Raw genomic sequence first — 144,179 nt, forward strand, 5'->3', positions numbered from 1 at the left:
AATCACAATTTATTGGAAAAGTCTGCATAATAAAAAACCAAATTAATTATATCAAATTACTCAAAGAAAATCAGTTTATCTGACATTAAAATCGCCAAAAAAATTTTTAACGAAATTAATAGATAAAAAGAAACATAAATAAGAGATTTTTATAACATTCTTATTTCAAAAAACAGTCTGATAATTATAATTTATTTACCAGTGTTAATATTCATAAATAAATAAAATTTACTTGGGATTTGCGATACTGTATGTTTTTTGAATAAATCAGTTATGTTATAGGATATCTTTAGATGATGATACACATAAAAAAAATCAATAGTCCCATACGATAAAAATATTATTGTATTACTCTCTTTTGTCTTATGTATTTAAGTTTATAAGATACCATAAAAGTAGGTTTATATTGAGCCTTGTGACTGAATTTAAAATAAAGACATCCCATGTGCGCATGCACAAAATCAGTCAAATTACCTATTGTAAATATATCTACCATTTAAATCACATATTGTTTAAAAAAAAAGTTACTTTATAAACATAATATCTATAAAATATGATTATATACAGATTAAAACGAATATACTCATAATTTTTTTTCGAAACATATTTTTAGGTATTTTAGATGTTTAATTAGTGGCACGTTACAATGTTTTTTTTTCTGGGATGACCAGCTAGTAGTTCAAAAAACTATAGATATTATTTATAGACTCATCATTATGCTTATTATTCATAAAATATTTTTAATATGCTTTAGATGGTTTTTCAATTATATATAGCAAGGCAATTGAACTATTTTGCAGTCCAAAAAACTACACCTATCGAAAGAAAGGGCGTAGAGGGGAAAATAAATTAATTGGTTAAAAATGAAAATTTTTTGTCATATAAGTCGTTCAATACTGTTTTAAACCTTACGATTTTATAAATAAAATCTCTAAAAGATTATTTTTTTTATATTAATAATCACTTAGAGCGTGCTATTTTTATTTTGAATCATATGGTGATTCATATGAATTATTGAAAATAGTAATTATTTTATTGTTATAATTTGACTTTTTACCGTTTAAATTTATTCAAGCGTAACTTTATTTTATTCCTTAAAATAAATTGGAAATGTACCCTTTCAATCTCATCATCGTCCCAACGTTTTTCAATGTATTTTCCTCTTCAAATACTTTTATATTCATGTGTTCTGCTTGATTATATTGTTTTTTTCTGATGTTTTAGTTTCTGTTGGAATAGCACTCTACCCTATAATATAAGACTTATTAATAGAATTAAAAATATGGGTGAAACAGAAAAATCAGAAGCAGAGCACTACAAAGACAAATCATGCGAAACTGCGGCTGTAACCGAGCAGTACGATGTGTTGCCACGGAACATGCTCAAACCTCCTTAAAAACATCAACAAGACATCTGACACTAGAATCGGTCTTTACTTCAACAGAATCTTCGTCGGATGAATGGATTCGAGATGCTTATGCGGCAATCCTTATACGCTTCCATCGTATGCCACGCTTTGGATGGGAGAAACTACAAAAATATTACAACGGAAAATTCCAATGTAATTTGTCCCAATAGGAACTCAAAAGAAGAGCGATGAGAATATTAATAGACCAAAATGGAAAGAAGTCGGTTGTCAAGCGATTTGATGCCGAAAACGTCAAAAACACAAAAAGAGCAAAATTAACTGATCCATCCCATTTTGGTATTGAAGAGTATAGAAAAGTCGACATATGTAGAAGGGAATTCAATGATATATACGAAAGCTTAAAAAAGGCATATATCGTTGAATTTGAAAGGACAAGGAAAATCCCATACTACAAAGTTGACACTAGTACTCTCCAAACTATTAATATGTTAATAGGGACAATTACATCCACCTAGAATCCCAAGAATATGTCCGATGTTGCAGCGTTGCTACAAACCGCACAACAGACTTACAAACGCCTCACAACACAACCGAAAAAAGACAACAAATATATTTCAGAAAAAATCGAAAAAATTGAGCTTTTAGAAAGAATAAGAGATGGACAAGAATTATATAAAAATAAACGCAGTGAAGTAAAAGAAGAAGAAGTAAAAAAATTAAGAAAAATAATGCGGTCAAGAAACATGATCCTAGACATAGATGATCATCTTAAAACTGTGTTAAATATCCATACAGAAAATATTAGAATATTGCAGAAAAAAATAGAGCAGTACAAAAAAAGATGTGACTTCCCCAGAGAAAATAACTGCTTTGAGCTTAATAGAAGGCTTTTTTATAGAGGATTGACACAAAACAAAAATTATGCAATCGAAGCTTCAGATGAACAAATCAAAAAAATTTGGATGAAAATGTGGGAAAAAGGTACGGAAAATTATATCAAAAATAATTATTACGATTACCTATGCCCATTTCTACCTGTCCAAAAACAGGAAAAAATTTGCTTCATAACAGAGATTGAATTTGATAATATAATAAAATCACTGCCAAACTGGAAAGCTGCTGGACCAGATGGAATCTTTAATTTCTTCATTAAAAAAATGACGAGTCTTCATAAATATATATCAGATCATATCAGATGAATGTTTAGAAAATAAAAATCAGGAAGAATGGTTTTATTCAGGCACTACATATCTTATACCAAAAGAAGATGTCAAGATAGGAAATGAATTTAGACCAATAACATGTATGTCTAATTTATATAAATTAACGACAAAAGCGGTTTCAAAAATCATCCAGTATGAAGTAAATACAAGTGAATTAATCGCAGAAAATCAGTTAGGAACAATAAGACGCGTTCAAGGAGCAAAAGAACAAGCTCTTATTAATATTGCGATAAATAAAGAGCATGGAAATAATTTATATACAACGTGGATTGATGTAAAAAAGGTGTTTGACTCAAAAGAACATATCTACCTACATGCATGTATTGAAAATTTGAATCTACCAGCATGGATAACATCTTTCATAAGAAAGATTACAAGTAAATGGAGTATATCGTTAAGGTTAAATGTAGAAGAAATCATGAATAAAAGAATAAATAAAGGAATACTACAGGGAGTAGTCTGTCACCCTTTTTATTTGTTCTATGTATTGACCCCTTGCGCATAAAATTAAATGAGCGCTTTCCAGGAGTGAGTGTACTGAACGATGAAAACTCATATGCAACAAATCACCTACTCAGTATAGATGACCTCAAATTAATATCAAAAACTCCTGAAACACTTAAACTCATGACGGACGAAACACTAACCTTCTTTAATGCAGTAGGCCTTGAAATAAACAAAAACAAGTCTGCCACTAACCATGAAATATGTGCAGATGTAGCAACATTTATAAAAGGTTCGGCAGCCTATAAATATCTTGGGGTAATCGAGAATAGCAAATCAGAGCTAAAGCAAGAAAATATAGTATAATTGCAGAACAAATATTAAATCGAATAAGAAATTTATGTAAGACTGAACTTAATGCTTGGAATTTATTTAAAGCCATTAATGAACATGCATCGTCATTCATAAATTACCATATAGGCGTATTAAAATTAGAACCAGAAGAATACATCAAACTTGATGATAAGATAAGAGATATTTTAAACGAATTTTCTATTCACTTCCAGCCTAGTAATAAACAAGGATTATATAAAAAAAGAAATGAACTAGGACGTGGGCTATGCAATATCGAATTTAAAGCCGAGAAGATATTCTACCAGCTAAAAAATCTGCTTGAAAACAGTAAAAATAGCTCACCGAGGAGGGCCGCGATCTTAAAAGTAGAAAATGATAACAAGACACATCTCTCACTAATTGAAGAATACCTTAAAAAATAATATCATGCATATATCACCGACTCTAAAACACTTGAGAAAAAGCAGCAAGAAAGTCTATTGTGTAAAATAAAAGAAAAACCATTACACCAAAAACCCTTTAAAGCTAAGAATAATGATATGGTTGATATTGTTGGATCGTCAAGATGGATAAAAGATGGCAACATTAAACCAAGTGAAGAAGGAAAATTAATTTTTATTCAAGACAGAAATGTGTTTTTCGATGAGAGGATAAAATGCCCGCATGTAACGAAGCTATGAAAACAATTTATTGCCTTTAAACAAGATGCAAGAAAATGTTAGACTATTATTACACGCAAAGGTACACTTACATCCCAATATATCTATATTTATTTCCTAAATACGATACAAATTTAAGCAAACCCATACGATCAGAAGTCACTCAGCACAAGAGATTTGCAAAAAAGAAAAAAAAACGGTGTATATCAGAATAGAAACAGATATTTTTATCAAACAAAATAGACCTCATATTTTTCTGTACATAAAAAAGAAAATATGATTACGCTGATCGAAATAGATATAACAAGCCTTGATAACTTGACTGAAGTTGAGAATGAAAAATATAGGAAATATGGCATCTTGGCAAATGAAATCGGTTTAATTTACAAATGAAAAACAAAAATAATACCATATGTGATGACTTGGGATGGGGTGGTCACAAAATATCATAAAAAATATGTTAAGGAGTTAAAAATCCCGGACGAAGTAGAAGCATACATGCAAGCTCTCACACCCCGCAAGACACTTGAACTCATTTCATTTGAGAGAAGAAGAGCAGTTGATGAAGATAGATCAGAGGAAGGTGTCAAAAGATGCATCAAGGAGTTGTGCAATATTCCCAACACGCTGAACACGTCTAAATAGATAAAATCGTAAAAAGAAAATTAACCCATAAATAAATAAAAATTATAGAATGAAATAGGGGAATTAATCATAAACCCATCTTTTGTGTGGAATTATTCCTTGTGTCAAGAAAATAACAGTTATAAATTTTATCAAAAGTAATGACATTTGAATACACAATCTATCACAAATAAAAAGAGTAAATTTAGAAATATCTGGATTCGAACAATGCTCCATTAATCATCGAAATTAGATTCTTATATACTTCACCGTGTAATTTGTACGATAATATTTCTAAAACATAGTACTATTCACCTATAACTAGCCACATTGTGCATTAAAAGATGAAATGGCAACCCTAAAAAGAATTGAATTAACCCTATAGATATATAAAAAAACAAAATAAAAAATAATTTTCAGAATAATAATCTGATGTTGCATAAAAACAATATAATCTATATTATAACAATAATGGCAAATAATATGATAAAAGTGCAGAGTAATGAATAACAATCCAGTGATAGGCCTAAAAACCTTCATATTCCGATTGAATAAATAGATAAAATTAAAGTGTGGAAGAATTATGAGGGATGTAATTTGATTTTTTTTTCTGTATTTTATAGGATATGTTAGCCCTTTTATTTAATAATATTCTTATACACAAGAAGAAATATAAAATAATTCAAAAAGGTTCATATTTTTTTGATGATAATAATCTTTCGTCAGCATTTACAAGAGTAATGTGTCTGATTACCAGAAAAAATCAGGTTTTACAAATTATGTACATTCAAAGGGAATAATAATTAAAACCGGATATTTGAATAAATTTAAATAATTCTTAAGGTTTTTTAAATATTTAAAACGGTTTAACTCTCAAATAAGACAAAAAATACCTGATTTTATCGTATAAAAAACATCTATTCACAAAAATACGACACAATATTGTTTAAAATATAAAATAGATGTGTAATTTATTTGTTAGTTTGAATGAAAATGAGCTAAGCCGAAGGTAATACATTAATTTAAAATACACTTAGAATCTAAGTATGTATTTAATTCATTGAATATTCAATTATTATTATCACAATTTAATGTATTTATTCATTAGTTCCCACTTGGAATATATTTAGATTATGTATTTTCAATGTTAATACAAATCGAACGCAGTTAAAGACTAAATAGTTATTTTAGGATAAAACAAAACTTTTATTTATCTAAATAAATATGATCAAATATCATTTATATATATCCTATTTAGTGTTGTTATATACGTGTAAAAGATATATATATCGCCTACAAATAACATAAAAAGGCATCAACCCGAATCCAATATTGAATAAATATAACAATAATAGGAACACATTGGTAGTACGCTTATTTCTTAACGCAATTAGAAAAGTAAATAGATTCCATAAAAGCTTTCCCATAATAACATACGCGTTTAAATATGGAAGGATTTCGACGTCAACAATATAACATGTAAATACGAAACCCATGATCAAAATTGTGTTAAATATAGATGAAAACAACGACAGTGATCTGATTGAACTGTGTCCTTTAGACACAGGTTTTCTGGTTTTTGTTTTCCACGTTCCTTGAATGAGCTTCATTTTTCTTTAAGCCCATATTATAAAAATGAATATTTAATGCTTTAAATTGATATTTTAGGTGAAAAACAACAAAAACTTGATATTTATACATAAGTGAATTAAAATAATTTTCAAATGATGTTCTGGAATTAAAACAGACCAATTGTAAAAGAAATATTAAGATAAATTACATATCAAGCCAATTAGATCAGACCAAGAAATGATAATTATAACAAAAACAAATTATTTTTTAAAAAGATTTAAGTTCCATATGGATTAAAATTGATATAAATTTTTTGATCATCAAAGAACCTTTAATCTAAACGTCATAAAAAGCGTGGCCCAATAGAGAATATTCAAATTTGTAAAATAGAGTCGTGAAGAATCAAGGAATGTAGTAACTACACAACATAATGGAATTTTTTGGCCTAACACCAAAATAATAAATTGGAATTTTACATTTAAATCCTATGAGACAGAAAAAAATTCTGTCCCAATATTTCACATTCAAATTTTATAAAACTAATAATGATATTATTTTTATTTATGCATTATGTTTCCTTGAATCAATTTTATTTATTTAGACGTAGTCAGCCCATTGGAAATATTGCACAACTTCTTGATGCATCTTTTGATAACTTCCTATTATCTATCTTCATGAACTGCTCTTCCTATCTCAAATGAGATGAGTTCAAATGTCTTTCGAAGTGAGAGAGCTCGCGTGTATGCTTCAACTTCGGCCAGAATTTTTTACTCCTTAGCATATTTTTTATGGAATTTCGTAATCACTTTATACCAAGTCATTACATAGAACTAATAATGATATAATTATATACACAAAAGAAAACCTGCAATTTTCCAGTTTCGCATCGAAATAAATTCCAAAAATTCCATAACAATAAATCTAGCTAATAATCCTATATCATGTTTAAAGTATCTGATTTTATGTCAAAGATGTTTTACACATATTTTCATTAAATCATAACGTTTAACAGAAAGAATTTTTTATTAAACGTGATCAACAAGAATAAAATAATGAATATGTGAATAATAAAATTAGATGCATTTTTTTGTTTGAGAGCCTATATTATAATTTATGTATTATATTATATTTCTCACTCGATGATATAAGTCTACAAATATGTGGACCTTAAATCCTTTTAAATAAAATGGATAATTCGATTATGGCATAAGATGGCTTTTCTTGAAACATCTATCAATATTATTCATGAAAAAAAGTGCTTAATTTTTTTTTAATTAAAATCTATTATATCATTACTGAAAAAGTGGGCGTTTTTTACGCATTTAGTAGATGTTCAAATGTAAATAAAAGCATTGACTTTATATTAGTAGATGAAGATAAATAGAAATTAAATCGCAATTCAAAAATATAATAGAATTACAGAAGATGATTCTAATTATTTTTATATAATTCTCAAATATTGCTTCTTCAATTTCACCGATGACTTTTACTATCTAAATAAAAAACAAATTATTTTACAGCGCAAAAAAAATGTTAACGTGTATTTTCTCTGCATAAAGAATGAAAAAAATTCAAAAATTAGTAAAATCAAAAAAGCCTTTATGGTATAAATTATAAAAATATCTTTCAGTTTATAATATATTTTTATTTTCACAAAGGTTCTTTAGCGCATACAATAATACAAACGATAAAAAACCAATTACATACAAAATTTACGTCTATATCATCAGAAAAAACCTTATATACGTCTTTAAAATGCCTTATTGTTATACTATAAAATATTAACATAATAAAATTAATTAAGCAGCGATTTTATTATAAATTTAAATTATTATTTAATTGTCAGCCATAGAACAATTTAAACCCTTGACTTTTTTTATTTATATTTAAAGTGGAAGTGTCAATTTTTTTCGATTCAATAAATATTGTGTAATATCACAATAAATTAAGAGATACATTGTTTATTATAAAATTATTTTGGGGGATTTATTTCATCCAGCACAAAATTTCATTGCTCATTATTAACCAACCACACATCCATAGTTCATCATCATTTTTACACTATTTAGTTTTTTTATATTATTTCAATTCACAATAATTAATCTACTTCATGTGAGATCGTTAGTTCAAGAAATTATAACAATGTTTTATTTTATTTTTCTACCCTATATATATTCAGTTGATTCTGCTGTTTTGATTCTATCCTCTTCCTGTGTTCAATTATAAGTATCCTGATAATTTTTTATTATTTATATTTAAATTTGCGTTTTTAGGGGATTTTATTGTTGATGTATTTTTAAAAAGTGACCTATAGGCATTATTTTTGTTTTCTAGATGCTTATCCCATAAATAACTATATTTTGAATGAATTTGAATATATCAAGAGCTTAGTTAAGCACAAAAGTTATCTTTTTTTTTTGTTTTTGCCCCTTACACTTTGTAATTTTAATCGTTAAATACAAATAAATATCTTTAAAGTGAATAATATGTCATTATTTTGATGCTGCAGATCAACATAGTATTTGAAGCATAAAAATTACGGTTTTGCAACAAACCCAGACAATTATATCGCAATTAACTCGGTTATTACTACTTTGAAATTCGAAATGTGCACTTAAATCTACTATAAATTTTCTATCTAATAAAATTTTCTTAACTAATCTTGTATATAGCATTCATTTTAGTTTTATTCGTTTATATCAGTGTTTCTGGACACAAACTTTAATCGGAGGTTTTTTCAAATTCAAGCTAAAATATTTTTTCTAATTTAAAGAAAATTTTATTATGAAATTTTAGCCAATTTTTGTGATTTAGATAATATAATATTTTAAAATAAAATATATAAAAAGAATAAATAGGTCTCGAAAGTAGGTGAGGCATTGAAGAAGGCTTTGGAGAGAAGAAGATAACCGAAATTATAAATACTCTGTGCGCACAGGGAATCAAGCAAGCTGTGCACGAGAACAAAAACAAAAATTATAACCATAAATTTAGCACATAAATTAAAAAATAATGCATAAAAAGAAATAAAGTGCTAATAAGTATAAAAAGAAGATGATGTATTGAGGAATGTTGTAAATATGCCGAGGATAAAACAAGTATCAGTAAAATCTGTTCTAAAGTGCATTCTGAAGTTTTGCTTGAACAGTAATAAATGGCCAGAATCACATTAGCCGATAAATAACTAAAACATAAATATAGAGCAATTTATCCCATATTTTATAACTTGGAACGGAGTGGTGACACTCATCATAAAAGGTTCTGAAGGAACTCGAAGTCACGAACCAGATCGAGGCATATATACAAACTTTGGGATTAAGAAAGACCATCAATTAATAGGCCTCGAAAAAGGTGACTTCGGAGAGATAAAGAAATGTGAAAGTATAAATAAGTTATGCACACGGAAAATCAAGCAAGTTGTCCTCGAGAACAAAAACTAAAATTATAATTATAAATTTACCCCTATAAATAAATCTAGTAAGAAAAGCAAGTATTCATTTGATGTGGGCAGAAAGAATAAATACAAAAAAAGATTTATCGCAGCTTAAAACTCAACATTATTATATCTTTGCCAATTTTTTAACACATGTTTCTTAAAACTGAAACATAGGCGCACTTTGCTCTCATAAGGCAACGATACTCTTTCAATTTACATTTTAGATCTACAAAATTACGCTTAAAAATAATCTTTGCTCTTCTGAATAAAATTAAAAAACAACAACATGCATTTTATAAATTTGATCGCAAAAATATCGAAATAATAATATAGTTAATTCTAAAGGACGTCTATATTTTCTTTGCTTAATATACAATTTCTCAAATTTTTAAAACATGGTTATAAATCTTGGACTAGGGTAATACTTTGCAGTTACCAGCAATTAAATGGTAATAAGTATTATTTAAATGCCAGTTCACTGTAAATTAAAATTTTATTGACGGTATATATGATACCAAATTATATATAATATTGGTTCATCTTTAAATAATGCTTTTTGACATTCTAATGAGCATATTTTTATTGGATTTAATATAGAGCTACAAAAAAAGGTTTTAACAGTACTTTTATGTAACAGAAGCAAATTACCAATATTATTTATTAAAAACATGATTTAGATTTATAGAATTTATTTAAAAGAACCAATATTTTACTCCCCAATAGAATAATGGAAATAAATCAGACAAATAAAAAAGGAATTGTAAAGCTTATGAAAGTTCCAGTTACCAAAAAAATGTCATTAAAGTACAATAAGGAAAAAATTCAAAGTCTGTTGGATAAATCCAAAACAATGATGGACATTAATAAACAACTTCTTGTTGGTACCAATTTGCCCGAAGTAAAAGAAAGGAAAACAAGTGAGATGTATAGATTGCTAGATCGAATTAAAGATGATAATATTTCACTGGGAATTCCAGAAGATCTATATAATATCTTTCTAGATACCAATCAAAAAATAGATGAGGTGGAAAAAAACATTAAAGACGAAGTATTTAAGCGGAGAATCGAACAGCAGAAGAAACTATCGATTTTCAATGGTTTTTTGTCTGAGATTAGAAAGATAAATGATTTATAGGCCCACACAGGGGGTATTTTTTATGAAATTTTGTACATTCACATATTCTTTTTAGAATTCAAGATCATTTTATTTATATCTGTACATCATGAATTTTTGCAATAAGTTTATAAAAATCCGGCTAAAAGGACTAGCCCAAACTTATTATCTTTACCCATGGATTTTAAAAACTACATTAAATGCGATTCGAAATATATAATAATTTATAAAAATTATATTTATTATGGTGTATTTTATTGCTTATAAAATTTTTCTTCGCGCATAACTTGCTTCTTAACTATCATACATGTCTATATTATAATAACTATCACATTTCCCTTAACACAAACTTCTCTAAGCTTTATTCATATATTAATGGGTAAATGGCATTATATTTATTTGTAGCGCGTAGTTTTGATTTTTTCGAAAAAATAGAGTATAATTTATATGCTTCCAATAATCTCCACATTTCTACAACTTTCTTGAATCCATCTTTGCTCTTCAAGAAAGCAATGTTTAATATATTTTAGTTTATTTAATTACTACTAGGAAGTTTGATTTCGGCAATAAAAGCGTCTCTTTATATAAAAATAAATATTTTTGGATGATTATATACTTACTTCGTGTAGTTACAAATGCCAAGATATATATTAAGGTGTTTGGAATTCTAACATAAGTCGAGAAATATAATCGAATAATAGTTCTAAGTATGACACTTGAATTAATATATTTTTTGAACATAAATATCTATAGTAAAAGTCGTTTTAAATCAGATAAACAAAAATTACAATGTGGTGGGTAAAAGGTTAGAATTAACAAACCTTGAAATGAAAATATTTGCGAGAAAATATAGTTGTAATGAATACAGGAAAGATACTAGAATTAAAGGACCTTAAAAGGAAATATTTACAGAGGAAGTCGTGAAATATCAGAGGAAATAAAGGTGCAATAAAGCCAGGGGTGATATAAGAATTGTTAGACTTGAAAAGAAAATATTTACAGAGGAAGTCGTGAAGAAAAAAAGAAAATAAAAAGTAATAAAGCCAGATAAGATACTGGAATTAATAGGACTTGAGAAGAAAAGATTTTTCATAAGAAAGTTGCGAAGAAAATCTGAGAGAAGAACTATAAATATAATACCAATTATAGCTCCGGAACACATATATTCTCGGTGAAAAATAGCAATATAAAATAACCCATAAACAAATATATATAATTTTATCTTTGTTTCTTGTTATTTTTAGGGAATATATCAACCTTTTTATGATGTCTAAAATTAAAACATCAACTTTAGCTTATATTTTAAAACCTTTTTTTTTATTTAATCGACTCTGGTTACTTTTTTTAGGTTCCCGACCTTAAAATTTTTATTTTAAAGCTAACTACCACTTATACCGATGTATGTTACCTTAATAAAAAAAACCGTATTTATCATAATAATTTATGCGTATAATTCAACTTAAATTTTCAATATTGCAATTTTCCGGGGTTCTATTTATTCAATACCTTGTTTCATTTAAAAATAATACCCTTAATAGCAAAATCTTTGTGGATTTCAGTTTTTCCATTCTAAAAAATATATTTTGCAATAATTTCTGAAATAAATCATGAATAGTCGGTTTTATGATTTCCGACTAAAAATTTCAGCTTATAATGATATTAATTTTTTGAAATAAATGATCTGTTTATTACTAAAGGTCGAAGATGTGAAATAAGCAATACATAACTAACTAATTAAATGAATGAATAAATAAATGTTTAAACACAAACTAAAAATGAAGTAATTTTATTCTTTATAAATTATTATCAACATTTAATTAAATTTAAGATGCTATACAAGTAAGTATAATAATTATTGAAATAAAAACGGCACTTTTTTTAAAGCTTTATTCTCTTATTAGTTCTTACACCTTTTCTTATTTAGATCTTGAGCTTATTATCGCTGAAAAATGATTCCAAGGCTGAGTATTTACTCATTTAGACCCTTTACAAAACTGGATGTGAGCATAAAATGCCGTGCATAATTAAGGCTACTTAGTTTACGAAAAATAATATGCTTATATTTACATATTATACTACAATATATAACTTTTGGGCATATAATTAGGACTATATGTCATTCTTTTTTGTTTGGGATTTTAACTGCAATATACATAGTATTATGTCTAAAATTTATGCTCGTATTGAAATTGATCTTATTTGTCTTTGAATCTTCTAGATTCGACTTGTATTTATTATCGATCATAGTTATATCGACTTGCACTATTGATCCAGATTCTCCCAATGGATTCTTAAATAGTTTCTTTGAGGAAGATTTCAATTAGACATTGATTGCTATTAGTATTGATTTTTACAGATCTGAACAGAGACAATGATCGAGTAACGAGATTGCCGACATTCATAATATATTAACTCGCTTAAACTATGATTAAAGGTTATACTAACGTCATCAATAAATCAACTATTTCTAATTGAAACGTATTTTATAAATTATGTGCCTTAGAGCGCCACCACGCGTATTTATCACACGGTTTCTTTATATTTATTAACACCCTTAGCTGAAGATACCTACTTCTTTGCTCCCGTATATTAAACAATTTTAACTTATCAAAAATATTATACGATCATAAGCTGTTTGCATCATGAGAGAGCCGTTATATCTTTCTGGTTAATTGCTGTCATGGTTTAGACACTTTAAATTTTTAATATTACTGAAATTATTTTTACTGGGTGGAATATTGTAGTTGTGTCTCTTGGGGTAAATTTTTGAATTGATTCAAAATTTTCTTCGTTTAATGAGAAACTTAGGACTAACTTGAAAATTATCCTATATATTTTACAAAAAAATTTATAATGAATTTGTCATGGTTTCTTTAGCATTCTATTTTTTATAATTCGAATTGTGTCAATCATTTATATCATTCACCTGTATTTAAAAATAAAAAATCTTTGCATATCTTATTAAGATTTACGTCTCTGCAATTATTTTTTATCATAAAATTTACTATTTTTATTGTGAGCTACGCAACAGTTTAAATATGCACATTTAAATATTTTTAAAGTGTAAAATTTGCGTAAATTTCATGTATACTTTCGCAATATGTCACGCTTTAAATGATCTTGTATAAACTTTAATTTTCAAGATGATTATCGTAGGCTATTTTAAATTACAGAGCGTTATATTGAACTTGAAGCCTCAAATTTTTTGGTTTTTTTTCTGTGTGCATCAGATATTTTTTTGTATCGGGAAAAGTTCTTTCCAGTATGGCATACTATCTATATCTTTCTATAGCACGTATCTTTTATTGAATATAAATTCAAAAAAAAATATATCGAATATATAGATAGATTCGATTATGGCTTCTAATATCATTGCATAAATACATATTCATTGTATGTTAGATCTATGACATATGTGTGTCCGAAATCATTAAAGTTCGGAAGGTCAAATTATTTAATCTAAGAATTGAACTATAGCATATCTCATGTATTCACCCGGTGCTGATTGTATAACAAATAAAAACCACAGTAATTTTTCCACAAAATGAATGGGCTAATTTCCTATAACTTGCATTATTCATATAAACGCTTAAATATTCGCAAATTTTTTTCTATTTTAAAATCTTTTAATGATAATTTACTCGAAATTAAACAAACGGATAAAGATCTAGGACTAATAGCCTTATTGATTTAATTTGATTTTCATGTCCAAAAGAAGGGTACTTATCAATAATCAGAGGATTAGAAATTAAAAATCCAAATGCTAGTAAAATATAGAATATGTTTAGAACCTAAAAACTATTTTGGCAACATTTGGTTTTTTTTAGTAGGGGGTTTAAATAATAGATGCTGAAATACTAAAATATGATGATAAAATTTAATGATAGTTCTTTATTATTTTTTATAATAAATATTCTGGTAATATAAAGAATATTCGTGTCTTATCGTTAAATTCATTATGGGAACTATTTTAAGAACCTTATATATTCACAAAAAGAATTATTCCATAAGCCTAGATCTTTATAATTTATCTATCCTATATGCAAAAAAAACAATATTCAAAATAAATATATGACGTAACAAATATATAAATAGATGCCTCCTGCCTGAAGTAGATGTCCAGATCCGTATATGAATAGACACCTTTTTTTAATTAAATTTAGATCGAGTTTGGCATGATAATTTTCATATTGTTTTAGAAGGATTTAATGGATTTTTCTAACCATATAAATATCTATAATTTATTTAAATACCTCTCAACTCCTATTTTACCTTAAGATTTTTTTAGCTATGGATATGAAGAAAAAATTTATATATATCATGGAATAATTTCTGGTATTTTTGCCATGTAATAAGAAAAACCTGACAGTTATTTTATAAATTTCTAATCTGTGCGTGTAATCGAAAGATTGGCATAAAGTAACATAATATTTGTATGTTAAAATGATGTTTTATTTTGTTTATTACGGAAAAATGTTTTTAAATTATTTTATAGACATTAAAATAAAATTATTGATGTATATCACAAAATATTTACGATATATGCATCCGATTGTAAAAAAGAACAAAGAAAATTAATAACATCAATTGTTGATATTTTATAAACTAAACCAAAAACTATTACTATTTCAATATTAATTTAACCACAGTTGGAATATATTTTGTATAAGCCTTAAAATTAGTATAAAAATAGAATCCAGTGTTAATCACAAGTTCATTTAAAAAAAAATTGATTTTAATTCCAAATAAAATAATCAAATTTTTATATTAACACTATAAAATGACTAAGATTTATTATAAAATATCTTTTGCTAAATTTTAAAACTTAGATCAATGTTTTCCTTTTTCCACAAACGTGACTATTTCTTTTTGGGAATAAGCTAGATAGAAAGAATAAAAATATAATTTAAAGCATGTACAGATACGATGTCGTCTTTTAGAAAAAAAAAGATAAAAATGTTATTTCTCATAAGATCCGACAAGGCAAGTCAGTATTTTGAGAATATTGTGCGAAATTAATATTTTACTCCATAGAAGAAAAAATTATAACTTGCTGAAAGTATGATTAAATTTAAGGGCCCTAAATACATGGCCGCTCATGAAATATATAGGCATTTGCGAAAAACGAAGAAGTGAATGATTGCACTGCTAAAAACATAATAAAATAAAATCCGGGTATTTATGCCAAATGTTAAAACAACTTTGAAATATAATATTCCTACCAAATCAAGATATATTATAAGAGGTTAATAATATTAAAAAGATTTCTGGATAATTATATCAATTTTTCGATTTAATTTCATGCCTGTCTGTATAAATCCCGAAATATGGTTAAACTGTATCCTTTAGACGATATAAAAAGCAACTAGTGACTAAAAAGGCTTTAATATAACTTAATTTTTTAAAATTATACATGATGCTATTCTAAAACAATAAAAACTAGTCAAGGCATATATTTATGTGCACGATACTTTGGAGTAAAAGCATCAATCATAGACTTTATAATTGTATAATTTTTATTCAAGATTAACAAATATACACAGATAATGAAATATTTATCCGATTAAGCTTAAAGATATCTAAATATTTCGTAAAAATTTCTGTTCATCAATTAAAGAAAAAATTAACAAAACAATATCCGAAGATTAAAATAGATATGCACGAAAAAAATTTCTAACTTTACATATAGTCTTATTTCAATGATAATTATAGTTGGGCTGAATAGGGCTATAGATATTATCTGTAGAGTTTGTTACAACGAAAAATAAAAAAAGAGCTAACTAAACCGTTCACTTAGAAGTTCGAAGTGCGTGTAGTTTAAATAAAAAAGTTAAAGGATTTACATGTTAAAAATCAGCGGAAGTTTGATGTTTTTACTTAAAAATTACATAACACAAAAAGTTGTAGAACTAAAAATCAACAAAAATGAATAAAAAAAGGTAAAAACCATGTTGAAAGAATATTTTTACTAAAAAACTGACTTTTAAAATTAAATATTTTAATGACCATTATGATTTTTTGATTAATTATTTTTTCCATCTTTTATTTTGAATAATAAAATAGAAAAACTGCGGCATTATAACCTTATTCTAATATAAATTTTGGCTTCAAGTATACCATAAAAATACATAAGGTGCAGAAAATAAATCCTTGTTTCTTTTATAATAAAATATTCGATTTTCTGCTATTTTTTGACCATAAATCTAGACCAAATAAGCAAAACATCAAAATGTAGCATTATTTTAACTCTCTTTTTTTTATGGATACGATAATTATGCATTGTATTAAATGAAATCCGACTTATTATATCAAAAGCAAATTTCTGAGGCTCGAAAACAATCATTATTTTAGAAATATGTATAAATATTAGACATACAATAAAAAAACAGATAAAATGTTATCTTTTTTACACACTTGTTGCTGAGTAGAAAAAAAATTTTATCAAAAATAAATTTTAATGATGGCATTAATATCTTATCTATATATTTTAGCTGAATATACACGATTTTTATGTATGATATACCAATTGATTTTATTTTAAACCATCGAAACATATATTAAAATCTTTCATGTCCCACTTTGACTGTGAGAGGCGGTAAGATAATTTGAATTTTTGTGATGAATCTTTTTTAGAAGAAAAATATTTTTTTTTAATAATCCGGCTATGTTTAGCGGTTCTTTTCGCCTTTAGCTTCCTTCATATCTAACTTTACTGATCCTTCATAATCATCAGCTATTTTTTGGATATTAAATTCCACATCAGTTATTAGGTTGATTTACTCCATGCATAAAAGAATATTTCTCAGTTTCTGGTTACATTTTATTTTTTTTAATCCTAATTTTTTCATTTCTTCTATCTTTAGTATTTTCGTTTTAAGTAACCCTGTAATAAGGAATATTTGTACTTTCATATGCTTCTAGTTTCCTATTGACGCTAAATTTGATGGAATTCTAAAATCACCAAGCACTTTTTTGGTGACGTAAATATTGTTTTTTCATCAATAATTTTTTTGATATTTATCAAGAAATTCATATCCAAAATTCTGAAAATAGAGCTAAATGTTTTAAACATAAAAAATTGAATTCTTCACGAGCATTTTTTCACAAATAATCATATTCACATAGGTCCAAAGAACATGGTTTTTCATTTAAATACATACATCCAAAGAAATATTTTTCAAAAAATAAATTTCAAAATCACAAAAAAATATTTGATTTTTGAGTTATAGAATAGAATTTTATTTTTAAATGTAAGCCAACATCTATAGTCTTAGTTCATTATCCAAAAAAATTCCTTCATACTGTTTAGCATTTTCTTTTGATAACACTTTTTTTTAATTTATCTAAATTGTGACAAATCTTATTTTTTAGTACAATCGCTATTGTTCAAATCCTATATCGCCAAAAAATAATATTATTTTTGATGTTTAATATTACGCAAAGACCTTTTCCTTTACTGTCTAAAATTTGTCTCACTATATTTCGAGGTTTTTCTTTCTCACAGATGTAAGTACATTTGATTTTAAGTATATATATTTCCTTTTTTATATTAATCGTGTACCAATATAGAACAGTGTTTGCCATCACAGTATGTTTTGGGTCTAAGTTAACATTCAAGATCTCATTTACGTTCATATTTACAATAATAGGCTTTCTATATTATAGAAAGATTATATTTTAGCTATACATAAAGGTTGATTATTGATCATACTTCGGGTACACCATGAGGTAACTATTTTTAATGGATTTTTGATGCTGATAAACAGATTTTGGAAGTTATTTTTTAGCCTGATTTATATATGGAGTTTACTCTACACCAAAAACTGTATCCAATTTAATATAGGAACTTCTTTATGTCCATCGTTTATCTGTGTAATATAAGTCATAGAAAATAAAATCATTTTCTATATCATAAACAACCTCAATTCGTACTATTTTTTTATCAAACTTTTTATTTTCTTTACGAGGATATATTTTTTTTATCCATAGGCAATCGGTTTATATTTTAAGTACCAAGTAAGAAGAAAATATTGTGATCTAATATATATGTTTCACAACAGATTGTTCTTTGTTTGCTTCCAACATTTTTAAATTAGCAACGGAAATTTCTTAAAATTGAAATAACTAAAAACACAAAATAGGAAAGCAAAATCAAAAAATAAAAAGGTTATCCATTTAAAATAAAAAAGAGAGGTGCTTTATTACTCGTAAAATTGCATTTTTCTATTATAGGCAAATAATTTGAAAATATTTATTTTTATTTCTTTTCTCGTTAAATTAAAACTAAACAAGAATTTTAAAATATTTCGAGTGAAAGATGGCTATTCTAATGATATATTTTATCCGTAATTTTTTTACCAATTTTTTTTCGCTTGGTTACTTTAAGTAAGGTTTTTAATCGTGCAAACATGGTTTTATTTAAAAAAAAGTTAGCTTTTGTGGATCGCAAAGCTATTATTAAAAAAAATTTCTAATATTTTTATTACCATTTCTAAAATAGCTTGATTATAAATAATTTTGTATATTATTTTATGAATCTAATTACGATATATGTATATATTTTGAGTATTTTACAATTTTTTAATAATACTTCAATAGCTTTTTATTGCATTTATAAAGAACTTTTGTGAAAGAAAAATAATGGAGTTAGCCATAAATTATTCAAACAACATGTTAAATTAGATAAATACTAAATACCTTAAAATTATAGTTATTTGTATGTTAAAGGGTAAAAAAGGGTTTACTATGCCACAATAGACCCTTCAAGCAAGTTTTGAAGTGTATTTATATATTTTTTTAATAATTTATCAAAAGTTATCATAACAGGAAGCACTGCAACTTTTACTAAGCTGTGCTTCAGGTTCATTACTGCTATTATTCATATTATTTCATTTTTTCATAGATAGATAGAATAATATTGATAAAATGCTTTTTTAGATCATAAATGCATGAGAATTTTATATTCAAACGATTTAACTTATTTTAGCTATATTTTTTTTATTTGTGATTTTTTACGTATAAACCCCCATTATGGATTAATTCGAGATTAAGAAGTTAAAATAATTTATTTATTTTTCAATAATCATTCTTAATTAAATTGCACTAAAATAAATAAAAAAAAGCTTAATACATTGTGTTTTTGATAAAATAGTAAAGATTTTTGAAAGGAAATAGTATTTTTTCTATAGGTTAATTTATGATTTGATTTTTATATTTTTTCTCACTGATTAAGAGATTAAATCCTTGGATAATTGCTTTTATCTTCTCCCCCTCTGCTAAATACTCATCAATATCGCTTCTTCTCTCAAGATATTTTCTCAATCTTAGGGTTTGAATAATTGCCTCGACTTCTTTGGATATATCAAGTTCTTTCGAATATTGGAGGCATAATTTTATATATAACTACAAACAAAACACAAAGTTGTCTAAAAAACAGCAATTATATTCACCATTAAGGAAATTTTAAATGATTAATATATTTTTAAAAGGTACATAAATTATCAAAAAATAAATTTATATTCTTATCTTATATAAAAAATTTCTGGTATTTCTATTTCAAAGTATATTTTAATGTCTTATAAAAACATAACCATCTATAATATAAGTTCCAAACACGATATAAATGTGAATAGCAACACAATTATCATGAAATTCATTAGCTATAGTGAGATATATCAATTTAATATTCTTAATATAAATAATTTGACAATTGAAGCATAAACAAAAGAAAGATAATGTCGTAAATTACAAAATATGACCTTTGAATTTTATGCTAATAATGTGTGGAAAAAGCCTTTACTTCACGATATTTTTTTGGTTATTTTTCAAATATCTGGAATAATAGAATGATTTGAAAGAGAAAAAAGTCACACAATTGATATAAAATGGTTTTGTTATATTGATATAAAATTTATTTGTTTGATTAAAAGAATTTAAATAAATATCTATACTATTTTATATAACAATAATTAAAAATATTTCACTTTAAAAATGGCAATCCTTTATCTGTAACTTCATATGGGGTTTTATATATAAAAATACTACCAGAATTGTGAATTGAAGCACGATCCAATTTAAGATATTTACGCTGGCCAAAATAGATCATATAATAGTCATAGATCGATCATTGTAATTTATTAACGCTCTACAATGTTTTTATCTGTTTTTTTAAAGCATATATTTGATTATACCCCCATTTAATAAATTTAACTGTTATTTAGGGCAAAAAAGGTAAGTTTTACCACAATCAACAGCCACCAAAAACAATTAAATATATTGCCAGAAAAAAGTGTAATATTACATGTGATTTATCTTGGCATCTTCATGTAGAATATTATTACATATCTTTGAATTTTTTTGAAATGCTTTTTATTGCAATCTTAAAATCCCCAATGAATTATGCATATCTTTTTTTTTAGATATGCTGAGCTGATTATATTATATCCATGGCCTTTCTTATAGCACAACCCAAAAATACCTTTGTTATAATTTCAAGCCAAAATATGATAAGAAGGACGAAAAAATTGGCTTTAGATTTGATTTAATATGGTTATGTCATGTATATTATCTTTTCCTTTATGTAATTAACCTTTAATTAGCTATGCATTTTCCCCACTCTTCTCAAATTCCATTCTTTTATGATATTAAAGCTTAAATACTAATAAAACATTCAATAATGTTTCATGCTCTTTTAATTGATGTTATATGGTCTTAAAACAGTTTAATACAAGATAAAACGCGATTTATATCGGTTTGATTTTACCATGAACCAAAAAATCATGCTATAAATCAAAGATGATCCATGAAACCGAGTTCTATTAAGGTTTTTTTATTGGTTTTTTTTACATTTTTTTCTTGGATACGTATATTTTAAGTACAAACGGCTGTGCAAAATTTAATTATAGTTTTAATTGCACATCATTTTAAACCAAAAAAGATGGGGTAATTGATTTCCTAGTTCATATTCTAATTCAAAACCAAATAAACACCCAAACACAACAATACCAGTAATTAAAAGATGATAATAAATATTATCCGAAAAATATGTTGCGATATGATTTTTAAACATGTATATTTTGGTTCATAATTAAAAATTTTTGTATAAACGTTAGTATTTAGATCTTGGGAAACACTTAAATAAAAAATATTGAAAGAATAGATCGATTTTAAAATATTTTAAATATCTTATAATCTAAAAACTATTAAGAAATTTGTCTACAGAAGGATCACCGGCTTTGCTTGAAAGAATTTAATTAATTAAAATTAAATTACCCGATCATAAAAAAATATGTTATGGAGCTAAAATCCCAGACGAAGTAGAAGCATCTATGCAAGCTCTCATAATCCGCAAGACACTTGAACTCATCTCTTTGAGTAAAGAAGTGCAGTTGATCAAGATAGATCAGGGGAAGGTGTCAAAAGATGCACCAAGGAGCTGTGCAATATTTCCAATGGGCTGACTACGTCTAAATAAATAAAAAGACACTTAACCCATAAATAAATAAACCCCAAATTACCCGATAAATAAACCTTTTCCATTAAACTAGAACCACATAAATCGTATATCAGGCAAATCGGAATATTACCCGAAGCATCTAAACAAGCAATGAGATCAAGAAAAATACTTAAAAATTGGTCTTAAAAGAAGAATATGATTGAGGCTGAATCTAAAGATTATGATAACGATATGACCTATTTCACAAATATATTCTATAGGGCAATTCGAACTTCTCTTGAACAAATTTAAATAGCTATAAATCAAAATAATCCATAAATAAATGAATTAATTTTAGGAGTAAAGATGATCTCTAATAAACTAAAGTCTCACAATAAGAATCTGTTGTATTTAAAGACATAGTTATTAAAAATCGAATTATATCCTAGTGAAGTAAAATTTATGCATCATATAAATTATAAACTTCTGCTTCCAATAAATTACAAGATTAAATCAATTTTCGCCAATTTTTTTTTGAATTGCATTTAAATAAAGCAGTGAAATATCGAAAAATTTTTGTCTGATGATGAGTTAAAAAATTTAGAAGATGTTGCAATAAAAGTTAATTTAAGGGCTTAAAACAAACTATATGTTATATCAGTGTATAATTCTTTATTATGGAGTTAAACTAGATGTGAAGCTATTAAATTGATCCTATTTATAAATTTTGCGACATAAAATTAATCAGAATTAGTGGTTTAGACTAGAAGATATTACAAGAAATTATATTTTTATTAGATTATAATTCCCCTACATTGTTTTTGTTGATTTTCAAACGTTTTTAAAAATTTTTGCCATACAAATATAATTTATTGCGATGATTCTATTATATTGATTTATCTAAAATTCATCATTATCATTCTTCTTCTATATTTTCAAATATAGCGTGAATTGTGTTATGAATTCAGAAATAATATTAAATAATAGATTTGTGAAAAGTTATTCATCAATTAATCTGCATTTCTCAATGATATATCATATATAGCTTTTTATATTTGTATTTTTTTCAAAATTCAAAATCATTCAAAGTTACTGATTCATAATATTTCGCTACTAAATAGTTATTATAACGCACCGTAGAAATTTTTGGCTTAATCACCTAATTTTGGGGCCACTTATATGTGTATTTTTTTTATTGCCTTTGATATCATCTAAAATTTTGATTTATCCTTGCTTTCTGTCGAATATATATTCATATTACTTTTTTTTGATATTACCTTATTTACAGATACATTTTTTATATTTTAATCCCCCTTTATTTGTTCTTAAAGCTATCACATGCTATTATCTAAACTCAAAACCTTATTTTCTGAAACATTAGTATATTATAAGGTTGAAAAAGTTCCGATTTGTAAATAATAGCAAAACTTAGAAAGTATCTAATATAAATCCCGCATTATCCGCAATCAATTTTAGTTTAATAATTTTAATATAAAATTAGATAATATCTCTCTTCTATTCACCTATTTTCATGTAATATTTGTGGTAAAAGTTAATAGAAATATCAATGGAAATTTTATAAGGATACATGCTTAGAAGTCTGATTTTTTGTGTGTAATTATTTTCGGTCTTGTAGTAATTTTGCCTTGTGGTTTTTAGTGATGATTTTCCAAAACCAACTGTTATTATTAAAAAATATAGCATACATCATTCTGATATTCCGATAAGTTTTATTTAATCTACATTACATTTTTTAGTGTTTTTTAAGAGATTAATTCTAAAGGAGTTTATCAAACGGGTTTTCTCATTGATTAGATAAAAAAGATTATATTCGAGCTAGAGAGTAAATAACAACAATATAAAGTATATTTTAACCATTTTACGCGCCCTTAAGATAAAAAGCAAGGATTGAATCCCAATAGATGTTATATGAGTTTGAAATATCTTATAGATAAAGATGTATTTTTAAATCTGTATCAGTCAAAATACAAATTTTTCGTCTCCAAACTATATTTTGAACTAAGATAAGATCATTGTATCCATTTAGAAAAATATTTAATGGTATTTTTTTAGAAATTATGTTCAAAATCTACTATATTAACTGAATATTATTAAATGTTAATCTTTTTTGTAAGTTTATATTTTTGGATTTTATTTCAATCTAGTTTTGAGTGTTTATTCCTGTTATTTTATTATTAATAAAGGGTAATAACAATATTTGGATATGAAAATTACAAGAAGGTTTTACTGAACATATTGATATACGTATGTGATTATATTGAATAAAGAAACTTAAATCACAAACTTATAGGTTTTTAAATTCATAAAGTGTGTCTAAAGAATGAATTTTGTTATTTAGAATACATTTTCTATATTTTAATTATGCGTCCGGGCTGATTTACGAATAATTATCTGAAATAATGTATCATATTAGCTCATAGTGTTTCAAATAAACATAAAAGATTTTATCATATCCCGATAGTTTGATATTTTATTAAAAATCCCACAATAAATCAGCCCTCTGAAAAATATAAAAATTCAAATATTTTTTATGCCTTGATTTGTCTTGACGTCTCTTAATAAGACCACCTTTTTTTTCTGAAAAATATGCAATCTGTTTCTAGATAATAAATGTTTCATAAGATACTCGTGGTTTATATAATTATAGATATGTCTTTACTTTTCTTATAAAAAGTCGTATTTTTTTGATTTTCTAGGACGATTAAACCATAATATTTAGTTTTTGTTTTTAAATCAAATTAAGTTGCAAGAGTAAAATATATTGCTGTGTAATTTTCAAACGATTCATATTTAGTTCTATTTCCATAAACAGAATTCTTATATCATAAAAAGAGAACACTTCACTGTATAATTAAACGGCGTTTGGTTATAATTTGATCTATATAGTAAAATACAGGCTAATTATATATTAAAATATATTTTTTAATCAGCACAGCGGTTTTTCTATTTTTAAACTAGCAATAATTTATTTTGATGGTTCATAAAAACGTATATTTTGTAATTGAACTTGTGAAATGAAAGGTCTAACATTTTTAATCACTAAAAACACACTTTTTGATCTTTCCAGAGATGAAAGAGGGTAATAGAAGACAAATATATGGTATTTTGATTTCTATAGTTTACAATATCGGTTGAATTCTAATTAATTTGATTAAGAATGCGACTACTTTGCATCAATTACTGCGCAAAAGCAATAAAATTTATGTATTTTATGAATTTATATAGATAGAAAAGGAATTTCGCATCGGCTTTCTTTATGTCTTTAGAAACCAAAACTTTAAAGATTAAACTTATTTGATCAATTTTTTTTGAAAGGTTAAATTACAAGTTTCTGACAGCAAATGTTTTTAATCATAAAACTATTTTGATATGATATGAATTTTTAAAAGTATTAATGCTCTCTATATATTTTCGTGTATGGATATTCAACAAAAAAGCATATTTTAGGAAAATCGGGTGTGTTTTTTTTATTGTCATAGAAAAAAATTTATTTTGTATTTTATTCCGCGAAAAAAATAGTATATAGGTGTCAGTAATACATTTAAATTTAATCCGATTATAAACTAAAGTGTTAAAAATTATAATTATGAAATATTAATGATAAATTTAAAAATATAGGCTGTTTAAATGCATTATTTCCCTAATAAAAAAAATTATATAAAATAAATAGGAGATTGATAATAACTTTTTATAGGTAAGTCTTTTATTATAAAAAAAATCAATAAATAACTTGGTTCTTTTTAAAATGTTTTAAGACTTTGTTTTTATTTTTCTCTATAAAAGTTTACTTATGCAATTAAATATATAATGCTTCACTGTAAAGATATTACTATCATAAGAAATATCGTATTTTTGATGCTAAAATACGGACAAAAAAACATCTTCTGAAAATAAATTTTCATGAATTTTTCACGGATAAAAAGACAAGGAAATTTTTAAACCATCAAAAAGTTTCTTTAAAATTGATTATAAACTAGGAACACAATATTTTTATATTAAAATCATTTTCGATTGAAAATATATCTTTTGCATTTAAATATAGTTTTAAAAATCAATTTATTTCCAAAAAAATCATTTTTTTTTCATAATTTATTGGCATAATAGTTTATATAAACATCTAGATGTTAGTTATGAAAAACGTTTTTATATGTTCTTAGAAATTAATTTGTGCTAAAACCAGACTAAGATAATAGAAAACGTTGAATGTTTATTTTGTATTTCAAAAAAAATGATAAAGAAGAAAGAGGTGAATTATTATTATATTACATATTTGACATAAAAAAATGTGTTTTTTTGAGGGTATTAAGACGTTCAAAATGTGTTGTATGCTATTAGATTATGTTTGGGTTTTACTTGTTAACACATAGAGTTCAAAACATGAATAAATAATATAAGTAAGCCTTTTTAAAATAAAGTAACTCCAAATAAAAATAAAAAAAACTAAGAAAAAGAGGCATTTTAGAACATCGAAGTGATCAGAATATTTTCGAGAAAAATATAAAATTAGTCTCAGATAAAAAAGTGAGGTTCTATAGAATTTCATTTCATCATATATTTTTATCATTTTTCTTTGGCCAAATTATTTATTCGAAAATTACAATAATAATTTATTTAAACGACTTTTATGCATTTTCAGCACATTTAAATAAAGTAAAAAAATATATTAGTTATGAATTCTTTTTTTAAAGAATTTAAACACAAAAATATGTTTATGCTTATATGAGTTGTAATTTCTTGAAATAAGCATAATTTAATAAAAGAATACGAAAAATGCATTCTTTATTGATTATAATTTACCCAAGTAAATAGAAGCAGGGTAAATAATAAGGGGCACCCTGGTTTTATTATGTGAATAAATTATGTTTGATACAACAATTAAAAGATGCTAAAATGTCATGAAAAAGTAAATATTTCTTGTTTCAAATAAATTATAAATACAATAAAAATTTTTAATCTAAATATGATAATTGTTCATTAAAAAAAACAGTATAAAACACATCATTTTTCAAATTAAAAGACAAGAGATAACACAATTCTATTCAATTTAAAATGACATTTTCTGTTATTATAGGCCCATAACGGCCCTTATTATTATTTTAAGAACTATAGCGATTAATTTAATACATTTTGTGATGCTTTTAAACCAAAGCCCGCATGGGTTTGGATTTCAATCAAATGATGTACACAATAAATCCTTGATTCTTATCTTTCTAGATTGTCAAAAACCTTACTTATCGTTCTTGATTATGTCTTAATTTATATTTTCACAATATAAATTTATCTCGGGCTAGCATTTACTTAAACAACATCGAAAAGATGAATTTTTTTAATATCAAACAATAAAAATATAAGATGGATTCCAAAACTATTTAAGATTTTTATTCAATTTTTAATTTGGAATTTAATTCCATTGAGATGGCGCCGTATGTGTTAAGAAAGGATTTTTTCCCATGAGTTTAAGATCATCAAAATTTAAATTCTATTTTAAGGTGGTTATAAATGAAAAAATATAAAACATTTCGTTTTTTTTTACTTTTTTTTAAAGTTATTTTTATGTTATCATATATTTTCCATTTAAGCTTTATAACGGGCGTAAGAATAGTGATAAGGCAAAAATAAACAATTATCTTCGAATTTATATCATTTAAATAACCTTTCCAACGATATTAGATATTCTTGCCGAGAAATATATATTCTAGAGTGATAAGAAAATAATATTTTATAAGTTATGGTGTGTTATCTGGGCCCCAAGTAATAAACTAATAGCGGTTTTTTTATTTTAAAAATATTTCACCTGGGTTAATAATAAAAACAACAAAATACAAGTTAAATTTTATTTTTTAAAACAAGGAACAAATAGTTCAATTTATACATAACAACTTTTAGTTTAAACTAGAAAATACGCATGTATATACAATTCTAACTTGAAATTCAAGGATATAAATGCTTCCATGTAAACACATAAGTAAATTATTTTAAATGTTGGTAAATCAAACAATAAATGATATTTTAAATTTTTTTAGATGCAACATGTCTTATATTAATATATCTAAATATATATTCATTTGACTAGGGTATACAAATTTGTTTTGATATTATCACAAAATAAAAGTGCATATTTATACGTGATTTTAGGTAGACCCTGATTTTTTAAGGAAGATAAGATTTAATTATATTGATATGAATTTATACACATAAAAAAGATTCGATGAAAATCTAGATTCATAATTATCTTACTTCATGATGCATTATATATTTCACTGCATAACCTTCTATAAATAGCTCTATATTACGGTATTTTTTCTATTGGAGAAAATAAGCCATGCCTTATTATTTCCATATATAGCCCTCAAATTCAACAGAATACATTATATAGTTCCAATTGACACATAATAAATATACTGAATCGAATTATGTAATTAAAAATTTTGCTGTTTCTTTCTATACAAGCCAAAGAAAAATCCATCTTTGTGATTTACATGCCTTAGACTGTATCGATCACTAGAAATGTATCCAGAGCAATTCTAAGAATTTACTGTCCATATCCATCACCTTAAAAATAAAATGAAAACAAAAAATACCAAAATCGAAGCGCCAATAGCATACCATTTCCAAAGTTTCAACCATATTTTCCATTCAGCTTCATGTGCAGTCTGTTCAAAAACCCTTGCCCTCTCATTCATTCTATCAGCTCTCTGACCTAGATCCTGTAAAGAGCCGCCACGCTCTTCCTCCTCTCGAATGGTATCTTTCATTTTATTCTGGAGAGCTTCAAGCTCTAAATTTATCTTGTCTTCGATATCATTATTTCCTTTCATTTATCTAAAGATATTTTTTTATTTTTTATTTGTTTAGTGGTCGGTCTCCTTTTTTCAAATTGTCTCTTTTTATTTGTTATTTAATTATTATTATTGGTTATGGGGCTCGACTTGGATCAGGGTAGATGATAAAATTGGGGTGGGTGATCGTTTGAGATCTGATTTATTTATCTATCCATTTAAAAAAATCTGATCATTTTGATATTTTGATATTATCTGTATTGTTTTATGATTGCTATTTATAGGATATATCTCCATTATTTTTAAAAATTAGATTTAATTTCAATTAAGTGATGTCCGTTTTCTGGATATCCTTATTATTGGTTTTTTACACATGTAGAATCGAAGTAAAGTAATTTTTATGATTTTCATTTGAAAAATCAAAGATGTAGGATAAATTATGGATTTTGCTGTTCAATGTAAATATTGAATTCAGAATAGTAAATTTCATATTCATGGTCAGAATTATTAAGACTAGCCTGCTAAATTTTTTTTAGATATGTATAATGCAATATATAAATAGATTTTATTCGTATTCACATTCTTCAATTCCTATGATATAATTACAGCATAATTTTATTCTGTATAAACTCTATTTCATGTGTATTTTTTAAAAAAATCCAAGCTATTGTAATTAATCATAAAAAAGATATACAATTGAATATTTGCCTAACATCTAATACCTTTTGAAATTAATCAAAGCATTTCAAGATGTGATTTTTCTTACAGTGCAAATAATTGAATGTATGTTCAATATGATTGAATTTTAGAAATATTTTATAATTGATCATAAATTAGGCTTTAAAAAATCCGGTATAACTTACTTTTTTGAAAATATATCCAATTATCTCGAAATTTATTGCAAAAAATGTAGAACTAATTAAAATTTACGTTCAATATTTGTAATTTTTGGTTTTAAATCCTATAGTTTAAAAATTATTCTTTTAATAAGATTTCAAAAAAAATCTGGTATAAGCTTAATTTTTTGAGAGCATATCCAATTACTTTGATATTTATTACAAACTGTGTACAATTAATTAGATTTATGTTCAATATTTGTAATTTTTGAATGGCAATCCGAAAATTTTATAATTAATCAAAAAGGATATAAATTTATTCTTTTAATTTCCAAAATAAAAAAGTGGCTTATCACAGGTTACATGTTTCTTGCACTATTAGCATGTTTTTATATATATAGAAATGATTTTTGACGATAAAATAAAAAAAAACTATAGAAAAAATGTATTTGAACATGTAAAGATGTCAAAAGGTGAATTTTAATAAATATTTTAAACGACATTTACGATATTTTCTAAATTTTCTCACAATTCTACAAGTGTATAAACTTTTTAAAATGATTGCAATAGACAATAAATATTAAATTAAATGCAAAACAATATTTGGAACATAAGTAAAAAATATGTAATAGTGTTCAAAAAGAATAATAGAATATTAATCAAATATCTTGATAATATAAGCTGAAGAATAAAAATAATGAAGTACGAATTAAAATGATTAACATGCAGCTCAATTAAAAAAAAAAGGTAGCGAAAAAATACAGTAGAATTGACTGTTACTAATTATAATATGCACAATTCCTATTGCATGAATCCATTTCGTTATATATTACACGTACCACTGATAAATTTATATTAAATTTAAATAAATCGAAGTTTGAATTGGGTTTTACCATGTAGAGATAATAAAAAGTGAGGAAAGTAAGATTAAATATCAGATATAGTTGTTCTAATATATATTTAAATTTATAAAAGAAAACAATATATCGCGAACATGTATAAATCTTGCTCTTTGTTATGATTATAACAATATCAAAATCCTAATATTAGCAAATATATAATATTTAAAATGTGAAAAACAATGAAACATATTTACATATAATTATACGAATCATATTCGCGGGGGTTAAATATTTTTTTATAAACCAAAATAATTTTACCCCTGTTTTGCTTTCTTACCGCGTTTTATTGTGATAAATATTGATCGTGCGCCAAAAATATGATGTGGAATATGATGAGGTGTAAAAAAGTAACATTTAAATTCGTTCTAACAAGCCTTCTAAAGTTTTGCTTGAAAAAGATTCAATAGCTAAAAATCAAATTAACCCATGAATATATGAAAAAAAATGTTCGTTTTCTGAACTCATTTTGTAATAAGTCATAAGAAGAGCAGAGGCATATAATATGATTTAAGAGAAGAATATATGGGCAAAATATGGATAGGATGTGCTTACGGCGCTATAATCAAATATAGGTTGAAGAAGAAAAAAATTATAATTAATAAAACAAAAATAAAATCGCTATAGCACATAATAAGTATAACTTGTATATTAGGAAATAGAAACGCGTAGGAAACAGAAACAGAAAAATACATAAAAAGATAGGATTGTTGATAAGGCCGGAATTAATAAGTTTTACAAGGAGAAGGTATTTCGAAAGATTTTTAAGATAACATGTCAGAAAGATGTATTAAACAAATATATTTTAGATCAATCTATTTATTTTATTGAATAAATTTAAATAACTAAATATTAATTATTACATCAATATATCAAAAAATCAATAATAGGTAAATAAATAACAAAAAAACCAACGAGATGCAGAATCGAAAAAAGTAAAAAAAAAATTTAGTTTTAAAAAAGAGTTTAAGAATATTCATTCGTAAGATCTACTTATATTCAGAAATATATAACATAAAAAACACTATAAATATATAGCAGCTAAAAAAAGTCTAAGTATCATTTAAATACACGAATAAAATTGGTTAAAATGTTAGTGGATTTATTGCGACTTAAGTTCTTAGTATTTTCATTAAATACAAAAAACACTATGAGCTCAACTTTTTGTATTCTTATTAAATCTAGTTTGGTGGATTGTATTTTGTAAAGAATTTCACACCCTTTGTTTAAATTAATAAATTTACAGCATATTATAAGTTTCTTGTATTTTCAGTTGAGATATTCTATAAAACTCTGATATGTCTAGAATTAGATAAGAAACTTAATATCTATGAAATTAAATATGGTTTTTTATGTATTTTCTCCAGATCAAAACGAGAATTTCCCGTTTTCAAAATAATTATTTTCATGTTTTTCTCTAATTATTTCACATTTATTGCCCTGTAAACAACTTTGATGTTTGCATTCTATAAATTATGTGCATTAGTTTCTATTAAATTTTATTTAGATCTCATATAATATATCTATGCGCTATTTCTTACATTTCACGGTCAATTTATTTTTTTAAAACTAAAATTTTTTGGGGTTTTTCTATGCCATAAATTCACGTAAATTTAGAATGTTTTCGCTTTTAATGTTAATTTGATCCATATAGACCAAAAAAGTTATTTTTTCTTTGGAAATTCGAAGCCATTTTACGTAAAAAGCACCTATTCATGTAGTGCAGTTCAATTTCCACCCATGTTTATTTTTTTAAATTTTATTTAAATATCATTCGTTTTATATCTGTGCAAAAGTATTATGTTTTTTATTTATAAACTAATTCATGATTTAATTCATTTTAGTTTTATTTTAGGTGTTTTTTCATAAATTATATGCTTTGATTGATGTAATTTAAAAAAAAACGGCTATTTTTATATTTCAAAAATATTCTTGAAAATTATTTTCTCAATAAATCTTTTTTTTTGTAATACGTTTTTTGAAAGTTATTCTTTTTAATTAACCATACAAAATTCTCTTCTTTGATATTTATTTACTCAAAACTACGAGTAAATGGCTACATTCTGTATTTCAATGTATTAGTGCATAATTAAAGTTTTTTTATCCGGATTAGATATATAACGTGCGAATATCGTAATTATTTGTCTTAATTTTTTATATTTTAAATTGCCATGCGCTGTTTATAAAGTTATTTTTTATTTTAAGAATTTATTTATTTGTTAAAATCCAAATGTTAAAAACCATTTGCGCAGAAATAAGCGGACTTTTATTTCAATATTTATGGAAATACTTTGTTTTATAATTAGAGTTTTTTCCATTGGTTTTATAATTCAAAGCGAGAAAATAAAAACAAAATGCTTAAAAACCAAACATAATTTTTTATATTAATGTTAATATTTTTTATTTCGCTTAAACTCTTTAAATAAGCAAGAAATTGAAAACTATGGATCAAATAAAAGACAAAATAATTTTATTATAAATAGCCAAAGACAAAACAAATCTTTTATAAATTTATTAATTTCATCATTTAATTAAATTTAAGATGGTGGATGAGCAATTGTGACAATTATTGAAATAGAAACTATACTCCCTGTGGAACTTCATCACCTTATCAATCTTATATATTTTCCCATTTTGATCTCGATCTTTATTTTTTTCTATATGATCAAATAGCCTATGTATGAATTCCTGTTATATGATTTACAACACATATTTGTGGCATAAAGTGTCGTTAGTATAATTAAAGCTATTGAAGTATTATAAACCCCGTACCTATCAGTATGGATTTTACTATCTAGCATAAATTGGTTCAATATAACTGAGACTATGGTGAAAGCTTTTTTTTGCCAGAAATGGTGACTGCAAAACACTTAGTAATATGCCCACGCGTTATTTACATAAATAATTGGTCCTATTTGTAGGTGATTGTCTTTTGAGCGATTTTAATTTATAATTAAGCATGGTTCATCGACTGGAATATTGATCCTGGTTCACCCAATTGATTTTTATAAAGTTATTTTGTGTAAGTTTCTTAATAAGATGACTTTTTATTTTAAGTTTATTTTTACCAACGGAAAAGATGTATTGATTGAGTAACGTGCTTGTGACATGCATAATTAATCAACAATCTTAAAGTATCTTTAAATTTATACGTTTACCTTCGAAAAATGAACCTATTCTGATCGAAATATTTATTTAAATTTTGAAAATATTATATATTTATCGATCAATTTTCATTTTTGGTAATACTCGATTGTTGGTCTCACTAACTACATTGATTCTGTATTGTAATGAAATTTTATGAGATCATATCTGTTTTCGTTATGAGAGTGTTGTTAAATATTTTCGCTTCAATTTCAGTCATTAGGTTTTAGACACCAATAAATTTTGCATGAATTATTGTTTATGCTTGAATTGTTTTTTTTATGCGGCATTGAATTTGATCCAAAACTATTTGCATAAAAACTAAACTGAATTTTATATATGTGGTATTTTATACTGATTAATCGGGGGTTTATACTTACACGTCCAAAATATTATTATAATATCCATTTATGCTTCCTCTTTACCTTTATTTACCCCTAATTTTCCCGAAATTCTAACCTCTTGAAAATTTTATTTTTTTTGATTTTCATTACCAATATTACAATAAAACTTTTTTTTAGCATATATTTTAATATCATTTGCAAAGCCTTTTAATGCTTGTATAATACGAATGCAGAAAAGGAACACAAAAATTTATATATTCTGCGTTTTGAATTCATATTAAATTAATATTCTATATTTTTTAAGGCCTCTTGATTTTACCTATATTATATAAAAATATAAATCTTCTTGAAAAAAATATTTATATTCATTTATGATTTTTAGTCTTTCTTCCGATTTTTCTAAATTACCATAAATTTTTATTATACAATATTTTATTTTACCGTTAAATCGCCATAAAACAAAATATATGTTATTTTTAATACACAATATTTATCGTGCTTAAATTATTATAATTGTAATTTTTATTATCCACAATATTTTTTTGTGTTTAAATTACCATAAATTGTTATTTTTACTATACCTTAATATTTTATCGTGCTTAAATTACTATGAATTGTTATTTTTATTATACCATCATAAAAAACATGTAAAGGAGTTAAAAATACCAGACCAGTAGAAGCATTACGCAGGCTCATACACTCCGCAAGACACTTGAACTCATCTCATTTGAAAGAAGAAGAGCAGTCGATGAAGATAGATCAGGAGATGGTGATAAAAGATGTATCAAGGAGTTGTGCAATATTCCAAATGGGGACTGGCCACGTATAAATTGATAAAATCGATAAAAAGAAAATTAACCCATAAATAAATAAAGTTATTATACCATAATATTCTTTTAGCCTTAAATTACTATAAATTGTTATTTTTACCATACCATTAACTTGGGAAGGTGTGGTAACACAATATAACAAAGGGTATCAGAAAGAACCCGAGGTAACTAACCAGATTGAGGCATGTATACAAACCTTACGATTGATAAAAACCCTTGAATTAATAAGTCTTGAACGGAGGAGAGGTATTAAAGAAGACTTCAGAGAGGTGAAAATATCCCAAAGTATTAATAAGCTGTGCGCAAGAGAGATCAAGTAAGTTGTGCTTGAGAACAAAAACTAAAATTATAACGAATAATTTAGACCTAAATCTAAAGAATAAATAATTATAGTAGACTACAATATACTTTGATACTAAAATTATAATTTCATCACATTATTCAAGTTTTTATTTCATTTCTTTAAACCATAAATGAATTTACAGCGGGTTTTATAGTGAGTAACCAAAAAGAATAGGCGATTTTGTTGATAAAGGGTTATTTACGCACCTAATAAATTAATACCATATGGTATAAAAGATTTATGAAGCCGTTTCAAACTCACATACAAAAGAGGATTTTAGGTACATATCCTTATTATATCGTAGCCTATATATTTATTACTTAATATTCTTGAATGCATGTTTTTAAAAATAGCGAACCAAAATTAAATGAGATAAGTTTTTGTTTGCAAAGAACATATATTGTGATGGTGTCAAAATGGATCGAAAATTGCATTATGTCCAATATCTATCGCGATTAATACTCGTGATTTATGTTGTTAGTTAACTAAAATAACTTGAAAGATATGTTCAAAAGGATAAATTGTAATTTTTAATGAAAAGACTATCGTATTATATAATAAAAAGATATTAGGTTTATATCATTAAAATATATAAAATCTTTAATTTATAGTCAAAATTTACTTAAATTTCTATTCTGGGTTTAAGCGTTAAACTAAGAGCTGATTTTCCCGGGTTCCGAACTTGTCAAAAATTTTTAATTATCTGTGGAATATTAAATAAAAATAGATCGATGGATTTAACCGAAAAGTGAGTCTAGAACATTATAATTAAGCTTCTTGCTTTTCTTTTTCTCCTTTTCTTTTATCTCTTTCTCCTTTTCTGTAATTTTTTTCTTTTTAGGAACATATTTAACCCGGCCTTCTCTTTCCTTCATGAACTCACCATACATTTCATTCCATATTTCTTCTCTTTTTTTTGATTCTTCATCATCAAACAAAATATTTTTAACTTCACTATCGTCAGAAAATTCTTCATCAACAAAACCATTCTTTTCCTCAATGATTTCTATTTCTGATAGTTCAACTGATTTTTCTGCATTTTTACTTTCGTTTTTAAATGTTTTAGAGCACTCTTTAATCAAATCCCATCGTATTTTTTTATTATTTATTTCTTCATCTACCTTTTCGACTTTTTTTCTTGATTTACATACGGGTGGATCTTCTTCTCGCTCAATCCACACATTCATAAAATCTTCAACGCTCATATCTGCAGTTTCTGTGTTTCCTATTTCCCTAAGTCGCATGTTTATAGTACTTACCCCACCTTTTACAACTCTAGCAATATCTTCTATATCAAAAAGAGGAACACACCAACCCTTACGTTTTCTATTTATTTTTAATGAATTATCTTCAGGGTTAGCCGGATTTTCTTCTGGTGGATTGTATTTTCCGTATAGTATTCTGTTGGCTATAAGAATCGCAGCCCCACATACATTATTCGGTCGTCTTCCAGTAACTATCCAATCTCTTTTCATCCAGCTCACTATTCTGTTGGCATATCGGGTTAGTTCCTTTATATATTTTTCTTTACTTGGTGTTGTAATGAAATTCATACCTTTTTCAATGGATTTTTTATGGGATGTAGACTTAATATTTACATTCAAGTTTGTGCTTTGGTTTTCAGAACCATTAAAAAAATTTTCTTTTGTGCTACAGTTTTTCAATACATCGGATTTATTTCTATTTTTGCTATGTTCTTCTGAACCATGTGAAATAATATTATTACTAGCATTTTGTATGTCACTTGAAATGATTTTTGAAATTTTATTTTTTGAACTATGAGAGATGATATTATTACTATCATTTTCTATGCCACTAGAAATGATATCTGTGATTTTATTTTTTGAACTATGCGAAATAAGATTTTTGCCATGATTTCCTATAGTATTAGATGTTCTAGTCGAATCCCAATTATATATCTTATTATACTCATTACAATCTTCAGAACTATCGCCCAAAATATCTTCCAAAGATTTATTATACTGATTTACCAAAACCACCACATATTTTTCGATAAAAAGAGAAGGATCGATCATAGGAACACTAATTCCAAGACTCTTAACAATCAAATAGAAAACCTTTCCCACACCACTACAATCGATTTTAAGTTGACTCGATAGATCAATGATAAGAACACTATGTTTTTCAAGTCTACCTACAATATAAAGACAAGCCGTCAGCGTATAAACTAAAGCTTTTCCTTTGGTCAAGTTACGTGCACTCAAAAGTTTATAGAACCGAAAAGCTTGTGGGCCATAAGACTGTGGAACTCCAATCTGCAAAATAATATTTTGAATACATTGATCAACGTTTTCTATATGCGAAGAATAACTTGCAACGTTGAAATATCTAGAAATGTTTTTTGAACAAGGACGAGATACTTCACATTGTGTGCTTAATGGAATATTAAAGACAGGTGTGTGAAGATCAAAATGAGAAGGAACAGAAGATGATGTCGGTGCAAGATTTTCTAATGAACGCGATTGAAGATGTATCATTTGACCAGAAAGTGATGATCCCCCGTTGTTTGATTCAGTAAAGTTGAGAGATGAGACGGTTATATTTTCTACGTGTAATGACCCACATGAAGTGCACAATAAATGTCCAAGTGTCGTATCGGTATGAAGAGACGATGATCCACAATTTGTACAGCTAGGCATTTATCTATTAAAGGGGATCTAAATGCGATTTTATTTTCTTTTTTTGCTTTTAGCGATCAATAAAATTGATCAAAATATATATTTACGATTCGTAATGAAATTTAAAATTTTAAAACGAAATTTTTAACTATATTAGACAAAATAATATTGAAAGAAATTTTTAAATCGACTTATGGTTAACGAATAAATCTTTATAACTTATGCTTTTATTTTGGTTTACCAATTATTTATATTATTCATACAAAATTCAACGAAATTTATTAATATAAAGAAATATTGTTATTAACTAATTTACAGTTTATGGTTTATATATTTTTTTTGATTAGTTAGTATATATTTATTATTAAAATTTATCATAAAATGAAAAATTATTAATTAATTTGCCGTTTTTGGTTTATATTTTTTTTTGATTAGTTAGAATATATTTATTATTGAAATCATCATAAAATGAAAAATTATTAATTAATTTGCGGTTTATGGTTTATTGTTTTATTTTTTAAAACAAGATAATATATTATTATTGAAATTGATCATAGAATGAAAAATTATTTTTTTAATAAATGCTTATTTACAGAAAGTTTTTTTGAAATTCAACATTTGCACCTATATTTATAATTGATAGATAAAAATTCGCTGTATTTAATAAATTACTTATTACACAGCTAAAAAAATATTTCTATATTAAGTTTTTAATAGTTGTAAATAAAATCAAAATTCAGGTATATTCCGTTCAACGATTTATTGAGAAATTATAATCATTTAATTACCGGTAGTAATCACATGAAGCTAAATAATCAACCACCATTGCTATAGAGTGGGTGGGCTAAAATTAGCGCCTGAGCCAATATTTTTTTTTGTGTTCAAGAAAAATACACAAATGTGGGAAAAACCAAAAAAAACAAACTTTATAATTATACACGCCTTTTTCCATCTTGAATTAATGATTGATTTTTTTGCACTAAAGTCGAAAGTAGAATTACATTTATTATTACTGATAACTAACAGTCTTTGAAAAGAGGAGATGCATATAGAAGATATGAGAGAAGTGAATATGGTCAAAGCAATAGCCATGATTAATCAATCACAGATGCGGAAGAGAAAATCTAAAACTATAATACGAAAATAGCCAATAAATTAAACTATATTATTGCTGATCATAGCAAATCAAACAAAATTAAATTTTTATTTGTGATAGATCGCCTCTAAATTATATTTTTAACTATATCTGTTATTATACGTCACAAAAAAATAAATATAAAATACCTTTTACGGGCACTAACTACATCTTGTGAAACACTAGTTTTATTTTTAATTTCTACTATTGACGTCTATAAGTCGTTGTCAAGAAGCTAGTAATATCAATTAAAGAAAAGCAATACATAGACGATATGATTAATGAAAAACCAAAATTTATAAGCAATATAAAGAGAAGATGCACAGAGTATCATTTTAAAGACAATAATATTAGAATAATTAAACTAATCTGTTCTATAAAATAATATAAACTTTTGCTTTATCATATTTTAACTTTGAAAACCGACTAAGCCAAAATAATTAAAATTGACGCTTTTGTAACTAAAATCTAACTATAAATATTTCTGTGGATTATTTAAATCAAACTGACTTATTAAGAGTAAAAAATTGAGCAGATCAATATTTTTATACCCTTACTCACAACTATTAGTTTTAATTATGATACAAAAAAACAATTTTATAAACTTATAATGCCCCCATTTAAAAAAAAAGATAAGTAGACTCATGTTTTTCCTTATCAAATTCGTAAATACTTTAAATTAACATATAAATCGACTCATTATCCTTCACCCTTTAAATTACTAAATAAAACTTCGGGTAATCTAAATTTAATTTGTTTCTATTATATATCATGTGATAAATCCAATGTAGAAGGTCATCCCCGTTAGAAAAAATAACCATTTTGTGATTTCTATGAATAAAAATTCATCTTCACACAAATATTAACATAAATCTTACTGTAAATGTCTTATTTTCTTGTAAATGTACATATACATCAATGAAATATCCACTTAAGCGACAACATTTACAATAACTTTATATAACGATTATAAAAAATTATCAAATGATTTTTGTCAATTTAAAATAAACGTTTAGTGTATAAAAAATAAATCTAAATTTCAAAATTTTCCAAGTATCATCAAATATAATGTTAAACCACAAACTAACCGTAAAAAAATTGAAAATTATTTGGTCATGTCTAATTTTAAAATTTAAATCGTAAGATTTTTTCTAATTTTTATAATTATCTTTTTCATTTTCTTTATGCGATTTTTGAAGGTCTATTAAAAGTAGTAATTTGATAATTTGAAGTATTTAAAATTGGATATGAAGTCATTATAAATAACTAGTCAACAAAAAATATGATGTTTGCAAAACTATTATAAAAATATGTGTCCTCACTAATGATTTAAAATACATTGATATTTCATAAATATAAATATTTTCGAGAATCGGAACGACTTGGTACCTCTAAAATATTACACGCTTTAAAACTTTTAATCGGTAAATATTTTGCTTTTATTTTTAGAATTAAAATGTTGAAATGGTTTTAATGGTATAATTTTTTCTGATCAGAGCGATTACAAACAACAACTAAAAAAATTTCAAAAGTACAGTTGAAATTGAATGATATCGTACTTATTGAATTCGTAATAATTTCTCGTTTCAATTTCGTATTATACTAAATTGAACAGTATAGATGGCTTATACATGTTAATTTTATCTTAGAATATAATACAGTATACAAATAAACTATCCTATGAAATAAAATTTTAAATCTAAACTTATTACTTTAATTGAAATCGGTGTAAAGAGTATAAATAATATAAACATGGTCGAAACCGAGAAACCAAAAAATATGATTTGCTAATTCTATAGTGTCATTTATCTACAAGTGTAAGACAAATATTATGCCATATTTCTTGAAATGAGACAAATTGAAAACAAAATAATATAAAATGTATCTGAGAGACCTCAAAGTTTAAAACCAACACGACGCACATTATAAAATATAAAATTAAGAAAAATAATCAACTAATAAGACTTGTAAAGAGGTGAGGTATAGAGGAATATGTAAGAAAAAAGGATATATATAAAGATATAGATAATATGCATCTAAAGTAAATAAATCACGCTTAATTTAAGAAAAAATCACACTATATAATGCTAGAATTAACGCACAAATGAGATATTTACCTTGTGATCCTGTATTTAAATTAACTTATATAACACTCGTTGGTTAAGAGCTTCATAGAAATATAATTTTTTTCATAAGATGCATTGTAGGAACTTAACCTTTAAACACCTAAGATAAAACCAGATGAGCGCTGCTTAAGTTTAAGCTATATAAACCATATAAAAGGTCAATTATGATGGAGCTCACAGAAGTTCAAACTTGAATTTTTTTTTATAAAATGAAAAAGGTTTTTTGAAAAAAAATAAAAAAATCAAGGTAGCTTTAAAGGTAAAAGATCCTCGAAATTAAAAGTACTCCTCATAAACGACAAATTAAATTGCGAAAAAAATGCACAATTTCACGTATAAGATATTTATTAAGTAATAATTATCATTAAACTATATTTTATTGTGGTTATATTTTACTAGAGAGACATCGACAGGTATTTTTTGTTATTTATATTTTAAAGGCTTGAATTTAAAATTGATATGGTTATTGATCATTAAAATAAAATATATTTGCATTGAAATGATTCCAAGTCTCTTTTAGGTTCATAACATCCTTTTTTACGATTTAATGTTATTATATTATTTACATAGTGCGTAATTTTGAAATTTCAATAGGTTAATATACAGAAACTATAATAATAAATAAGGATAAAATCCTCGCTCATTTTCTACGTCTTTAATACGCTTTTAAATTTCCACAAGGAACAAATCCAAACAATTTTTTTTAAGATTAATTATAGCAAACTATAGAAAAAAGGAGATTTCAATTATATAATTACTGCCTTGAAGTATATTTACAGAGTGGTATTTTGATTATAGACATGTATATCCCTGCCTTCTATAAAACAATAAAATTTTGGGCATACATCCTACATTGCGCAAAATTTATTTCAAGAAATATGATCTTATAATTTTAAATATGGTTAAGATACATTGAAATGTTTTTAAATTTAGTTTTAAACCATATTTGTCATAGAAGATTATATAAAACGCAATAGACTATATATCGAGCTATAGTAATTATAATATATAAAAATTTTTACCATATTTCTAGCATAAAATAATTTTCGTTCGATATTTTTTTAAGGGTAAATTGCTATTTACCGTTCATACCCCAAAGCATCCAAAATAAAAAAGATATATTATCCTATAAAATATTCAGAAAAATCCAGATTACATGAAGTAATATAAATAAATATATGTGAGTTGTTTATAATAAATTTTTTGTTTATGTAATGTCTTTATTTTTGACTTCAGTGCAATTATACGCAGCTAAAATGATATTCATTTGCTAAACAAGGTATTTCAACATTTATTAATATAAAGAATTTTTTTTTGAATGTAAGTTTATATCTTTATAAGGTTTTTTAATGGGTTGAAACTAATTATACTGGGTACTTCTTCCATTAAATTAAAGTATAGATTATTTAGCCAATATTCAAAAAAATAAATCCCAATATACTTTAATGCATATGGTTTATCTATCGTATTTTCAATGATAAACATGCATGATGGAAAATAGAGATATTTAATCCCACAATCACATTCTTTTATATTTGTTGTGTAAAAATTTATCTTAAAACCTATCTATAATTTTTATGATATTTATGTAGTTACAAGAAATTTTGTGCTAATTTTTTAAATAACTATCGTATCGATATATAAGATTAACACAAATTAATGGGATTTATTATCCTTAAAGCTATAATTCATGTAGATAGAAGAATAAGTTGTTTAAAATATTCACTAAATTTGATGAATTGGAGATCTTCAAAAAGCATTTTTTATAGCCTGATTAATCGAAAAAATTTAAAATTCAATTCCTTAAAAAATAAAACTATTTAATGAGAATTTGTTTTATAAATTTAAAAACCAAAAAAAAAATTAATTGGCTAAAATTGTTATATCACAAAAAGATGCGGCAGCTACCAAATATATTAAATATAAAAATTTTATATGTGTTGCAAAAAGCAATTTTTTTTTTACATTAACGGATTTTAAGCCAATAAACGTCGCATCCAATCTAGAACAAAATACATTAAGGCAAAAAAATATAAAAACGAACAAAAAAAGGAATGGCAATAGAAAAAACGTTAATTTTCATAAACGCTATTTTATCTTTACAAAAATTAAAACATGATTTTTGGAATTTTGTAAAAAAAAAATTTGTTCTAATATGATCATCATAAATCGATATCTAAATATTTAAATGTGATAAGTTGATAAATGAATCAAAAGAAATATAAAAATATTGGAAAACTTAAAGATGTGTTTCATAAATCGGTCCATAAAAATTGAATTAAAATAATGCACTGCACCGTGCGAATATCATGCATCTGTGGTAAATACAAAAAAATTTCCTGTAATTATTTTAAACAGATTATTTGGCAATAGAGGAATTTTTTATTAAATAATTTAAAATTTTTACCCCTTAAAATCCCCCTATTACCGAAAAAACCTTGCATTAATGATTTTGCAATTGGTGTAAAATAATTTGAAACAAATTATAACTTAAGACTAAGATCCGCGTCTGTAAAAATACAATTTATTGATGGATCCGATTAAATATTATTATAATACTTTAATATATGAGGTTTACCCGTTTTATATTTACTTTTATTATAAATCCATTTATTTTTAATATTTTTTTAATTGTATAAATTGATATTTTTATTAATTAAATGTTCTCCTCAAATTTTCTTGTTGTTGATTATCTTTATAGATTTTTATTTATGCGTTAATTTGATTTTTAGCTTTTTATGGTTGTTCAAGCAAAACTTTAGATTGCTCTATAGAACAGATTTCGCTGATACTTCTTTCCAAATCATCATCTTTACAATCTTCCTTGACACATCTTCTTCTCTCAAAAATTTATAAGTTCAAGTGTCTTCCCAATCCTATTGTTGGTGCATATGCTTCCGCTTCAGTTGGCATTACTAACTCCTTAATATATGACTTATGGTATTTTGTAACCACTCCGTCCAAGTTATGACGTATGGAAATATTCGAGTCCTACATTTGTAAATAAGTGAGAATATATTTGCTTATAGATCCGATTATTTTTATTATAAGTGTTCACGTATGGCATTAAATATATATTAAGACGGTATTTTTCCCTATGTTTCAAAAATTTATTGTTAATCCATTTATGCAAAATACACATAAACATCGCATATAATATTTCAAAAGCATTTTTTTAAGGATGAAGATAACTTCTTCGTGATTAAGGCTATTAACTAAGGGTTTTATTGTATAAAATCTTAGTTTTAGGGTGTAAAGTTTAAACAAATAATCTTAGTTACAAAATTACATAAAAAAAATATAAATAATAGGCTTGGTTACAATAAATTTAAAATGACACAATTTTCTTTTGACGATCCGTAGTGGTGTAAAGAAGATGTTGTGATATGATAAGTCCCGATTAATTACATTAAATGATATGTAATTTTTATTTCACACATAATATAACCTTAAATTATACAGGTGTATTTATATTATGATGAGATTACAATATAAAGAGATAATTACTAAATATTATCAAACATCAAGATTGTCTGACCATTAAACATTTTATAAATACATATGTGATTTAATATAAAATCATAAAAATACCTTGCTCAATTTTGCATTGCTTCATTCTATTTCTAGCGAAACTAAGTATTCGGGTATCTTTTATAATTATGTTTTCTATTAGCCAATTCGAAAAAAAAACAGGACATGAGAGGAGACATCCATATAAAGAATTTTATTTTTACAAAAAAAATCTTATCGTATCATGCTGGATTTTTTCAATGATTTTTTACTTGACGAAAAGGTATTTTGTTTTTCGGATCTCTGATCTTTTATTTATTTTGAGATTAATATGTATTTTAGCTGTGTTTTTTCGATTTTTTCACAACATCATTAATAAATTATTCTGTAATTATCATAATGTTACAAAATTTGTCTTATTATATTGTTATATGCATTATTTATCATCTATATGCCAAAGTACAGTTGTAAAATTATTCTTAATTTATTTTAAATTGATTAAAAATATACACAATTCAACATATTCCCCCTGGAATATTTTATAAACTGTATTTACAATATTCTAGATATTATTTGGAAGCATTTATTTAGTATAGGGCTCCTATATTAACATTCACAGGCAATGTTGAGTATTCTGTGTTTTTAATTATAAAAATTATGATTTAACACACAGCTATAAACCCTTATTTTTTAATAATTTATTAAAGATATAAATTGAGATCGTGCAACCAAAAAAAAATCTTTTAAAGCATTTTTTTATCATACATCATTGAAAAATATTATTCTTTATTCATCTATAATACTCTACGTAAAGTTCACCTAGACATCTAAATTGAAATACAAAAAAATTGTTGAAATTAGACCCCTATAGTAAATTAATCATTGCCGTTTCTATTTTCCAGAACTTTCTTGCTGTCTAATTTTGAATGTATTTTTAACCCCTAAATGCATAATATTATCAGGATTAGGTGATGTATTTGCTAAAGAAGAATGCCTAATCAAATATTTAACAACTAAAAACGTGACTTTATTTCAAATAAATTTCTAATAACGGCTAAAATAAATGTAACTCAGATCTATATAGATTTTTTAAAAATAAATGTGTTTTAGAATGCCCTTAAAATATTATTAACTTTTTTCAATAGTAAAATTAATAAGCTATATACAATTTTTCTCACTTCTTAGCGATTAAACCGATAAAAAGTATAGTTGAAAGCGCTGGTGTTTCGAAAAGAACCACCAGCAAATGATGTAGAGTTCTTATAAGAACATTTTCGAAGAAAACAGCGCATGAAAATAATAAAATTTGAGGGCAAGGTGAAATTGTAGAAGTAGATGAGACGAAATTTGGCAAGAGAAAATATGATGGTTATCACAGAGTCGAAGGGTAAGGCGTATCATGGGTATAAAAAGAACTACCTTAAAACCCTTCTTTTGTGATGAGCTAATAAAAATAGCAGTCCTATAAAAAAATCAGCAAAACAACACTTTAAAATGACCCACATTCCATTTTTATCAATGGAAAGCATATCAAAGTTTTAAGTGAGCTTGAATTCGAACATAAGTTTGTAAATCATAAGAATAATAGTGAAGACACCAGTACTGGAGTTCATACAAACACATTGGAAAGAGAAAATAATGGTATTAAATTTGAGATACCTATTATAAATAGATCAAAATAGGCATCGAAAGATATCTACATTACCTGGTTTGGACTTAACAAAGTATTGTTGATGTCTGGAGTTCTTTTCGGGATGTTTTGTGTTGTTATTTAAAATATTAAAGAAAAATTATTCTTTTGTGAAAGCTCTGTCAAGGAAGGATGGAAATATTTTTAATTTATGAATAATAAGTATTATTACGAATAAGATGTCTCTTTAAGATTTGTCTTTTAAACAGTATAATACACAATATCATAAAAATCTATTATAGTATTTCTTTATAGGATTATCTTCTTCGTACTACATAAAAAAAGTCTATTAATGTGCATTTATATATTTCAGGTAAATTTCATCAAATTAATTTTATTTTTTTGTGATAAGATAACTTTTTTTTAGATATCCGATTTATGTGAGAACATTTCCAAAAAGCTAACATAATTTAGAATATTTGAATTTGCATCCTATTATAAATTTAAGGTTTTAATAAATATAATATGTGAAACACTAAATTAAACATAAAAATCAGAGGGAAAAATTAATGCCATTTCTTTATTTGCGCCAATTTTGTATATCATCTCTATGGTTCATTTAAAATTTTCAGGGAAAGATTTGTGATAAAAATAACAACCATTTGGGTTCTTACTTGAAAATTTTAACAAGTATAATTTGTAAATAATAAAATTTGAAAAATAAAATAAAAATTAACTTACGCATAGCAGAAAATATATTATTGGATGAAAACTCAAACATTTAATCCATAGAGACATAAAGTCTTAGGAGTAACTCTAAAAAACATCAAGCAGTCACTATTCGAATCGGAATGACTTGTCTCGAAACCAAACATAAAAAATACTTACTGGGTGGAACTGTGAACGGTGACGGAATAGGGTTTATAGAAACAGTTCAAAATATATTTGGTATACCCTGGTAGTATTTATAACTCATCATACTTTTTTATAGGAAAAGAAAGTATGTGAATATCAATATGAGATGCCAAGAGGTTTAATGCACGTTTTTTTAAAATTAAAGCACTTAATTATGACTTAAAAAACAAAAACTTATAAACTAAGCAAATAGAAATCCAAAACCGTGAAAATTTTCTTTTTTATAATATAAAATGTAAAACTTCTAATTCAATTTACAAGTATATGAATATTTAAGTGGGAAATTCCGCGTTTGGGGTTCAAGGTGTCATATTTTAGGAAGAATTTCTTATTTAAAAACGCCAAAATTTTAACAATAATTTCTTGCATATAAAAACGAAATAAAAACAAATTTAATCATAGTTAGAAAATGATAATTTCAATTCAATATTACATTTTCACTGTAAAAATGACAATATTAAACTACTTTTTTTTAATAAAGCAAAAATTAAATTAAAATTGTATTTACGGAATAACTTCATAAAAATATTAATATTTTTTATGATCAATATTAGAGGAAGGACTTGAGTACATAAGTCTAAAAAGAAGAAAGTGTATTGAGGAAGATTGTAAAGATGAAGAGGTGGCAAAAGGTGTAATATAAATTTTTTAAGACCATTTCGAAGATTTGCTTGAACAATATTGATAACAAAAAATTAAATTAACCTATGCATTTATGAAACTTTGTGATCAATATGTCAAATAGAATATCAATTCTTATGATCAATTTTTTTTCGAATTATTTGACTTTTTTTTAGATGTTAATTAAATGTCATCAAAGAATAAAGAAACTTTTCGCCAGTAATCATATTACAGCCGACACTTCTTTTTGAAATTTTATAGAGATGATCATTGACGTTTTAAAAACTATCCTACATCTGTAATATTAGTCTCCAATCATTTGTTATAATTACAATTATATAATTATTTTTTCAATTTTTGCTAATTTTTACCATTGATAGAATTGTTTTCACTATGATAAGAAGTAATGTCTGCAATGAATACAATTATTAATTAATGACCTCATTTGAACAATCCATCGACCTTACATCTTAAGATTTCCATGATAACAAACTAATTTATTCGGATTTTAGCATACTGCCATGATTTTAAATATTTTTATCTAGTCTTCCAAATGAATAAATTGTTTTTTTGCAGAATTTTACTTTTATCAGAATTAAATTATATTTTAATAAAGAACAGACTTTATATTTTTTAACATCACAAAAATTGTGAGAATATATTAACAACGGCTGTAAGAAACCATTTTTAATTGATTGAAATACGGTTACATACTCTATAGCATTTATAAATTTTAAAATTAATCTCAAAAAAATATATTTGATTTTTTTAATTTACTTAATCAATTCTGATATGTGGTTTTATTATATAAATGTAAACCAGCGTCCAATCAAAAAATTGCATTCTTTTTCATTATAAGACTAAAATTGCGCGTTTCTGCTTTAATTATTGATGAAGAGACCTTGGAAAAACACACATAGCTTTCATTATAAATAATATAAAACACATACTGTTTTTGAGAGATTAATTAATACACGTCATCTTAAATAATTATTTGACAAATTAAAATATGAATATTTGAATGATTTTAACATCATTAAATTTTAATGTATTTTTCTACACATCTCATAATTTTTAATTTAAGTTTTAAACTTTTGATATGTAATTTAGATAAATTTTCTTTTAAAATAAGTATTTGATTAATTTTAAGATTTATAGTTCTTTGATTATTATCAAGACTTTTCACATTAATGAAAATAAATTCATCGTCATTTTGCTTAAAATGCCCAATATAAAAGTTCAAGATATCTTCTGGGGATGATCATTCGTCTTTTTATTAGCCTCTAGATTCAAAAGCATATAATGAAAATGTATTATAAAATATATATAAAACTGCCGTTTTTTAAATAATACAACAGCACTTAATTTAAATTTGGCTTACAACATGAAGGATTCTTAATATTATTTAATTAGATAATTACTTTAGTATATTCTTTAATAAAGTTTTTATGCTTATAGGATAATACTGATGGCTTAGCTTTTATATTTAAAACCACAAATTTCACTCTCTTTTGAAAAACATGTGCAAATTTTCGAGCAATTTGATAAATTAATTTAAAAAAAATCAATATATATTAAAAACAACATTTGAGATCAAATGACAATAGTGACATCATTATTAGATAACATATTATGATAGCGTTGAAATTAGAGGTTTAAAGAATTTTTATCAAATTTGGCAATCAATTTTTACAACTTTTTAATTTTTGGCTGTCAATATATTTCAATCAAATTATAGAAAAAATCTTCTTCTTCAATCAAATGTCAAATTTTTCCGTGATCATTATTATATATTTTAATCATATTTACAAAAATATGGTATATATTTGATGTTAGAGTTCCATAATGCTTGACAGAAGGTGAATGTTTTTTTATGTAGTAGTTAGAATAAAATGTATGTTAAATATGGTCATAACAAGTTCCAAATGGAAATCAGCAACCTTGAAAAATTTTTTAAAAGCCTGCCGAAATAAGATAAATGAAAGCTGTGGAATATATATCTCACTCTGTTTTTTAAATGAAGAAAGAGCACACTTCACCTGTATAGATCAAACTGAAAATATACCACAAAACAGAGAATTTGAAAGATTTATTGAAGGGAAACCAACACACCATGATGATTTTTTTTTAGTACATACCGATATTGTTGATAGCACACTTAAATGGAATAAAGATGAGGCATTCATGGTTGAAGAAATGACTTGGCATCATGTAACAGGTGAAAACTTAATATATTCTAATAATGGATATGAGGTTAGAAGGGAAGGGGACTCATTTTTAGTCGCATTTGATGATAAAAATAATGCTATTTCTTTTGCTAAAGATTTTATGAACAAAATAAATCTGCGAAGAAAAAAACATTATAGAAAGGATCTTGCTTTGGAGGCAAGAGCTGTTGTTATGAAATGTAATTGTCTCATATTATATTTGAGTTCTAAATATATTTTTTATGGAAGAGATATAGAGGAGATTCAAAATATTTCAGATAAACTGAGACCGGGTGAACTCAAAATTATAGATTAGAACTACTATCGATGGTCAAATAGACTGAAGCAAGGCATATTTCTATCTCGTTATTTATATAGGATAGTTATTAAAGTGTATTTTTGTATTATTAAAATATGTTTATTATATCAGTTAATCATTATATTATACGCACGTATTTTATTTTTGGCCTTTAAATTTGTTCGTAAATACTTTACTTGCTTTTATAGAACATGTTTGCTTAATACTTCTATAAAACTCATCATCTTTTACTTTCAAGACTTTTAATTCAAATGTTTTTCTTAAACCTATTATTTAAGCACATGCCGTTATTTAAAAATTATTATTTATGACAATAGAGTCATTTAAATATGTAAGTTAGATTAATAGAGGCTTTTGTATATTCATTTAATTAAGTGTTATTTTATTTATGTATTTACAAGGGCAAGAAGAAAATTATCCCATATGTTATAACGTGGGCCGGTGTGGTGACACGATATCATAAAAGGTACCTGAAGGAACTAGATGTCACGCACCAAATTGAGGCATATATTCAAACCTTGGAATTGAGAAAAAACCTTGAATTAATAGGTATCGAAAGAAGAAGGGGCATTGAAGAAGACTTTGGAGAGGAGAAGATAGCCGAAAGTATAAATACGCTGTGGGCGCAGGGAATCAAACAAGTTGTGCCTGAGAACAAAAACGTAAATTATAACCAAAAATTTAGCCCTAAAATAAATAAGAAATGTTTATTTATATCATCATTATAGTCACATTAAAATTTCTAAATAGGCTATTAAAATTCTAAATATATTAACTTAGATATTAAATTATGCTAAACACATCTTTGGGCGTATTTTTTAGATATCATCTGCAAAATATACATCTTGGGGTTCAATTTTCGCCTTTAAAAGTTTTATAGCCATATATTGCCATTTTATATAGAAAAGTTTGATTTATGCTTCTTTTAACATCATTGTACAATCATAATTTAGTATGTAAAATTTTCAGGTATATAATTGTTATAGACCAACTATAACCACGCAAATATTGTCTTTGCAAACTAGAAATGAAAAATCTTAAAGGTAAATTATAATACTAAACTAACTTAATTATTTTTTAAACTTTATGTAATGTATATGTGGGCAATAATTATAATTTTTTTTAATATTTTATAATTCAAATAATGGTAACATAGAACTTTTCTCGCCAAAAATTGATTAAAATATATTTACCATGAAAAAGTTAATTTCGCGTGTGTATTATATGAAACTGGATATTAAGCTTCTATTCTAAAATGCTTGATGTTCTTATTTTATCATAAAAAATGTTTTTTTTCTATGAAATTTATAATGTTATCTTTGCGCTTTATAATCGTAAACGGAAAATTTATTTTTAAATGATGTCTAGCTTTGACATGGGCTATAAACATGTATTTTGCAGTTAGAAAATATTAAATTTAAAACTTTATTGCAGCATATGTATCTCGTGCGAAAATTCAACGTGTTTTTATTATTAGATGAGCATTATGATCAGAATAGAATCGAACTCAACAATATCATTCCAAAAATAGATGATTTAGAAACCTTAATTTGCCAATACAGCTAATAGGTGCCTATACTATCAATTTTAATTTGTATTATTAGGCGAAAGACAGGCTTTTAAATAAAAATTAGATGCATTGAAAATGTACTCACCAGCATCCTGGTTTTTTATGCCTTGACGCGGCTCATCTTATTGTTATATAATTTACTATAATTCTGCTAGGTATTTATATTATCAAAAAACTTCAATTTTTTCAATATAACCTAAACCAAAAATGCCTTATACATTTTTCTAAATAATTTATGGATGCAAATCTTAAAAAAAGTAAAATTTTCTTATTTGATTATATAAAATATTATTTTAAATATGATATTTATATATCTAGAGCCAACATTTCAAGATGCGCTAACCGAGATTTAATTTATACGAAATTTATATGTTTTTTTTACAAAGGTTTGGGAATTTTCGCTGTTTTTCTTTATACATACATTTAAAATATCAATAAATAAGCTCATTTGATTATATTATATTGTAAAATTTCCTGTAATATATAGCTGATTTTCTACCCACGCCGAGGATTAGTTTTGAAACGTTGTAATATAGTTTATAATTACAAAATACTTATGGATTTTTTATATATTGACAAAAATTATATCACCTTTACTCAAAATAGATGTTATGCTAACAAAAAGTTAAAATTATTGCAATTTTCTAATACCTTATACATTTAATTTCGATTTAAATATTAAGTAGTAAAATTTTATAAAAGATTTAAAAAATGCCCTAAAAAATAATTTATTCATATATATTCAAGACAAATACTTATTTAACTAACAGACCAATTTCTTTATACAAAACAATAATATTAAACTTATTTCTAGAGAAACATGTTAACGTCTATTCTATTAAAAAGGTAAATCATGCTGCCATAACAAATCCGTAACTTGATAAAAAAAAATAACAGCGGCTTAGATTTATAAATAAATAGGGTTATAAAAGAAATACATTTTCAATAATGTCTCTAGTATTTTTCTGAAATATTTGTATCTTTAAAATATGAAGAAAATAAAAAATTTTGTATTTTTTCCAAAATTATGAATTGACTTTATAAGGGTCATATGCTCTAAATCTATGAAATTTATTCATGCAGAAGTAAATCATGAATAATCATTTAGATTTTTTTGCTAAACGATTTAATAATCACTTAATAATTGTATTCCTAAGAAATTTTATGTAAAATTTTAAAATTAGGAAGAAAAAAATACCAAAATATCATCCGCAGAAATACAACACCATTTAACAAATCTAAAGGTGTACGATTTTATGTTTTACACGCTGCAAAAAAAAATATTTATTTAAATCTAATGGTTTAATATCACAAATATATAACAATAAATGGCTAAAATAAATATAGTAGGCATTGAAACATTATATAATATCTTAAAATGTTCTTTAGCTCACAATATTTCTTCTCAATATATTCAATAATTCATTAAATTATATTTAAAGCACAGATATTTCATAAGTTACATAATAATTGCGCTAAAATTATCTAAAATGAATCTATATATTATAGAAAATAATGGTATATTTATAGAAATAATTGGAACTGGTTCGTTTAAAATGACATATATTTGCCAATATTTTTTTTGTTCGAACCTCAATTGTTTTGGACAAAAAATGAATGAGTGAATTACATAAAAAGCGATAAAAAAAAGACTCTATATCAGATTGAAAGTAACAATAAATTAATACAAAAAGCTGATATATATTTTTTTCTGTTTATTCATTTTAAGAAAAACAAAAAGATCGACATTATAATCACCTCTAACTATGTTGATAGCCTGAAAAAGTTATATTTATTTCTTTGTTCGATATAATTTTGAAACATCATATTTAAAAGATATCAATTTCCTTTGTACGTATTCAAACGTCTCAGAGTTACTAGATCAAAAAGGTGCTGACAGTGGTTCTCTAAAGAATGAATATATCCGAGTTCACTTATTCCAAGAAAAACCACGCCACCTCTCTTAAAATATAACATTTAATAAGACTTCGAGGTATTATAGAAGCATAATTTTTTTTATCGTGGCATGATTTAACTCGATAAGCAACGTGCGTTCAGCCATATTGAATACCCAACCCCCCATCAAACAATTTCTCGCAATGTTATAGTTTATAAATTTGAATTCTTCAATTATAACGTAATTTTTGCACCACCTCTCTTTTTAGCCGAGCCGTAATATTTTTTAATTTATTTATTTTTAAGATTATGGCTCGGAAATGAAAACTTCATCGAAATACATTTATTATACGATGTATTTAGTGGTAAAAAACCGGATTTATATTTAATATATGGTAGTTTTTCTTTTATAGATAGGTATTTTTTATTTAATTTCACACTTCTAAAGAAATTGCATGTATGTCTTTCTACACCTTTACGAAACACACTTAACGCATTTTGATGGTGGCACAAACCTATAATTACCCACAAAACTGTAAAGGAGCTAAAAAGAACATCATAGATTCTAACGTGGGGTTTTCTCATGGGACAGGTTACTGATTCGCGTATTTTCGTCATCTGTTATAAAGGTTTTTAAAATAAAAGACCTATTAAAAATGCGTATCTTTACGTGGGCAACAAAAAAAAATATTAAATAAATAAAGTTGACTTGATTCGCGCAAAAAAAATACAATCAGATAAGATATGTATGCTATATGAAGTTTACTTTCAGGGCTTTTGCATGAATTTAAAATATTGCATTGTAAATAAATTTGATTATTGTTCAAAGTAAATTTAAATTATGACTAAAATATGATATATATGTATTCAGCTTGCTCAAATGATCTTTAGTTTAGTTATTAAGGCAAGAGAAAAGCATAATATAGGGTTTTCATCTTGGAATTATTTTATATAAATTGTTAGTATTTTTTTTGAACGAACTTATATACTTCATTTATATATTATGTTTTTTGAAATTTATACCTATTTTTGATATGATGTATTAATGACAAATGACTACCTCCGTGCAAATATTTTAAAATTAATTTTATTATGTTGAATTAATTAATGCTATATTGATATGATTTTGGTGATAATATATTAATTATTGCGATAAATATCGATCGTTTTATAGCTTATCTAACAGTATAATATGATATTAATCCTCGAAATGTTTTCTTGATATATATTCTTTGCGTAATGGCAAAAAGCATTATAAATATGAGAATATTTTTATTTTCAGATTGATCGATTAGTTAATTTGGTTATTTTTTTACCTAAAAATTTATAATTTTTCATCCATAAAGTCTTCTTCTAAAGACATGGTTCTTTAAAATCTTATTATTTCCCCGCAAATCATCATTGATATTTTAGTGAAACAGTTGAGTTATATTGTAAAATAAATGAATTAAAAATACGATAAGATTCGATTAAAAATTTAAAAGTACAAATAAAAAATATTTTTCTATAAATATTCGGTACTATAATTTAAAAGCAGAAGTTATTTTTTGCATAAAAAACAACAAGGATATATATGTACATTCATCTTCATTTTTTTGACATAACTTTGATGATAATATAGTTTTACGATATTTTGACAGAAATATATATAAAGCGTGTTTATAGCTCGCTAGTTACGTATAATATAACATAAAAGATAAAAAATTTAATTATAATTTTTATGGATTTCTTAAGATATTTTGTTGATATAGACGAATATTGTGTGTGTAAAATATCTAAATCTCCATAGCCATCTATTTCTAAAAAAAATGAAGCGTAAAAAAGAAACCACACTTTAACATGCTACAATTTTTATTGATACTTATAACTATGCAATACATATTTATCATAATTATATAATAATGATTTAATTCCAGTTAATTATTAAAAACCTATCTTTAAAATCAATAGTGAATAAATTAGTACAAATAGAACTTGCTATTTACTGATTAGCTAAAAAAACAAACTAAAAGAATTTTCAGCTGTTCAGCCGGAATTTTCATTTAAGTAATATATACATGATGAATTGATTTGCGTAAATGCATTTTCACTAGAATTATACTAAATGTAAATCTTTGCAAACACGAACTATGATGCTATAAAGAGGGGTTTTAAAGATATATCAAAGCCTATTATAGGTTATTGCATGGTTTATATGTAAAATAAAAGACACTAGAAGATCTATGAAAAAAAGATAAATGGGTGATTGAAAAAATAAACACAGGAAATTTTCATGCAAGCAAATAACACGAAATAAGAAATTTCAATAAGATATATAATATGAAAAACAAATATAAGGGATGTTGAAACCATATAAATATTTGTACAATGAAGAATTAGAGAAGTCCAAATTCAATTTTACACAGCGCATTATATTATCAATCAAAACAAATATTTTTAATAGAAAATTACATACAAATTTACTGCAGAAGAATGATTTTTGGTTTTAAATTTTTTTTCGGAAAAAAAGTTAGTTAAATAAATACATTTTAGCGATTAAAAAGAGTTGATCAGTATTATATAAATGTTTAAACGCTCGATATTAATAAAATTTGTGATAAAAATATGGTAAATGTGAAATGGGTGATTAAATCTAACGAAAAATACCATAAAATTTTATTTCAAATGTTACAAAATAATCGCTTTAAACATGTTATAAATAAACAATTTTTACATAATCAGTGGCCTTATTCTATAATAAACTTCCTATTTTCAAAATTTCATATGCATGAAACTTTGAAATAATAGACTAATTTCTTAGTAATAGTTTCAATAGACAAATTCCTCAGCCCTTTAAATTAATTAAAATCAATCTGTATTAATGCTATTATAATGAACCTTGGTATAATGATTGTAATATAGTGCATAAAATGGATATAATATTATAATAAAACATATAAGAGTATATTATTGGATTTTATTGTAGTTAAGTAGAGCTTCAGAGCCACCCTCATTATAATAAAAATATATAAAGACAACAAACCATTCATCTCTGTGTTTATTTCTGCATCTTTCTGTTTCTAATGCTAACTTTAACCTGTTGTTATACGACTCGGAATTTTGAGTATGAATTAAAGAGTCGGGACCAACAAAATCATGCTTATGTGTGATTCTATGGTGTAAATAGTCATTAGATGCTATGTCATCATGGTCTATATATCCATTTGTAATATTACTGAACCCACACTGACCACACTCTTGATGGCATTCATAACATTGCTTTAGTTTTATTCAGAACAGCAGCCGAAATTTATTTATAAGTTTTACGCTTGTTTCTACGATAAAAAAGGCCTAGGTCTGATATGCTGGTCTATTTCACAATAAAAAATAACCTTATAGTTTCACATTATTCAAATAGGTTGAAAAATGTAGCCAAAATCACCCATTCTCACTATATTATTACTTTAATGTTTCTTTGTTAGTTTTTAATCTCACTTATTTACCTGCTAGCTGATATTTGATTCATGCCCACATCTCGCATATAGTTATTTGTAGGAGGCTTTTGGAATAGAAGAACAGAAATTTTGTGAATTTATCGATGTTGATTTGTAATTTACTCAACCATGTATTTTTTCTATATGATATATAATTTATTACAGGTGTAATTCAAACAACTGTAGTTAAAACCATCCGACTATCTTTTGTAGCTTTTAAAGCGATTATTAAATTTGTTTGCGTAAAATATCACACAAAATACATACATTCAACCGTTTATTTTTTTAATAAGCAATTAGACTTATCATAAATTTGCTTTAATTACTTAAAAAATTGTTATGAGTTAAAGGTTCTCCAAATCATTTTTTTGAATCATTCTTTGAATTTCTTCTTATATGATAGTTTTAAATTTCTATTTTTTTTACTAAGTATAAGAGATATTCTAAAAGTAATCATATACTACTTCTTTTGAACATTTTATTCATTTTTTGTAGAATTGATACACTTATAAACATTTGGATTTCCAACCTTATGAAGACATCCTCGAATATTCCGCAAAATGCAATCCTTCAATTTTCATCTATTTTTAGTATTATCCCCAAGGAAAAATATCCGTTTAATACAGGAAACATAATTATTATTCCTTATCAAGATGTATAGTAGATTTCGGGTCAATTTGTTTTTTTTTTGTATTTCACAAAAATATAAATAAAAAATACAAACTAAAAACTCTCTAAAAATTACGATTTTATTTTAAAAATACAAGCGGAGCCGTGTTTATACTATAAAAGCAATAAATTATCATAATTTAAGACTAATGTGGAATAAGTATAAATTCTACACTGTAGTTGCATCAACTCATATAGTATAGTAAAATTAAAAAAATAATAATTGCATATGAACTGTTCTGTGGGTAAGAAAAGACGTTTAAAATATAGAACTATAAATAAGAATATTAGAAAGTGTTGACACAATACTCTGTATGCCTAAAAATGAAAAAAACGCGATATTGTCTACAAATACTAATTTAATAATCAATTGATTGAATATACGGTATAGAAGATTTAGAAAAAAAAAAGAAATGCAATTATTTATATCAAATTCTAAATTTCATACAAACATATGTTAAAATATAAAGATCTTAATTTAAATAAGTTATAATATGTGAATTATGTTTTATATTTTTTTCTAAAAGTAATTACACCATATAAAGTTAAATAAAAATGCGCCAAACAATTTTTTCTAATCAAAATGCACTATTTCGCTAGTTTAAATATGTAAAGACAGATTTTAGTCCTCAAGTATGCTTTTTAGATTCAAAAACCCCCAAAGAAGATTTTAATTAAATCTAAAATTCTACATTTTGTATCATTATCAGAAGGCAGATCATCCAAGATAAATTAAAGCGATAAATAGTTTAATTTTCTCCAGTGGATTGATAATTTCTACAATTTTTTCATTTATGAATTTTTTTTGTATAAAATAGCCATCCGTATGTTTTTACCGCACCAATATATTCTATTATATTAATCCATTTTAGTCAAATTCATATCGAGATTTTCATTCTGTTATTGTCCCCCGGTATATTTTAATAATATTGTGTGCTAAACTTTTAGTTTTTAAATATTATTTTCTTTTTTATATAGAGTATGGAAAATTCGTAATAGAAATCCTTATGCTTCCTAGTTTTTATCGTGATGATTTTTCTATTAGAACTAGTTTTTCAGAAATTCATAAATAAAACGTTAATGACAACATGATAAGTATTTATTAGGTATAAGGATACAATTTTAGATGAAATTTATGTGTTAAAATATCTATTTCATAACAAAAATATAATTTTTATACACTAACTGTACAGTTACATGAAAGAAACAAGTTTAACGTTTTTTAGACCTATTTGAAATAAAATAAATAAAATCAACAATAGAATTTTTTACATGTTAATAAAAGGTTTACCTATGTATTCATACTTAAAAAAGTGGTATTAACTTTCGTTCTGTTGATTTAATAGTATCTATGTGTAATTGAATTATATGTTTATGGATAAAAATTTTGAAATAAATTTTAGCAATATAATTATTTATATTTTGGCGCTTTTATGCTAATAATTATCAACCAAATTATTAATTTATATATACATCAATAACTTCTTTTTTTAATAGGAAGGTTCTAATGGAATGTTAATAAACTTTAAATAGTTGTATATAACTGTACCAATAAAGTTAATAAAATGGCTTAACCTTCTTAAAAGTATAAATTACGTTCAAAATCAAGAACACCCACAGGTTCAAAAAATTGCTTGAATATAACAAAGCAAATCTGCAAATAAAAATTTATCTCTGTATATTTATCCTGATCAACGTGTAAAATTTTATTACCTAATAAAACAAAAGATTTTTCTTCAAAAAAAAAGATGATTAAGTTTTTCAAATTGAGTCAGGATAAGAATAAAATAGTGAATTTCGATACTTGAATTTACGTTATCATGGTTTTACTCACATATTTCGGGCATCCAGTTATTTGTTAATACATTTTTTTTTTGATTTTTGAGATATAAGCAAAATCTGTCACTTAAATGTTGGCTATGATTATAATATTGCGCACATCAGGGCTTAATCTTGATTACTTATCTTAGACAAATACACATAAACTTAAGGATTCAAAATCGCAGCTTTCCTGTTTTTTTTATAAATACAGATAAAATATCGAAACGAAATGAATAGTCTATAAAATTTGAAACGGGAAATCAGACAGTAATTATCAAAATATTTTCATTAGCTTGGATTTATATCCAGGAATTTTAAAAAAATTTAATGATAAAGGTTAAAAAATCAATCCGAAAACTCAAACTTATGACTGAACAAACATTTCATGCTTCGTTAAAAATTTAAAAATATTTTCATCAGCATGATGCGCAGTAAAAAATAAAAATTTATTTTTTAAATATCAGAATCTTTAAAAATGTGTAAAGAATTTCTCGAGCTAGGCTGAATTCTACTAATCACAAATATTAATTAAAAAACCAGTATTTTAAAATTCTAAAGACAAAAATCGATTGTTTCATGATCCATATAGAACATTTTGATTGTATCGAAAAAAGCATATAATTTTTTTTGTACAGGTGAAGTTTTTTTAATACTACTCGATTTGATTAATTTTTCTATTAGATTTCTATGATTCTTCAAAATAAGCCTTACACCTTTTAGAATAGCAGAATTCAATAAAAAAATGTCTTTTATTTTTTTATATTGTGCTTAAAGGTTTTTTTTATAAATTGAAAATATTTTAAATTGTATTTTTTAGGTGAGAAGAAACAATTCCAGGACATATAGTCTACGAAAAATACTTAAATTATAGTATAAAAAAAATTACAATTTTTAAGAATAATTTTAAATCTTTTTAATGCGAAAAATTGTGGAACTGGGCAAAATGTTTATATAAATTTCAAGTTTACTACAATTTAAGGCAAGCATATTAGCCATATAGAAAAATAACAATATCGGTCCGCCAAAATTTCTAAAGAATATTGGTTGTTTTAGACAAAAATGTTAGCAAAATATCAAAATAATATTCTATTTTTACATATGATCGAAGTCATCGCATAATGATTAAATTTTTTTTACGCTTTGAATATTGGAATTTATATATAAAATAACATTTATTGGATTTTCAGGTTATATAAGCTTAAATTAGAAAAATATAATATGGTGGTTGTATTTTATCTATACAGAATGTTTTTATTGATAAGAATGGCACAAACAAAAATAGAAAGAGAACTGAGATATGTTTCATAATTTTAAATTTCACACTGATTATTGTGAGAGCCTTAAGTAACTGTAATTTTTAACAAAAAAAGACTAATTTAATATATAAAACAAAAATATGAATTATAATCTAACACCTTTAACCCCATTTTTTTTCATAAAATGATTTTTTATTTAAAATGCTATCTAAAAAACAAATGAATACTTTATAAAATTTAAATAAGAAGTGGGTCACAGATCTAGGTTTGTATTTAATTTAGACTGTCTAGAAAATTGAAACTCGAATTGCTAGCTTAAATATTTTTTAAGCTTAAATTTTTAGGTAGGAATATATTTTACGTTAGAAATCATTTTTATAAATATCAAACCAATATATCAGTATAAATTTATATGTATAAATTCGTTCTCATTATAATTGAAAATTAAAGACCCTAGAAATGAGTGTAATAAAGAGTTCAATAGACAAATACACATACGAGAGTTTCAAACTTGAAAATGGATTGGAAGTTCTTCTATGTACATCGCCAACAGTTGACAAACCTGCAGCATCCCTTTCAGTCCGAGTCGGATGTTTCAGTGACACAATACCAGGCATATCACATTTTCTCGAACATATGCTTTTTATGGGAACACAAAAATATCCACAAGAAAACGATTTCTCTGAGTACCTTGCACTACACAACGGTTCATCAAATGCATATACTGCCAATGAACATACACTTTACCATTTTGAGGTCAAGTTGAGTGCTTTTAGAGATGCACTTCATCGATTTTCATGTTTTTTCAGTTGTCCACTGTTTTTGAGCGATTCTGTATCACGGGAGATAAATGCAGTTGATTCAGAGTTTAAGGCAGGATTGAGATCAGATGACTGGAGGGAACAAAGAATGGTCCATTATTTGAGTCGTGATGCGTTTTCAATCTTTGGTGTGGGAAATATAAGTACACTTAAGGTTGAAGGAATAAGAGAAAAAGTTGTAGAGTTTTGGAATGAAAAATATTGCGCTAGTGAAATGAAACTTTGTGTTGTTTGTCAGGAAAACAACATTAAAAATTTTATAGTGGAATATTTCAGGAGTATTAAACGAGTAAATTTTGGTTTTTTATCAGACAAAAGTTTTTCGTTAGAGTTTAATCCTGAAAATACCGATATACCTAATAATAAAATCGAAGATAATCTCCTTGATACTTGCCTGAAGAAAATTGAAAGCTGTAAAGATATAAATAAAGACTTCGTCAACACGATACAGCCAAAAGATATAAAACAGGCAGTGGATGAAGAAAATAAGAGATCAGGAAATGTTTATTATGAATCTGATGAGAATTTTAGATTGGTCAACGTATTTTCTAAAACCAACACAAATCGCTTAATATACATCAATCCCATAAACGATACAAAAAATTTATTAGTTTACGTTGAAATTTCACGCGAATACAAGGTTTATAAAAATAATACAATAGGATTCATTCAACATTTATTAAATAAGCGATCAGAATCGACACTGATATACGATTTAAAAAATGGGGGATATGTTACTGATATCGGAATGGGCACAGAACAAAATATATCATACTCTTTTTTTATAGTGAATTTCCATTTAACAGAAAAGGGAAGTAAAAATATAGGCTATATTCTTAGTGTCTACAAAAAACACATAATTTCGTATATTAAAAACATTTCTAACCCAGATTTTAAAGATCGTTTAGTTGATGAATACTCACAACTAAAAAAAATTAAAGAAAAAGAATTTTTTTATATGGAAGGCTGTGATTCAGTTGATCATACAGTTGAATTGGCTGAAAATATGCAATATTATCCGATTGAAAATGTTTTGAACTATGATTATATCTATGATAAGTTATGTTTGTCCGAAATGGTGATTATTTTGAATCAGATGTGCGAAAATAAGAATTGGGTTGTGCTTGTCATTGCAAAAGATACATTCAAGGAAAAAAATAGTCCAATCAACGAAGAAATGTATTATAAAATCGAGTTTAAAGTGGATGAAAGCGAACTCGAGTTGCCGAATCATAGAAACGAAAGCTCTTTTATTGATATATCCAAGGAAAATGAATATATGAAAAATTACGATCCAAGTATCTCTGATTCTAATATAAATACAGAAAATTCGAATTATCAAGCCATAAATACAAAAATAAATAATAAAACTGCCAATTTAGTTGAAAATTCCGAAGTTTTCGATGATTTTAATATGATTGAATCTATATATAGTGAAAATATCATTTCCAATGAGTATAAAGACGAGCATAGTTCATTTAGACTAGTATACAACGGCGAATATAGTGCACCAAAAACATGTATATCCCTAAAACTAAACAAAAAATTTGTCAAAAATGAATATTTGGGCCTTGTTCTTTACATAGATCTATGTAAAGAAATATTTCGTGAAAAATACCATGATACTCTTGTTTTAAATGGACTAGAAACATCCACAGAACTGCATCCATCGGGTATAGAAATATTTTTACATGGATTTGATGATAAAATCATCGAAGTTGCCGAGAAATATGTGAAAAACTTTTTAGAGATAGAAAAGGATATTGAAAATCAGATCAATATGGAAAAATACAAAATTTATTATGATCTCGTAAAAAATTCTGTTAAAGAAGATTATATATCTAGGAAAAATATGCATCCATATAAACTTATACCCCGCATTTTTATGGAAAAATGTACATCAGAATTGCCATCTTATGATTATGTTCTCGAAAATATTGAGGCTTTGGAAATAAAAGATCTAAAAATGATAAAAGCATGCTATCTAGAGGTTTTTATTACGGCCCACAATCCAAAAAACGAGTTTAAAAGCTTTTTTAAAATGATTCGAAACATGTTTGAAGGAATACCACAGTATAAATTAAGAAACCCGTCCAATGAAAATGAAATTACACGCTATTTATTTGAAACTGAAGATACCGTTAATAATGTAACAGCAATTCTCCTAAAATGCGGCAATATATGTAATAAGCATGAAACAGGGGTCACACAAATCCTGTTGCAATCATCAGCCGAAGAATTCTTCGATACTTTGAGAACGAAAGAATGCTTGGGGTATATTGTATTCAACACAATTTATAACTTTAACGGTGAAAATTACCTCTATTTTGTTGCACAAAGCGAAAGAGATTGTGAATATTTAGAGGATCGTATTTTAAAATTTATAAAAGATCTAAGAGAGAAAATTCAAAAATATGTTGAAATGGGGGCAAGAAAAAGCAAAGAGGCAAAAAATCTGCAGGATAATAACAATAATAACGATTCAATATCATCGGAAGAAAAAAATGAAGAGCATATTCAAGTAACTCATGAAGACCTCCCGTCTTTCACGACATTAAAAGAAAGTGCCATCGACTTGTACTCTGAAACCCGTAAAAACCTTCATGATTTTCACGATTTTCATTGGGGAAAATCAAAAGACGGCATATTCGACCTAAAATACAATGAAAATATGATTAATATCTTTAAGGAGCTTAAAGAAACAGATCTTAATCTAAAAAAAGATGTAATTATTATTTCCGGCTCAAAGAAGAATTGATGCATTTATAGTATTAAAGTTATTTCCTTTATATTTTTTTTGTGTTCACGTTTTAATGAACAATTACATATTTTTTCATATAAGTATAACGAGTGTCACATTTTTATAAACCTAACTTATTTATATTATGCATTTGATCTAAAAATTGAACAGTTATCCTTTGAATTTATGGTAGGGAAACAACTTACAAATAAAATATGTAATATTCAGGCAATAACCATTAAGGGTTTACTTTACCTTAAACTTTTTATATTTTAACTCTAAAAACTTTTTATGGATCTGCAATAAATTCGGTTCTTACTTATTTAATCGCATTATCTTTGAAATCTTATTCTATGCATATTGTTTCATTGACTGGTTAAAACAAGTATCTTTCTCGACCTTATATTTTAGGCATTTGCTTTCACGTTCACCTCTGGCCTCGTTACATACCATTAAAGCATTTTTAACACAATATCGCATTTAATGCCCTTCAAACCATACTTTTCGGCATTTTTTTGCTAATGGGGTTCTTAACAATATTAAATTGCACTTTCTCTGTTTCATATTTTCAATATTCCACGAATCAAAAACACTGGTTATTTTTTTTCTATTAGTATTTATTTTTTTTATAATAAATATTCATTAGTATGTGCTTTAATTCTTGGAATCGAGTCTGGGCCTTTTTTCTAATGAATATAAACCAATGTAGCAAAATAATTCAAAGCCATTTAATAATTCTAAAAGATCAAAAAAGAAATGAAACAAAATAAAAAACAATAAAAATCAGCAATTTACGTTAAATATAAGGTTGAACTAAGAATTTAAAAAAATAAGAAATAATCCCGAATCTAGTTTAACGCTCACAAATGTTTTCAAAAAATACAGATCAGTAATTAGGTCAAATATTAAATACTAAAGCTTTTGGATTAATCTTAAAAGCCTTAATTGTGATTAATGCAAAATTGCTATAATTAAGGAGTTTATGATCCATCCGCCCAAAATCTACTAACCTCGTCATTCCAATCGCAAATTTTTTCTTTATTTACATGAGCTAAAACCCCTTTTTATGTGAATTTTAACATTTTTTATGAATAAGTAAAAAGGTATTTGCTTAATTTTAAGCATATGAAAAAATAATCTTGCTATCTATATTACTAAAGATAATAATTGTAAATATATCATAAGAATAATTTAAAAATTATGAAGTACGAAAAAAATGCATATTTAGGCAATTTCAGAATTTTAATAGCTTAATCGTAAATAAATTTTATTTATAGAAGTTATTTTGAACATATATTAGAAAATATCATCAATAAACGTATTGAAAATGTGTTTGTTGAATAATATGAACAACACAGAAATAAAAGTAATCTATGTGCCCTATAAAAATGTTAATTAATAAAAAAATAACATTCCTTGAAAGTATGAAATTTAAATGGCGTATTTACCTATAGATTAAATCAATTTCGAAGTTTCTACCATGATGAGTAAAAGCCTAAAATAGCATATTATCTAAATAAACATGGATATTAAATTGATCTAAGAATTTTGAATAAATAAAATGGTAGACGAAAAAGATTTAAGAATTCATAGATTATAGTAAAAAAGATAAAGAAAAAAAATATTTGTAAAATATAATATTATTTAAGTTTCTCAAATCATTACAAAAATTTGAAATATCTTTATTTCCGATTCAATACAAATGTGAAATTTTAATATTCTTATATAAAAATATTGCGAATTCAACGCTATTACAAACTATTGTGCGCTGAAAGCAATTTTCTATTAAAGATTCATTTATCAAAGCTGTTTTAAATGTTTATTTTTTTCATTTTAGGGCTTTTTTTTTATATAATAGCAAATCTGTTCTAAGTGGTTTAAAGTAAGAAAAATCAGAGTATAAAGTTTTTGTTACTAGATATCTAAAATTAAAAAAGAATTTCTTATATCTAATTTTTTATACTTCGTCATGGTTTATATTCTTTTTCTAGCCCTTTATATGTTTATTTGGATATATGTAGTGTAAAATATAAAGTCAAAAAAAGTCACAGCACAAATAATTAAAATATTGTATTTGTTTTTTTTTAAGTTTTGTTCAAATATATTCATGATATAAAATGTTATGAATATTTTTTTATCAGTTTAATGTATGTGTTTTTATTCGATCGAAAGTAGGAGAAAGCTTTACTAAAATATAGTATAAATCTTTTATTCTAAGTTAAATTTTTCAATACAGACATAAACAATAGATTCGCTTTGTTATTTTTTGTTTTTACAATCTCAAACTCATTAAAACAACTTATTATATCTGCGCCAGCTAGCGATTCTTTTTTAAGAAACTAAAATTTTGAGATTTTAAGCGTAACAAACAATAAATATAATTTATCACTATTTTTAGGGTTAATTCAATATAACCGTCTACTATTTTCATATTTATTTTTCCTTGTTAAATTGTGTCGTTTAAATTGAGCATGCTTATTTTAATTGTTGTAGTTTCTTTGGAAGATATAAATATATTAGGTTGGATTTTTAGAGGTGAAAAAAGAAGGAATAAATCATTTAATATAATAAAAATCGTAAATAATTATTTATATTCAATCATATAATTAATAGAGATAAAATATTAACCTTTCATATTTATATAACATCCAGTCTTCGAAAATAATTTATGTTTATTCATTATAGGGTTTAGAATTGTTTGTATATCATTACATTTTTATATTTAGGCTAAGTTCATACATCATGCAATGGATTATACGAATGTATATAAGGAAGTTAAATATGACCATAGACACGTATGCATAAATCAATATAATCAATAATATTTTAGACAATTTCGAGTTTTTATAGGACGAATTACGCAAAATAAACCCACTACCTCATGCTGTAAGATGTTGTTAAATAAAACTAAAATTCAGAATAATACACATATTTCAGGAATTATTAGAAATTATTTTATGATACACCAAGAACAGGCCGCAAAAAACCAAATAATAAGTCTTGATGCGTAATAAATTTATAGTTTTTTATTCTGAAACTGACCAGGTACGCAAAGTTATCCTTAAATTCATCTAGATTAAATATTATTTCGGGCGTAAAGCCTATAAATGCATATTATATAGAGAATTTCTTTCAAAAAATTAATTATATTTATTTTTACCAATTTATAATGTTTTTAGAAAATAAAATTACGCTCTGATCATAAGAATTTTCTTATATAAAATTTGTTTTTTTATGGCTTAGACCTAATAATAGAGCTCAGCATCTTCTTTATTTCAAATTATTTTTTATATCCTCATTTAAATTTATTTTCTTTCTCTTTCATTTAATACTTTTTTGCATACTCAATCATTTTGAATCATGCTCATAAACTACTTTTGATCAATTTATCATATCTTAAATTTATTTTTTGTGTGTGATAATTCTATAATGTCACATCTATGATCATCGTGCACTCATGTTTATCTTTTTTATTTATGTCGAAAAGGATATTTTTTAAATATTTATATACTTTCATCGTTTTTTTATGCGAATACCCTGATTTTTTTATGTAATTTGACATCAATTTTGTTTTATAACATGGCATGCTATCATTTTTTTTTGAAAACATAAGTAAGATGTAGTATAATCTTAAACTTAAGGATAAAAGACGCACAAAAACGAAAAGGCAATTTTATACGAAAATAGATATTTCAACTTAGTTAAAATCGAAAATTTTCAAATATCAATTAATAATATTGAGTTTAGAAATGAATAAAGTAAATTTGTCGTATGATTCATGAAAATACTGAATCAAACTATTTTTATCAATAAATAAACATGTAAAACTCCTTTAATAATTTCAAAATTCAACATGAATTAAAATTTACATCGCTGATTACTTATTATAAAGATAAAAATACAAAAATTATAGTCTTTTTAAATATAAATGGTATATTTTTACTATGAATATATCCGATATAACATATTCGACAATATTTAATGATCCTATGGCCCACTGGACTTAATTTCAACGATTGGATTATCAAAATAATATTTTTATTATAACCTACGAAAGCCAATATACATTTTTAATTATATTTTATTATGATGTAATTTAGATTGTGTCAATTATTTCTAGAACGTATCTAAAAGGTTTTTTGTATAAATCTTATAGCTATGATTTCCAAAAAAAACAGAAGGCATTGTATTAAACCTGGTTTTTATGTTATTTTTTTTAGCGTTTATACTCTTTTTTAGATTTCAACAATGATATAAATATGCGTAATTTATGCATTAAAATTTATATTTATGTCAGCGAAAAAGGCTATCTAATGTATTTAGAAATAATTTAACTGTTTTAATAGTCGGAAATAGGAATTTCATTGCTTCGACTATATTCTTTTATTTTAATTTTTGAATATTTATATTTGTTTTAAATAAGCATGATATTTAGATAAAAACCATTTTGCGATTTTATTCAATATTTAATATATACCGCTTTACCATTTTTGAATACTTTACTGCTAGGAATGTTTCCATATACATTTGATTTTTACAAATGTAATTAAAATGCTCCAAAAAAAACCACAATAGAAATACGACAAGGACCAGAATCTCGATCAACTTCAATTCAGCATAAAAATGTTATTTATATGGTAAAAGGTTTTTTAATTTACACGTAACAGTAAATTTGTTTTTGAGCAAATAGGAAATATTGATTCTAGATTAAAATATTTAAAGACTTGAAAATCTTTTCTATCTTATCATAAAAAATAATGTGATTGAAATTGTGAGAAAAAGGCCTTCAACTGTATAATTTACTATCTAATCGAACGTTATAATAATATATAGCGCAAATTCAAGAAGAAAGGTCTTGGTTTATCTTTATTTATTGAAGAAGACACAAATAATTAGTTAAATACAATTTCAGAGAACCGATAGGGACATCTTTAAAGATCTAAAACTATAATTTTTGCAGTTCAAAGAAAATACCCCAATTAACTTGTATTGAAGATATATTCAAACAAAAAGCAGGTATACTTTTGATTATTGTATTTTCACCGCTTATTTACACAGATTTTTTCATTTTCAGTTAGAAGTAAAATTTTATGAATCTGAATTCAATCAAAGTTATAAATCCCATTATTCAATTGGATTTACAATCCAAGATAATCTAAACCGATTCGTTGCACCACAAAACATAGCGATATGAGAATGTAATTTCGTGTTAAGTTTTTCTGATGATGTTATTTAAGTTAGTGGATATTAAAAAATCAAAATTGGATAATTCCAATTAGTGCCATATCACACAGTTATATTCTAACAATTTCTCCAACGACAAAAATATTTCAATAATTGCATTATTTAATATGTAAAAATTAATTGGTTGAAAAATATTAGAAAAAAAACTTTGCAATATACATAATCACAGCAAAGAATAATGTTTAAGGGCATTTTGAGGGTTTAATTTTTCGCGAACAAAAAACAAATCAATCAAATTAACAGTAGGCTAATAAACCACATAGAACCGCTGATAGAAAATAAAATAGCAAGAAATTACCACAAGCTTTGCATACCCATCAAAATTAATACCAGTGTTACATGTGATAAATCTATCACCAAACTTGCAAAATAAAAAGCATACGCATTTCTTCATCTATTTTTAGACCTTAATTTTCTATTTTTAAAACTTTAAAAACAAATCTAAAGGTAATAATCATACCGACTAAAAAAATAAACCAAAAAACCCAATTTTTCATTTAATAGTAATAAATTTATAGCTAAAATTCTTTATATTTGTCTATCAAATTCATTTGTATCAATATAAAAAAAGTATTGAAAATCTTAAAAATCTAAATTGAGATTAGTATAACCTGTAAGAATCACCGTTTAAGCATCTTAGCTATCTTCTGGATTGAATTTTTTGCTGATTTTATTCATTATTAAACAGTTATAGACACTACATAAGTAGTATATTAAGAAATTGCGCAAGCTAACTGAAGCAAAATACATGTAAAACAAATATAATTAAAAATAAATCTACAATTAACAAGTCTTAAATAATTTTAATGCATAGGAGAGTGGAACAAAACAACCTAATCATTAATAAGTATTGATTAAGTATGCTATAATGAGCAATACAAAGTTTTAATATGGCGAATATAATATTTAAAAATCAAATTATCAATAAATAAAAAAAACAATTATATTTGCAAATACATATTTTAAAAAGCACAATTTTATAAATTTGAAAAGATTGATTAAATGCGTAAATATAAAATACACAAATAAAAAGCATGAAAATTTTAAGTTTCTATGAATTCGTTTGCTTTAAGTTCTGACAGGGAAGGTTACATAAATTTAAATTAAGATATGTTGTATAAGTTCTAATAATTAAAATTTACATGCAAGAAAATTTTTATCGTCTAGATCACTTAAATAGATAAATCCCAAAAACATAAAAGTGAAAAAATTTAAACATTTTATCGTTTTAAAAAATGTGCAGAACTTTTATTAAAAAAATTAGCAACTTTGAACCCGAATAATTATAAAATATTGACCTAAAATAATAGAATAATGCGCACCTGTCACAATACAATATTAACCATTACAAAAATGCAATAAAATTTTCAAAATAACAAAATACCGTTTCAAAATATTTTAGCTTGTTATCTAGAACAGGATAATTTGATGTAATTACTACTTCTTTCAATGCACATGAACACGAACATAGTTAGGGATCTCTTTTTTTAATATGTATATATTAAAAGAGCAGCATAATTAAAGAACCTAAATTCCGATGATTTGGCTCATGAGGATTAAGAAAACATTACAACTATTTGCCCTAAAACATCGGGTATCAAAGAATCAAAACCAAAGGCACATGATCATTGTAAGAGGCTCAGAATAGTAGGGTTTGGTGCAATCTTAGTGTTGAAAGAAGCCTAAAAATCGCAATTTTTTAGATTATAAATAAATAATAGAGATACTTTACATTAAGATGTATTTATTTAAAATATGCAGAATTAATTAAATCGTACAACAAATAGGTAGAAAGCATATAAAAAAGCATTTAAAGAGCTTCTGTATAAATAAAGTCAACAATTAATGGTAGTATAGGCAGTTATTTTATCACCCATATATATAAAAGTACAGAAAATGCAATACAAATTAAAAAAAATGTTAATTCCGGCTGGAAACCATTCAAAAAAAATATGATTAGGTTTCTTATATTGAAAATAAAAAAAATTGTGGTCTCATTTTGTACAATTTACTCCCTGTTGTAGAATATATTATAAAAATTCAATGTATTTTTAAAAATCGAAAAAAAATTATGCCTAATGGTAGATGTTTAAAGGCAAAGCGAGTAAAATTCGTTTCAATTAAGGAGATACATAAATTTATTATATAATAGAAATTTTTTAAATTCATTTTTTTGGTCAATATGATAGAAATTTCTTTTTCGTATTTTGAATATATGGCCGCTAAATATCTAAGCATTTTATATGAATTATGATACAATATACATAGTGAATATATAATGATAGACAAATAGTTCTAAAATTTCGCACGCAGGATTCTTGAAACAATGGTTTACATATAAAATCTTCATCTTAAAGGATGAGGTGAAAATAGGCGTAAAAACCTGTCTTTTTTTATAAGCAATGCAATAGAATAAAAAAAAACCAAAAAAATAAGAGCAGATATAAATTTTACGCTGTTATTTGAGTTTGCCACAGTAATGTTATAAATACTAACGTTTTCGATAGTAGTATGTGCAAAATGAACCGCCACGAGTATGAAAAATAAACGAACTCAAATTAAAATGGATATAAGAAAGTACAAATTGAAATGATTTTTTTCAGAACTTGCTTTAGACACTTCATAATATATTTCAATAGAGTTAAAAAATATAAAATTTTTTGTCACTTTAGATTATTAATAAAAAAATATCGTAAAAGAATAATCGTTAATATTTACTGTGGTTAAATAATAGCAAATAAATTACTATCTTAAAGCGAATAGATATAAAATAAGAAGATTCAATATTTATTTACTAGAAAACGCGAAAGACTGTTTTTTAAATATTTTTGACATTGAAAAGAATATTACCAAAAATAAGACATATATGAATTTGCGAGGATTTAGGAATAATTTATTAGATGAATTATCCATAAAAATATTTTTTTCTAACATAATGCACTCAAAAAGAAGATTTAACAACGGGTACAGATTCAGGCGAAAAGGTGCGATATAGACTTTACATAATTACTTGCTTTTTTAAGCTACTTGGGTTTTATTTTTTCGATATAAATTAAATGCCTTAGAATTTTAAAATTTAAAAAATGACTGTGTAACATGGGAAGAGAGGCGTTCGAACCAATGTTTTTATTAATTGGTATATTTGCCAATAGGTATAGAGGTATACGTTAAAACCCTTTTTAAGAATTTTATAAAATACTACAAAATGATTGGAATCGATGCATCTATTCTATCAAGAATATAGTAGAAAAAAATAAAGTTTAGCCGATTTTATGGTTATTTAGTGATAGAAAAGCTTTATTGCATCGACAGAGCATGGATTATATATCAAAATAAAATATAAAGCGCATATGAAATTTATTTGCATAAAAATTTATGTACAGGCAGTTATATGAGCATTCTTATTTATTTTTGTTTGAGTGTAGGTGATGATAGATTTTAACATGTGCTATAAATCACATGAAAACACAAAAAATCAAGGTAAATGGCATACTCATAAGCTAAAACAAAATTCAATTAAAGATTAAAAGAAATTTACGCTCCGAAATATGAAATTTATAGTTATTTAATGGCAGTTTATATTATTACTATTGTCTCTAGATCAAAAGATATATACCTCGGGTTAACTGTTCCATACATGATAAATTAGTGATTCATTTCAAATCTTTCAGATATGCAAACAGTTTTTCATTATTTTCTGAATTCTTGGCCTCCTTCTTTTACACCCGATATTGAAAATTTTTATAATATTTTTAATAATTGATATTCAGCATAATTTAATATAAACCAGTGACTTACGCATAATTTTGCAGCCTTCAACCAGTTTTTTAATTTCATAATCAAATTTTAAAAAAATCTACCTCTCCTTCCTACATTTACACGGGATCGTAAATTTTATATGTGTTAACTACAATGAATTTGAATTCTCGCCCTTTTTTCAATCCAACCACAATTTTTATTAAATATTTCATATAATCAGTTACATTCAGAAGTAGTATATTAAGGAGTTAGGAATGCCAACTAAAGCGGAAGCATACGCAAAAACAATAGGATTTAAGAAGACACTTAAAATATTTACTCTTAAGAAAAAAATATCCATTGAGGGAGTTTGTAGGGATGATGAGGTGGAAAGAAGTATCAGCCAAGTCTGTTCTATAGATCAATCTAAAGTTTTGCCAGAACAACATCTTGGCTAATAATATAATTAACCTATAAATAACAATAGATGATCAGTTACATTCAATTTTGGGTGATTGTGGTTTTTAAAAAGGGTTTTTTTTTCTTAACTATCAATAATTTTTTTTTTCGTAAAAAATATGATTTTAAAGTTTTTTTCTTTGCATAATTTATCAAAGCAAAAAAATAATATAATGAACACGCAAACTATAAATCAGAGCGTAGAAACATCTTAAAAACCTACCACGAAGAACGCACATCTTTAATATCCTGATATTCATTCGTGTAGTATTCGAAACTCAATTACTATAGTCGAAATGATAAAGCTATAATTTATACCATTTAACCATTCAATCTACCCATTGAAAAAAGCCACTAAATATACGAGCAAAAAAGTAATGTACCTAATAGTTTTAGAGATACAAGAAATTTTCTTCTATAAAGCCAGAGCAATGCTCAAGCTCGTAAATTTTGATAAAACGTAAACGAAATTATGGTAGATGGAATAATAAAAACTCGAAAGCCGACCCATACATAGAATCATTTTTTTTGAATAACAAAAAAAGCATAGGGTATCTCTTGTAAAATATGAGCGTCTTTTTTTACCTTTAATAAAAGGCTTCTGCAGCCATAAAGATACAAGAAATGAAGATCCTAAGCACTGAAATTTAAAATATTAATAATAGCAATAGCCTAGATTTTTTAATTTTGTATAAATTTGATTCGTATTTTTTTAAAGAAGAATTCTTGATTGTGTTAATCACTATGAGAAAAAGGAATCAAAATATTCAAAAATCCTAAAATATTTACTTAGAAATGAAAAAAATGCTTTTGTTTTTAATACCCATGTTTAATATTATGATGATATATTATATTCTTTAAGAAAAAAAATCGTAGAATAGACTGGGTATAAAAATAGCAATAAAAATACTAGGCACAAATTTTAAATTAAAACGTTTAAATTCTGTTACCTAATAAATTATCGCCTGTATAATTTATATTCAGACATAAATGCTCGTAATGCTGTGTGTTAACATAAAAGTGTTGGGTTGGAACATATCTTAATTTTGGATACGATGTATTGGTTTGTAGAAGCGAGTAAATAAGGGATCATATTAAAATAGGAGACAAAAATATTGTTTTCGAATATTGCGTGTTATTTTCGAAATAAATCTATCGGAAAATATTGAATTCCCTTACAAAAATGTTTGAATTCAAATCATATAACCATAGGGGATAAAAATTAACTCATGCGAGATATCAGGATCGGTGAGGTAGAATTATTAAAAAAATTTTTATAATATTTAAAAATGCTTTTTCTGATAAAAAAATAATTACTCAATTCTGTTCTACATTTCAAGATTACATTTCTAAGGTATTTGGCAAAAAAATGCCGTGTATATTAACGAAGCTGAAATTTTTTCGAAATTAAAAATCGAATATCTAATTATTGAATTTTTATGAATAAAAATTGGGTTAAATACATATTATATATCTGAACCATATGGATTCATTCATTCATTCTAGTTCTAATCTTAGAAATAAGTTGAAATATTCTTTGCTGAATTATCAGACATGCCCTTGACCGGAGTCAAAAAATATAGCTAGTATGATTTCAGAATGGCATAGAAACCCAAAACTATAAAAAATATTATAGCTTGGGATTTTATTGTAGCTTTTAATATGATAAATATAACAATAATCAATGGTAAGTGCCTAGAACAGAACAACCCTACATTACCAGCTATTTTGATGCTAGAACCTATACACTCGAGCAGATTATAATTTTTTGTGCAGAAAGTGTCTGAAATTTCGCAAAGAAATTTATTCTTCATACTGTACTAATATAAAGAGAAATGAAGATGAAGATTCTACCATAAAAAGGAAATGAAAGATAGCAATTGAAATTAAAGTAAATTTTAAGGTCAAAATTAACATTATTTTATTTAATGCTATTTATTTCGTAAATTTATTTAAATGCCATACAAATTTGATATTCTAGTAAAATTGTCGATAGAATAGTCCACTTTAGCTAAGATTAACCACCCGCCGGATCACAGTTCTATATATCATCTAGAAATATAAAAATAATAATCTCAAGTGTTTTTTTGTTGATTAAAAATATCGCATAGGCTGTTAATTTGCCTGAACTAGCATAAGGTAATTATTTAGAATGTTAGACACTCCATGGCAGAAATTATAATATTATAATTTTCAATAGACCCGGTTACATCTAAAATTTAAAGTGCTAGAAATACAAATGGTATAAAAAAACAAATTGATGAATATATCGATATAAACTTGATTTTATGTTAGAGCTGTGAATTAAGTAAAAAAATTATTATCAAGGGGTCAAAATATAAGTCAGAGTACAAAAAGCAATTCTAGACATAAAAATATGTCTTGTATTTCAAATTTTAAATCTTAAAAGTAGATCTATCACTGATAAATTGAATTTTTATTAATATAATTGTGTTTTATATCAAATTCAAAATAATTTCCTTGATCAAATTAAATTTATTGGTTAGTTTCTAATAGATGTTTCATTTGTGAATGTATTAGGTTCCAAAAAAATTATTTTCTATGAGCGAAAACCATATTTGATTGTTTATTTTAAAGAAATAAATGTTTTATATTTACTTAAATATTTAAAAACACGATTTATCAGTTCGAGATATAAACAAGTACATGCCAAAAAAGCTTTAACTTATTTAAATTGATTTTTTTATGTATATAGTTCAATTAAACCTTAAAAAGTAACCCTTTCAAGTAAACCAAATAATAATAGGTGTATTATATTTTTTGAAAATATATATTATAGCATGACTCAATCATAAAGGAATTTGATCTTCCCCGTTTGATAATAAAATGTTTCTATAAAAAGTGGGCTACAAAATATCATAGGTCGTATATTAAGAAGTAAACTATTCCAACTGAACAGATAAATTCACACAAAGAATAGGATTATGGAAGACACTTTAACCAATAAGTCTTGAGAAATGAAGATACACTAAAGAAGTTGTTATCGTGTTGAAGTGAAAAGAATTATATCCTAATTATTTAAAGAGAAATATAAAGTTCTGCTTGAAAAACTATTAATAAAGATAAAATTCAAATTCAAATGAAAATGAATAAAAAGTGCGAAAATTAAATTTTTTAGTTTAAGGGATTTAAAGTTCTTTTATGGTTTGTGAAAAATGACAAGGCAATTTTTATGGCGTATAGTTACCTGTACCTGATCTATAAAACAATATGTATAATACAGGCTCTATAGAGGATATAGTACTTTAATGCGCAAAGGTTAATACAAAGAAGTTCGGATTTTGATATATAATCCCGTTAAAAGTGTATCTCAAAAAAATATATTTCTTACAAAAAGATAACAGACTTTTAACTTTTGGTTTTTATCTATTTTTCCGAACATAATTTATGTGTATTTTTTTGGTTTCGAGCTATCGAGAAAATTTTCTCATGTATATAACTATAGATTTGTGATAGTTCATATTTTAATAGATCTTATTTAATATGAACGCCTAAAAATTAAATAAATTTTATGAAATGGGACAAATAATTACATCAAGCTTAAATATTCAAATATTAGAATTTTATTTATGCAAAATCTAGATCTATTTATTGCAGATCTTACCCTTTATAAACATCCAATAACAACAAAGAACGTTATTATATGTACAAAGTGACACAAAAAGTCGACAAATATCATAGTTCATCTTTTTTTTGTCTGAATACAAGTAAAGGACTGGTTTATATATTTTTTAAAGATGATTTATCTCCATTTCAAAATTTTTGTTCTCAAAATCAAAGCAAAATAAGCGATGTAACTTCACATAATTGTTTACTATATATAACCATCTGAAATAATAATGATCAACCCGGGCTGTTGATACTCATAATTTATAATTATACACAAAATCCTGATCTCAGATCCTTATTTGTCAATTTTTTAACCGAGTTGTAGCTTTTCTATTGCATAGGATGTTTTGATACAATAGCGAAAAATTCCAACAGAAATAACTATTTTTATGTTTATACATTCATGTATGATAATGTAATCCATATCTTGGTGTCTAGCGTTGTAATTAATTGCCTATTTTCTTTTTAACTGACATACTTTTTATTTCGATACATTTTTTGATATCATTGTTATTTTATAGAGCTATAAACAATAGAATACATGACAGAAAAGGGTTTTATTGATCAAAAATAAAAAAAAAATATGGAATATGTGCCTTGATTTTACTTCAGCTTTAAGAATTTCTTGATTTATCTTACTAAAGCCTGGCAAAAAGTACACGATTGAGAAGGGTTGAAATCTATTATATATAATATGTGAGAAGATGAATAAAAGATGGCAACATTAAACCAAGTTAAGAAGGAAAATTCTGTTTTTTTTCAAGGCAGAAATGTGTTTTTGGTAAGAGGATAAAATGCCCACACTGTAATCAAGCTATGAAAATAATTGATCACCTTGCAACAAGATGCAAGAAAATGTTAGGGCATGATTACACGAGAAGACATAATGAAATAGTAAAATGTCTTCATTTCCTCCCATCAAGACGATACAACTTCAAGAAAACCAAAAATTCAGAACTCACTCAGTACAAGAGATCATCGAAAACGAAAATGCAGAAATAAAAGTTGATACCCGAATAAAAACGGATATTTAATTAAACAAAATAGACCTGATATTTTTCTATACGATAAAAAAGAAAATATGATTACGCTGATTGAAATAGGTATAACGAGCCTTGATAATTTGACAGAAGTTGAGAATGAAAAAAAAAGAAGATTGACATCTTGGCGAATGAACTTGGTTTAATTTACAAATGTAAAACAAGAATAATACCATATGTGATGACTTGGGATGGGGTGGTCACAAAATATCATAAAAAATATGTAAAGAAGTTAAAAATCCCTTACGAAGTAGAAGTATACATGCAAGCCCTTACACTCCGCAAGACGCTTGAACTCATCTCATTTGAGAGAAAAAGAGCGGTTGATGAAGATAGATCAGAGGAAGGTGTCAAAAGATGCATCAAGGAACTGTGCAATATTCTTAACACGCTGACCACGTCTAAATAGATAAAATCGATAAAAAGAAAATTAACCCATAAATAAATAAAATAAAATAAATATAATATAGGGGTGGTATAGTTAGGTGGTTTACAAGTCGGACTCCAGTGTGAGGGGTAGCGGGTTCCACTTCCACCCACCCCACTAATTTCTGAAACGAATTTACTCTAAAGAAAAATTACCCAAGCGGGCGGCCAGTGAACGCTAAAAGATAAACCATAAAGCATTGACAAGCTATGAGAAATAGGAGGTTGCTGGGTAAGCCGTTAGACTTTGCCTCCAGTATAAAAAAGATTCCAAGTACTCCAGCAAGGATATAGGTAAGTGTATAGTGTGGTTGTATCTTGTAACTCTTAGCGATGAACAGTAGACAGAATCTCATTTCCTCCAAATGATGACTGCCGCCTATGAGAAAGGGCCCGTTCCACGGTGATTTCGGGTGACAATGAGTGCTGGGGGAGTTCCACAGAAAGACGCACCAGTTAAGCGATAGTCCCTATTAGTATAAAGCGAACTTCCTAAAAGTCTAAGAAGTAAAACATAAATAAATAAAGTAAATTCGATTAGAATTTTTATATATAATATATATAGTATAAGTATAATAGATGTTTTCACCATTTATTATAAATCATAATTTTATTGGCCAGTTATGGTGATATTGTAAACATAAAACGATATATTTGCTAGATTATATTGAATATTCAAAATAAATTTTTTATAATTAGATCTTAAGTTGGAAAAAAATTTAGAAGAATCGTATTTAGTGAAATTGCACAGTTGCACCAATAAAACATATTAATTTAACGATATTTCATTTCACGAATCTGATAACGTACTAACAAAAACATTTAATATACTAATAATTTTGATATAACTAAATTATTAAGCAGGAATTTAAATGATTCTTAAGGATATAATTCACATAATGCATTTATATAGATATATGATGTGTATAAATAAGTTGAAGGTCACAATATAATATCCTTGAACCGTTATAGAAGATAATATACAATATCCAATGCGTTTTAATTTTTCCTTAAAATAAAAAAAAACAAATTGATTGATTTTAAATTCTAAGAATAGATATTTAAATTAAATTTTAAAAACATTATAAGAAAATTTATTTGTATATAAAGTATATATCGAGGAATATGGTGAACATATAAAAAAATTTTAGTTTAATTGTTATTTGAGCAATCCTCGAAGAAGTCACAAAGAAAATCAAGACATGTAAAAAACATTGAAATTGAGGAAAATATTATAATAATAGGTCTTACGAGGAGGTGAGATATTATGAGGATATATGAGAAGTGGGTATAGCTAAAACTATAGATATAGCGAGTTCACTAGAATTCAATCATGGTATGATTGAAGATAAAAACGCAAAAATAAAATATAGTAAATTATAAAGCATTGCCTTGATCAACCCTGAATATTAGTTGCTGTTTTTTACGGATATAACATAAATTTTAAATTTAATCAGATTGTATTCTTTATGCTAATTTTATCATAAAATAACAAATAACTAACACAAAGTGCTTAAAACCCAGTGGCGAATTTGAAAATTAATCGAAACACAGCCTTTTTTGATATTTTTATATACCAAACGTCATATTTAAAAATAATAAGGTTCGTTTTATGGCTTTTTACATCTGTTCATAATTACTTACTTTCATGATATTATATTAGCGTGAAACCATTGCAGGAAAAAAGAATCCGGCATTTTGTCATGGAATATATAAATCAAAAACGATCTAATGGTTTATTCACGTGTTTAAATAATGATTTCTTTGCTATCAGTTTGAAAGAATTTTTATTTATTAAATCAAACATGTTAAAAATACAAAAAACATATAGTTATAGTGTTCATAAAAATTCAATGCAGAAAATATATAATTTGAACAAAAAACCAGGAATTTGATGAGTATGGCATTATATTCGACATAAATTCTTTTTAAGCTTACAATATTTATTTTGTCGTATATAATCAATATAAATGTAATCTTTTACTCAAGTAAAATACTAAGCTTTGTATTTTAATTATGGGTAAATTTTATTTTTCAATATTATAGTTGTTTTAAAGCCTTAAATTACTCCAATATAAATATTGAGAGAAGATCCTTTTTACCCAATTATATTTGAAACTATTTAATATAATGATAAATGATTAAATATAGTTTTTTATGGTTTGTTTCTTTTTTAAGGAACCATATTTGCCCAAGCATTATAGTTTGGTTTAAAGGCTAAAATTGGCCATTAAATTTTTTATCTATAATATTACCAACCTTTTTTTAATAAATCTTCTTCAACAACAACTCATAATTCAAAATCATACACAAGTTATTTTTTGGTTGCATAACTTAAAAACATAAAAATTATTATCAGTATATTTGATTTTTGGAAGTCATAATTCATTGAAATAAAAGGTATTATTGCGCTATAGAACAGTTTTTTTTGACAATTCTACTAATTATGGGGTTTGCAATCATAATATATGTATATTCTCTTAAAAATACTTAAAAAATGGTTTTTTTGATATTATTGTGGACATTTGGAATTAAGACTTTAAAATATACCATTTATAGAATTTTGAGACAAAAAAACCCTAATTATAGTATACGACCCATTATTGCCTTTATTTATATTACAAAGCAGTTAATATGCCAGTTTCAAGCCATTTTTATTTATTTTCATCCTTTTGTCCTCATTATTTGCTCTATAAATTTTTATTGATTTTTGTGTGATTTTTTTTATTATCAGGCAAAAAATACCGTTTTTTATTCCTTAATTTAATGTCCATTTCTGGTATGTTCTCTGATTCTATCTTCATCAGTCGATTACTATTTTTTTGCGAATTCAATCTTTGTAAAAGTCTTTGATTTTCTGTGGTAAATTTTCCCGTGAGATAGTACATATCGCGCATTACATGTTCACTACATCTTCGTGAGCAGTCATAGACAAACATTCTTATGCATCCACTTATTAAGTAAACTATTGTTGTAATACCTAGCCCTGTGTTTTTATTGTGACTTTTATCTCGGTAAAATATTTTTATCTGGAGTGCAATCAAATCAAAGTTCTTATTATAGCTTTAATTATTTCATTTTATAGCAGTTTAATTGATTTGCTTTGTAATTTTTTGTATAACATTAACACAAAAGGCTTTCGCTTAGGAGATTATTTTTCCTTATGAACATAAAATCTCAAATTTTTAGCAACACAATCAATTATTTGGCAGTATTTCGAGTTTTATATGTGTATTTATGCGCTTTTTATTGCAAAAATATGTTTGATTTGGCTAATATATATTTAGTACATATTTAAAATTTTTGTGATATGATTTTATTAGGAAAACCTGTTTTTTTGAGTTAAAAAAATTTTTTACAATAGAAATTTTTAATAAAATAATTTTTTTTAAAATTTAATTTATCATTTCTGTTTTGTTATAATATATTTATTTTCGACTAGAAAATAAAATATACGATCATCACAGATTTCGAAGTCTATCTTAAATATAAGATCGCTTTTATAAATTTTATCAGTGAGATTTCATGCACTTTCTTTTGAAATATTTTTAGCTGTTATGATAACTGTTAATTTGGATTTGTGATTCTTGGGCAATCCCACTACATTTTTATATAAATTTTCAGACACAATTGCATATGAAATATCTTCTTAGATTCAAAAATGTTTTTAGTCAAATCTTCTTTTTATAGAAGGCGCTCAGCCTCTACATTATATTTTATTTCTTGAGGATTTAGGTCTGTTCATTTCCCTTGATATGAAAAAATGAAATATTTATTTTTAAGTTTTGGAATCTTTATATGCAACTTGTAGGGATCAATCAATAGAAATAGCCACGTGATTTGAGAATATCATTCAGTTATATGTTTCTGGGTGGTTTATTAATTGAATCTCTAGATTAGTGGATTTTGAATTAAAAAATATAATTGGTTTTGAGACACACTCTTGTATTAACCTGTTAATATATGTTCTTTGAGATTTTTTTTATCGTTCTGGCTAAAAGACATTCTTAAAGTATTTTTTATTGCGTCTATGGACTGAATCATTCACTCTAAAAGATTATGTTTATTTTGTAACATCTTAAATAGTGATTATTTATCCAGTCAAAAAAAAAATCAATCCAACTAGCACTAATTTTTTTCTGTTTTCTTAAATTTCGCAACGTCTATTAGGAATTCCAGATTCAATCTTTGTATTGTTGTTATCGCTCCCGATGTATATATTTTGGGGGTTTTCATGCAAGTTATAGCTCGAATTGGCTTCAGCACTAAAGAGATCCCAATTGCAATGTTTAGTCTCTTAGATATACACATATGACTTTAAATACGGCTAGTTAATCAAAAATCATTCTTATTGTAAGTTTATCTTACTATGGTGTATTATTTTTTATTACTAACAATTACAAATTGTGACAGAGATGGTGGATTTTCAATTAAGTTGTTGTTGTATTGTTTTTATAAATTTTTAAATGAATGAAGACATATCACAACTGTTTTCATTCAATTCAATAGAAACTAACAATAACACATATTTAATGCGGTTATTTTTTGCCATAAATCTTTTGGCATAATATACTAAAAAATTAACATTAGCTTCTATTTTTGATTTTTATTATTGTTATCAACGGATAAAAAGTCATTAATATAGTTATGTTAAGTATATCTTTTACCCTTAATACATATATATTTAAAATATGGCACGAACTGTTTTCTTTTATTCCTTATATTTTATTGATATTTTTTGCCACTTAAATTGTATTTGACTAAGTGCCTATAATTTTATTCTGTTGCCTCATATATTTTCGATTTCTTTAATTTCTTCACAGAACACTTGTTTCTATATTTACAAAAGACATCTAAGTTTGCGTCTAATTTATGTTTTTTATATTTTTATTCTTTCATTAATACATAACTATTTTCACGATTTGTAGTCTTGTTCTTGATTAATTTAATAAGTGAGCTAAATACTTTTTAGAATTTAGAATTTTTTAATATAATTGAAGATGATTAGCACTAATAATTTTTCTTCCAACTTTATTAAAATCCATGATATCTTGATTTTAAAAATCTCCGTTTATTGAAAAATAAATTGTTTTACATTCTAAAAAACTTAACTATCGTTTAGGTATGTGTTGTGGTTTAAGATTTTTATTTAAAATTTTCTTTTTTTGACTTTATTTTTCGAAATAACACCTTTGTCTTGTTATACTTCTACTTGCATTAACACTTAAGTTCTTCAATAGTGTTCTATAAGTTATTTACGATTCTTTCATTCAAAAAATTATTATTTTATGTCAACTTAGACGTGGCACATATTTGAAATATTCATCTAAAAAAATGTATACAAAGTAAATGAATTTGTGCAAACAGATCAAAAATCACATGTTTAGAAGAAATTTTTCATATAAAAACAGTTTGAATTTCAAATTTGCTCTAATTTTACACTATAGCCAATTTTAAATTTACGATTGTTTAGTTTAATTATTACTGAAATATAATGTAGACTAGAAGTTTACAATTTGATATACTTTCGTTTAATTTTTATTAAGAGGAAATGTAAAATTGGCATGAAGAAGAATAACCAATTAATCAAGATTTTTTAATTATATAACTTCCCGCTTCCCAATTTTGTAATTTTTTTATTTTAGTTTATTTTTTACACACGATTCTGCAACAAAAGAACAATTTCATGATAAATAAATCAAGTATATATCTGAAAGTATATAAAAAGATTTAAACATAGCTAATGTCTATATTTGAGTTATGTTTAGAAAATGCCCGTGTCGACGTCCTTCATACTACCAATAAATTATTATATTCAAAAAAGACAATAATGTTTCCAAAAAAAATACGAACATATTTAATTATACATTAAATGCACGTGAAAACGGACATAAAAAATAATAATTTATTGGTAGATTTCATTCTTGTGTCCATTAATAGTCATAAATGAATTATACAAACTACAAAATTTTGGGGTAAATATCAACAATCGGTGCAGTATATAAATTGCATTTATAGATTACGCACAATGAAATCCATTTTCAGAAAAAAATAAAATACAAGTTAATCTAAGAGCTTCCCAACTAAAAAAACATTTACCTATTACTGGGGGATTTTCAAATAAAAACATATTTTCTCTAAATTAATTTATTGCTTAAATCAGTGCCAATTGACGATCTACTCGTTTCCCATATATAAATTCCTTAAAAATTGTATTATTTATACCTGCTAACCAATATATAAAAACATAAAACACCATTGATAAAATTTTATTCTATACAGTTTTAAATAGAAGCGACGAGCAAATTATAATAAAATATTTTTAAAAATAGAATCTTGATCAGGGTTTTGAATTCATATGATATATATTTCAATTTAAGAAACTAATTTGGAGAAAACCAATGCCATATTAGTTTTATTCCTGGTATCAGTTTAAAAATACACATCAAATAAATAATAATTATTTAAGCATAAAAATAACTTGTAATGTGCATTTATTACTTCAAAGCATTCTAAAGAGTGTTCCTATTCTAATATGTTATTCATGACTTCTAAATTTTAAGCTTAATTTTAAAAAAAAAAGATTTTAAGCGAAATATTATCAGGAAAGAAAGAATGCAAGTAAAATAAAGTTGATAGGTTTCTAAAAAAATGTATTTTTTTTTTAATTTTTCATTAATTTATCATAGTTAACAAGACTTGAATAAAATATTGATTGGATAACCAGAAATATTTTTAAAAATCTTTGTGTTTCAAAACCACGACTAAAAAATATCCACATTTTTATAACGTCATTTCTAATTAATACATTCATTTTTGGGGTAATTATATTTATTGCTATTTATAGTTGTTCACGGATAGTTTCATATAACATATTTGGCAGATACTTCATATAATTGCATCGCATTTACAATCTTCCCCAATCCTGTTATATGTGGTTATGCTTCTGCTTCAGTTGAAAATCTTAACTCCTTAATTTATTACTAATGATATTTTGTAACTATTTCATCCCAAGTACATCATTTTAAAATTAAATTTTTTAATTCAATTTACAAATATTAAGAAAATATTCTATATTAATGTGTATTCAAAATTCCTAATGTGATTTCAATACTAGTCTCTAAAATATAAATTTTAACATCATAAACACCAGAAAATGCACTCTATAAATTATTCTAGAATGAAAAGAATAATATTATTTAAAAGGGCAATAAAATGTATTTAATGGTAACCTTGTATTTATTTGTATAAGTTTGAACAACAAAATAATAATTTATTAGTTTCTTTTTTATTAAAACTGGTTGAGAGACAATAAATTCATTATTATGCACAAAAAAAAACAATAATCAAAGTGATAAAAGTGCACTATTCACTCTAAAGCTTGAGATAAAACCTGTATATACATGCCTCAACATATTTTTTTTTATAACACGTGTTATTTGGCTGCATTTATTTTACATAGAAAAGTTTATTTAAAGAGCGAAGAAATTAATAAATGTACAAAAAGTAATATTGCGCTATATATTTCGATTTGTACAAACATTAATGCCGAAGATTCAAAGAATTATTCAAATGATCAGTATGTTTATCATATTTAACTAAAAGTAGATAATTATTCTCTCGTATGTCCGATTAAAGACGAAATTATAGACGAATTTCCTAAGAATACATTATACAATTTCAGTTTATAATCTTTCCTTTGAAATCCAATTTTCATAATTAAATATTTTTTTCTAAATTTAGAATTCTGATAAGTGAAAGATAATTAGACTTTGAAGCCACAGCAACAAATTTTTTTTTGTACTTTCAAAGAGATGAATTAAATTATTTAGGATCGGACATGAAAAAACTATAAACTCCAATAATAATATTTGACTTTTAAATATTTTATTTGTTAAGGTGACAAATATCAAAATAAAATTGATGGTGAGTGATACACGACTATCTTAACTTGTATGTAAAATTACATTTGTTTTGATTGTGTTAAGCATATTCAACTTTATATTAACTAATATAATCCACCGTATAAGCTTTGTGTTAATTGATATCCATAAATTACTTTCGTATTTATTTAATTTGATTTTTAGCTATTTAATCTTGTTCGAGCAAAACTTCACAATATTCTTTAAATAGCAGATTTGGCTGATACTTATTTTAACCTCGTCGTCTTTACAATATTTCTCAATGCACCTTCTTTTTTCCAGACGCATTAGTTCAAGTGTCTTTCATAATCCTATTATTTGTGTATATGCTTCTGCTTCAGTTGGTATTGTTTTTCGTTAATATACGATTTGTGGTATTTATATGCACCATTTCAATTTATGACTCATAGTACTATTCATGTTTTGATGGTATCCATAAATATTTTAATTTTAATTTGGAATTCCATCTACTTAATCAACTAAATTTATAATATTTTTAATGCCCTATAAATTTTATGGGTTTAGATGAAAAAATACAAGATCAAATTAGGTCCATACTTGTAAAGCGTAACATTACTGATAAATCAATTGTTACTGAAGTTTTATCAGAATATGAAGCCGTATTGGAATCTTTAGTCAATGAGGAGGACAATAGTTGTGGTACGGAGACTAGTAGCTCGAATACAATTTTACAATCCAATAAAAAAATTATATCCGAGTCTTCTAATAAACTTGATCATGATATTTTAGAATCAATTATTTCAAAGCATAAGTTGCCATCAAAAAATTTGAAAGCAAAAGAGAAGATTTTTAATATGAGTTTGGTTGGTGAAGAAGATACATTTGAAAATTTTAAACGTAGATCAAGTCGTTCTAATTTGGATTTTTCGGGTCTAAAAAGAATGTGTGCACTTAATAAAGACTCTAATGTTAATGGATTTAACGGCAATGAATTAAATGAAAGTACTAACTCTGATGATAGCAAAGACTCAAATGAATTGTGGGATGATACTTTTGTAAATCGTGAGCGACGTCCTTCTATTTATTCTTCCTCGACTGTGTGTTCTCTCGTATTTCATAATAAAACAGAGACTGATTATACCTTTCTTACCAATGCGCTCTCTCAAAATATTCTTTGTAGGTTATTGAATCCGAGACAGAAGAGAGAAGTTATTAATATAATGAAACCTAGAGTGATTCCAGCGGGTACTATTATTATAAGAGAAGGTGAAATTGGGGATGAGATGTATATAATTAAACATGGAGAGCTGGCTATTTACAAACACTCAATAAAAAATAGTTTAGGGAGTGTAAATGAAAATCCAAACCTATCTGATGCAAGTAAATTATGTGCTTTAGATGCTACTGTAGATACGAAGCACACAGATGATGATATTATGACCGATGGCTGTGAATCCGCCATTAAAGGTGAAGATAACCCTGAACCGAGTTTCACCTATGACAAAGATACACAACACCTCGATTTAAAAGAAACAAAAAAAGTCGAAAACCCAAGTGAGTCATCAAATACAAGCAATCCTTTTCACACAAGTTTTATGAGAAAAAACATAGTTGAGGTGGATGAAGCACCACCAATAGATGAACATTTCCCATATAGAATACTTCAAAAGAAGAAAAGAGGAGATTTGGTGGGAGAGTTCGCTATTTTACATTATATCCATCGAACAGCAAATGTAAAGGCGATTACCGAAGTTATATTGTGGGTTATAACACAAGAAGAGTACTATACAATAACGACGGGCGAAAGAATGAAACAAATGGATATTTTGGAAAGGGTATTTATGAATCATTCTTTTTTTGAGAACATGCGCAAAAGAATTTTAAGTGGTACATATGATTTGAACTGTGAAAAAACAGAACTTACAAGCAAGGATAATGATTATTTCCAAGTCAAAAATACAAACACAGAAAAAATTAAAAATCATCCTAATATTAAATTTAATTCACAGGAAAATTCCGGTAAATCAAACCTCAACACAGATAATTTACAGAAAAACGAATATAATTCTCAAGAAGAAACGCAAAAAGGGATGAATATTTGCCGAAATCGATTTTTAAAAAATATGTCAAGCGTTAATGAAGAAGAAAAGTTACTTCTAACAAAACAAATCAAAAATATTTCCGCATCGCAAAGTGTACAATATACGTATCATATGAAAAACGACATAATACAACCATTTCAGGTATTTGTTGTTGTTGGAAGAGGAAGTGTACAAAATGCAAAAAATGGAACATCTTTTCAGATGCGCGAGGGAATGGTTTTAAACGGGGAATATATTTGTGAAACTGAGCTAGAAGGTTTTTATATCGAAAAGTCCGTACTTCAATAAATATCTAAATTAAAAAACATCGCTTATTTTTGCCTATCACAATTAAAATTATGGTTTAAATGAAAGTCAACAATACATTTTTTATGGGCTGAATTGATTTTTAGCTAAATAATATCGTTCACACAAAGCTTTATCTTGCTCATTAAAACTGATACGCTCAATAATTCTTTTTGCTTCGTCATCTTTAAAACCTAACTTAAGCCATTTTCTATTTTAAATTATTAATTCGAACGTCTTCATCATCTTCAAAACCTTTCTTAATTCATTTTCTATTTCAAATTATTAGTTTGAGGGTCTTCATCATCTTCAAAACATTTCTTAATTCATTTTCTATTTCAAATTATTAGTTTGAGGGTCTTCATCATCTTCAAAACATTTCTTAATTCATTTTCTATTTCAAATTATTAGTTTGAGGGTCTTCATCATCTTCAAAACATTTCTTAATTCATCTTTTTTTTCAAATTATTAATTCGAGTGTCTTCCTGATCCTATTGTTTGTGCGCGTGTTTCTGAACATCCTGACATTCCAAGTGCTTAATCTATGACTTGTGTTATTTGTTATCACATAATCTCATGTTATGACTTATGGTATTATTAATCCTATGCATTTATAAGAGGTGTGATTCAATCTGCTAATAAGTCATAATTGGTCATTTCCTCATTTTAAATATTAGCCAGATTATCGATACATGATATTGCTGTTTTGTTAATTCGATCACATTTTATTCTAATCACAAACAAAAATATCTAGTCGGCCCTAAAGTGATTAAATGTCTTATTTTTATAGATTCTACTTTTATATATGGTCTTTGTTACACTGGGCGTCTTATAGTTTTCCTTAATCTTTAAAGGCGTATTTCCTTGTTTGTATAGATTGTATACATATTACCACTTGGTTATATCTCCGAATATGTATGATCACGACATTTACTATTTTACATCTATTATAGGCGCATACTGTTTTATATATCTATCTACAAAGTTGAAATTTGAATTCTTCCGTGAAAAAAACATTCGTACCCTGTATGTAACATAACATTGACGTCTTTTGAATCATCGTTCCTATTCTCAACCATCAGTCTATCTCTATGTCTAACAAAGAGTTGCCGTGAATGCTAAAAAGTTATTGATGCAATAGCTTATATTTAATTATGTCCATTTAACTTTTTTTTTATTTTGCCCTATTTTTCGATGCACAGTTTGTCTAGGTTACACTTAGTCATAAAATAACTGTTTAATAAGAAAGAATTTTTTGTTCATAGCTAATATTTATTAAATCAGCTCTTCTTTGTTATATAATTTTGTCAGTTGCAAGTATATTTGTAACAGAAAAGCATTCGACTCGATTTAAAATTAATTTTAATGTTCTTTCTTCTTGTTTTACTTTTAATGGAATATTATTATGTTTTATAACTCTAAACATTTAATTTATTTCAGAAACGTTGCGCACACGATCATGTATTTTAGAGAAGTCTTCGGTCTAGAATAATAATGCATATAAAGTAGTTCACCGATATTAATACATGCATGCAATTTTTTCGGATCGATTTTGCCTTTTATATCAGCTTTGAGATACAATTAAATATTTTGCCACAATTTTAGTATAAAGATTCTGTATTTTATTATGATTGATCTATATTTTAGGATTCCAAAGTATTTATGCCAATCATTCCCTTGTATAAAAACAGAATTTCCATTGCATTAGATATAATTTCTTTCAGACCTAGAATTAATACATCTCTATTCAAGTAATTAAAGAAGATAATTATTTATCGTTGGCCATTCTTGAATTTTTTTGAATCTTTAGAGAAAAGCCTTAGGTCATCAATATATAGAAAATTATCCGTTCCATGTGGTGATTCATGTAGTGGTCTCTACTGCCTTGAATTTTCATTGAAGATTCTGATTAATGAATTCTTGCAAAAAATAAATAGATGACGTAATAAAATCACCTTTTAGTTCCTTTGTTTTGCCGTAATGCCTGGTCGAAATTTTTTATTTGCTCGTTATTATTCCCATAGAATTTTATATTAACGCTAGAATATAGATCCATGCAAAACCACTATTTAATAATTGTGACATATTTATTTATACGCCTTTTCAACATCATTCCATCTCGAACACTGTTAATTGCAGCATTAACTATTTATTTTTGTGCTTAGTAAACGCTTTCATTTTGGCTATTTAAACCCGGCGTAGTAATCCGTGTTTATTTTCATATAAGGAGTTGAGCCTTTTTATCACTAATTCCTGTTTTCAATGCTTCTCACTTCCTGGCTGATAAAGAAATTTTATGCTTAAAGGTAATAGGTGTGAATAAATGTTCATTTATATTTTATCTTTTGGAATGAGATATTCTACCCCATCATAAAATCCATAATTTTCAATGTGTACTCAAAAGCATATAATTGTGATGCAACATAAATAAATTGGTGTAAACATGACTATTTTTGAAATAGGTAATTTTTATATCTGACCCGCTGAATTGCTAATTAGCAAATATATAATTTAACTAAAAAATTCATTGTGGGCCAAAATAAACTTTCTCTTTTTTTATACAAATAGAAATGTAAAACTAATTTTTAAATTTATTGCATAATATCGGTTTTTTCTCACATATTAACACAGAAAGAACAATTCGACTGAAATCAAGTTTTTAAAAATATTTTGCTTATTTTTTTCGAAAATGAACTTTTCAATCATCCTATTATTATTGATTTTCAGCTCGTTAAAACTCAGATCAGTTTTAATATTTATTGATTTGCTTTCTTTAATTTATTATTTTCGTTATTAGCATAATTTAATTCGTTTACTTTCGTTTTTATTTATATAATTCCAGTTTTTAGTCTCAATATTTTTTGCTGTTGCTTAATTGTCTCTTGAAAACTTTTGCTACATAAGCTGAAATAGCTAGACAATTCCGCGTTTATTTTAAACATCTAACTTTGTATTTTTATTGTTCATGAATTAGTTAATTGTTCTTTTATGCTGACTCTTTTTTTGGTTCTTTTTCATCAGTCAATTAATCTCTTTGTAAAATTGTAACAATAACCGGCCATATTTTTAGAATAATAGATCCTGGTAAATGTCTTAACAATATTGTTCTTAGCTTCTAAAATTTTCTTCTTGATTTTATGCTATTTTACTTTCTTTGTTCTTTATAAATCCCTTATCATTAAATAGAACATATAAAATTTTTATTATGTAAATGTGATGAAAAAATAAATGCTTATACATAAAAAAGGCATAATTTTCTTATTATATATATTTTTTTAATAATATCGATAATTTAACTATGTTCATCAAGAAAAATTGGGAATTTAGAAATTCTACATTAAAATTAAAAAAATATAAGAACGTGTAAAATGAACTTATTATATGCCTTTTCTAATAATTTTTAAGATATGGTGTTTAGAGACAAAGTTTTGAACATTAATGCACACGTTCAAAAGCATAAAATCAATTTTTTTGATAAACAAAATACAATTTATGTGGTTTCTTTATTATAAAACGGGATTTACTAATCCATTTATCTAAACTTAACAGAATAAACTATAAATTAAACATCACGAAATTTGAATTGAATTGAAATTATAATGTAGAAAATGCATGAAGTCTTTAAATACAAATATACTTCTCATTGATAATACAATTTTAAATGAAAAAGTATACATTGTGGTTTCCTAGAAACGCCTATCCGTGTACTTTAAAAAAAAGAGGGGATCTATATTACAAATTTATATTAATTTGCGATTTAGATGCAAAATAATAATATTTTTGTCCGCATTCAAACAACTTCAGCTGTAAAAAAGTAGATCATGAAAAAATTAACTTTTACAAAATATTTTTTTTATCGTAAAGGATTCACTAGAATTTGAAAATTTATCTTTGCTCTATGATCTATGGGAAGGAAAAGGCTTAATCTAAGAATATTATTGATTTTACCTAAAACAATCAGAAAATAATGATCAAAATTAGAATACAAAGAAAAAAAGTACATTAGAGATCATATAACGAGGCTAAAAATATACAAAAAAATTGCTATTATAATAATTTTTTTAAAGATTATAAAATCAATTTTGACTTACTTAAAGTATTTCATTGCATAAAACTTATATGTTAGTTTATTAATTAATTTTTGTAAAAAAAATTATATTTTATTCTCTAATAGAATATGAGTTGGCTACTGTAAATTGCGTAAAAAGTCATATATGTGTTTTAAAAATAAGATATTCGTGAAAAAATATCGAAATAGATTGTTACACTATAAATCAAAACCTTTTTTTATATCAAAAGTTATGGTTTAATGTCTATTCTGAATTGAATAAAGCATACACTAGTGATATAAAAGAAGCTAAAAACTACATAAACCAAAACTTTGTGAAATATTTAAATGTGGTTTTGGTAAAATAGAGAAAATCTGTTTAGAAATACAAATTTTTATTTGCATCTGAAGAAATAAATTTGGATAATTAGGTTCTGACTAAGAATTAATGATACACATGCTATCTTTTTAATCTTAACAGATGAACTGTTTTTTAAATAACTGATTTTTTGCACTATGGATTTATTAATCTGCCAAAATATATATTTTTAAATATATTAGAAAATGTATAGATCTATCTTATTTGATAATAAGAGCCTGTATGCATGTATTTAAAATTACCTTGGTTTGTTTCAGCATACGCCACTAAGATCTAAAAGTCTGTTAGCATAAAATTATATAAAACAATAGAAATATTTCGGGTTTTATCGCATTGATATGGCTATAGAAGTTAGTGGAATAAAAATCACATAACTACGATTTATAGAACAGATAAAATTTATTTTTGAAAAAATTTAAAGTGGTTGAAAGTGGCTTCTGATTGATTTTAAAATTTTTAAATATTCCTATTTACAAATTGAGTTTTTATATTCGTATAAAACATAAATAAGATGATGGTCCTAGTTATTGGTATATTTCACAACCTTTTGCGCCATATTTACAGTCTAATTTCTCACGTGATTGCAAGTTTCTTAAATATAAAATTTTTGTAAATCAATTAAGAGGATCTATTTTAAGTCTAAATATTATAACTCTTTAACCATATTGAAAAAACCATAATTTCTGCTTTCAGGGTCTATAAATTAAATATACTGGCACATGATTTTATGATCAGTTATATTAAAACACCTTTTTTATGAAAAAAACCTTTATACTTATTCTCTGATTTTTTTAAAATCATTTATTCAAGAGTTTTAACCACAGTTAGATTTATATCGTGACCTATTATTTTTGAAAAATTTAAGGCCATATTTTTAGAGTCTACAATAATCTATCACAAATCATGATCGTAATGTTAATGATTATTTTGTATAAATTACAGCTATATATCCAGACATATCTTTTTGCACCCTAAAAGGTTTTTAAAAGCAATTTTTAAAAATTATAACATTAACAGTAAATAATCTAATAGTTATCAATATTATTTTGTGACTTATAATTTCTATAGCATGATTTAATATTCCATTTAGATAATTACTTGAAGATGTTATAATGTTTTTATATACAATATCCTCTATATTTTCTGCCCGCGAGCAGCATTAAAAATAAAAGTGTTTCGTGATATTAGTCTCTGAGTATTTATGTTGATCTTATAGAATTTTATCTATAGAAAAAAAATTACATCTTTGCATAATGATTTCTGAAATAAGAAAATTTAAACGTGTATGAAAACTCAAAATAATCCTTTTTATGGGTTTAGGAGAAAGCTTGCAGCACATTAGTAGATTCTTGAACAAGAATCTTTAAAAAAAAGACCGGATCAATTCTTAGCAAATAAAAGTATGAAATTTACAACAACTGTCTACTATTCGTATTTCAAAATTATCCAGTAGAAATAAAAAGCAAAACAATTTGGTAGCTATATAACCTACATAATTAAGAGGCATAAAAAACACAAAGCATAAAACTATACCTGGTAGTTTTTTCCTCTTTAAAAAAACGAGAGGCCATATTTTATTAAAATTTTAAAGTAGAGATAATTTCTTTTGGCTTTATATTTTTGAAATCAACTGTAGCCCTAGCCAAAATATACATAAATCATTTGAAATATATGAAATGAAAATTAAGCGAATGTTTTTTTAAAACCATAACTGATCGGCATAAATTTACAGTTAAATATGTATATTTTAGATCATTCAAGTGTGTGATACTTACTAAAGGCTATTAAATAAATTATAGACATTTCTTGGATGTATTTATCGTGTTTATCTCAATAAACATACCAAAACAATTGTTTATTTATGCGTTTACCAGGAATATGATGAATTTTTATATTGAAAAATCCTATATTATCCCAAAGAAATAACATATGATGCATATATATGCAAAAAAAAGTGTTTGCAAACATCGTTACTAAACATTTGTTTTTCTAAACGATAAACACAAAAATTTTACCAATTTTATATCTTAGGCTTGTATGTTTTTTATAATTTAAATTATAAATTTAAAAACCTTTTTTAGAAAATTAATAAAGAACAACCGCATCTATATAATTGCTTTTCGTAAGCTATTAAAATATTACTTTAGCTTTGAAAATTATGCTATGAAAGATTTCAATATTTCTTTTTGGTTTTTTATGTAACAACAATGCACTATATAAAACTAAAAAAAATTGAATTCAGCTGTTACGATGGTAAAAAATAAGATACATTTGTTGGAAACCTGTGGGTATTGTTATTTTTTCTAAACAGAAATAAACTTTTTTATGCCATATTAGAAATACAGAAAAACCTTGAATATTTTTTTTAAAACATCCTAAATAAATAAATATATATTTGATTTATTTAATGGAACAAATTTTGGATCGACTATAAATTAAAATAAACATATTTATGTAAAAAACAATCGAAATAAATAAGTACGCTATAATATATGGTAATTTCTCCATTTTTTTACAATGATGCTATATTATGTGCGTTTTTGTGAATAATTAAGATTTATTTTAAAAATTTTAACTTTAAATACATCATATAAAGGGGTTGGGGGTTAGTTATTTTTTAGGCTTAAAATAATTATGCCAGTATATTTACCCATTTTAGAGTTCATCGTGCAGTATATCATTTTTATACAAGTAATTTGGATTTTGCGTCATCAAAAGAACTTTAGATTGATAATTCATTTTTTTTATTCTAAAAATTGCAATAATCATATTTCGCAAAAAAAAAGTGCCTTTCCAAAGAATTTTACATGTAACTTTAATTATATAATAAACGAATAATCAGTGTATATATTTCACAAAAGAAGCTTATATAACACTCTATGCGAAATTTTGCAGAAAATATTATTCCGATGCCAATAAATAAAATGATTAAATTAAAAGAATAAAAATGAAATCAGATATATGCAATATATGAAATTGTAATTGAATTCATAACATATTGAAAAAAATTTGCAGAGTAAGAACATTATTAAGACATTCAAAGAAAAGATAAAGATCATACATGCTGAATAGCACCTAAAATCTTGGAACGCCAAGAAATACTCATTTATATATTAAGCGTGAAATACTATTAGAAATAACAAATTTTTGTTTGCAGTGTTCTATATTTAACCCATTGACTTTCAGATATCTAGTTTTATATGGTAAAAAAAAAGAAAAAAACGCGCATAATTAAATTGGTGAATTCTGTATTGTACAGAAATATAATTATTTGATATTGCGGTATTATTGTATCAGTAAATGTTCATAGAAATTTCTATTACCAAAAAACAACAAAAAAAATCCACGGAAGTAAGAAAATGATATCGTGTGGATTAAAACGCAGACTTGAACTTCTATTTTATGCTGAAATAATGTTTAAACATTTTTATATCAAGAAAAGAGTGCTTTCCGAATTATTTTATGTCTTAATAAAAAAAAAACCAAAACATTTACAATATTAAGTGCAAATTCTATAAACGCAATTTTTCTTTTTGCATAGCGCTTCTCCTATTTTCTTGAGACAAGATAATTGATAAAAATTAAATTTCAATTCTTAAAAAAAATATCAACGCACATAAATATGTTTACATTTGTTAGAATACAATCATGTAAAATTTCAATTTTTACTACCGTTTTTAATACAATTCTTATTCTATATATCGATTAAAGGAATAATATTTTAAGCTAATTGTTGACTGCATATAAATCAATTTAAATGCTCATATTTTAAACGACAAGTACATTGAACCCGGAAACTTTGTAAGGTAATAACATATTAAGTCTTGTGTTCATGAGATTTTAAAAAATAGGGGGCACAGTTATTTAAAAATTACATTTCGATGCAATATTATAGCAAAAAAACAAAAAATTAAATCTTATTACTCATAATTTGCATTATTTTTAGTATAAAATCAAATAATCGGTAAAGGGTAGAATTTTGTGTTTCTATAAAAAAACGCTTTCATATAAAGAAAAGGCGTATTATTGGGTTCTGTTCTAAAAAATCTGTCAATACTAAAAAAAATATTGAATTTGTTATATATTTTTGCATAAATCGAATCTCAAATAGCCGCGATTTTATTCATTTATAAGTATTATCTTACATAAATCATAATTTATTCTATAAAAAAATATAAATTTATTTATTTTCAAAAAATATTCATGTACTTTTTGATCTATTAAATTCCGATAATTTTTGTTTGTTGATCACCATAGATATAATTCAAACATTTTATATCCAAAAATTTAGCATAAATCTGTTCATCCAAGCACCAATCAGCTTTAAATCAATTGTTCTATTGTAATATAGCCAATTTCGAGCATTTTTAACTGCTAAAACATATCCTTATCTAACCTAAAAAGTTTATGTTTTACAAAAGAAATATAGTAATTTAAATTAACCATCGAAATTATAGATTTCTGTAATATTAAATTATATTTTTGCACTATGTGCCGTTTCCAAAGTCTTTTATGAAAGCCTCTTGCGCATAAAAGTTGATAAGTTTGTGTTTGACATATTTGGCGCGTAACTTTCCGTTAAGTACTAATCTAAAATACACACAATTGAATAATTCAATGATAAAAATGTGAATTTCAAAAATTAGATAAAATAACGATTCAAAGAAAGCAGACATAAAGTAAAAATTGAAACTTATATTTTTTGATGCGAAAATTGCATGTAAATGATAACGAATAGATCTTCTATGGGCATTTATTCCGGTTAATTTTATAAAATAAACGATTAAAATTAAATATTCGGTATAAAATAATTTTTAAAAACCATGTTTTTTAATGTCGGAATATATAGCAAAGAAAATACAGAAAAACATTTTATGAAATAGATAAATATTTTTCTTAGTTATACATAATTTATAGAATCTAAACTGAAAATATCTGGCATAAAAATCCAACTTTATTTTGGTTTTTTTACGTTAAATATAAATATTCCTGTAAGTGTTAATGAATTAAAAATTCATTAGAAATTAGATTGGTTTTTCTTTTTAGTGTTACTAAAACTTAGAACTGATCATTATGTAGATTTTTTATTTAATGGTCGATAAGTCTTGTTATGAATTTAGAATCATGGTCTCAAATTATATAAATAGCTATTTATATGCACTTTCATTCCATGAATTTTTTATTAATAAGATATTCATTTTTTCATAATTTATTTGTTTTATTTGCAAAATTCCTAGTTACCAATGTTTCTTCATATTTCAACTGCAAAAAGGCAATATTTTACCGATGATTTACATGTTTTAAATTTTGGAAAAAATATATCTCGATATATTTTATTGTTAAATCTGAATATAATTTGTTATCCAGTAAAAAAAATAGTTGTATGAGATTATGTTTTTATTTTAGCCGAGTTCTATTAAAAAAAGGACTTATGCGGTGCATTCAAAGCCTAAAAGACCATAGATGAATTCATTTTGTGACTATGTATGATACGATTCAAACCATTATTTCATAGATTTAAATGTTTTATGCAGTATATTCTTAAAATAAAATTTTCATTTACAAATTTTCGTAATTTTAGAAAATCCCGTTTCACATACTATATGTAATTTATATATAATTTGAGCATAAATTTTTTACGTCTAATTCTATAATTTAAAAAGTATTCTTATTATTGAACGCATATTTATGTCCACGATGATAGCTATTATGTGCAAATTATGGCGGACTCATCAATTTATATAATAATTCCTATTATATTCATTATCATCTGGAATAAATTAATCACATTATTATATTGACTTTGATATTTTTTAAAATATATTGTATTACAGGTCAGATTAATTATATTGGATTGTATTATAGTTTATTTTATTATATATTCTAAAAAATCACGATAGAAATACATCACATTCATAGCACATATTAAGTATAACATATAACTAGACGTGTAATTGACATATACGAACTTTAATTACTCTACGCATCTGTCATTTTTATTTTTTATCATGTAATAAATAATTTATGTGGTGATCACAAGATTTTTCGTTTTTTATGAAGTTGAGATCCTCACGTCTATTGAAATTTAACTTTTTTCTTTTGAACACTAAGTATATAAGATAATTACAATTTAAAAATTGGCCAGAATTGATTTTTAATCTTAATTTAATTATTTTTAAGGTGATTGAAAATATGATCGAAAATATATAAAGATTGTATTTTCCCAATAATGATCAAAATTTATTATTTTTATCAAGAGCAAGCATCATAGTTCTATAAAACCACGGCAAGTTTGGTTCATAAACAAACAATAACCACCAATGAAATTCAGGCTAAAATACCAACCAAAAATTAGAATGCCATATAATTAAGCAAGATTGGAATATTTTTTGATCACATTAATTAAAAAAATCAGTTCCTATTGGCCAATAAAGAGAATAATTCACATGTGGTGAATAATTGAATATTTTGTTTAATTGAATACAAATTAAACAAATTTGTTAATTAGAAAATAAATTTAAATACATAGAAAAATTATTTAAAAAAATGCAATATTTAGTTTTGTTGATATTAAAATTTCTTTTCGTAAAACCAATTAGCTTTTCCTTTAATAAACAAAAAAACGGAGATGTTTTGATAGTAAATGGGGCGCTTGACTCAATATGCCATAAGATTCCAGAAACACCAGAGAATTGGTTATGTGTATCGATGAAAATTCCAAAAAGAGATGCAAGATCCATGGTTTCGGAATTTTACAAGATAATTTCAAACTATACGTGTGTCGATGACAAAGTTTTTGTTACTAGTACGCAACTTTCAAAAGGTGAGGTAAAAGTTGTTGGTAAAGAAGTAGAAAAATTTATAGAGCTATCTTTATCAAAAAACAGTGTTGAATCATCTACCCTTAAATCAAACCACATACAAAAAATAAATCATATCGCGGAAAATTTCAAAGATAAATATGATGAAAAAGTGAAAATTACAGACGTGATAGAAAATTGCGAAATGCACTTGCCAGACAATGAATCTGACACCGAAAAAATAAATGATATATGTTTGATTAGTAACGGCCATCCACGCGATTTCATGAAACAACAGCTAATGTGGAAGATTAGAAAAAATTTGAATTTAGAGAGTTGCGAAAAAAGCGAAGAACAACTTTATATGAAATTTAGGTCATCGCTACTCAAGAAAAACGAGTTTAATAGAGGCTATTTTATATTTTTTTATTATTTTAAAAACTATAAACAACACCCCGATATATTTAAAAATTTATTTGCACATGATGTTCTAAATGAAGCACAGAAAAATTTAGAAGATACTATTGTCTCTATTAAACAAATGTTATCTGAAAAAAAAAAGAACCAAATATTGAATTTATGCATCAAGGAAAAAATTACAATAAGGATAGTATGGATGAAATCCTAGAAATATACCTATCATTTCGAAAAGACATCTACAATATACAAGATGAAGAATGGTCTAAAATAATCCATGAGTTAAAAACATTTTATTTCAGAAAAGACCCTGGATACGTATTTTTATTTGTGAAAGATATTAGAAATAAAGATATTCTTTACGAAAGTATAAGAAAAAAAATATACGGGTTGAATGAACTAAAATTAAAAGATAATGTGGAGTTTTTCGCTTTAGAAGCTTTTGAAGAAATCAAGAAGTCGCCAAAAAAACACAAAGCTGTGATTTCCTTTGATATAAAAGAAAAATTCACCATTGAAAAGAGAAAACAAGAAATTAATAATGTTGAAAGCAGTTTTACTGGCTTAAAGGGTGAATTAAAGACCATCAGAAAAATAGTTGTAAATGTCTTAAATGAAAATGCAGAAATAATATCCGAATTAATTATAACAGGGGGTTATAATTAATCTGAAAACTTTATACGTGATTAACTTTATAGGCCAAATAAAATAATAAACAGCTTTTCGTCGAATTAATTTCTGTCATTTACATCAATTAACTTCTTCCAATATTTTTTAAGCATAAATCACTGCAATAAATCACAATAAAATAATGATATCTATTCAATAAAAATTGAAATAATTTCTTAACACAAATAGGAGTATTTAAAGATTAAATAAATCCTAACTGCGTCTATAAAAAAGTGCATCAAATTTGATAAATAGAATAATATTAACAAATTGTAAATAAATAAAAACAATCTAATTTTTTATTTATAGGCTAAGCTTCTTCTTTTTATAAATTCCATCGACTGAGATGTGATAGCCCACTAGGAATATTGCACAACTCCTTGATGCATATTTTGACACCACCCCACGATCTATCACCTTAAACTGCACTTCTTCTGATAAATGATATGAGTTCAAGTATCTTGCAAAAGTGTGAGAGCTTTCTTGTATGCTTCTACCTCGTCGCGGATTTTCAACTTCCTAACATATTTTTATGGATAAAATTAATATTAAATATTTTATAAATAAAGAATCGACAAATACTAAAACATAAAATAATGAATACAGATATAAACAATTAATAGTGATTGCAACAAATGATAAATCCCATCAAAAATTATAAAATATACTGATCATCAATAAATAATTCAACGGAATATATTTAGGTAAATAAAAATATAAAAACAGAAGTAATTCTTAATAAAACAATAAAATATACAGGTCTATGTCTAAATAACCATAAATTACAGTACAAATAAACTTGTGTAAATAGATCAATGAATATAAAGAAAACAAACAAAGTGTTTAAGCCTTAAAATTTATATATGAAAAATCTAAAGGTTTTTGTGCATCCATACAGCTTAATTGGCTAAAAAAAATTTAATTATATAACATTTATATTTCTCTATATAAATTTATCAAACTAACAGATTAATTCGGCATCAAATTACCAAAAACATGATTTCATTATCCTTACTTAATTTAAAAACAAGAAATTGGCACTCTGAGCACTATAAATATAGCCAAGGATAAAACTTCGATTGTTTGAACGCAACTTTAATATATCCAAAAAAATTATACCTATGCCTTATTTAGTAGTTTTTGTTTAAAATAATTTTAATTCATTTAATTTTTTTCGTATACCACATTATTCTATCAATAAATTTTCATTTCGAATATTATTACTGCTTAAATATGCAAATAGATTACTTTAAAAAAATTTTAAGGTAACTGAGTGGTGTTTTTACTGTATAAAAAATTTATTTGAAATTTTTGCATTTTTTGGACAGTTTTAGCATAGATATTCACATAAATCGAATATTTAAAAAACCTTTGAACTATAAAGAAAAAAATGATTTATAGCATTTTTCAAAAAAATTTTCCCATATTTTTCCTCCTTCATAATAAATAAATACATCCTTATCGAAAATTTTTATCCCTACTCGGAGGTTGTGTTTCACTAGATTTGAAGATTAGAAAATGGAAATAACAAAAAAGTCATTTATCTATACCAGCTAAAAAGAAAATCAATGGATAACAACGTTAAAATTCATATAAGCCTTGATAATAAAACAAAAAAGTATAATTACCCATATAGTAAGTTATTATTGATAAATATATTTTTTAATTGGAAGAATGGTTTATTTAATTAGTATCGAGGATATTTATAGACGAAAAAAATATTTTATGGTTATTTTGTATATAATTCACGAACTTTATATCCCTTTTATCATTCAATTTTTTTTTCGTAATTTTTGATTATATTATTATAGTATATGTACGCAATACCATTTCGTACAATAAAAAATTTATCGAAGTTTTAGGTCTTTAAATTCAATAAGACTTCTAAACTTAAAAGATTAATTTTATTTGGTGAACATAAAATAACATAAATTCTATAATGATTTGATGTCATTGATATTATTTTAAAAATAATTTAGATTCCGTTTAGAGCCGTATTGAACTTTTTTGTTAAAAAATATAAATTACATTTTTCAAATATTTTTAAAATTTAATTTATTTATTCAATTATAAAATTTATTTTTGGTTTTTTACTTCCGGTGTTTATTTTCATATTTAATATTTATTTTTTATCTTGTAATAATTTAGCGAAAGTTTTTATGGACCATTTACCATTTTAACTAATTTATTTTAGCTTTGAAAAAATAAATAAATATTTTCCACAATTTATATGTATTAAATTTTAAATTGAGTAATTTTATTATTTTTAAAAAGGTATATAGGTTTTTAAATATTCTGTGTTATTATTTAGGATTTATTCACATTATAAAACATTTTTTTCTTATTATTTTATAAATACAGAGTTCATAATATTCAAGGTATTTTTATCTAAATAAATATTTTCCTCTATTATTTTAAAAAAACTTCGATCAATATCAAAATTTTAGTAACCCATAGTTTTTCACCGAGAAAAATTCCCGGAATCAAAGGAGGATACATAATATGATAAAATTTAATTTTTAAGAAATGCAGTATAAATATGATAAAATAACAATTTATTTCATTATAATATTTAAATGGGATAAATCCGCAAAAGGATGATGTTAGAACAATATAATTCTTCTTGTGCTGCTAGCAGACACTTTCGAACAGTAATTTTAAATGGTTTCGTACGGCATAGAATCAAGCTTGAATGATACACAAACTTGTAAAAAAATTATAGCCCAATTTAAAGGCTTTGTATTTGTTAAAATTATCCAGATACCAAAAACAAGATATTTTAAATATCAATTCTTTTTATTTAAAATTAAATAATTTTGTTTCAAGATTTTAGTAATGTATAAAAGATAAGTTTTTTTAAATATCCACCACGAGTAAAACGCTACTTGTGCTGATATCATAATGCGTTTTTTAAAATCTTGTTTTTATTCAAGTTTTCCAAAAAATACAAATAATGCTATAGGATAAAACATGAAATAGAGAGATTTTGAAATACTAGAATTTGTGTTCTAAGAAGTTCGTAATACCAACCATAGTAGAAGCATGTGCACAAACAATATGAATGAGGATTGCACGAGAATTGCTATCCCTTGAAAAGAATGATACGTAGAGGAAGGTTTTGTAGATATGCAGATTAAAACAAGTAAAATATTATACTTGATAAAGTAAACCAAGGTCAACTCAATGAAATTTAAGTAGCCTTAAACCAAATTAGCAAAAAAACAACACAAAAATCATAAGAATACCAGCTATACGAGTCTGCTAAACACAAATTATATCTATTTATTTTAAAAAGTATGGCTCAGATCTCTTTTATAGTTTAAAATTTGTAGATTCATGATTTTTTTAAAGTGAAATTAGCATCACATACCTGAATACATAATTATTTTGTACATTTAAGAAACATTTTATTGCATAATTTAGATATTTTTCGATACTCATGGCCATCAAAAAACTGTATTAATATTTACTTTTAAAGCGACGGCAAAACATTCTCATCTTTTTCTTTCCTTGTCATGATAATATTAATATTTGTAATTTAAGTAAATTATTTTTTACCATAAAAATATATTTGATGCATTCAATTTCAAAATTGCAAAAATTAAGAAGGATTTAAATATGATGTACAATGTCCATATATTTTAGCTATAAATATTTTTTTTTGTAAAGTTATGATAGTTAGTTGAAAAGTTAAAAGAAGACACACAATGGGTGATCACAAGCAGAAATTACTGCTATATTTGTCACAAAAAGAAAAATACCGGCAACCAATGCAAAATTAGCAAAAAAATAAATATTTTAAACATTTAGTATAAAAATTATTCTTTAAGTTGTCAAACTGTAATGCAGCGTCGAACAAGAATCCACACTATTCTGCAAGAATGTGCGTAATTGTAGAGTGTGGCAGCATTATTATGCTACAATGAACAACAGTAAATAAAATATATATAACACTATAACACTATGCATATAATGACGTACGTTTTGGGCATGGGTTCGGTCTACGGCAAGTATAATGTTAATAAGTGTTTGGGAAGTAACAAAGAAAAATGCAGAATATTTTAAAAAAGCACTTTTCATTAAATTCTAAAATATAAACTAGAATATTGAAATCATAAATGAGAAATTAAAATTATTTTGAGGTTTTCATCCCTTTATAACCCATGTTTATCGTATTTTGTGCATAAATCACAAAATATTTATTTGTAATATAGAATATATGCTAAAAAATATACAGAGTTGATTTCTAAACATCAGATTTCTTATATTTTTCGATAAAATTTTTGAATGAATTATTTTTAGATCACAAATCCGATCATTGCCATTTCTCTTTTATAGCAAAAGCTATGTTATTCATGAACTTTGGATATATGTATCGCCAAAAATCTGCAAATTTAAAGCCATAAACATATCTTAATATGAATATTAAAAGATAATATATGTGATGAAAGTTTTCTTTTTATCCGATACATTGCCATATATATCCTTTTTCCCCCAATAATAAGTTGTATTTCAAACTATATCTTTGTAGACTGATCGATATGTGAAATATATGAAATTGTAACGTTGGTTTTTAAAATTTCAAAGAAAGCTTCTTATTTTTTCTTATTGTAATAATATTTTAGATATCTTATATGCTAAAAAAGACTTTTGAGCACATATTATTTGAGAAAAGGGGGGTAGTTTTATATAGAAACGGGAGAATATTTCATGTATGCATTAATGGGCCTTATTATATTTCATGTTTGCATCTAAAAATTGGCAAAAAAAGATTGAATTCTAGAAACAACCCGTAAATAAACGATAATATTGAAATTTAACCCATATAAAATAAAAAAAATTAAATTCATTATATTTATTAAATATTTGATATTATTGCAATGATAATCGTTTTAAAGTATTGTGGGCACAGTCAAAGAATTTTATGCCTGTTCATATATTGGTAAAGAAAAAAGACGAGATACATGCCCTTGTACAAACAAAACACAGAATCAGAATTAAAGGTGATCAAATATTCATAATCTTGCCATTTTAATTATATATAAGAATTCAAAGTATCGCGTAAACAATATCAAAAATAGTAAAATAAGCAGTGGAAATATTATAAGGCTGAAAAGAGTTACAATGATCCATATTATAACTAAAAAAATCTTCATCAGGTTTCAGTAAACTTAAAATTAATTATTGCGCTTTTTTAAATTAAACAACGCATCAGATAATTGTATAAATGATGGATTTACCCTAATCCACTTTTTTATTTAATATAAAATTTTATTTTAGTCATTTAGCTTCAAATAATTTGTACGTATTCTATAAATACACAAAGCATACTTATAATTTTACAATTAATTTAAGTCAATGGTTTTTTTATTATAATATATTTCATGCTCTATTTTTTTAAATTTTATTGCCACAGATATATTTTTTTATCTTAAATTTTTAAATATAATGAAGTATTTGTGAACTCCAAAAGTCATCCATAATTTTTTTTTGCAGTACCGATAAATTTTTGCAGAATTTATGAAGTCTTTTTGATGATTGGTGATACAGAGAGATCCGAATTCATATTTGGTGTAATTCCTCATATTTTTTATAAATATTCAAAATTCCTTTTTACATGGAAATTTCGGTTATATCTTTAGATGTGTGAATTATTTTCCGAAAAATTCTTTTATAATATTTAAAAGAATTACAAAGCAAATTAAGATTAATATATATGGATCACAAAAAATTGTTTACTGGACAACCCAAATCTTGAATATTTTTTTAAATAAATGAATTTATAAACAATTTTCTTCTGTGGTTAGAGGAATCTAATACATCCAAAGAATTATACTAAACCAAAGCTATAATATCCTTGAATTTCTTTGGATATGTCCTATTTTGAGTATGAAAATAATGAAAAAAGAGCACAAAATATCAAATTATTCTAATAATTCGTTTAAACGGAAAATATTGCATATTACTTGCTAAAATTCTATATCTTTAAAACCTTGGTCTTGATAATGGTTCAAACTCGGAATTTTGTCAAATATAAATAATAATATGAATTTAACAAAAGCAACACCAAATATATCTTCATTAAATTTTGAAAGCTTTGTAATACAAATACTTTGACTACAGAAATAGTGCAAATTTAGAATTTAGTGAGAATGAACAACTAAATCATCGTTAAAAATACATTACAATCCAAAAAGTAATTTCAAGAAATCCAAAGATCCCATAATTAACAATATGATTTTTTTATTTCAAAAATAAATCATAGCTTTTAATACAAATTTACAAAGATATATATTTTATTTTAAAACTATAATGATATATTTTGATTCAAACCACCCAGAAGCCTTTTTAATACCTTTTTTTTCAACCCAAAATTCAAATATCTTCCAACATTATAAATATTTGGTGAAACTTTACAAATAAATATTTTGTTTCCGATGTCTTTAGGCTTTGTGTCTACAGTAAATATTTTTCGTATCTTTTTGTGTATTTCTTTAAAATTGATAACCTCATCTCTTTCTCTGTATATATTAAGCCTTCTAAGCTCTTCGATGTTTTTTCGTTCATAAAAAAACATATCGAAACGTTTTTTGGTCGAGAGATTTTTTCTTCGAATATTTTCAGTGGATATTTGTGCAGAAAGAATGTAATCATTTTCACTTGCATTTTCTAAATACTTTACGACGTGATATATTATATCGTTTTGCATTTTTATTTAACTTTAAATGGATTGAAATTTTAAATCCATTAAGTCTTCTTGTTTAAATTCGATTGGTTTTGTAAATTTGATTATCTCCTTTCCCGAACATAATCTATGATTAATTAACTTTTTAAATTTAACCAATTAAATTTTATATCCACAAACAGTTTTGTTTCAATTCTAAAAATTTAATAACCAATAAATATGTACATAGTTTAAGGGGTTACATTCATAAAAGGTACCAAAAGGAGCTAGATGCCACAAATCAGATCGATGCATATATACAAACCTTGGGATTCTGTAAAACAATTGAATTAATAGGTCTCAAAAGGTGGAGAGGTATTGAAGAAGACTTTTGAGAGGTGGTGATAACCAAAAGTATAATCATGCTGTGCGCGCTTTTATTAAAGCAAGTTGTGCTCGAGAACAAAAACTAAAATTATAACTATAAACTTAGCCCATAAATAAAAAATACTAAGGTTACATCAATTATAATTAATGACTTAAGTGAAATACTGAAATTTTGTATTTTTATCAAAGATTGATTTATTTAAAACATGTTGTTTTATCGAATCAAATTAATTTTAAGATCTATTATTTAATAATTTTTAAATATTGAATTATTTCTAATATGACAGTGTATTAATATTAAAATTATTATAAAGTGGGATTAGCAATATTTCATATGATTTAACACAATATTTGTATACTTTTAGCAGGTTTAAAAATTTTTTTGCTGCATGTTTGAAAAAAAATAATAAAATTTATTATTATCTTATTTCAGCAAAAAGGTTTTTAGGTATTTATATTAACAAGATTTCACGTTCAAAAATTTATTTATTCTATATATTGCTTTTCTGGGGTAAGCACTTAGGTATTTATCTGGCCTTATAATATAATAGATAAACAAATTATTGAAATTTTTATTTTAAAATACAAAATAATAAATACTATTATTTTCACATATTAACTTTTTCTATAAAATTCTTATATATTCGTTTAAGAAAGTATATCCCTACGTATTTTGTGCTCTTTTATGCATTCACCAAAATCCAAATATTGATTTTTGCATCGATCTAGATTTTTTAAATAAAATATAAAACGATGGTGGTTCCATCTAAGTTCGTGTGACCTTCAAAGCAATTTATTATTTCTTTGATCATAATTTTCTCAACTTATAAAGAATTATTCATTTTTTTAATCGTTTTAATTGTTTTTATTGCGTTGTATAGGTAGATAATTTTAACACCATGCTATTTATCGGTGCAAAACTTAATTTTTTTCTTCGAGTTATGGCATATTAGAATACAAAAGACCATTTCATTCAATATATTTATAATCTGATATTTGCAAATTCTACCCGAATGTTTTCCTCTTAACAGATCACTTTTTTTTCTTTTATAGTGGACTTTTGATATAAGTAAAACTTTGAGGCAAAAAGAAATAAATTAAAAGAATAATATCCGGATCTTTAAAAACAGAGAATAAGTTATAATATGCAGAATAAGCGTGTTTATTGGTCATTTAAATGTTAAATTCAAATTTGACGTGTATATTTTCGGTTTTAAAATATCGTGCCTATATGAAATAATCTATGCGAGAAATCAAATTATAACTTTTTACAAAAATTAAAAAATTATTGTGCAAATATTTATTTTTTGAAATTAAATTCATTAATATAAGGGGTAAAAATTAAAAACAACAATTTTTTAGTTTGAATTTGAGGGGTTTTATATGTTAGAAAGTACATCTATTATCATTCTAAAATTTTTTTTTCAAGAGTTTAATTGAAAAAGCATCATATCATTATCCTTTATTTAAACAAATAAAAATAAATCTACAAGTATGTGTTTCGGCAAATTTTTATTTTTATTTATACCGATCGAAATTACACCCCTTTGTATATTAGTAAAAAAATAAACATTTAATAAATCCTCTGTCGCATAGTTATCGAAACCATGAAAAAAAGAAGCAAAGAAAAACGTAAAATAACTTCGCAATAAGTCTCCATTATATTTAAACTATTTTGTCTGTGTTTAAACAATATGGTTCATAATTGAAGAATATCTTATTCTGTTATCAAGAGATCTGATAGTTTAAATATCTTGAACCTGTTTTTTTTTTAAAAATAAATAAAAAATTTGATACAATCAAGAAGCACATCATATACAGACAGTAATTAATCTTGTTACTAAAATAAAAGATAATTTTTTTTTTAATTTGTAATCAAAGAAGCCTGTGACCATAAATCACCTCGCGAAAAATTTTCTAACTACGACTATCAAGATAATTAAGTATAGAAAAGAAAATCACATTAGCATTATTTTATTGTAATTATTCAGAAAATTATGGAATATTTTTCCAATTGAAACCATAAATTAAATAACTGGTCGATTTAAATATAATTTTTCAAGTTATAATAAAATTATGTTTTTTAATGGAAATTAATTATTAAGGCGTTTATGTTTTAAATTAAACTGGAACCAAATAAATAGGTTCTCAGCATTAATTAAAATATGAAAAATACCCTTGCAGTGATAAATAACTTTATCCAGAGTTTAAATACGAAAGAGTTCATCAGTTGATTAATAATGTATAGAAATTATCACTAAAAACGTAGAATACGTATTAAATATTTGCAGGATATATCTGAGTGTATGAAAAATATCAAATTTTTATACACATAAAAAGATTCTTTATGCACGATGACACGGTGTAAGCTAACGAAATCATGTATAAAGAAAATGGAGAGAGATTTCGTTTTTATTTATTAATATAAAAATATCAGCAAGCAATAAAATTCTTTTTAACAGATTATAATCAAATACCGGAAAAAAATCTTTCCGATGGTAAATAACCAGCGGGCACATACCGTTAGTAAAACAAAAATTATACAGAAGAGAAGTATTCAAGGGTATCGATCTAGTTTTCATTTCTAAATGTATATGAAATAGTCGATTATTACTAAAATTAACGTCAATTTTGTTGGAATTATATTAGAATGCGGAAAAAAATATTCATTATGTTCTTTATGTGAAGTATTTATGTGTTAATATATCTTTTAGTCTACGATAAATGTTAAATCAATACATATTTGCTATGCGTTCAAAATTTCAATGTTTGCGAGAGCTTATACAAATATAATTCAATCCAAAGACATTCTATGTAGATCTAATTTTAGAGAAAAAATTATATATGCTTAAAAATAATTGCCATATAATGGTTTTGTAGCGCCTTTATTATTTTGTTTCGATTTCAATAAAATGATTAAATAACATATAATGATGTTTTATGGTTTATACGGAAAATTTTGATCATAAAAAAAAAATTGAACCACTTTACATTTTAAATAGAATGATAAAAATGTATCTAGATCCTAAAGAAAGAAACAATGTTTATATATGTTTTAAATCTTATTTTTGAAGATGTTTGGATAGAATGAAAGGGATAAACCACTAAAAAGTGTACAGCTAACACATCAATTGTTTGAATTGGAAGAACTATCAAAGAATTATTTGATTTTTTTTGAAATTTCATAAACAGGAAATCCCAACGGTGTCATTTCAATTATTTTCATGCAATAAATGATTTCCATCAACCATAATAACCAAAAAAATTGTTTATATTTAGTAATATAATAGTTTGAAACAAATATTATTGTTTTATTGAATTGGTATAGCTAGTTCTGGCTTATTAACAGTAGTTTTGAATGAGAATTAGAGAAAGTATAACATTTTAGCGTACGAAATTGGCTAAATTTTCAAAATAAACTATAAATCAGATATCATCGCAAGACTCTTGAACTCTTCAGTTTTGAGAGAAGAAGAGCAGTTGATGAAGATAGATCAAGGAAGGTGTCAAAAGATGTATCAGGAGTTGTGAAATATTTTTAATAGAGGATCAAGTCTAAGTATATATATAATCGATAAAAATAAACTTAACCCATAAATAAAAAACTAACAAGTTTCTTCTATAATAATTTAATATGCAACATACCCGAGTTTACCCCTAATAAATAAAGACTTTTTAATCACAAAGCTTTTATAAATTATAATTTTTTTTTGTTTTCATTAATTAGGACCCTTTAATTTGTTAAATATATTAAAAACTTATAAAATTACTAAATTTTTAGTTTCAAAGAGAGATCAATTTTCTTGAAAAACAAATATATGAAATCAATTTTGGTATTTTTTATTTATTTAAAAAATAGAGAATAGTTGGAGATAGATGTTAAATACATCATTTAACATTAAAGAATGTATTTATCGAACCCTGTTCTTTTTATCATGTTAAGCCTATACTATATATTATTACTGTATAATTGAGTTGAATTTTTTTTAATATGAGAAGGTATAAAATTGTAGTATCCTGCATAAATTCCACCCACGTGTTTTTGAAGTCCTAAACAACAGCATTCAAATCCAATTCATGTTTTTGAATAGCGTTTAAAAATTATTATAGCTTTATAATTTTGTTTTTCTTATTCAAAAGCAAAATATATGTGCATATAAAAAACCTTTTATTCTAAAATTCAATTTTTTTATTTATAAATCGAAATCATGAAATTGCCCGTGTAATTTATATGATATCACCATTTTTGAATAATTTAATTTAGGTTTCTATAAAATTAACAAAATAAACTTCTATTATAAAATTTATTTTTTGAACCATTAACTTAGTTCTCTCTTTGTTGCACAATATCTCGCACGTCTTATTTTTTAGACTTTAAGTACTCTCAGTTTTCAAGAAATCAATGAAATTATACCGTGTATTTCAATAAATCAGAAAACAAAAGCGCCTTTAATATTGAATAACTTCATATTCTACAGATCAAAGGCATTATTTTCTTATTTTTATATCAATAGTGCTTTTGTGTAAGCACCAGAAGTTTTTTTTTGGTTTTAAAAAATATTCCAGGACCCTTTTATCGATAAAGTTGTTATGAATCTTCAACTTATCTTTTAACTCAAATTAAAAACAAAAATGTTCTATTATTTGGTTATTCAATGATAAATATCATTGGGCTGAAGTAAAAAGTAAAAAAAATGAGTGAGATGAAGAACATTCCGTGATATATTACAATAAATATGGGCAAAGTGATTTTTATGATATTGATGATAAAATCATTAGATTAAAAAGAAACATTATACAAAGGTTTAGTTTTATAGTTTCATATTTTTCTTAGAATAAAATATTTAATAAAATTCTTATGTTTCTACTGCTATAAAAGGTATTTAGATTTTTAAAAATCCAAATTAGAATGAACTAAACAGAAAACAATTGGCTCTAGAAATTGGATATTTAAATGCATCCATGAATAAAATTATCGGTGGAAATATCTATACAACAACGAAAAATTTGTGTATCTTATTAAATTTTTTTTTCGTTAGCAACAAAAAAAATTTACTTGAACTGGATTTTGGTAATTCCAAATATGTTTATAAATAGCAACAAAATACATAAAACTTCATATTAAAAAAGATTAAAATTTCAAAAAATTAAAGAAGCCGTAGACTGACCGAAAAAAATAATAGAAAGCAAATTCACAGAGATCAAAGTATACAAAAGAAAAAAAAACAGAAATTAAATCTTTCAAACAGGATAGGATATTTTTGCTATTAAAAAAAGAAGAACTGTATCGCTCTGATCAAAATTAGCATGACTAGAGTCGACTATACAAAGATAGTTGAGAGCTAAAAATTGAGAAAATATGATCCGCTAGCTTTTGAACTGTCATAAAACACAAGTTCAAGATATAAATTATTCCATATGTTATAACTTGGGAGTTTATGGTGACATAGTATCATAAAAGATACCAGAAGAATTTGAAGAAACGAATCAGAACGAGGTATATATAAACCTTGAGATTGAGAAGAACCCATGTATTAAAAGTTCTGAAAGGAGGGGGGTATTAAAAAGACTTCCAAGAGGTGAAAATGGCCGAAAGTCTGAGTACACTGTGCGCATGGGGCATCGAGCAATTTTTGGTCGAGATCTAAAAATTTAACTATAAATCTAGCCCAAAAATAAATCGAAAAATTCAAAAAAAAAAATCTATCATTAATTAAAAAATTTGTATGTAAGTTAGTCTTTCGTTTAAGGTAATCTATTTTTGATTTCCAATATTAATTTTATTCATTATAAATTTAATTTTACATATTACACTGTTAAAAACAAAAATAATCGCAAGAAAGGTATAATCAAGAATATTCAGCTTCGAGATTCATCTCAACATGATATGTAAATTCTATTGTAATAGAAAATTCACCAGAAACATCAAAATCAAATAAACTTTCTTCATCTGAATCAACAAGATTATTTTGACGAAGAAAATCGTCCATTTTCCCTTTAAACTCTTGTTTGAAACGTTCTTTAGCGCTTAACAAACGTTCTTTTAGTTTAGAAACAAAGCATTTTTCAACACCTTCTACTTTATACCCTCCATTAACATCAAGCTCTTCATTTTCTCCGTCAACCTCGCCTTCTTTTTGCACTAAATTAAAGGCATCTTCTGGATTCACGTTTTCTTCTTGAAAAAAGCTTCTTATTTCATCTTTAATTGCCTTTTTAAATCTATCCAGAATTGATTCGGCTGCATCTTCAACTTTTTCCTCTTTTTCTTCTAATGAATCACCTTCTTCTGGCGACTCTGGTCCCTTATCTCCCCCTTCAGGACTAGGATTTCCCGGAGGTACAGGGCCTACTTGACCCTTTCTTCCTCCCATAGGTTTATCGTTAACTGTATTTCGATTAGTTGGGGGTTGTTTATTGTTCGCAATTTCTTGATTACCCCCACCAGCTCTACCACGTCGACTTTTGACTCTTTCTTTTACTCCACAGCGTAAAAAACCAGAGAGACCAAATAAAATACAAAAAAGAAATGCCTTCATTTAATTTCCTTCCAATTTCTTATTAAGTACTTTGATTAAACTTTAATCATGATAACCCTATTTAGATAATTATCCTATTTCGATAAGGTTTCCCTTTAATAATAAAATCATGATTTAGATTTAATTTGTGATAATACAATTAATTCGATAAAAATTGATCTTCCATTTGAATAGATTTTATATGGTGATGGCCATTTACCATGATACCATAAACTAATAAAAAATTATTTATTTTAGATATCTAAACTTTTGAAAATTCCAAAACTAGTTTAAAAAAGTATGATATAAGCTTTTATAGGATATTTAGAGGAAAATTTTGACTTTTTTCGGACTTACATTTGAAATATAGTAAATTAAAAGACATTGAACATTATCCAAATAAGAATTAACAATAATTATTTTCTTTAAAAATACACAACTTCATTATAGCAAGATTGGTTTTTCGAATATACAATTTTTTAATTTATAAAAAAATATTAAATAATTATGTGATCAACGTAATATCGATATGGTTAATGTATCTTTAAATCTCAATTAATTTTCTCAAGCGAAAACCCAAATAATCTAATATAATATTTAAGGAATAAATGCTTATTTTTGAAATTTAGACCAAGAATCATAGATTCAGAGAAAATGGCGTTTATAAAATATGAAAAAAATTGTTTGAAATGTTAAAATCAACTTAATCAAATATATCGAGTCTATTTTATATTTAACTGCTAATTAAAGGTTTTCTCTATAATTAAAATAAATTCATAAATTTTTATATTATATTCGGTTTTTGTAAATTTATATGATATGAATACCTTTTTATCATATAACCTACGTTTAAGCACTAAATTTTCAAAATAAAATAATATTTAAACCGCATTTTAACAGACCCACGGAATATAAAAACGCTTAAATTTAGTAAACCGAATTTAATTCCATTTAATAGATCTTTACAGCTAGTAAATAGCCTGTGTTATTCGTTATTTATTGGAATGTACAAAGTATTCTTTGGATACTTTTGGAAACAGAGCATTGTATACCAACAAATACCCTTAAACTTGCAAAAAAAATAGAAAAAAATTTACAAATATTAAAAATAGTTTTTATCACAATTATTAGAGGTAAAAAAGAAAAAACATAAAATTTGGTAAATTTTTTTTAGAAATAAAATTGAATTTATTTCACAGACAAAAAATCTAAATGTAGAATAATGGTCAAAAACAGTAGTAAAAAGGATTTTTGTTTATTCAATAATTTTTTGTGATTCATGCTCGAGTTTTATCACATAAAAAAAGCGAAAAATATAATCTTTTTGAATTTGTATTTTTGGGTTTAATCCCAAAGGCTTTTTAAGATGTTAAAATAACGGAAAAATAGTAAAAATATTGATAAACAAGATATATATGTATAGCTTCCTGATTAAATCATATTCCGGCAAAATGGACATTTAAGATTTGCGGATATTTTTGGTTACATTATCCTAAAATTTTAGTATAAACTTTACTATTATTATTCTCATCAGCTCTAGAATCATTTTTTTGGAAAAATTTTGTGCATATTGGCTTGAAATTTGGCTATGTAGTGGTTTCGTTATTCGGATCTTAACATATAAACTGTTTTTCCTAGAATGGAGTTTTAAATAAAGATTTAAAAATCCATTCCCTATTTAAAATAAACACACCTAATGCATATTCTTTTTGGTCGCTGAAACATAAGCAAATTTTTGCAAGAATGAAAACAAATTTTTGCATTAAGAAGAAAATTTATATAAAATTTAGCATTTAAAATATGATATCTGATGAATAATATTAATAAAATATTTTTTGGCAATTTATCTGCATATAATGTATTTATTATGATTATATTAAATTCTTTAGCTAGCTTTGAATTAATTTATCTGAAACATAGTTGTTAAAAAGTCAGAAAAAGATGTAGAATATTTATAAGATGTGAAAACAAAAAAATATGAATAAATACACCCCACATTCTATTAAAATTAATAAAAACCAGCGATTTTTATTATTAAAAACGATTGTTCATAAATAATCTATGACCCATTGAAAATCCAAATGATATTGCTAACTTTAGTTTCTTTACCTTTAAAATTATGATTTTATTAAACCCATTTTCCCAGTATTTTCACAATAATTTGTTTTATAAAGATGGATTATAAAAAATTAGTTTCCTTAAATGTAAAAAATAGATATCTTATGATGCTTACATTTATTTTATTAAAAAAATGGAATTGTATAGTTGTTACGCCAATAAATACCCTATAATTTTTATACAAAAAAACGTTACTGAACCATTAAATATTCTGGTTTCTTGTAATATAATTTTTTTGCTCAGTATTCTAAAAATTGTTGAATTTTTAAATATAACATATATAATATATTTGACAAAAAAAATATTAAAATTTTTTTTTTACTTTTTTTTGTTCTTTAATTTGCTAATAATAGGGTTAAAATATAGATATAAGTACTTTAACTCAAAATACTAGAGGTCTGGGCTATAAATATTTCTAGTATTTTCATTTATTATGTAAAATTATATGTTCGTCCTTTGAAGTTAAAAAAATAAAGATGGATTTGCATGATACTGACCCTTAATGCAATTTTTTAATTTAATTTAATTTCGCAGTTTTTTATATACAATTGCACAATTAAGGACTTTTTGAATCAAATTTTTGTTTAAACGTTGTAAATTACAGAAAATACATTGTTTTGTTTTTATTGAGGTCAAATTACATATAGGAAATAAGGCTCGTTTTTTAAAATATAAAAATGTTGTGTTTAACTCAATATAAATCTGTTTTATTAACTTAGGATTTTAAAATTTTGATTTCTAATCTAAAATTAATTTAAAATATAACTTTATGTTGTACTCAAATTTATGCCGAAATTTAACTGAATAAAAAAGATCCATAAAAGATAAAAAACAATTCAATCGAAAAGTATGCACGCGTACTTCGATTATTTGGGCTTGCAAATTCAGTAATTACTTGTATCTTTCTGCTGGTTAAAGATAATTATAACTTCAATACCGCTGTACAATATGATTTGTAAATATTATCTAAAATATGTTAAAATATGACATCTAAAAAATAAAATAACTGTAGATTCCTTTTTTTTAATTTTTCAACTAATCCTTTTGAAAAATATACCCATAAATTTATGCATTTATATGCATGTTTTTGAATTAATTTAGATTGCTTATAAACATGGTGGTAATTACTTATGTTTTAAACTTCATTCCTTGTTTTTTAGATATAAGATAATTTATTGCAAACTTAAATAAAAAATATTGATGGATTTTTTTGGAGGTCATTTGTAAATAAATAGCCACACAGCAAAAGATTTACTAATTTAAATTATTTTATAATTTACAACAAAAAGAAAAAGCTTTAACGCAAAAAAAAAGTTATAAGCAGTTTTGCTTTTCGTTTTCAATCATAAATAACCGTTTTTTTTGTATTTTATATTAATTTAAAAATACATTGATGTTTTTTTAGATCCCTATAAAGATTCTATCCATGAAAAAAATTAATAAAATATTTTTTTATTTTATTTTAAACAAACACTAGAGCTCCTGAAATCCATTATACTCAAAATTATATGTTTGACGAAATACATCATGTATCAAAGCCTTGAATAAAAATTTATTCTTGCATTTTAGTACCACTTGCCCACTAATTATCATTCCGTAGAAAATATTATCTAAAAGATTAAATGTAAACAAATTGTGATCTATGAAATGCATTTCATTTCTATATGTAGAATTAATATTTTTATGAAATAATTTATCTTCATCAATGATTTCATAATGCTTTATCGAGCTGTAATTTTCGTTGAACTCACCAATAGTCGATGTATTTGGCATAATAAAATCTCTCAAGCAGTATGTAAAGTCTTTTTTATGTCGACTCGCATAAATTCTTAATAATCTATTACCTAGATTCTCCAAAATATTATATACTACTAGTTCGCAGGGTTTTCCTGGAAATACCTGCATCTCTGGCCCATTAGGGAAAACATTAATGAACATTTCTACATTTGATCTAAGAACATCAACAATCAAATTCGATCCTCGACAAGTCAAACATAGTTTAAATTTTCTTTTTTCCCAGACTAATGTTTTATTGATGTTTTCTGATTTCTTTTGAGCTTGGAGGGTCAGATTTTCTTTTATACGAGGAATTTCTTTTGTGGATGTTTGTAAGATTAAGTCCCGATCTATTTCATTTCTTTCTATTTTTGGTATTATTTTATTTCGATCATGTATTTTTTGATGATCTTTGTGGTCAAAAATCTTCATTAATTTTCTGTTTCCAAACGCTATTAAGTTTTCATCCATCTCTTTTAGAGGTGAGCTCAAAATATCCAACAGCTTAGCGCAAAGTGGATACCTCTGTAACTTTACTTTGAGTAGGTGCAGTCCAATGATTTCTCTTAGGTAACAATTAATGTAGTATTGAATGCAGTGTATAGCTCTTGATTCTTTTGTAAAGTATTTAAAAAAAAATCTGTTGTGATATGATTCATTTGTTATTTTCCCAAGAATATAAAAAAACTTACATCTAAATATTCTTTTCACAGCAACATCTTTGAATTCTTCATTCATTGCTTGAGACCATTTTTCGGCGATTTCATCTATATGTTCGTATATTAAACTAATCGCCAAATGAGGATCTTTTTCCAGACAATTTTTTAGAAGATATTGATCCACAATATTGTATTTTAACTTCCAAAAAAGACAATCAAAATATAGAGACTCATAGCCCGAACACCTATCTAGCTCGGCCCTAGAAATTGAATTCTGATCGAACATTAAAATAGATAGTTTCACTTGTGCAATAGAGTAATTATCATTTTCGAATATTACAAAATCGGAATTAGAATATTTGAATTCAAGTATTTCCTGATCACCTATCATATCCCGTAAAAATATATATAGAAAAATAGTTGATTTGTTCTTTGATCTTGTGAATTTTAGCAAGCGATCATATATACTTTGGGAATATATTTTATCCAATTTTAATAGTAATTTTGAGGCTAAATAACAAGTAATCATCTCTGTGGAGTTTAAAAATGGTTTAAGTATGTTTTCGGCACGTTTTTCAAATAATTTGTCATTTTTTGATGCATTTACTTCTAAAAATTTGTAAAGAATCATGAGAAGAATAATTTTAGTTTCTTTTCTTGTACTTCTCATCTCGATCAAGTCAAAAACCTGTTCCTCACTCAATATCTTATGATGATTGAATATTGTGTAAGCTGCATTAAGCGCATTAAAGTTATCCACCTCGTAAATGCATTCTCGCAAAAGCGTCTCTAAGTTATATTTCACCACCCAGTCAGATTTTTTAAAAAATTTAGGAATATTGTCAAGAACTTTTTTACGCTCAATCATTGTTCCATGTTTTAGTATATCTACAAAATATCTGAGAAAATACTCATCGACATATTTTATTTTTCCAATAAAATCGATCGCTAGCAGCCTTAATTCTATTTTCGTGTCATTAAGATCTTTTAAAAGTGTGTTGACTGTCAATACCAACTGATTTGGATTGTTTCCATAGTGCTTAAGGTACCAGTTTATCTTCATTTTCAAATTTACATCCCTTGTATCGGATATCTTGATTGTGTTCAAATAGTATTTTGACATATCTTCACCTTGAACCGTATAGCTTATAATATCGTTTATCGCCTTTAAGTGATCAGCATTATTGCGGGAGTTCAATAGACTAACTATTCTATCATGTTTATCTTGTATCATATCGGGATCCGAATTTCCGTCCAAATTGTTCATATTTTTTTTGTTTCGAGATTTCAGACCTTTTTATATTTGTTTCGTGTTTTAATTTCTTCGTGCGTCATTAAAAACTGTTACACATCAAAAGTGATAAATTAATATTTTTTTGAAACATTTATTGGAATAGTGAAACCACAAAAAAATTGGTTATTTTCCAGCAATTTAGTTTCGAATTTTATATAAAACACATGGTTATAAAATAAAAATAATTTATTTTGCATGTTATTGGAGCAATATTGAATAACATCTGTAATAAATTACTATAGAAATTATAAAATTTTCAATTTTTTTATTGTACTTTCATGCGATTTCGTATAGATCATAATGCTTTTTTATTATTTAATTCGGAACTAAAATAATTATGTTTTTAAATGGTGATTATAAAACATCAGATTATATTAATTGGCAAAATTTATTTAAAAAAAGTTACTGATTCGACAATATCTTCAATCAAATCTCGATTATATTAAATTATTATTTTCAGATAATAAATACGATCAAAAGCACAAGGAGTCTTATCTATGCAAATATATGATGAATTCGGAGTTTCTATGAGCATTTAGGAATTAAATTCAACACTATATGTCTATGTAAGTCATAAATGTAAAACCTTAAAGTCAAATTCTATAATAATTTATTAGAAGCCAAGAAAATATGATTAATAAAAACAATTATGTATTTGAACAAACATAAAATGAGAATATCAACAAAATTAAATATCTAAGAATTATTTATTTAATCATGAAACATAAATTTCTTAATTCCTTTGAAAAAATAAAATCAAAAAACCAAATTAAATCTTTAGCAGATTGATTTGAACACTTATCTCGGTTATATAATCTAAAAAAATTTATAAATTGAAAAAGGGTGAACCTTATCTAAATTCAATCCATTGGTAAATAATATTATATAAATAACCAATTCTTTGAAACAAGAATAAACTGTGAATGCCACATTTAATTTTTATTTTTATAACTTATTATTATGCTTGTTGTGCCGCTTTCGGGGGTTGTGATATGTGTAAAGATATCGATAACATGGTCGAAAAAAACTGTTCAAATATTAAAAAGAACATAGACGAATCAAATAAAAAAATGAAGAAAGAAATCGAAAAATCGAAGCCTGAAATTGAAAAAATATCAGAATCTGCAACCAAAGAACTTTATAATGAATTAAAAAAAGAATACAAAAAATTTCTAGAAAGCCAAAAAATAGATACAAGTAAAGCTAACAATATTGAAAAACATGGGAAACAAGTTGAACAAGATGATGAAGATCTAAGCATCAAGATAAAATTTAAGCTCTCAGATCTAGAAAAAGATAAAATGGAAAAACTAAAGAAGTATTTTAATTCAAAACTTAAAAAAAAATTTCAGGAAGATTTCAAAAAGAAGATCGATGCCGCATTAAAAGCAAAAAAACTAATCGAAGATGGTAAAAGTGGCGAATGTGATATAAATGTTGATATAGGAAAAAAATTTACCATCGAGGTAACTTATAAATGCAAATATATGAAGAACAAAAAAGGAAAAACTGAAATGCAATCATCGAGCTCCCAAATATCTTCAAGTAGTTAAAAATTCAATAAATTCAATTTAAGGTCGACTATCTCTATTACTAAATATCACCAAGTATCCTTTATTTATTGCCTTTCACATACATAATATTGATAGAAAGGTACCAAATTATTATAAAAATAGACACATGATACGTAAATTTTTTTTATGTGATTTCAGGCATATTTCCAATATTTTTTTTACAACTATGATCCATTCCAAAAACTAAATACTGTATTATTTTTTTAGGCATTTATTTCGTTTCACAAATAAAAAAGAGCAAAAACTTGATTTATGTTATTAATTTGATCTATAAACAGTCTTACGGGTAGAATATTAGCAATATTGTATTTTTTTAAATAACTGTACATTAAAAAGCTTTATTTATAAAACAAGTATATTTTTATCATAATTATTTTCCGCATATGCGAATTCATCGTGTTTTTTTATTTAAATATATTTTCTTTCTAATGCACAAGATGATTGACTTTAATGTATTAAGTACACGGAGAGAATATTATTTTTTATAAAGATTAAAGATCTTATTTCACATAATTAATAAATCACTGTGCGTCTTCTAGCCTTTATAAACAAAATTTTATTAATTAAGAGTAAATTAAAAAACAATTATAAATTTGAATTAGAAAAATAAAAATTGAAATTACATGAATTTTATTTTTAAAAAAATATTTATCAATTTAATTTACTATTATAAAGTTACCATATATCGTCAATTATTTATTAAATTACTGTATTTTTTATAGAATTGTAATTAACTTTAATATTTTCTTTATTCGAGAATCTTATAGCAATGCCAATTTAATTTAAAATGAAAAACTTATTTTCAAACTAATCCACGCCAGAATAATGTATTCTGAAGATTCATCATATGAAATTATTATTATTCTCAATCTATAATATTTTTATAAAAACTACAGAAAGCTTCGTATTTAACATATTTGGAATATAAGGATTTAAGCTAGCAAATAAAGTGTATATAAAAATAGAAACATGAAACAAATATTAATTAAAAAACCAAAATAATATAAGCTAGATCATCAATAATTATTGGAAAAATATGAATGGAGAGTATATGAAAAAAATACAAGAACATAGAATCAATGTGCAAGAACTTAAGAAAAAACAGGCAAGGCATAGAAAAAAAATATTTAACTGTGACAAAGTTTCTGATGTCATAAGTAAGATTGCGACCAAATATTCCAAAAAAGGTGTATGCAAAGTAAATACAGTGGTAAATCGAAAAATATCATATATTTATCACAATATTGCTCTACTATGCTATCAGAACAGTATGTTTGAAGAATGTTTAAAAAATTGTTTTGATTCTCTGGATTACCAAAAAGTTACAGCCTCTTACAATCTCATTGTGATGGCTTATATGAAAATGGGCGAATATAAAAAGGCGATATTATATGCTAGTAATGGCGATAGACCAGACCATGATGTCAAATGTGCATTGGCAAATATGAACCATACCGTGTTTTCGAGATTTTTAAGTACAAAAGACACGAAAGATCATAAAAATCAAAAAGGCTTAGTAGAAGAGCATGATATTGATCGAATAAATCCCGAATTTGCACATGATGTATTTCTAAAATTTTTAAGAGGTGAAAAAATAGGCTTAGAGATACTATTTCTCATCATGAATGTAGGCTACAACGCCTTAGTCAATCTGGATAATATTATACATGCCGATATTTCGGGTGACGAAGAGTTTTTTATTTTCGGGGATACACATGGTCAATTCCATGACACATTTTCTTCTCTCACAAACATTAAAGGTAATTCGTTTGATTTGCAAGATGGCTTAGTCATTGATCCAAAAAAAAAGTTTTTATACAACGGTGATTTTGTTGATCGAGGAAAAAACGGTGTAGAAAATTTTCTATTTCTATTAATTTTAAGAATTCTCTATCCAAAACAAATTTTTCTAAATAGAGGCAACCATGAGTTCAAACTTATTAACGAAACTGGTGGTTTTAGCGATGAAATTAGAAGTAAATATGGTAGTTTTCTGTTTGATAGAATTTCATCGGCATTTCACCAAGTCTTTTCGGTTATACCAATTGTGACTATTGTAAATCGGAAGGTTTTTATTGTGCATGGTGGATTACCCCAAGAGATGATAACTTTAAAAATGATAAATGAAATTGATAGAAAATGCATAAATTCAACAAATGATATAATTCTTTCTGGTTTGTTATGGTCAGATCCCGACGATATTTCAGGTGTGGCGCCATCAAAAAGAGGAAGGGGTATTGTTTTCGGAAGCGAAATTACAGAGAGGTTTCTCCAAACAAACAACCTCGAATTGATTGTAAGAGGACACCAAAACGTCTGTGGTGCATATAAAGAAAATCATGATCTCAGGGTCTTGACCGTGCATAGTGCGCCGGGTATGAGGGGATCAAATGTGGAGGGTGCATATTTAAATTTTACAACACAAAAAGGATTCAAAGTTTGCGATGAACTCTTTTACACTTTAAATAAATTTCTACACTGGAAAAGAAACGATCACAAACTTGTAAGGCAGGTAGAACAGCTAAAAAAGAAGCCTTTAGATCAATAAATCATGTTTTGCTATATTTTTTTAAATACAAGTTACTTAAACTTAAAAAATCTTAAAATTAAAATATAATCGTTCTGATTAAACAAATAAAATGATATTTAGTTATGACTTTATAAAACTATAAGCATGATGGGGCCAAATTTACTTCAAATATTGGTAGACTTTAATATAGAATATGTGAATCAAAATGAGATGATATGTTCAGACAAAAATGTAATTCGAGAAATAAAATATTAAAAATTGCAAATGATGCCCATAAAAACACCCGGAATCATGTGATCCTAAAAATTGTAATCGATATAATCACAGCAGAAAACTCCCGAAAAGTATAAAATGTGGTTTAAGATCCTTAAAAATACAAGAAATATTTGAATGATTCAAAATCTACAAAATTAAGAATATAACAAAATTTAATGATATAATATCTAATAGCATTTTTCTTATATATTAATCTTCAATATTGTTTAATTTTTTAAGCTATAAAATAATTTACACAAATACTTTTCATTGCAAAATATCTACCGAATAAATAAAGTATTAAAAAAGATTTTATTCCAAAGAATAACCTAAATATGTATTATTGCGATGATAAATTGCATTAAAAATTACGTTAAATTTAAAATAAATTTTAAGTTATTTTTATTATTTAGCTATCATACATAAATTAATGCGTATTAAAGTGAAAAATTCCTGACACATTAAACAATTTATAACTATTAAGTACAAAAAGAGGTTAATAAAACTATGCACGAAAAATTTATAGTAAAACTACCGGTCAGATAAAACATTTTCAATAATAAATAACTATGGATAATTTTAGAAATATCATTTTCATTTCTTCTAAAATTTTATGTTAAGCACCTATAAAACATCGATCTAAAACGGGCTTTTATAAAAATGAATAAAAACACCATGTTTATAGGCTTATGTGATATTTTTAAAGCTGCTGAAAGTCATCGCTCAAAAAAGAATGACAAATAAACAGTCTGATTAATAATATAAGTGCTAAATTTGCATTAAGAATGCAAATACAAGAAATAATGTATTAAGAAAACTAAAAATTGAAAAAAATTAATGAAAGATATAAAATGCTTTAACTTCGTTATTTGTAGCATTTTGGAACTTTAAATCATATAAAAATATTTATAGCTTTTGTCTTGTTGTAAATTGCCAAGTTCTTTTTATTTGAGCATTTAATTTTTTGGTATCCTATGTTCAGAATCTTTATTTGCTGCTTTTTCTGGTTAGTCATATTTTATGTTCTAAGTATCTAAAGAATCTGGTTTTTGGAAACTTTTGTCGTTAGTATCTATATTTTCTTCGTTTTTTGTGGGTTTTTTTGGCGTTTCTTGTTGGGTATAGATTTGAGGGGACTTTTCCTTATTTAGCGGCTCCATTTGAGATTTATCAATGTTTGAAAATTTTTGTAAATTACCTGTTTGGCTTTGTTGCGGAATAATGGAAGCACTCGATGGTGAAGTGGTTGGTAATGGTGGCATTTGTTGCTTTGGAATGTTAGTTAAAACAGTTGGGGTTTGTAAAAGTGGATTTAAAGTAACTGGTTGAATGTTTTGTGAATCGTTTAGTGTTGGTGAAACAGGAGAACAGGGTGTTCTGGTTGGGAAAACGGTGTTAAACAAACCATCAGCCACATTTAAAAGTGGGAATCCGCACATAATATTGTAAAAAAGAAAATAAAAATTAGCTAAAATCATTTATAAATTTTTTTCTAGTGTTTATATAATAATACCCCTTAAAATTTGCACATAAATAGCCAATAGAAAACAAATTAATTTTATATGCTTTACTTTACTCTTTGGATTGGATATTTAAAATTAAGGATAAAAGCAACAATATAATTGAAGCACTTTTATTATTTTTTTCTAGATTACAATAAAATTTGACATTCAAAAAAAAATTTATGTATTAATGGGATCTAATGTAAATATAAAATATTTTTGTTAGTCTTAGTAGAAATCTATTAATAAAAATAGCATAAAACAATATTCAAGGGGCAATAGAGTTATTAAAATATAAAATCCGAGATGTATAAATTCCGAAAAATTGTTTCTGGTAATATTGAGTTTTCTTTTATTAAGGATGTGAATAGCTAATCTTTAAGATTTTATTTATCGTACATATGCATGTGTTTTTCCCTTCAAGTGGTTTACATAAATATTTGTTTTATAATAAAATGTATTTGAACATCCCTTTGTTGCAAATAAAACTTGATATTTTAAGAATTTCTTTTTGTTTTAAGAGGATTTTTTTTTATAACCACAAACATAAGCAATCATTTTTTGAATTATTTTTTTGCATAAAATTATGTTAAGCATAAGTTGATGATTTACATATTTAAATATATCTAGGAATCGTATAAATAAATCATTTTGCTATGGTTATAAACTGAATTCGTTTTTTTCATATTAAACCTTTTAACCGTGGAAAATCACAAAAGAATTTACTATATAATTATTTTGTCACGATCATACAAGTTATATTATAAAAAATTAAAACGTGATAATCAAATGCTTCTGATTGGCAGGATTTAAATATAGACAAATGATATAAAGGAAAATCAAAAATGCATAAAAAGTAATGCAAAATAAATTAAAAATTTTATCAAGCGATAACATTATGAGCTAAAGCCTGTTAAATATTTTTGTAGTTTGTTTTCCATGTTAATACATTTGAGCCAAGCAAAATACACATTAATCGCTTTACCATAATTTATTCGACTGTATAGCCTCATCAAAAATAAAATTTATATTCTTATAATACAATAGAAGATAGAGTACTTAATTATTCTGATGTAAACTGTTAATTGATAAATAACATGTCAAGGTAAATTTTTTAAATAAATTTTATCATTCATACATTTTATTAAAAAATATTCGAGGAAAAGCTATACAAAGGAAGGTAATAAATATCTAGCACTTGAAAGAAGTATTTACTAAATTATTCTTCGTGAGTGTCAGATGTTTCTAAAAAAATGTAATTGAAGAAATATAAAATTAATACATAAGTATAAATTCTTAATTATATTATTAATAAAGAATACCGTTTATGATCGCAATTAACCCAAACACGAAAAAGAATAATTAATACATAATTAAAAATTATTTTTTTTATATTATCACACCTCTTCTAATAATATATAATTATTCAGAAAATATTTAAAAAAATTATATAACTTATTTTACAGAAAAAACACGAAATTTATTTTTGTGAAGATTTTATATCAAAGAGCGGCGAATTTGGAGAAAGTTATGGCGATACCACTTTGTATTTAATAATAATGAAAAAAATTAAAATTCTATTATTGAGAAATACTCTAAAACTTATAATTCTTGAAAGAAGATGTTTTATTGATAAAGATTTAGCAGAGGTAAGAAGATAAAAGTATTGATGAAGCATGTTTCAAGGATCGTGTCACACAGTCTTTTTGACAAAATAAAAGTCAAATCAAAAATTAACCAGAAATATAATTCAAATTATAAAATCAAAAAACTGTAAATTTACAGATTCATCTAGTTATCTTGACGTTATTTTATTAGAATTATATTACATTGTTAACAGTATTGGAATAAATATTAATGATGTTACTAATTGTCTATTTTCCTAGAGATATCTTTGCATCTAGCACATGTAGGTAGAAATAACATAAAAATCATCAGCCAAAAAAAATATATATATTTTAATCATATGCAAAATGGAATCATAAATATTGTTATAATCAAAGAAACATCGATAAATAAATATGAAAAACCATCTTCGATAGCTTTTTTGCTATTATAACTTCAATGTTTTGTTATGTTAAAAGTCTTGAAAATAAGCTCGGATATAAAGAATTCTGAATATTAATTGACAAGCAGATATTATAGAACCATTAATAATACACGTTTATATAAAACGTGCTTAAACTACGTAGAAGAGCCAAAATTGAATGAAATCAAACAATTTTGGGTTCTAATAGTAGCTTGCTATTGCACAAAAGAATTTTTATGGCATATTTAATGTTTCATGCATTTTTTATAAAACCTAACTATGGGACGTTCCATAAAAATAGTTATGTTTTTAAAAAGAACTTGCTACAGAATATTATACTTTAATACTTGTTCTAAATAAAATTGATTTCGCACGAAATTTATTTTCCATTCAAAAATAAAATATCAATATTCCATGTTTTATCTGCGGCTGTTATCGTTTCTAATTTATAAGTTACCCTACAATCACATATGATTATTTTTCAATTTTATCATATTAAGATGCACTGTTAAATCTACACTTGGTTTGAACTTTTTCGAAAATTTAACTATAGTATTTTGTAAATTCCAAAGTATATCTTACCAGTAGTTTAAAATCAAATTTTTTAATTTATTTACACTATTATACAAAAATAAAAGTATTTGAAATTAAAATGCTAAATATCAAATAATTAAATAAAATAAAAAATTTTATTCAGCTCTGTGACGGGATTTAACGTAATACAAAAAGTTTTTCCATTATAACTCATATAAAATATCCTATCAATTAACTTAAAAGGTAATTGCAACGTATTTAAATCGCTTATATTATATTATTTCTGTGTTATTTAAATTTAGAGCCAAAAATTTTAAGACTAAATATAGAAACAAAACCATTATATTCTCAAAACGCATAAAAAATGGTGAAATACAAATATTTCATTGATTTATTATTTAGCCTTGGACCAAAATTATCAATTTTTGGATGAAAAATTGTGTTATATTTAAATTATCAAATTATCTTTAAATTTTGAACAAATTTAATGTTCACGCATACATAAGAAGAACAGAAAAAGAGTTTTTTGGCTCTCTGGTATTGGAATATAGCATATTTTATGCAAAACAAATAGTTTGGTATAATACTATATATTTAGCACGAACATAAAACACTTTATTTATGTATGTAGATATTTTCAAGCCAATATACTTGAAATTAAAATCAATATTTATTCTTTATTTTATATTGATGGTAGATTCTACCCGTGCTTATTTTTATATTATCACGTATTGAAATTATAGATTCTGAAACATATAATAAATTACATTCTAAGGGAATTAAATTCAAAACAAATTTTATCTATGAACAAAAGAGAGGTAAATTTTTAAAATAACGTAATTTTTTACATGCAATCGCCAGTTTAAATCGATAATAAAATGTTCATTTTAATATCCAAGTGTGCATTCCATATATAAAAGATATTGTAAGAGCATTAATGGCCATATTTTCTATAATTTTGTTGAAAATTTAGATCAAGAATATAAAATAAATACGAAAGAAAGCTTTATCATATGTTTATATGTAATTTTAAATTTATTTGTTTGTTTTTTTAAAAATTTACGCATTTTTTATAAAAAACCATCTCGTTCAACAACCTTTCTAGCTTGAAAATCCAAAATTGCTACCATTTGTACAGATATACAGTAATGACGACACTAAAAGGGTTCTTGCAGTGGGAAACATGTTCATCATACCAATATGGCTTTGATTACTTGCTTTTATGTTATAGAATCGAGAAAAGTCATTTCAGCGTGAAATTATGGGTGTGTTAGTGGCATATAGCTTTATTTATCCGTACATCGGATCGGTCTAATAGTGTTTTCTGTATCCTTTGAGGCTAGGCGTGTATTACCAAATTGTTAATCTATCTGTGTACTTGCGGGAAGAGGATTTAAACTTCCACTTAGCTAAATTGAAGTTTATAAAACGAATATTTGCACTACTCAACCCTCGCATATTTTAATCTTCGTCAAAAATAAAATAAAAAATTTCTGGTGTATTACTTTGGAATAAAAAAATTAAAAATTCTAAAAGTATATAAAGATTTTCCATTTATATTTAATTTTATTGAAGAATATAATATATTCCTTTTCTAGACATACATAATCTTATTAGTAATTATGTTGTATATTTTCGTGAAATAAATCGCGAATATTTTATAATTATAGAAAACATACAGATATAACTTGCTATATAGTATCATATATCAATTAAATACATACTAATCTGTATTAAAAGTATTTTCAATAATCATCTTAAGCTTGGTATTTTGTTTTTTATGCATCATTGCGAATAAAAAAGGGCTGATAACTTAAATTAACTTTGTATTACAAATTTATAGATTTGGTTAAAATAAATACCTGAACCCAAGTTGTTATATGGGCTAATAGAGATTATGTTTATATTCTGACATCCTGTTTCGATCTAGTTTTTTACAATTAAATATATTTTATATTATTTTGATTATTTATTTTCTAATTAAATGTATCCATAGATGCAAGCTATAATTTGATGAACAAAAAAAATAACTATCTAAAAACATTAAATATCAATATAATTAAATATAAAGCCCTGAAAATGCAAAAAATTCATTGAAAAAATAAATGATTTATCTTAATTTCTTACTTATTCGCAAATTTCAAAACAATTAGCAGACATAAATTTTTTTTTACCTATCATCATTTTATGACATCTTAAATAGCCCCAAAACCAATCAAATAATAGCAGAAATTTTATTATGATTCTAAAAAAATTATAATCATAATTTGTTAAGGATTTAAAAAATCAAAAAAATCATAAAAAAATTATTCAAAAAAACCAATAATTTTTTAATGATGCTAAAAAAATAAATAATAAAACATATAGCGAAAACCATAAAATGCACATAATTGTAGCAAAATCCGATAGAAAGGAATGATAGAATAATAAATAAAATATTACTGAATAGACATAAAAAAATACAGGGGGCTCAAACAGCTAAAAATATAAAATAAAATTTGACTTGATACTATAAAAATGAAAGAATTAACAAAAGATAATTGAACTCATTCTGAAGAGAACAGAAAATATAGCTTCAAGTATATGACTACTAAAATGTCTTAAATCATTATGTCTTTAATTATTCGACTAATTTTAATCTTTGTAACTTGCATCAGAAAAAAAGATGAATTGCCTTATATTTGATAAAGCACACGAAAAATAATTTTTTTTGTTGAATGAATATAATTGTGATTCATAATTATTTGACTGATTATGGCTTAATTATATCTAGCCGAATATCCTTTAAACTCCACAGAATTAAATTTCAGCAAAAAAATTACTTTAAATTAACATATTATTTTGAATTTTTCGCTCTATCTGATTATTTTGAATTTTTACGTATTTTAGTTATCGGTGTATTTAATTAGAGTTGGTGGAATAGAAAGATGCATACCTATAAAATACGGTAATTGGTTATATTTTTAATAATAATGCATGCTGTATTTTGTTATTTTACTACTTTAGGTGGGCTAAAGTACAATTTCATCTAATCACTTGTAAAATATTATATTTTTTCATTTTAAAAAAAAATATTTCTAGCAAAGACAAATTTTTGATGATGGTTTTTTGCAAATTTATAATTTATTTTGCAACTTATTTTTATTTTAGACCATTCGGTAAATACCAAATGTTAATTAAATGATATTATGGTAAAATTATACAATATTAACATAACAAAACATTATTGGTTAAAAATATGAAAAACCCCAAATTTGGAATCAATCATTTAAGGAACATGTTAGTTGACAAAATAGTACGAAGATGAGCATCGAATCTGTTATATTTTAATTGTAATGTACTTTTTGAGGTGTATAATTTTAAGAGTTATACTCCTATTAATACAGAATAAGTGTATATAAATTGAAGATTACCTCTTAGGATAAAAATATAGATACAAACGTATGTTTTAAGAAAAAATTACTTTGACAGATACAATATAAAGCAAAATAAATGAAAATTACACTACATGATGAAATACCATAGGCACGAAAATATAAAAACACAACATAAATAATTGAATGATGCAATTTATTACAGAAAAAAAGACGTGAACATATTATCATGCAATAAGAGATTAAAACGGCTAAAATTTCTGAATAATTTTGCAATAATTTCATATAGAACTAATAGTACTTTTTCATAGTTGAATTTTAAAATTCTTATTATTATAATTACAAAAGTATAGGCTTAGAATAAGCTCCAATACCTTTGATTTTTTTGCGTCAATATATACATGCTTGAAAGTATTATGTAACCAGACTGACCGTGTACATACTTCAATATGTGCTTGATATATAATCAATACTATATTTAATAAACTATAATGCCTGACGGTGTATTTTACAAATCATTTATAAATGCTAATCTAAAAATATATAATTAAGATTATATCTGAACTGATTCACATTAATATATTGATTATTACCATTTTAAATCTTAAGCTTCTAATTTTTAATTCGTTTCCGCATCAAAATCTAAAAAAAGAATAATCTTATATCATGCTAAAACGCAATCTAGAAAAAGTGATATTTTTTAAAAAAAACAGACAAATTTATTATAAAATTATGTAAACAGATTCAAAATTTTACTATTTGATTTTTAAAAATTTATGAATCGAAATAGAAAAGGAAGTCTGGCAATACTACTATCGACAAAAAAAAATATATCTAAAATTTCAATTGCCACAGATAAATGATTGAGCTATCGAAGAAAATAAAAGAATGAGTATATAGTAATTAAAATGCATACAGTCAGAATAAAAATCTGTTTATATATTTCGGTACAAATATAATGTGATGATGCTGTAAAATTATTTAATTTCCTATAAACAGGCGAATCGTTCAATAGTGTTATTTTTATTTTTAAATATATGTGTTAATAATATATATTATTTTTAAAAACAAATTTTTATATCATATGCCATTTAAATTTCTTCTAAAACTTTATTTTAATCAAAAATCCCTAAGTTCGATGCATTCAAAATGTGGATTTTTTTTGCAACAGACTTCTGTTATAACTTATAAATAAGATAAAAACGAAGAACGTGACTTAAGACAGAATCTATGACAATAAATATGGCGTGATGCATATTTACTTTCAAATTCGCTTAAAACAATTTTTTATATGCTTTTTTGCGCAGAGTTATATTAAAGAATATCATTTGTGCATTGAACACGGAATCACAAATTTATTTTAAAATAATCTATGTTTCTATATACTTTATAAATAAGTAAAATTAATTATATCATAATCACAAAGAAACCTTTTTTGTTAAAAATTTCATTAAATTCTGCTTAATTAATAAATAAAAATTATTTCTAATTATTTTTATTTATAAATAAAATGACATAAATATATTTCCATTTCAAATTTAATATATTTTGTGCTTTTTATTTCTGTTTCTAGGGTGTTTTTTCCTATGTCCATGATCATTGTTTAACTTTTTACCTGTCTTTTTTAACGCATCTGTGGCAGCTCCATCACAATCTACTATACAAAGACAATATAATATCAAGTTTAAGATACATGTAAGTTTTCTATTATTCAAATGCATAAATTTCTCTTTGCATAAATATTTATACTTAAAAGGGATAATTTAATCTTATCTTATCTAAACTATTTTTTATGATAATTATCCACATCAAAAAAAAATTTGTAATCAATATTATCCACATCAAAAAAAAAATTTATAATCATTTTTATCCACATCAAAAAAATTGCAATCATCATTATCGAGTTTTGTATGATCAAATGAATTTGATTATACAAATTTACGTCAATTTCTAGTACAAAACGTTGTATTCCCTCTTGAAATTTCAATATCTCTTTATTCTGCGAATTCTGGATCTGTAATAATATAAAAATATAAAGAGAATATTTGTACACAAAAAAATAAGAAATGCTCTTTAAACTTTTAAGACATAACGTTTTTTCTTTATAAAGAATTTATATGGCAAAGAAATGATATTATTCCCATTAAATATCTCGATCCCAATTATTCATTATACACGCTACTATAATATCGTTTATATTTATCTTTTTATAGCTAGTATACTAATTTTTTTTGAATAATAATTGCTACATAAAATTAAACTAAGTTTCTGTTTATTGGATTAAACTAAGTAAAATGTCTGTATTATTTTATTTATGGGTTAGTTTTCTTTTTATCAATTTATACGTAGTCAGCCCATTGGGAATATTGCACAACTCATTGATGCATCTTTTGACACCTTCCCTCGATTTATCATACTCGACTGCTATTCTTCTCTTAAATGAGATGAGTTCAAGTGTCTTGCGGAGTGAAAGGTCTCTATAATAGTTAAAATATATATAATATCAAACAAGTTAAAATATAATTCATTTGTGAAATAACACGGTAAATAATTATATTAAAAGCTTAAAAACCCTACATATGGCTTAAATATATATAATTTACTATCTTTTTATGCCAAAAATATGATTTAAGATCATTTTCAAATCGATTTTTGTCTTTCAAAAATACCTTTTTATGCAATCGCTTTTCATATTTTTCTTATAAAACTTATCATTCATGCGATTCTAAGCAGCAAAATATTTTGGAAATTAGTTTCATTTTAAAATTAGGTTCGAGTTCTAAGGTTTCAACGTCCATCTGTTTGAATGGACTCAGAAGCAACTTAACTTAATTTTCATAACCTAAATCTACGTAATAAAAGTCACTTTTGTTATAATGGGGGTTTTCTTAGAAGTAATGTCACAATTTACTTGCTCAAATAGACCGTTGAAGGTAAAACACTTTTTTTTTATATTAAAACTTAAAAATAACAACATAAATATACTGAAAAAATAATTAAACCAGTGGAATTTAAATTAAACATATAAATTAAAAAATCAGAATAAGTTTATTTATAAAATTAAAAAGAATGAAATTGAAAAAATAAAATAGATATTTTTGCACCCTTTAATGTATGGTCTAATAGCATTAAATCTACTATAATGTTCAATAAAAAAAATTCAATGGTTTAAATATTACATAGGTTTAAGTAAAAAACAGCAAGAATAATAAGAAGAGAATTAAAAGGTATTTGATTACTTTTGATCAAGGGTATGAAAAGAATCGTACAAATTTTATTAGATATTTTGGTACCATTGCAGCATTAAATTTGCCTCAAATACAATTTATCATATTAAATATATATTAAAATATTAGTGATCTGTAGAAAAACTTCACCACATTGGTAAATCGTTGTTATTTATATAAAATGAATACATTCGTAGTAAGTTATACTTAATTACTAAACTAGAAAGGGACTTAGAGGTTTTTATTTACTCATACGTTCCATATATTTTTGCATCTGAGCAAATCATAATGTATAAATTAATTAACTTAGTATCTAAAGACACAAAGGCTTATGTTAGTTGCGTATAAATCTATTGTTTGTTTATTATATAAGAAAAAGTCGTATGAAATAATTTTAATCCGAAAATAAAATACTAGGTTTCTTTTTTGTTTGTAGATCAATCATATTATAATAGTTTAAATTGGTTATTATTTTTTCATATTAAACGAATATAATATTTTGTTGCGTTATATGTTTTTTTCGACAACTGTATCTTCTAGTTATAAAGTAAAATTCACTCTTATTTAGGAAATAACTAAAAATAATTTTATTGGTTTATAAGGAGTTCACTTTTTAGTAAATTTCTATGAAGTACATATGAAGAATACAAAATTTATATTATAAATAAACATAAAGGATAAATGATAATAGCAAGAAAAAATGAGCTAATGATCGGAATAAAAGTTACAACACAAAGGTATATAAGAAATTTTGACATTTTTTTAAAAAATACTTACATTTTTTACAAAGAAAATGTGATCTAGTTTGTTAGGATAGCAAATTAAGTTCTATTTTTTCAAGTTTTTTAAAAGTTTAAAATATGTAAAAACTATAAAAACCGTAAAATGTGATTAAAAGGTATTTAAGTTTTTGAAATTTGTAACGTACATACGAAGCTATAATTTATAAAGCCAACTTAACAATTGTGACTGGCTAAACTCACATTTATCATAATTTTATAAAATATTCTTCATTTATGTAATTAATCAAGCTGATAATTTTAAATGACTTTTAATAATATTTTTATGCTCTTTTTGCATTCAAAAATGCCCTAATATATTTTATTTTTGTATTTTCTATTCTTAAAGGCTAGTAATCATTTTATTTTGCTTATCAAAAATTGTGATAAAGATTAGATCACTAGATTTTTAAAATTAATTAAATATAAATTACATACATAAATCTTTATTATGTGAAATTTCGAAAATATTAATTAAAATAAAGGTAATTAATTTATATTTTTGCATATTCTAGTACATAGATATTGCTTATCCACTAAAGTTGCAGCTTCAATTACCGCTTGTGAAAATTTTCAATTGAGTAAATTAACTTTTCTCCATGAAAAATCGATGATATTTCCCGAAAAAAGCAGCAATATAAAAAAAAAGGATTTTGATCTTTTGATGGAAAGAAAACAAACCATATATTGTCTATATATTAAGAATTGGTAAATTATATTTCCGTTATTAAATTTTGATATCTCAAGACATAATTATGCAAATAGATGGAGATAATAAGAAAATTTGAAATATGATATTTATAAATACACAATATCCCCATAAAATACCTTTTGATGCATTATTCTACATTATTTTGTAAAAAAATACCGTATTTTCATTTTATTTTTGAAAAACTTGAAAATAAGAGTGATGGATTTTTGACACCCTCGAAAGTTTATTTATAAAAATAAAATTAAAATATGATTGCCCAATAGATAATTATCAAAATAGTTATATTTTTATAAACTTAAATATGAATTTAAAAAAAATCTTTCATTGTAAAGACTAAAAGTAGAGTTTGATCAATAATTTTTTTTAGAAAGCTCAATAAATTTTCATTCAATCTTTGTTTAATTTTTAGTTTTTGCTGCCTTTTTATCCAACGCTTTTTTGCTTTTTTCTAAATCCTTAGACGCCGTGTGTGCCATAAAAATTTGATTTATACTGAAAAATATCATACATACTATAAATCGCATTATATTATTGTTACATAATTATATATATATTTTATTTATGATCTCCTTTTAGTTCATTTGCGCAATTAAACGAATTTTACTGGACAATTTTCTAATCTGTTTCTAGACAAATTTATTAGTATAAAACGATGGTTTTCATTGGATTAAACCCACTTCTGAAGTAAAATCTCATAGGTTACTTTTAATGACATAAGACCACGACTATTCGATAATAAAATCCAAGAATTTAAAAGTATCAATTAAAATATCTAGAACAACACACGTTTATATTTTTTTAATTTGTTTCTATTTGATATAAAATATTCTTGAATTCGTGATTATTTATTTTGAACGCCAAACTACTCCAAAGGTAGAATTTTTCAAACGTTTTTATGTTGCAAATATCTTTTTCACATTGAAGTTCCATATACATACATACATCTAAAGAAACGAAATATGGACTGTTTACACTTTTAGAGTAATAAATAATTTTAAAAATTCTTTCGAGTATTCTTTTAATGGATGGAAACCATTCCATAATGTTGAAGGCGGCTGTATTTTTTTATGCAGAAGTCAATCATTGTGCATAAATGTTGAGTTGCATCAACAAAAGAAAATGTGATAATAGAAAGAAATAAAAAAAATACGATTGAGAATTACAAATTATTATAAAAGAAATATAGATTAAAATTTTTTATCCATTACAATGGCACATTTAAATAGAAATAACTAAAATTAAAGGTTCTTTTCTAATTTATTTTATAATCTGGCATTTTACTCTTCTAATTTAAAAACTTTACACAGAAATATTGGCAATCAAAATTTGTTTTTTTATGCAAAGTAAATTACAAAAATATAAATTTATATGCCGGTAAATTTTTAAAAATTACACCATAGCTTATATAACATGTAGAAATAGTTCTTTGTTTAAATTAAAAAATAATTTTAGTTATATGACCTTCTTTTGAAATTTTATTTCGCCTGCTCAACTCTTAAAAAGATAATATAATGACAAACTATATTTTTAGGTGAATGCATACAATTTTTATAAATTTTATTTATTATTGATAAAATATACTTATGAAATATTTTTAAGCAAATAATATCATATATCTGTTTTTTTAAAGTATAGTTTGTTTTAGAAAGCTTGCGAATTACCTTTAAAAGCCCTGAACGAAAAAAACATATGTCTAAAATGATAAAGAAAAGAATTCTGCACTATATTCATGATTAAGATACACTTTATCGAAATTTAAATCAAATTAAAATTTACACGTTGAATCATCAGTAATTATTTATATAAAAAACTTATCCCTTTTAACATATTCTAAGAAATCCTTAAGAAAAATCAAATAATTAAATGCGTTCATGTTAATATTTGATTTCTTACCTATATTTAATCATAGTATTTTTAGCCTAAAATAGGAAATCTATGATTAAATCCGCAAAAATCCGTTATTAAAAAATTAAAATTCTATTTATAATAAAAAAAAGACCAGAATTTCTCTTATATTTACAATAAATTTTTTCTTCTTTTTTTATGCATAAAATTTTAGAATAAATATCAATATCTATTGGAAATGATAAGAAACCTCGAACTCGTGCCACTTTATTAATTTGCGAAAAGATTTTTTTATAAATTTGAAGTGTTATAAAAGTTTATAAAGGAATAATTCCTCATTTAAAAATTGTATACCGCTTGAATGATTTCATTAAGGTTTTAAAATAATTATAAAATAAATGATTTTTAAGTAATTTTAGATGCGTTTCTCGGCGTGATATTTTTAATACCAGAATCAAATCGGAATAATAAAATATTTTTTTGCTTTTTTATGCGATAATAATTTATGACCCAAAAATTTCAGAAAAAGTAGAAAATTCAATGGATAAACTCGAAAATAATTTACTCATTTATACGTATTTTTATAACCAGTTCGCTGATTATTAATAGAAATTTATGTTTATCTAGTGCAACTCGCATGTGATCCTTCACATTTACGTTTATTTAGTGCAACTCGCATGTGATCCTTTACATTTACTGTAATCTGTTTGATCTCCGTGGATTAAGCCGGTTTTATCAGACGGTAGTAGATATGTTAGAGAATTGTGATTATATATACTTTTAGTCGTTGTTTATAGATGCTATTATCACTATACATTTAATATTATTATTGCTGAAAGATGTATACTTTATTCAATGTTTAGGCACATTTTCTGCGTCTTGCACGCAACTTCTTATTTATTCTTGGCTTATCAGTCCCCTTTGGTTTACTTTCTAGTTTTGAGTAAATTCATGTGAATCCAAAGGTGCGTTGAAGTTGGAACTCGGGTCACTTATTAAGAGCTTCTAAACCAACTGACCCGTCATACCCCTTAAAATATAGTTCAAATTAAATTTCATTTATTTGGGATTTTTGTGTTCTGATAACCTTGGGATTTAGAAAAACCTATGAATTAATAAGTCTTGAATGGAGGAGAGGTATTGAAGAAGACTTCAGAGAGGTGAAAATAGCCCAAAGTATTAATACGCTGTGCGCACAAGAGATCAAGCAAGCTGTGCTTGGAAACAGAAACTAAAATTATAACGAATAATTTAGCTCTTAAATAAATCAATTTGGGTTATGATTCTATTTTAAATTTAAATTATAAACTGTTTAGCTATAAATCTATATTTTTTTATTTGAATATACAATCTATAAGAATTAAATATTTCCAAAAAGTTTCTGGGTTAGGAAGTTATAAAGGTATTTTTATTTATTATAAAAACTCTTGTGTTTATTTAACAGCTAATTTTTCTTCTAACTTTTCATGTTTGATCGCGCGAAACTTATGATTGCTCGATATTACAGGGTTGTTATGTTCTTTTTAAAGCACATCATTCTTACAGTCTTCCACAATACATATTCTGCGTTCAAGACTTATGCATTCAAGTTTTTTAATCAATACTATTGTTTGCGCATTCGGTTCCGTTCCGTGGGCATCCCAATTTTTTAATATCGACTTATGGCATTTTGTGACAAACTATCCCATGTTATGACACATAGTACAATATTTTATTTACACAAACTACATACATCAATATGTGCATAGTGGTAATTTTGGAAACGAAGGGATAATTGAATCAATTTGGAAAACAACAATTTTAGCTATAAATCACTTTAAGTTTATGCTACAGAAGACAGTTGAATTATAAATTATAAAAGCAGACAAATTAATATCTAAAAAAAAAGAAAATAGAAGATAATCATACAATTTGTGGTATAAAATTGATTCATATGGCGAGTCTAAAGATACAATTTAAATCCAACATGAAAGAATTTAATGAAACACACATTAACCATCTAACAATAAAAGACCCGGGAAGTATTAAATTATAATCGCAGGCACACTTTATTGTACATCAATTTATAATTTTATCGACTTGTAATCAACTCCGAATAATTATTGTAAATTAAAAATGAATTAAATATTTGATCTAGGCTGTATGTTAATCGAAAAAAATCTATCATGAGAAGGTGGATATAAAAATTTTGATAAAAACAAAATTCCCAGAACAAATTCAAGTTACTTTATTAGCATACTTTTGTAATGTTTGATATCTAATGAGCTTGTCAGAAAAGTAGATCATTTCTTTTCTTTGATAAACACATAATTAATAGGTTCTCTGATGTTATCAGAATATTTAGACACAAAAAAATATTATAAACATCTAATTCGCATAAATTTTTTTATTTAAAGCATAGAAGATAAAATAGAAAATATGTTCGAGTTTTCAACCAACTTATTTGGAGATTCAAATTATAAATCATTTTTTCGTTAAAATTAGACCATGCTTATTATTGTCTTATATGTAGCAAAATGATTATATTTCAATGCTAAACAATCATAGAAAACTTTAATTGATAACATTAAACTTTAAATGTTGATATCATATTTAAAATATTTCAACAGCAATTTGTAAAAATTAAAAAATGCAGTGTTACCTTGTTTCAAAAACCATATATTCCAAAATATGTAAAAAAATAATAGAAATTCAGTAAAATTGAAGTATATCTTTTTATTGCAATAAATATCATTGTGATTTTTGAAAACATTTTTTAAATAAATCCACATAATAATAAAAATACTCTTTTTGCTAACACTAAAATCACGTTTCTTTTATAACATTGACTATTCCTAGACAGTTAGTATCCACCTTCATCCTCATATCCACCTTCATCCTCATATCCGCCACCATCTTCGTGTCCACCTTCATCTTCGTGTCCACCTTCATCCTCATATCCACCTTCATCCTCATATCCGCCACCATCTTCGTGTCCACCTTCATCTTCGTGTCCACCTTCATCTTCGTGTCCACCTTCATCTTCGTGTCCACCTTCATCCTCATATCCGCCACCATCTTCGTGCCCACCTTCATCACCAGCACCACCATCTTCACCAGCGGCTTCTTCCTTTTTCTCAGCTATTTTTCTTTCTGCCTCTTCATGAGCATGCTTCAAACCCTTTGAGAGATCGATCTCGCTTGCAGCGATTCCAGCCTGTTTCATTTTAACGTCAATAGATGGTTCAGCCAAAGTTTGTACTTTATTTGCTTCGAGTTTATTTGCTTTCGCAGTTAATGCTGCAGCTGCAGGAGCCCGCACAATGTTATTTAATAGAAAAAATATCAAGTATTTCATTTCCAATCGCTTAAATCTTCTCGAAAACATTTGCAGGAATGTTAAATAGTTTATATATAAATTTTCCGCGTAAAATCTAATCTTTGATTCGATAAGATTATTTTTGTTGAAGATATACCTATATCTAACAAATTATTAAATATATAAGGAGAATCTTTTTTTTGCAAATTAGATACAAAATTTCAAGATACTAATCAAATATGAAATTTTACTCATATAATCTTTTTATTTGCGATACATTAACATCTTGCAAGACATATTATGAATATATCAGACTTAATGGCGAACTCATTAAATTTTCAAATAAAATTTGAAGCGAAATCATCAAAAAAAATTATCTGGTATTTTTTTACCGCTAATCTAAATTTACTTTGTAATATGGTCGTAATATTTTATCTAAAGCCTTATACTCGCAAGGTAAGTTGAATTAAAAGATGTTTTGCGTTTATTAAAGGTTGCCTAATTCTTAATAACCAAAATAAGATTTCATTACCCATAGCAGAGCATTTTTTTATTTAAAGAGGATCTTATAATAGGCACACAATCAATGAATATGGTTTTTGAATGGTTGTATACATTTGGATTTCCTAATAAAATTCATAATTAATGCACAAAATTGATAAAAATTTGTAGGCCCTAAGCTATAAATTATCTCATTATTATCTCAAATTAAGATATATAAATACAACGAAATTGTATTGTAAGAGAAAAATTCATAGAATAAAATCTGAAAAAAAATTAATGTGAACTTAAAAATATGTTTATTTATGTGTAAGTATTTTAAATCCAAAAATGAACAATACTTACAAAAATGAAAAAATTACAGCATTTTAGTGATAACTCATTTTACTATGGATGAAGTTCTTTATAAAAATTAGGAGCTCTACTTATTAGTTATCCTTTATTTATTAAAATTAATAATTTTTAATGGGAAAAAAAGCAAAAGTTGTTTATAGATATTTGTAAATTTATACCAAAATTTGTGCTATTTATCTAAAAAAAATTATAAATAGAGCTATGAATCACACAGAAATTATATAAATGGCTACAATGATATACAATTATGATATGCAGCAGAAGATTTTACATTTAAATATTAACATGTTAAACCTTCATGCATAATTCACAGAGTATAATTTACTTGTTCTTTTTTGAGCTCTTATTTTGTATGC

Source organism: Rhyacophila brunnea, unplaced genomic scaffold (genome assembly GCF_057557595.1).
Source record: "Rhyacophila brunnea isolate RB1 unplaced genomic scaffold, BYU_Rbru_1.0 scaffold_50, whole genome shotgun sequence".
NCBI classification, from domain to species: domain Eukaryota; kingdom Metazoa; phylum Arthropoda; class Insecta; order Trichoptera; family Rhyacophilidae; genus Rhyacophila; species Rhyacophila brunnea.